Source organism: Aethalodelphis obliquidens, unplaced genomic scaffold (genome assembly GCF_003676395.1).
Source record: "Aethalodelphis obliquidens isolate GAN/ISIS:26980383/991018 unplaced genomic scaffold, ASM367639v1 scaffold2, whole genome shotgun sequence".
Classification (NCBI taxonomy): Eukaryota; Metazoa; Chordata; class Mammalia; order Artiodactyla; family Delphinidae; genus Aethalodelphis; species Aethalodelphis obliquidens.
Window position 1 is genome coordinate 65,026,817 of NW_020837946.1, and position 121,896 is coordinate 65,148,712.

Below are 121,896 nucleotides of genomic sequence, written 5' to 3' on the forward strand. Positions count from 1 at the left end.
AGCGGATGGGCAGAGATGCTGCAGAACCTCCGGGCGCCAGGCCATCTCCCAGGCGGGAGCTACAACTCCCGGGGGCGGCTGCAGACGGCCGCTGATGCCGCGACGCGCCTGCGCAGTGGCCGAGGCTGCGGTTTGAGGTTCCCGCCAATTCTCTGGGACGTCCGGCCAGGGATGAGTTCCGCGCTCTGTGGAGGCGTTGGACGCAGCCGAGCTGCCGGAGCTGCTTAAGCTTTATTACCGGAGGCTCTTTCCATAGGCCCAGTACTGTCGCTGGCTCAACTTTGGTGGAGTGATAAAGAATTACTTTCGGCACCGTGAATATTCATTTACGTTGGAAAGATATTTACGTTCACTACCAATCCTTCAACAACCAGAGTGATCTGGAAAAGAGGATGTAGACAAATGTTCTAAGTGCTGGGCTCTCATGACATCGGTCATATGCACCATCGACAGAGCCCTGAAGGAGGATTTGGATTTTTTTTTTTTTTTTTTTTTCGGTACGCGGACCTCTCACTGTTGTGGCCTCTCGCGTTGCGGAGCACAGGCTCCGGAAGCGCAGGCTCAGCAGCCATGGCTCACGGGCCCAGCCGCTCCGCGGCATGTGGGATCTTCCCGGACCAGGGCACAAACCCGTGTCCCCTGCATCGGCAGGCGGGCTCTCAACCACTGCGCCACCAGGGAAGCCCGAGGATTTGGGATTTAAGCATCGTCTCTGGGTATATTCTGGAAGGAGAGGTGTTCATTGCTGGGTCTGGGATGAATCCTAAAATTGCCCTCGGAAGTACTTTCTGGGGTAGTTGAGTATTTGAGCCTTGTTAAGGGTGGCCAAGACGTTACAAAGAAAGTTCACCTAAGTGAAAAGATTAACCCTTTTGTCAGAAAATCTATAAACATAATAAAAAGAATACATTGACGAATATGTCTTGATCAAGATATACTTGAAAATAAAGCTGGAATAAGATTGTAGGCCTTGTTTCTGAAACAATTCATGATGAACATCAACAAAGCTTCCAAAATCATCACCGTTCGCTTCAGGGTTGGGAGCATTTGAAGAAGGTAGCCAGCAGGTGTCAGAATAACATCGAAAATGACAAATGTAGACCCTGGCTATAGTGAGAGATCGCGCTCCAGTACTGTTTTCCACAGCTGGATATCAGTGTTAGCAAAGGAATCAACCATTGACTGAAGAGGCCTTTTAGTGGTCAACCTAAAACAGATTGCACTGCGCTTATTGATTTACAGAAAGTAGATCAGTTTGATCCATTTACTGTACCAACCATAAGCGCCATGTGCCGTGAATTGGATACTATTTCCACTAGTGAATAGGAAAAAGAGAAGGAAGCTGAATCTGATATTAAGCATAGAATCAGAGATTATAAGAAGACCAGCCTAGCTCCTTACGTAAAAGTTTCTGAACAGTTTCTTGAAAGTTTAAGTAAATCAACAAAAGGAGAAGTTATTGAGAAGAGTGATTTACAAAAACACTTGTGAAGATAACAACTCCCTTCAAAGCAGTGTGGATATCTTCTACCTTCAACCAAGAATCAAATACTTCAAGATCCATTTAATAAATATGGCAGAGCCACATATGCATTTTATGCTCAAAGCAATCTTTTTTTTTAAAGAAATAATTATGTTGAAAAGATTCCTGAGACCACCAAAGGAGAGTGTCAAGTTTCCTGGAAGGAGCCATAATGGGAAGAATAAGTGGATTGCAGATAAATGTGTAAAATTTAATATTGTACAAAGATAATTCTAAGATTTCTGATATGAATACACAGTTCTCCTGGTTGCCGTATACAGAGGTAAGTGAGCAGTAATATGTCTAAAACTTTAATCTCAGTTCACTGGATACACCCTCCATATTTCTGGAATGGATGTTCTAAGTGAATGAGGGCTTTGTCCATAAGTCTTAGACACTTAAGTTAATTGTATGTGGAGCGTGTCACTTCCTAATTTTGCTCACTAATATTTTTATTGGTCAGAGCATAGCCCACTGACCATCTTTTAAAAGTTATTTTGAGCTAGACATCTAAACCTACCAAAACTTCAAAAGATATGAGTTACTAGATTACAATATTAGGGTCCAGTAGAGTATTTTTTACAGCTATTGCAATTGTAACTCCTAACTTCTTCCCTCAGAGAACAATTGGATTAGTCTACCTTAAAGAAACAGCTTAGAAAAAATAACCAACTTCATTTCACCAACATAAAACCTGTTGTATTTGTCAAAACACTTGGACTTTCCATATATCTAGATACTTAAATTGAATTTTAAAGGTTTTGTTTCTTCCATGTTTGATTTTGTGTGATACATTTTGAAGTGTCAGATTTATTTTGCTTGGTTTTACAACCAATCTGAACAAAGCAGTTGTTCTGGTTTACATTCTATCTTCTGAGAAACATTGAGAAACCGGCTTTTGGGGTAGTGCTTTCTGTGACAATGAAATTTGTCTTTCCTTTAACATTGTTTTCTCTATAGGCACACAGTCTTTTTTTTTTTTAATCTTTTGGTTTATATACAACAGATGCTATAATGTAGTCAACACATTTAAATGCCTTGCATTTCTTTCTTTTCTAATTTTTTTAAAGAAATATTAAAGACTGTGTACAAAAATCAAATACTCTGGATTGCGGTCTGTATATGAGGATCAAGAAAGTGGCTCAGTAAGAAACAATCTAAATTAGAGTTTATCTGGGAGAAAACCCAGATCAGTGTTCCTTATGAGAAGCATTGAGGTTTTAGTCCCACCTACTGTCCTAAACATGGAATCACATCTTGGAAATAAAATCTTATATGTCATGGGCAAGACTCAAAGACTAGGCAGCTAGCATGAGGCTGGGCACTGACTCAAAGCAGGTACAGTCAAAGGGATGTTTCTTGGTGTTTCTTCATTACTATCCCGAAAAACAACCATGCTAAAGAAGCTATTCTTAGATCTAAGGAATTTACCAAATATTTACAGGGCCAGTCTATAGAAGTACTCACTGATATATCAACTTTAAAAAATAGGAAGGTTTGAGATGATAGAAATCCTGATTTGATAGAAATAAGAATGGATGGTGATGGCAGTCAGGATGGCAGTAACACCTGGGAATAAGAAAGTTCACACACATCTAAGGGTAATTTTACCTATACACGAATGAGGTCATATTGTGTGGTTTTTTTTCTTTCTTTTAGTGCAAGTGGAAGATTTCAATACACCCATATTGGAGTTGGATTGAGATAGTACACAAAAAACAGGTAAAGCCATACAGGCTATAAATAGTGCAATTGGTATATCTGATTACATAACTATGGCTATATATGTGAGGTCTTAAATTCACCAAATTGAGAATAATCTTTTGGAAATTAAAAAAAAATCATGCACTTAGCTAAAATGAATATCTTAAATCCAAAAAATAAAATGTTTATATATCATATTCTCATAATATAATAAAACTAGAAAGAATTTTAATATCATAGTTATTGGGGAGTTAAGCAGCACACCCATCTCTTGAATCAAAGGAAACAGAAAAATAAAATTATAAACTAAAAATCAATGAAAAGGAGAATACTTTATAACTGAACCTAGGGGTTACAGAAAAAGCAAGATTGAGGAAAAATTGTACCCTCACAATACTTTTTTATTATTAAAAAAAGATGAAAAATAGAGGAGTTGGTATTTACCTTAAGCTATTAGAAAAAGAATGACAATCTCAAATAAGGAAGAGAATTAGTAAAGGTGAAAAGGACTAATTTGCTTAAAAACATTTTATTAAGAAAAAATAATATAAAACAAAAACATGCCTATTTGTGTCTGGTTGGAGTGGCCAAACACAGTATTATTTCAAAGTCATCGCAGCAAAGTTTTCAAAGTCTGACTGCCTCATAAACCCAAATCAGAGGCATTTTCACATTTTTAATCATTACCTTTATCAAAATGTATCGATGCTCTAATTTTGAATTGCCATAAGTGTTTCTTACCACCCAAGTTGGGCCCATTTTGATGTTTCACATATTCCTGCATAGAGGTTAGGAGTGATTGCCAAACATTTTTTGTAGAGGGCCCCAAAGTAAATATCTTCGGCTTTGTGAGCTGGTGGTGTCTGGCATCTGTCTCAACCACTCAACCTGCCATTGTTGCTCAAAAGCAGCCATAATCAATATATACATGAAAAAAATGTGGCTGTTTTCCAATACAAATTTGTTTATAAGAAAAAAAAGAGGGATTTGGGGATGAATTTGGCCTATGGGCTGTGTGTGCTGACTCTGGGTTAGAGTTACTGATTTCAGTAAGTGAACAGGAACCATTTATATGCATGTGAATATATAAGCAAGTTCAGTTCACAAAGAAGAAGATATTCAGTTGAGAATAATAATAGTGATAATAATAATTATAATTACTGTTACATTTATCATTCTGGTGGGGCCTTTCTATAGGTCAGGCACTTTATATAGTGTTTTACGTGTAATTTCTCACTTAATAGCCACATCAACCTGTGAAGTAGGTACTGATATCATTGCCCTATGGCAGAGGAAGAAATAGGAGTCTAGACACTTAATATATTTATCTAATGTTCTAGTTGAAAGGTAGTAGTTTGGGATTTAAAGTCATCTCTGCTGAGTCCAAGTTCTAAACAGCTCCACAGAAATACTTGGAAGTCAGGGTGTCATATACCTGACAAGTCAGGGTATTTTTCCTGGGTGCAGGGAGCTATTTCTCCATGTTCATTTTTCTGTGAAGGAACTTTCACTCCATTTCTCAGGAAGGGACACTTCATCACATCCTTCTTTCCCACCTTATTCCAGTATTGAGCTCTCCCCATGGTAGAAGAAGTGAGCATTCTGATTGAGTCTGCCCTTCCCTGAATCACATAATCATGAGGTTAGGACCCAGGCATTATGATTTAGGCAGCATGAACCCAATTATCTCTTGTCTTTTGGGAGAGAACTGTGTCTAGGAAAAGCTAATGCTTGCTCTTGTAAATTCCATGGAGTATGCAGAAGAAGCAGGGCTTCTTTTAGGCCCAGCTCATCCACCTGCAATGAGACAGACAGGTCAGTGACCTGAGGGTCTCAAGTCCTAGGATCAAAATAACGGTAGAAAGACCCTGCTATACTCTTCACTCCAGCTTTACTGGTAAAAATTCTGAGCCTATTTTAATACTTACTTGCTTTCTGTCTGACTTAAATTGGTTAAGTTCCCAAAGATGGGAAGAGTGATTAATTAGGCTCCCTCAAACCTCTTGACAATAGGAACCATAGAGATTACAATACATGTCTGAGGCTACTTAAGAACAAGTCCGGATTGTTTCTGGAATGTTGTCATCTGCCTAGAGTGTACCCAAAGGCAGAGTAACTCTAAAATCTGCTGATTTTCTCTCCATTTGACAACTCTTTAAGAAAGTTTCTTAAATAATTGCCTATAATGAAGTTAATGGAAAACGAACAAATTACAGCCTGATCGTGAAATGGGCTAGAACTGAACCTAATGAGACAATATGAAATTGCAAAAGACTGTGGAATGAATTACAAGGGTCAGTGGTCATCATTACATAGATGAACTGTTTGACATGATGAAGTTCAACTGTGAAGTGATGATTGATGCAAGAACAAGTATGTAAGAGGAAGGATAGTCAGCAGCCTCTGTTTTCATGGAGTTTTAATGTTCATCCTTAATGTAAGAAGAATTTAATTCAGGCCCAAAGATAAAGTCTTTAACTGAAAAAATGGTGGCAAGGCCAATAAGTTACTGAGCTGAGGAAAAAACTCATTTGTCTATGACATTTTAAATGGCTTCTTCTTTTAGATTCTAGATTCTAGAGATATTACCTAAGCCTATGACTCAGGACACTCATCAGAACTATGCTTTCATGCAATCAAACAGAAATAACAGATTCTCTTGGCATCATTTAGTGAGATCACAGCCTGTCAGTTTGCACTCTGCACCTACTGGGAAAGCAAAACTTTGTTTGGGTTGTGAGAATTCTCCCTGAGTAAGTGTAACTGAGGAGAGAGGGATGTCTGGCAGGTAGAAAGTTTTTTCTTAAATTACTTTGAGGACTAAAACTCGTTAATCACACATCATTTAAGAAGCACAGTCAGAAGATACTTTGGAATTATTCCTGGTTTATCTACATAGCATCAGTAATAATATAGAAAGAATATAGGTTTTTTTTCCCCAGTCTGTTGTGTTTGAGTATAAGATTATACCAAGATATGAATTCTTTCCACTGTTATTTAAATATAAATCCAATCAGCCTCAGAAAGCTTCTGACCAGCAGATAGATAGCATAGATATACAACAAATGGGAAAAGATAAACATATTAATTGGAAACAATGAAGAAATTGAGTTTTGGATTATGGGTAAATTAATGAAAGACTGTACTATAGTGGAAAATATACTACTTGAAATGTAAGTTATAGTTTAGGATATGGATGAAGGGAGTAATTAACACAGAGGAAAATGTAAACATTGCTTCTAGAAAAGTTTGTTTCAAACAATATAATTCCAAAATGCCTTTTATGTAATAAAGTTTATATATATAAGTGATATATGCTTGGATTTATATCATTAGTTCTCAGGAGCTATTTTTTTTTCCTCTGATAATCTTAAACAATGGAATAAAAAAATTGGTACTTTATAGATTAAGCACATAACATGTTTTTACATCTACATTGCCTCTCTCCCTTCTCTCACTATCAATCTTTTACTCCTCCAGGGGTAATCCAGTTTTGAAAAACTAAGGTACTATATTGAAGCCACTTAAAGCATCTCTGAAAACAAAACAAAACTGAATGACGTTAACTTTATAAATTTCCAAGAATTAATTTAATTGTCTCTGTCCTCAGCAATAGCAAAATAATTGACTCTTTGAGGTGAATCAGTACAGCCCTTTTGCTCCTTTGCCAACCTTGAAATAAAAAAAATAATAAGTTATGGGTATACTGTAGGGGTATTACATTCCTATTGCTGTTGTAGCAAATTATCACAAACATAGTGGCTTAAAACAACACAAACTCATTACCTTATAGTATGGAAGGTCAGAAACCTTAAAATCCAGGTGTCATAGGGGCTACATGTTTTCTGGAGGCTATAGAGAGGAATCTGTTTCCTTGCCTTTTCCAGCTTCTAGAGCCCTCCTGCACTCTTTGGCTCATGGCCCCTCATTCCATCTTCAAAACTATCTCTGACTCTGATATCCCTGCCGCCCTCTTATAAGGACCCTTGTGATTACATTGGACCCACTCAGGTAATCCAGGATAGTCTCCCTAGTCAGAGGATCCTTAACTTAATCACATTTTCAAAGTCTCTTTTGCCAGGCAAGTTAACATTGATATTCTGAGGACTGGGATATGGACATCTTTGGCAGGAGAGGAGGAAGATAGTGTTCTGTCTGCTTCAGTAGCATTTACAAACCTGAGTCTAAATTTAATGTGGTCTAGGGAAGAGAAAGAAAGTAATACAGATGAAAAAAGAAAAAGACCTCTTTGGAAACAGTTTAAGTTCCTTCCTTCTCACTAAAACTATAATACAATGAAAGAGGTTAATATAATCCCTATGGGATATTAAATAGGAAATAAGTTCTGTTAAGGCAGAAGCTGGTCTTTTTTTGGAGAGTAATTTTTAAAATTTGGACCGTAATGTATTTAAACAATTTATAGATTATTTCCCCATTATCTGCCTTATCTGTCCTTCTGCAGATATGTAAATGGAAGTCAGAGAAAAAAATAGAAAAAAACCTTCACATTCAAGAAATTTTATAAAAAGTATCTATCTGACCAGCTTCATGATTATATTCTAGTCCAAGTCCTACCATTTCCTATGTAAATTATTATAAGTGTCTAGTTACTGGTGTTTCTTCAAGGCTGTTTCCTACAATCTATCCTACAGATTATTCTTCTTAACACAAGCTGCTTGTACATCATTTTGTTGCTTCAACACCTTAAGTCATACCACTTGACAGACTGATTCATTGGTTAATCATTCTTTCATTCATTAGTTCATTCTACTGATATTTTATTGGCCATTTTCTAGAGTTTATGCTAGACACTGGATGGGTGTGTGTGTGTGTGACAAGCACAAAACAATATAAATGTGTGAGTTTTTACAGCCTTTTCCAAGCTCACCACCACTGAGAATTATTTTGTTACTTGAGGGAGACAGTAGCCTACTGCTTACTGATAGACAGTGGACTCAGATTTTCTAAGTTCAGACAGGGCTCAACCATTTATCATCCCTCTGATCTTGATAGATTACTAACTCCTTTGTGCCTCATATCTTTTCTCAATAAAATGAGAATTGTTTTAGCCTTTACATAGTGGGGTTTTTGAAGTTTGAGCCAATCCATGTAAAGTACTGAAATCAGCACCTGACACATTAAGAAGCCCTTAGTAGATGTTAACCATTAATATTTCCCAGCCCTCACTTATTTCTTTAAGGATTTCCTACTAACCAGAGATCCCCATACTTATCCTAATAGTGAGTAAAAGGAAAAGCTGGAGAAGAGAGGCTAGTGGGATTTGCTTTGGCTAAAACACAGGATTTCTCTTGGGAGAGAAAACAGGAAAGAGAAAAGAAACAGAGATGACTAGGAGGTATAAGAAATATTGAAAGTGAAAAAAAATGGGGAAATGATTTTTAAGAACATGCCTTAGTAAGATACTGAGATTTGAGAATTTTTAAGAGAATATAGTAGAGACTAAAATTGCTTTTATTTAAGGTTGCCAGATCATTTTTTCATTCATTTCCATTCAACAAATTATTAATGAGCCAACACTATGTGTCATATCCTGTGCTAGATGGTCATGATAGTCATGAAGAGAAAAAACAAACTAGGTTTCTGTCTGCATTTAGTTTTTGTAGAAGCAGGATGACAAACATTGAATAATCAGACATGCAGATGTTAAATTATTAATGTTGTAATTGCTACAATTGTAAAAGTAGAGCAGCTTAATATACTCAGGATTGTCAACGAAGCTTTCCCTGGAATCTGAAGGATGAGTAAGTGAAGTAGTATAGCCTTTTCTAGGAACTAAAGGAAGAAGTGCGGCTGAGGTGAGGTGAGGTGGTGCTTGGAGTGAAAGGAGACTGAATGGGTAGAAAGATGTCAGACCATGTGGGGTCCTGAGGATCTTAATAATGATTTTGATCTTGTCTTTAGGAGAAATGGGTTGATATAATCACTTTTACATTGTGAGAGGGTTTTTCTTCAGAGACTGCTTGGAATAGAAGAGGATATATGAATGGGCCAGTAGGTGGCTATTGCATTAGTACTGGTGAGAGCTGATAGTGGCTAGGAACAGCATAGTGATGTCATAAATGTGGAGAGTATATGGATTTAAAAGCTGTTTAAAAGTGTATCAATAGGTTTCACTAATAATGAAGGAGTGGGTGGAGGATCAATAAGAAAGTGCCACGGATGACTTCTAATTTCTGGCTTGAGTAACTAGTTGGACAGACAGCAGCTGTTTCCTGGGAAGACTGGAGGGGACTAGAAACTGTGTAAGATTTATTTTTGACTCATTGAAAACTCTCTCCTCAAAATGAAAGCAGAGTTTATCTAGAATTAAAATTATCACCCTAGAGATGAGTCAAGAGTACTGGTTAACTACGAACATATGATATTGAAATTTACTGTTGAAAGGCATGCAAGTTGACCAGAGTAGAGTTGTGATTTGGAGGAAAAAGTTGTTTATCCAATCAGAAGATATAAAATATTCTTCACAATGGTTTTTTTCTTTTTTTTTTGGTTTGTTTGTTTTCATTTCACAGAGAAATCCAGGGAAATTTCTCTGTAAGATTGCAAACTAAACAATATTTTCAACCCAACCTGCATGAAAACCCAATTTCTAAACAGTAGGACTCTTCTTGGCTGGAAGGTGATGGTCATTATTATACATGCCTGAATGAATTTAAATCCCTTGCACTGCCTTTCTGGCTGAGGCTGAAGACTTTGGCTACTGCTATAAAATTTGAAAATAGTAAGGGTTGTTTTCTACCAGAAACTGAAGAAGTTCTGTGCAAAGAAGAGGAGAATATGACTTTGTTTAAAAGAACAATATTCTCTTGTTACAGATGAGAGATGGAAACCATTGAAGAAACACAAAAATGCTGTCAATTGTGTGAAGGGTCAGGCACTAGTAGACAATAGTTCAGCAGAGGATGACCTCATTACACTAGAGGTAGTGCAGTAACTTGGATTCATATGCAGAATTTATAACAACTCTTTTAACAAGAAGGGTAGAAATAATCTGCCTATGGGTTTAAAGAGAAGTTCTACTCTGAGTGACAAGTCAAGGAGCCAGTATTTGGAAGATCGCTACAAGTTGAACAAGATATGAAGGAATCTTTCTTCAAGAAGAGGTCTGTCTTAATCACACACCTAGCACACGTCTTGATTACTTGGTAAAGTCAGTGAAGAGCAAAGAGAAGAAGGAAGATAATTGTGGCAGGATTCTAGGACTTAGAAAAAAGAAGCAGGCAGATTTGAGGAACTAGATGTCATGCAGGTGAACCTTAACTTCTTGAAGAAAGACATCCCAAGCCCCTCATGGGCTATTTTGCCAATCCCCTCTAAGATCACCAGAGCAAGCCTAAGGCAGAGCTGAAGAAAACATTACTTACAATATTTGTTTCTGAAATCAAGGTTGATTACAAAATGGATTACTATGACCACTTAAAGACCCATGCCCTTACATTTCCCAGAACCCTCCTTGAAAAATGAATGATTTTATTATTAATCTGCTGAGTACACTTGCACATTTCAATTTGGTAGCTATGTGAGTGTTCAAAAACATATGAGTAATGTGTTATGAGCACAAAGGAGTGATTCACCCTGTCTGGACAACTTATACAAGTTAGCCCCAAGGCTAACTTTTAAAAAAAAAAATTTTAATTGTGGTAAAAAAACCACAAAATTTTTTATTTTTTTTAAATTTTAAATTAAAAAAAATTTAATTGTGGTAAAAAACATAAAATTTACTATCTTAATTTTTAAGTGTATAGGTCAATAGTGTTAAGTATATTCACATTGTTGCAGAAACAGATCTCTGGAACATTTTCATCTTGCAAAACTCAAGCTCTATAACTCATTAAACAACAACTCTCCATTTCCCCCTTCCCTCAGCCCCTGGCAACCACCATTCTACTTTCTGTTTTTATGAATTTAATTACTTTAGGTACTCATGTAAATGGAATCATACAGTATCTGTCTTTTTGTGACTGGCTTATTTCACTTAGCATAATGTCCTTAGGATTCATCCATATTGTAGCATGCTTAAGGATTTCCTTCCTTTTTAAGGCTGAATAGTATTCCATAGTATATATGTACAACATTTGGTTTATCCTTTTATCTGTTGATGAACATTTGGGTTGCTTCCACTTCTTGGCTATTGTGAATAGCGCTGCAGTGAACACAGGAGTGCAAATATCTTTTTAAGATCCTGCTTTCGATTCTTTTGGATACATACCAAGAAATGGGATTGCTGGATCATATGGCAGTTCTATTTTTAATTTTTTGAGAAACCACCATACTGTTTTCCATAGCAGTTGAACCACTTTACAATCTCACCGACAGTGCAAAAGGATTCCAATTTCTCCAAGGAGTGTTTTTAAAACTAGATTTTTTATTTTATATTTATTAAAGGTTAATATATATATTAATATTGCACATATATTAATATATCTATAGAAGAGTACATATGTAAGTGTATACCTCAGTGAATTTTCATAACATGGTTATAGTACGACCATACAATCAACACATAGATAAAAATATAGAAAATACCAGCACCCAAGAAGTTCCCTCTGTGCCCCATCTCTGCCACTTTCCCCCAAAGAAACCATTATCCTGACTTTTATCACCATAAATTATTTTGGCAGATTGCAGTGTTTTATAGCAATAGAATCCTAAAGCATGTACTCTTTTGTATATATCATCTTTAGCTGAATATTATGATTTTGAGATTTCATCCAAATTGCTGTATACAGCAGTGATTGGAATATACCATAATATGCATCCATTTGTACTACCTTGATAAAGTATTAATTTAAGGTAGAGACTCAATAAATCAAGGATCCACTGTGTAATCTCTGGGAAATTCATCCTTCCTCCTCCCAAAATAATAACACAATCTATAGTTAATAAAAGGGAAAATAGAAATATTAAAAATGCATTTGATTAATTCATAACAAGTCAAGAAAGAAGAAAAAGGAAATGAGCAAAAGGGAAAAATGGAAAAAAGTAAGCTGATAGATCTAGATCCAAATATACCAGTGATACCATTAAAAGATGAAGATGTTCATTCTGGATCAAAATAGATTTAACTATTTTCTGATTATAATAAACATACTTTAAATGTAAGAAAGGTTGAAAGTAAAATGATATAAAAGATTATGCCATGCAATATCAACCAAAAGAAAGAATGTGTAGTTTTACTAAGGTAATACAAGAATACTTTAAAGCAAAAAGCATCACTAGAAATCAAGATGATATTTCATAATGATAAAAGGTTGAACATACTGAGGAGATATCACAATATTATATCTTTGTATACCCAAAATATAGCTTTAAAATATAGAGAGCAAATATTGACAACATCATATGAAAAGTACACAAATCCACAATCATAATAGGATATTTTGCCATACCTCTTTCACTAGCTCATATAAGAAAGCCACAAAAATCAGGAAGCATATAATATATTTGAACAACACTGTTAACAAAAATGACTGACATATAGAACACTCTACCTATTAACAACAGAATACAGTTTTCCCCCAAGCGCACATGAAGCATTTAACAAAATAGACCATGTCTTGAATCATAAAGCCCAAGGTTTAAATATCATACAGAATATTTATCTGACCACAATGAAATTAAGCAAGTAGAAAATAAAAAATAAAAACAACACAACAACAAAAAGAGATCTCTAACTTTAGTGATTAAATAACACACTTCTAAATAGCCCATTGGACAAATTGTGAAGAAAATCAGGCAATATTTTGAGCTAAATGAAAATGAAAAGAAAACAAAAAGAAATTTATAGAATGCAGCTAAAGTGGTGCTATGTGAAATTTATAGACTTAAATGCATATTGTGGAAAGAAGAAAGGCTAAACATTAAGAATTGGAGAGGGCTTCCCTGGTGGCACAGTGGTTGAGAGTCCGCCTGCTGATGCAGGGGACACGGGTTCGTGCCCCGGTCCGGGAGGATCCCACATGCCATGGAGCGGCTGGGCCCGTGAGCCATGGCTGCTGAGCCTGCGCATCTGGAGCCTGTGCTCCGCAGCGGGAGAGGCCACAGCAGTGAGAGGCCTGCACTATGGCAAAAAAAAAAAAAAAAAAGAATTGGAGAATCCATCTAAAGAAGCTAGGAAATAACAGCAAATCAAACCAAAATACAAGAGAAGAAAATAAAGATAAGATGCACAAACAATGAAATAGAAAACGAATTAACAATAGAGGACTCAACAGAACTAAATTAAGTTCTTTAAAAAGACTAAGAAAAAAAATCTTTTTAAATAACAAAACTGATCAAGAAAAAATGAAATTACCAAATCAAGAATTTTAAAAATGGAACATCATTACATATTCTAGTATACAAAGATAAGAGCGAGTATAATGGACAACTCTGTTCCAGTAAGTTAAACATTTAGATGAAGTAGACAAATTTCTTAAAAATGTAATTTTCCAAATTTGTCTTGGGAAGAAATGGAAAATGTGAATAATTCTATACTTATTTAAAAATTTGAATAAGGCTTTAAAGCCATGGTTTCTCATGTGAACTTTTCTAGACGTATACATAAACTCTTTCAGAAAATAGAAAAGTGATTGCTGGTATAAGGTCAGCATAACCATGGATCCAATATCTGACAAGGATATTATAAGAAGGACAAGTTGTATACTAATGTCTCTCATGATCATAGATGCAAAAACCCTAAACAAAATATTAGCGTATCAAATCCAATAATAAGTAAAAAGGATAATATACCATGATCATACTGATATATCTTCAAGAATGGAAAGCTGGTGGGACATTAGTAAAGCATTTTATTCTAGACTCCCTTTTCCAAGCCGGGGCTCCTTCTCAGCTGAATTCTGAATGATTTGCCCCTTTTGCTTCTTGATTTTTCCAATTTCCTTTTTTTATATTATCATATTTCCTTTCCCTTGCCTTTCAGAAGTCTTCTTAATCTTAAAGTCTGTAACTGTGCCTACCAACCACAATTCCAAATCTCCTTTAGGAATACTCAGGCAGCCTTGAGTAAACAGTTTCGGGCATACAACTCTCCCTGTTGGAGCAATTTCTGAGTTCCCTAACTCAGCCTGTTCTAGTGAAGTATATTTCTGTATGGCTTCCTATGTTCCCTCCAACTGGAGCTGAACAAACTCATAAACCTTTTGAAACTTGCATTAGGACTGAAATTATGTTATAAACACTGCCCAGCCAGCTACATTGTCTTCAGTAGGTTTACATAGAAAACAGAATCTGAAGTAAAAGCTTATGTGCCTGCTTTTTACTGGTGATTGCAACACCACAGGAGCTGAGGTCTGAGGGACCACAGTCACCCTAAAGCAACTATACTCCGATAAAAATTTTTTTTAAAAAAGCATAAGCAAATAGCTTTTGCTTCAGGTTCTGAGTTTTTAAAGGGGGAGAACAGATATACAGGAGTGAGGCAGCCCCAGCTTTGTAACAAGGGTAAGTTTTTGTTTTGGCTTGCTGGATGTTTTCATGGAAGCAGTATGGAGCTGCTGCATCTCAAATAGTCCAAACCAGGAGGACATTGAGAGAAAATTTATTCTGGTTCCCTCTGACCCCTTATCTCTCATTGGTCAAAGTTTTCCCCATGGGGGATTAATTTGCCTTCACTTCTAGGTGTCTCACCTGAGTGTCTCAGCTCCCATCAGGAAGCCAAATTCCTCCACCTGTTGCATGGAACTTCTTTTTGAGTCAGAGGTAGTGGGATGATTAAGCATCACAAAATTTAGCATTAGATTGTTCTGCTATAGTTGGGACAAGGTCCACCTAAAGTCAGTGGATTTACAGTAGCTGGGACCAAGGAATTGGTCTAGGAACTGTAGGTGAGCTTGAGATCTGTGGTGACAGTAAGCGGTGCCCCATATATGCATATAGCCTGTCTCTGCCTGTTAAACTCCAGAAGTACATTCCATGCTTCCAGTGTTGCCTTTCTAATGGACAAAATTATTTGCTGGTCTATAATTTGATGCTCAAGAACACTGTTAGATAGACTCTCTGGTTTTTTGCCTATTCCATCCTACTACATTTTTAAAATCTGGGACATACCTCCTAGCAGCGCACCTTCAAGTTAATATCCCCAAGTAATTTATCATTCAAAAAATAAATCACACATTGAAATTCAGAATATATTAATAAGACCAATGCTAATAGCAAGATTTATCAAAACCAGAAATTCTACCCCAACACATTTTGTTTCATATTTTATAGCACTTCTTAGAGTACACTGGCTAGTTGTGTTAACCTATCTTGAGTGCCCTATGCACTTCTCAGACACTATAAAACTTGGTGTGGTGACTAAAACTGGATAAAGTTTATATGATTATAAATAATAGTCTCTGTAAAATGAAATACCTTTAAAAAAGAGTGGAAGCAGAGAATGGGTAGTTAGAAGTAAGGAATAAAAATGACCAATATGCTAGTTGGTTTTCATGTTGTTTAACGCTTCTCTTTTACAGACAAGTTACAATGGAACTGGAAATTATGTTATTACATAAGAGATGGCTACTTCTGTTCCTTTTAGCATCTCCATTAACTGTGTTTAGAAAATGGATTAGAATTTAACTTGTCACTGATGGCTCTTAGTAAAGCTGGGAAAGAGTTGCTTTTTAACACTTTCCATGCAGCAGTCCCAGCGGGCCTGTGAAGAGTATTCTATTTTTCCAACGCTTGGCATACTATTCTAAGAAGATGCCAATGCTTAGCCAAAACAGTTACATTAGGAAAAGTGAATGTCTGAAAGAAGACAGGGCCACTTTTCTTGGGTAAACAGAGCACCCCTAGAAGGGAGCTTGCCTGGTGCTGGGCAGTGATGTGTGCGGGCAGCTGATGGTGAGTGAAGGGTACTGAGTAAAGAAGCTGGCTCCTCCAACTTTTACAAACCAAATACCTGATGCTCACATGTACAAAATAACTCCATTTTTATATTCATGATCCCTGCCAAACTAGTATATCCCACTACTTTAGTATAGCTACACTTGTCATCTGGGCTGCAGTTAAAATGTTGATCCCTAGACCTCACTCCATATCTATTAAATTTGCAATAATTTCTTTAAGCTATTTTTTTTTTTCATGTAAACCAAAGTTTGGGGACTATAAATTGGCTTAGAATATAGAGGTTAAGAGGTTATCCCCTAGGGGTTAAGAACATGGACGCTGGATTAAGTCTACCTGGACTCATTATGTATGTTGAAATGATAATCTTACTTCCTTTATGAGCCTTTAGCTCAGCATATAATGTGTGCTGAATGATGCTGGCTGTAACGACAATTGTCAAAGCATAGCTCCATACTGTCAGTGCCTTTGCTCCTTGTGTGTTACCTTTTAATAAATTTGTTTCCACTTTAATAATACCCTGAATGAACATTTTAAATGGATTTCAAGCCTGCAGAATTGGGAGTGTTTTTAACTGAAAAAAAAAAATTAGTATTCTGCATTTTTCTGGAGTCAAGGGCCTATTTATTACAGTCTAGTTACATCTCTACACATGGGAAAGCATAGAATTACTTAAATAGAAACATCATTGTTCAGCTCTGTTAAATGTCAGTGGAACACAGACTGAGTTGTCCCCAAATAACTGGGACTCAGTAAGCAATTCAGGATTCTTTGAAGTTTCAAAACAAGTGAAGAGTAACTGAGGTGGAAGGAAACTGGGTGAGGAATGAGGAGCCCTACTAAAAAGAGAATCTGGGCTATTTTCAAGCAAACAAATTATTGGAGAGTACGATATACTACATTTTTCACAAACTCCATTATGCCTCTGACTTCAATAAATAATTGACCCTCCATAAAATGAATACCTACCATAAGTTTCAGTCTGAGCTGAAGAATGTATTGTATATAATGTTCTCAATAAAATTTTCAACTCTAAATGATTTTAACTGATTTAAAGTAAAATGAAACCATGGTGTTTTAGATGCAATTGTGAGTTCTCAGATAATCACAATATTCTTAGTCTCAAGGTCCCCAAAACTCCAAGAAATGCCTAAGCAGTAATATATTTCTTACTTATCTTCACACTGTAAATGCATTTTGTTTTCCTTCCCTGCTCTTGGACTATTGGAAATCATTACCATTGCAGCAAAACTAATTTTTGTGCCATTACAAATACTGACATTTATTCTTAATGACTACAAGGGTGGAAGCCAAAAAGCAATTGCAATAGATTATACACAGAAAGTTCTTTTAGTCACAATTATGGTATTTGTGTAAATTCTAAAATCCGTAATTGTGGATGTCTCAAAAGACAAATTCTCAATGATCATTAAAATACAAATAATTTCCTAAAACAAATGTTTTTCTAAAACAAGATCTGGAACTTGCAACTAATTCTGGCCCTCAAAATGTTGTTCTTTTTTCCTAGATCCCAATGTAAATGGTCACCTTTTAGCAGCTACCCTCCCCCAAAATGTAGCAAAAATTTCCTTGCATTCTGAGTCCTTGAAACAAATTATCTTATTAAAATAAAGTTTGAACACTGATTTCATATAAACTCCCTACGGTCTACCTAGAATTTCAAATGTGGTTCTCTTCTGAAGCACTTTGGTGCTATTATGTTTTACTGAACTGATTGTAAAATCTTCTAATGGCCTTCCTGCCAGCTTACTTGTTTCTCTCTCTTCTTTCCTTACCTTTCCCTTTGCCTGGGTTACGGGAGACTCAGGTATTTAATCAGGAAGAGAATGGGTTCTGAGTTTGTTTTTGTTTTCTCTTTGTAAATCAATCCCTATTTCTGAACAAACTTAGCCTGTAGAAAGATAAGCTCCTTGCTCTTATACCTCATGGCCAAATTTCTTATAGAAATTGACAAAGTAACTACTATGGGGTTATTGGAATTGCAACATTGGTCAAAGCTTAGCCACCACTTCTGATGGGAAGTGTTTTTGATCCTTGCCATCTAGATTCGGAACAATTTTTCTTGATCCTCCATAGTACCTTGTATTTGTTCTTTGAATGCAGTTGTATCACATTGTACTGTAAATCCTAACTATTTATCTGTAGTCTCTATTAGGCTATAATTTTCATAAGGGAAAGAAGGGTCTGCCTTGCGCTTAGCACAAAATCTGGCACAAAATTTACCAATATTTGTGTATGAAATTAATAATGCCATCCCTGTCTGCTTGACTTTAAGGCAATTGAGAAGGAAACTAAGAAGGAAACAGAAGGAAAAGTCCTGAGTGGTGGGCAGGACATTTAGCATCATTATTTACACTGTTATCTTAAATGTCCCTTGTGAAATACATCTTAACTTCTACAATGAGAGATTTGAACTAGAGATCATTGTCAGCTCTGAATGTCTAATAATAATTTTTCTGTTCCTTACAGTTAATTTGAACAGGAGGGGCAAAGGCAAGCTAAATGAATGTGCAGCCTTGCAAATGTGCATGGATGTATTATTAATGAGAGGAAGGGAGGAGGAAAGGAGCAGGGGAAGCAAGGAGAAGAGAGAGCAGACACAGACTTTGAAATTTAGATTTGGGGCAGGAATTATTTCATATATAGCAATTGAATCAGATCAGACATGCCAGGTATAATTATTAATCTCACAAAAATCACAGCTGAAATGAAAATAGATCTGAACCAACACCCTACCTCTGATAATAAAAAAAAAAAGCTTGAATAAAACAATGGGAAAGTTGGGTAGGAGGTAGGCTGTGTAGCGTATAAGGCTTAATTTGACCACCAGGGGGCAACAGGGTATTTTCTTATTTAAAATATAATGTATCTAAAGGAAAAACTTAATTTAAAATTGTTTTTCAATCAGTCACTTTTATTCAATGCCCACTGTGTGCAGACCCTTGAAAAATATGTTGAGGAAATTCCTTAAGAAATAATGTACACAGTTCATAGGCATTTAAATTGGAATAATTATTAAATCCATCATCAGTTCTATGTTACCTCATTTAAGTCAATGACTCCTAATTCAATTTAAACCAATATGAATTCCTCTTATAGCAGCAATCCATAATTTCTTTTTTTTAAATTGAGATATCATTGACATATAACATTATGTTAGTTCCAGGTGTACAACAATGATTCAATATATGTATATATTGTGAAATGTTTACCACAATAAATCTAGTTAACATCCATCACCACACACAGTTACAATTCTTTTTCTTCATGAGAACTTTCATGATCTACTCTCTTAGCAACTAAACTATAATTCCTTAAGTGACATTCTACTTTCTTTGTGCAAATGCTCTCTGAATAAATGCCAATAACTAAGGGCTAATTTTCTTCTCCAGTATTCAAACTGCCTCTGCTTCAAATCATAAAAAGGAAAATCTTTGAGGTTTATGTTTTCAGGAAATCATGATCTTTTTCATGTGGAGGAGCACAATCAAAATTTAGACCTGGAAGTAGAAAGAATCATTGAAACCAGCTGTTCTGACCCCCTTTTTTTCAAATGAAGCAACTGAGAAGAAAAATGTCTTCTCCAAGATCACACTGTTTTCTAGCACTGTACTGCCCGGTGTGGTAGCCACTAGCCACGCATCATTTTTTTGAGTTTAAATCAATTTTAAGAGAATAAAAATTTGTAAAGCCATTCCTCAATTTCACCAGCCGTATTTCAAATGCTCAATAGCTCCATATAGCTGATGACTATGTATTAGGCAGATATGGAACATTTCTATCACTGCAGAGAATCCTTTTGGAGAGCCCTGGATTACAGAAAGAGCTGGAATAAAACCAGGTCTCTTGAGATCATGGGCCAGAGAAATTGAATTAGAAAAGTGTGGGGTGAGCAAACACAAAGAAAACTATAGCTTCCAGAAGGAAATAATACAGCAGAGGTGTTAGGCAGATGGAAACTGAAAAGGGTCCATTAATTCTCACATTTAGCAAATCATTTTTCACAGTTTTATACAGTGCCTGCTAACTTCCCAGAATCCTAACATAACATGATTTTCCAGAGAGGGAAGACAATTGTAACAAAATGAAATTACTGAATTATAAGACATGATAATACATAATTTCAGTTAATCGGCCTTGAAACATACAATTTTAATTTTTGTAGTGTAAACTTTGCAAAATGCTTGTGAAAATATATACTGAAAGAAAGGTAAACTAATAGAGCAACTCATGGGGACAGCCACCACAGCCTGTGTGTCCTTTGCACAGTACTTTATTCATATAAGAAACTCTAATAGTGACTCTGACAAGAGTATGTCAGTGGGAAATTCCAGAGTAGAATGAAAAAACGAACAGGGAGGAAGTGAGACATCACGTAGAAGCTGTTCTTTTAAGGTGATAGAGAAAAGAAAGAAAGAACGGTAGCCTGTGGAAGACCAGGAGTTTGTTTCCCTGCACTGTCTACTTTAAGATTAACAAATGACGTTCAGACTGGTTCACAAGTCTTATGAAACTAAGTGCAAAACTTTCTAGGTTTATGCATATGTACTTTTTTCTGTAAATGGAGTGTGTAGCGTATCTACTGTTTAGTCTAATGAGAGAATTTGAGGATAAAGAAAAAGCAGAAAACTGAGCAAAGTCCCTGAGGAAGGAGGTAACAAAAGGAATCAGGAAGAGAGGGGAAAAGTAGATCTTAAGGAAGAGTAAAAAGTCTCAATTTGGTCATCTTAGGGAAGAAAGGCTGTATATGCAGAGACAGTCTTGAATAATCATATTGAGAAGTCCTGCAAAACTGTTTACAGAGCTTTAAATTTCTTCTCGGTTTCACCTAGGGGTTCTCCAAATATTTTTGCCTCTACATAGAGAAATGTTTCTGTTAAACAATGTATTACATTTCATGGCAAATGTCTAAAAACACTAATTGTAAACTAATTTATCAACAAATACTAATTAAGCACTTAATATAAGCTGATTACACTCAGTACTATGTTTTAATTTCTTACATATGTTTACTTGTACCAAGGCCAGAACTATGCAAAGAAAGACCACATGCAGTATGACTTTAATAATTTATACATTTAGTACACTTGGGAATCTTACCTTTCTTTCCTACTCATCTTGCATAATTTGTTTTCTGCCTTTCTCTAGCGTGTCCAAAATCCTCATTATACTTTACATTAAGTAGCCACAGTTCCTAGGAAGCCTGTCTACTTACAATGTGATAGTATTTCCTTTAACCTCTCTATATTTATTCTATTCTAAAGTAGGTGTCTGGAAATTGCGTTCTTGTTGTTATTGTTCTGATTGTTCCTTAATAATCTGTGATAAAAAATCTAATAACAATAAAACATAACATTTATTAAGTAGTAACTGTAAGTCAATGAGCTTTATATACATTGTATCATTTAATCACCCCAATGACTTTAGACATTGGTACATTATTATTTTGTTTTACAGATAACATATAGGACAGTTCTTGAATCTCCAGAGCTCATACTGAGACACTGGGGTAAGAACAATACATTCACTGACCCCTTGGGTGTTACATTCTGAGAAGAAGATATAAATTAAACAAGTAGTGGCATAATTAATCACTAAATTAGAACCCCATAGCTGGGGTAATTAACTTGATCTGGTAGAAGGCAGCAGAGGGTTTCCTAAGGATTTTTAAAATGAGGGATAAACCATTGAAGGGAAAATAAAGCAAGAGGCAAAATGGCTTGACAAACACTGGAGAAGAATCTGACTCAGAAAGAAGAATGAAACAATAGTTAACTCTTTCAGTTTTCTATAACATGGTTGAAGGAAAAAAAAGTTAATTTATTTGCCATTCATGAACATTTCAGAATGTTGGATTTAGATGATTAGGTATTTACCTTAGCTGATGTTTGTTATGCATTAGAAGAGATGGTGTTGGCAAGATATGAACCCTCCTGTACTATTGGTTCATTCAAGATTTGCTTCCTCCATCACCTGTAATACTGGGGGCATGGGGAGGTCGGGGTCCTGAAGGACAATTACATTCTGTTTCTGGAAGGGATGCAGTTACTTCTGGAAGAGAGTTGCCAGCAGAGGGGATGTTGACTCAAAGTAAAACACACAACTTAAGAGTTGTGAGTTTAAGTTTTATTCAGGGATCTTAGGGAGGACAATAGCCCAGGAGACAACTACTCAGTAGCTCTGAGGAAATTGCTACCAAGAGGTAGAGAAGAAGCCAGTTTACATATGATTTTTGGTTAGGGAATACATGCAGTCAAGCACACATTTTGGTAAAAGATTACTGCTAATCACAAAGAACAGATATCTCAAGTTAATGATTTTAGGGCTTTTTGATGTATGGGAAGATGCAAGAATCTGGGTTCATTAAAATTCTTCCTGAGATATACATCTAACTACCTGTGGGACCTGTTTATCCAAAGCACAGAGTGCCTCATCCTGGTTTTCACCCTGAATTCCTCTCAGGGTGTGTTGTTGGTCAGAGACTGCAGTGGCTAACAACTTAATCCTTGTAGAACCTGGTGGTGAACAACACACTTTGTTTTTCTTTGTTTACAGGGGTTTACAAGATGGAGCCTGCAGGTAGACTTCCTTGAATGTGAGAATGGAGTTTGGAAGGATGTGTAGGTGAATTTCTCAGGCTATCGCTATAAATGCAGTATTCACTTAAGAGAAGAGCCAATTGAATATTGGGTGACTATGTGGAAATTTCTCTCATTTCAGGTGATGTGAAAAGATAGGGATGCCAGCCATCTCTTTGCAGAGTCATCTCTTGAATAGTTGTTTTGTGAAATCTCTCGCTCCAAGTCTGTCTTTTCTTCAGATGGGGTAAAGGGATAAAGCAGCAGTCGGGGGAGAGGTGGGACATTATTTATATCTTCATATTGGTATGATGACTTCCTGGAAAATTATGTATTAACTTTATTTTCAATTAATTTTGTGTTTTATTAAAGTAAAACATAAACATGGATTAAAAAGTTAAATATTCCTAAAAGGCATGTATCAAAACTCTCTCATTTTCTTGACTTTAGGCAGGCAACCCTTTAAATCGTTTTAGCTGTTTCATCTATAATCTTCTTCCAAATTTACAAATAATATGTGGATACTGCTTTTTTTTTGATCCATCAATTTTAGATGTTATGTATCACATTTCTACTATGGGAAATTAGCATTTTCCCTCTCTTTCACGCCCTGCCCATGCAAACATCCTGTCAATGTTGCTATATGACATTGATTAGACCCACATTGGTTGCTTTGATAATAAGATTCTGCTAAGTCAAGGAGAGTACCATGATTGTATTTCCTTATATATATGTGATTTTGTTTTTTCTTGGGTTAGTATTTAAGTAACTTTTAAATTTTCTTATTTTTTTAACTGTTGACTAAATGTTCTCGTACTCTTCAAAATTTCTGTAAACTACCACATGTACCTCCACCTCCAGTCTGAACTGGTCCTCTTGGGGCCTCCAGTGTATCTCTCATTCTGGCACTTTGTTCTATTTTGAAACCCTGTTTATTAGATCCCAGGAACATTTTTGTATTGTTCTCTCCTTGGAAAAATCACATTTTCCAATAATTTCTTAAGTAAGAATACATAGATGGAAAAGTACATGGAAAATAAAGTTCTGAGAACTCCCATGTCTGAAAATTATTTATATAGTTTCTTATATTTACTGATGGCTTAGCTGTGTCTAAAATACTAGATTGGAGTTCATTCTTCTCTAGACATTTGAAACTTACCACCCATTGCCTTCTGGATTCCAATGCAGCAACTGATAAATCCTATATAATTTATAGCCCAATTCTTTGTTGTGTTGTGGTTTTAATCTACAGATTTTATTAGAATTTCACTAGTTTTTCCACCAATGTCACATTTCTGACTCAGGATACAATCCAGAATTTCACATTATACATACTTGTCAAGCCTCCTTGGTCTCTATATTCTATGACAATCCCTTGGTCTTTCTTTGCCTTTAGTGACTTTGACAACTTTGATGAGTATGGACCAGTTATCTTGTAGATTACCCCTCTATTTGAGTTCTGTGTGTTCTCCTGACTAAATTGAATTTATGAATTTGGGGGCAAAATATTGCATGTCTTATTATTGGTGATGTTAATTTTGATCATTTCATTATGTTGGCCTCTGTCAGGATACTCCACTGTAAAGTTGCTAGTTTTTCTTTTGTAATTAATGCCTATTTTGTGACTAGATTCTTTGAGAATATGGGAATATCCTGTTTCTCATTATAATAATACTTTATTTCTTATACAGCACTTGGGGATTTATAAACAATTTTTTGAAAAGATAATACAGAGAGTCCTATATACCTTCCCCCAGCCCCACAAACATACACACGCACACACACAGTTGCCCCTAGTATTTACATCTTACATTAGTATGGCACATTTGTTACCATTAATGAACCAATGTTGATATAATTATTAACTAAAGTCCATAGTTAATTCAAATGTCTTTAGTTTTTAACTTAATGTCCTTTTTTTCTGTTCCAGGATCTCATCCAACTTACCATATTTATGTTTAGTTGTCATATCCTTAGGCTTCTTTTGGATGTGACAGTTTCTTAGACTTTTCCTTGTTTTGATGTCCTAAACAGTTTTGAGGAGTACTGGTCAGGTAAATTGTAGGTTGTTCCTCTATTGGAATTTGTCTGATGTTTTCCTCTTAGTCTGCAGGTATGAGATTTGGGAGGAAGATCACAAAGTGCTATTTCCATCAAGTCATTTCAAGAGTGCCTACTATCAGCATGATTTATGACGGTTGATGTTGACCTTGATCACCTGGCTGAGGTAGGATTGTCAGGTTTCTACACTGTGAAGTTACTCTTTTTCCCCTTTTCCATACTGTACACTTTGAAAGGAAGAATCTATGTGTAACCCATACTTAAGGGGTAAGGAATAATGCTCCCTCTCCTTCAGTATGGAGAATCTATATAAATTATTTAAAATTCTTCTGCATGGGAGATTTGTCTCTTCTCCCACATTTATTAATTTATTGAATCATCATGAGTATGGACTCATGGATATTTTATACTTTGGGTTATAATCCAGCACTACTTTATTTATTTTGTTGCTCAAATTGTTCCAGCTTCGGTCATTATTAGCTTTCAGTTGGCTCTCATGTCCCTTTGTTTTGACATGCCCCCATTACTGTGAAGTTTTTTTGAGCTTTCTTACTTTCTGGCACTGCAAGATGCTCCAGACTCATCTTATATTTTTCCTGCCCCAGGCCTACAATCAACCATCTCTCAAAGGAATCCTGGTTGATTTTATTGGAGAATGATATTACACCCAAGATTTGGGCAAAAGGTATGTAACTCAATTTTCTTCAGTCTGGGAGCTTTAAAATCTTACCTTTATCTAAAAATTCTAACATTTCATGGTGATTTTCTTTGTCGAGGACCTATTTCCACTTAAACTGCTTGGCCCTTTCTGGGCCCATTCACTTGGGAGACTTGGGTCCTTCAATTCTGAGAAATTTTCTTGTATTATTTATTTGATGATTTACTCTCACTTGCTCTCTATTCTCTCTTTCTGGAAACTGAAGGTTGGACCTTTGGAATTTAGTCTCTTATTTTATCTTTAATATGCTGTTGACTCTTTCTTTGTGTATACTTGGTCATTTCCACAATGTTATTATACAGACTCTTCCATCATCATCGTCATCATCATCATCATCATCTATCATAGGTTAAGATTCCAAGAGCTCTTTCATATATTGTTCCTTTAAAAGAGTACATCCTATCTTTGTTCCATGGATATATCACTCACTCTTATTTCCCACGTTAATTATATTTTCTTTGAATTTTCTTCTGTGCCTTACTCTGTCTCTACCTTCACAAAGTTACTCTGTTCAATAGACTTGTTTCAGTTCCTCTCTCCCATGATGAAATCATTCCTCAAATGTCCAGTGATTCTTGTTTAGTGATCACTAAGTAAATAACCAGATACACTATACATTTATACATGTGTTTGAGGGTTGGGGAAGTAAATCTTGTGGACTAGAAGACTTTATTCTAGGATGATCCAGTATTCAGTTAACTATTTTGTTGAAGACATGAATATACCAGTATCAATGGGTCTGTCCTGGGATAGGTCAGATTTTCCAGGAGCAGATCCTAGAATCTCCCTTCTGAAATATAAAATCTGACTACCAGAATACTGGGTGTTGATTAAGGGAAATTACCTGGAGCAAAGGGGAGAGAGTCTCATCATTTAGAATACAAACTTTTATTAAAGGTCTTCTTTTCAGTCTAGCACCTCTCTGTATTCTTCTCTGTGTTTAATATTCCAGATTTCAAGACTTTACAATCCAAATTTTCTAGAGATGTATTTCCTACCATGAGTTGAGGAAGGGGCAGTTAGCAGGGTGGGCTAGATTTAGACCTCTGGTGGCCTACAGATTTTCAAACAACTTCCTGTTTTCAGCACACAACCTAGCCCAGTTGCAAGATAACCAGGTCTCCCTAATTCCTGAGATTTTCCTAGCTGCCTGAAGAGATGATTATCTCGACTTTCACCAGTATTACTCTTGATAGGCAAGAAATCTAATGCATTTGAGGAAACAAATTAGAATCTAATACTGTAACTGTTCAAATGGTTGTTCTTCAATCTGAATTTCTTGCCTGGTAATTCTAATTTAGGTGGGGAGAAATGTTTATTGATAAATTTAGTTTTGCTTTTGTAAGTTCTTAAATCTTTAGAAGTTACACATTTTTCTTCTAATTTGCTGTGTGGTGAGGGCATCCAGTCTAATTAGAATGTCAATTGCAGATGCAGACAGGGCATGGCAGAAGTTGCTGATCATCCCCTAATATTCATTCTTACTTTTCTACATTAGTAGAAACCTCAACTTTTGGCTCACAGAATAGACATCAGAATAAACTCGACATTCCCCAGCCTTCCTTGCAGCCAGTTGTGTCTATGGGGTTAAGTTTTGGCCAACACGATATGAACTCAAGAATGTGTAAAGTAAAACTTTTGGATTGTAACCTTTATGGAATGGGCATGAACTCCATTTTCTCTATTCCCTTTTACTGCTACCTGGACTACAAATGTGTTGGTGAGCCATCTTGAATCATGCAAACAATTGTATAATACAGTAGAGATGGCAGATCAACAAAATTGAAAGAGCCTGATTTGGTGATATTTTGTAGCCCTGAACTCCTTATGCCTAGGTTATTAGGTTTGAGAGAAATAAATTTCTACCATGCTTAAGCTACAATTTTTTTAGCTTTTTGTTACAGCAGTCAAATCCTACTTTTACATATGGCATGCATATGTTCAACTGTTTCACATGTGGGCACACAAATTATAATGGAACATTCAGATAAATGACAACAAATTGTGATTTTGTATTTTTCTCTGTTTTGTGTTTTATTATTTCACTTGAAAATATTCTGGATTTCTGCCAAGACTGGTTAGAAATTACTTGATAGATGAATGTTGGATTCAAAATTGCAAAATGCAATGCGTTGTGATCAGGAACATTTTGAACACAAACTCCAGATGTGTCTATGATTTGTCTAAACTGATTCTTGGTACCACAGAAAACTATGAAATAAATATAGGCACAAAAGGGTCCACCTTATACTATATGAATGTGTTTTCCAAATGAGAAGTTTGACGTATGTTTCCTTGCTGATTTCCTATATTTAATTTGGCTTTTCACTGATAGTCTTTGTTGACTATGCCTACCTTTGGAATATTTTGGGGAAGAGTCAAACTGGGACATTATGTACATATGCATATATTCCAGGGAATCTGAGAAATTGGAACTGGTTTAGTAATTTATCAACTGATAATTAAAGCTCTAAAAGAATTTTTGTCCACTTTTTTATAGAGGACCGCAATTGACTCTTACCATGTATGGCCTGTTCCTTCAATTCTGAGAATCCTTAAGAATCAAGACATTTATTTGGTTCCTCTGCAACTGTTTAAACAACTTTTTACAGTTTTATTCACTGTCCAAATTCTTATAGTTCTGGAACTTGGGACAGAATTGAAGACTGTGGCAAGGTTTTCTTGGAACAGTTCTAGGTAATTCAAACATATAGTCAGAACCATAAGTAGAATACTATACAAATACAAATAATGATAAGAAACTGATATTGGCTTTGCAGCACTGTCTTTTTTTTTCTGGCTGCCTTGGTCTTCGTTGCTGCTCATGGGCTTTCTCTAGTGCGGCGAGTGGGGGCTTCTCTTCTTTGCAGTGCACAGGATTCTCATTGCGGTGGCTTTTCTTGTTGCAGAGCACGGGCTCTAGGCTCACAGGCTTCAGTAGTTGCAGCACACGGGCTCAGTAGTTACAGCACGTGGGCTCTAGGGCATGTGGGCTTCAGTAGTTGTGGTGTGCAGCTCAGTAGTTGTGGCTCACGGGCTCTAGATCACAGGCTCAGTAGTTGTGGAGCACAGGCTTAGTTGCTCCATGGCATGTGGGATCTTCCCAGACCAGGGATCAAACCCGTGTCCCCTGCATTGGCAGGTGGGTTCTTAACCACTGCACCACCAGGGAAGTCCCTGAAGTACTGTTTTGATGTAGGTAGGTGAGGATGATAAAAACTGAAAAGAAAGTATTATTGATGGAATGTTCGTGTCCTCCTCCAAAAAAAAAAAAAAAAATCATATGTTGAAACCCTACTCCCCAATGTGATAGCATTAGGAGACAGGGCCTTTGGGAAGCGATTAGGATTAGATGAGGTCATAAGGGTGGAGCCCTCATGAATGGGTTTAGTGACTTTATAAGAATCATAAGAGACTTTTCTTCTTCTCTCAGTTCTTCACCATGGGAAGATACAACGATAACCCTGCAATCTGCAATCCAGAAGAGGGCTCTCACCACAACCTGACTATGCTGTCACCTTCCAGCCGCCAAAATTGTGAGAAATAATTTTCTGTTATTTATAAACCACCAAGTTTCGGTTATTTATAAGCCACCAGTTAGCAGCCCTAACTGACTAAGATAAAAAGGATCATAAGCATTTGCCTGTGATATTATACATGACATGTGGAAAGTTAACTAGCATTTGCTAAAGAAGATATGGTCTTTAAAAAAATTTTTTTTTCCTTGTGATGAGAACTCTTAGGATTTACTCTTTTTTTTAAATTTATTTATTTATTTAGTTTTGGTTGTGTTGGGTCTTCGTTGCTGTGCATGGGCTTTCTCTAGTTGGAGCGAGCAGGGGCTACTCTTTGTTGCGTTGCGCGGACTTTTCACTGCAGTGGCTTCTCTTGTTGCAGAACTTGGGCTCTAGGTGCACGGGCTTCAGTAGTTGTGGCACGCGGGCTCAGTAGTTGTGGCTTGCAGGCTCCAGAGCGCAGGCTCAGTAGTTGTGGCACACGGGCTTAGTTCCTCCACAGCATGTGGTATCTTCCTGGACCAGGGCTCGAACCTGTGTCCCCTGCATTAGCAGGTGGATTCTCAACCACTCCACCACCAGGGACGTCCCAATATGAAGTCTTAAAAATCATAAAATTCAAGTGATTCAGAAACATTTTTCTACAATACATTTTATTTTATATTCATCCTTAAAAATATCTAGGCCTGGATTTTGACAACGATCCCACACCAATGTCTATTTCTTAGTATTGTAGAATAAGGTTATAGTTTTTTTGTTGTTTCTTGTTTTGTTTTAATGCTGAGTGTTTTATTTCGCTGAGTGCCTTGGCATTCCCCATAGACAAAATTGGACTTTCTTATTTGTACCACTTCTTTTCAGACAGACCTGTGCTTTGTATCAAGATTCTGCAGCCAGAGGAAATTTTCACATCTGTGTATACAGAAGCATTAAAGTATATAAGTATCATAGATGAAGCAGAATAAAAGCAGATCAACAAACAATTTTCATGTTCTTCATATTACATGTGCCCTATGATCTGTTTCTTTTTTTTTTTAGAAGATGTTGGGGGTAGGAGTTAATTAATTTATTTATTTATTTTTGCTGTGTTGGGTCTTCGTTTCTGTGCGAGGGCTTTCTCTAGTTGTGGCAAGCGGGGTCCACTCTTCATCGCAGTGCGCGAGCCTCACTATTGCGGCCTCTCTTGTTGTGGAGCACAGGCTCCAGACGCGCAGGCTCAGTAGTTGTGGCTCACGGGCCTAGTTGCTCTGCGGCATGTGAGATCCTCCCAGACCAGGGCTCGAACCCGTGTCCCCTGCATTAACAGGCAGATTCTCAACCACTGCGCTACCAGGGAAGCCCCCTGTGATCTGTTTCTATGGTGAATCACCACATTCTTCCAAGAAACACACAGTGGACTGGGGGCATGCTTGGTGTTCATTCCTTTAACAAATTTACTGGGTACCTACTATATTACAACCTCTGTTCTAAGCACCTTATAACAGGGGATAAACAAGTCTCCCTTGTCATGTAGCATGCATTCTGGTGGTACAAGACAGAAAAAAAAAAAAAGAACAACTGACGTTTAGCAGGTCAGATAAACGTTACAGAGAAAAACAAGCAGTTGCTAGCTATGACAAGATTCAAAATGTAAGTGTGGGAATTAGCAGCTGAGGTAGAGTGGAAAAAAATCATCTGTTAGGGAGGAAAGTAGAAACTAGGCTACTGAAATGCTTATCAGTATCCAAATGGATGAGAAAGTTGTTAAGAGTAGAAAGTAGAAAGTTGTAAGAGTCCAGATGGAAGGGAAGACTGTCGACCAGAAAATAAATCCTTAATAAATAAGAATATTTATAAAGTCAGAAGATGAATGCTAGACCAGTAGAAGGAAAGGATGATACAGCTAGTGGACATATGTTCAAAGAAGGTATGTTTTGATTTGTTTGTATTTTGGGAGAATTGTTTTAAGGTTTTACTGACCTCTGATGTGGTGATATGGAGTCAGAATCAAAACACCAGACCCGTCCACACACCTGACACTGATATATTTGAGGTTAGAAATAAACAACATCTACTTAAGCAGGCTGCAAGGGAAATAATTCCTCCAGGGGCTTATCTGGTTCAAGTGTAGTGTGATAGAAAAGGTTTCTCTTGATGAGGTAGAGCAAGCAGGTCTAGAGCTTCTGCCTCCTGGGTACATACTTAGGAAACACAGCTTAAAATATATGATTATAAGGTTCTTAAGGCAGAAGCATGGAAAACAAACAGCAAGTGACCCCTCCTACCCACACACTTCCCCAGCCGGGCAACCCAAAAGGGTCTCATAAGCTCTTATTAGGATCATAATAATTGCTAAAATTTGTCAGATTAATTTAGTAATATTATCTAATAGTAGTGACAAAATATTTGCTCTAGAATAAAAACAACAAAAAATTATTGTCCAGCTCAGAAGATAAATCCAATATCATTGGTTTCCCTTCCATTTACCACTTGTTTCTATTTTTGGTTTGCACAATGTCTTGGGATTAGTTGCCTGTTATATTTGTTCATTATACAAAGCAGAATTTCTCTTTATTTATGTCAAATATCTTATTTAAACTTTAAAATATTTGATATTTTTAAGTCTGTTAACTTTATATTATGTTATTTCTATTATGTTTGTACAGAAAGATGCATAGAATTTTACTGGGTATAAAGGAATGCTCCAAGAAAAGTCCAATGCAATAGACAATCCACTTGTAGGGTTACCTCAAAGTGTGAGCAAGAGAAGCTGGAAATCCACACACTGTCTATTAAAAATAGATCAAGGAGGGGCTTCTCTGGTAGCGCAGTAGTTTAAGAGTCTGCTTGCCAATGCAGGGGACACAGGTTCGAGCCCTGGTCTAGGAAGATCCCACATGCTGCGGAGTAACTAAGCCCGTGCACCACAGCTGCTGAGCCTGCTCTCTAGAGCCTGTGAGCCACAACTACTGAGCCTGCGTGCCACAGCTACTGAAGCCTATGCTCCTAGAGCCCATGCTCTGCAACAAAGAGAAGCCACCACAATGAGAAGCCCGTGAACCACAACAAAGAGTAGCCCCCGCTCGCCGCAACTAGAGAAAGCCCGCGCACAGCAATGAAGACACAGCACAGCCAAAAATATAAATAAATAAATAAATTTATTAAAAAAATAGATCAAGCGGATGTTTGACTACAAAATAACGATTATTAATTTTTAGGTATGATAATTGAATTGGGTTGTATTTTTTAGAAGTTCTTATCATTCAGAGACATATATGCTGATTTTTTTTTTTTTTGGATAAAATGATATATCTGAACTAGTTTTAAATTAACCCAAGGTGAGAGGGTGGGTATAGACAAAATAAAATTGGCTACATGTTGACAATAGTTGAGGCTGAGTGATGAGTACATAGGAGTTTATTATAGTTTCTTTGTATTTTTGTATATATTTGAAATTTTTCATAACAAATGTTATGATTTAAACAAACAAACAAAATACATGTAACGACCTTTTCTGTGAATCATGGATGAAACATGCTGTTTCTGACATGGTTTACACAGAACTAATGTTAGCTTAGTTCTACTTTATTCTTCTGTCCGATGCCTTGGAATGTAAAATTTGAGCCTTTTATAAATATACATGATTTCTTTTCCCTTTTCCTCATTTTTATTGTCTTTCTGACATGTGTTGTAGGGATCCTTTTTTTTTTTTTTTTTGCGGTGCGCGGGCCTCTCACTGTTGTGGTCTCTCCCGTTGCGGAGCACAGGCTCTGGACGCGCAGGCTCAGCGGCCATGGCTCACGGGCCCAGCCGCTCCGCGGCATGTGGGATCTTCCCGGACCGGGGCACGAACCCGTCCGTGTCCCCTGCATCGGCAGGCGGACTCTCAACCACTGCGCCATCAGGGAAGCCCAGGGATCCTTATTTCTGAACAGAATCGGGTTATAAAATGAATGTTCTATGATGTAACAAAATTTTCCAAACTCCCTTTGGGAAAGAAGGTCAAACACTTCCTTCTTTCACTCCCAAACCACCCTGTCGTGCACTAGTTTTCCAAGATATGCATAACTGTTCCTCTGTCTTTGTGTCTCAAATCGCCAGAGTGGGAAAGAAATCCCGAGTGAGAAGGTATAGTGGCTCCAATCCATTCTTTCCTAAACATCTGCACCCCCACACACACACCCACACACCCACACACACGCACCTACAGCACTGTCCAGATTTGAATGCTGCAGGCTAATAATTGCCTCTCACGGCCTCCATGGGGGCAACTAGGCAAGGAGGGAGAGCGAGCTCCTAGACCTAAAGACCTGAGTTTGCTGCCTTCTTCTCTTCCTCTCCCGCTCCTGTCCCTCCTGTTTACGACTCTTCCCCCACCCCCAGCTGCATCCCATCTGCATCCCCGCTCTTCCTCTATTCTCCATTCCTTCCCGCTCCTGCAGTCCTCTCCCCGCTCCCCTGCTCCCCCATCCCGCTCCTCTCGCCCCCTCCCTTCCCAGGCAGCTAGTAGAGGGGACACCGCAGCCGCCGCTGTCTCTGTCAACATCACCCCGCCCACGCCCGGTCTGGAGGCCGAAGTCGCGCACCATCCTGGGGAGGAGGGCGGGGGACAGGGTGGCGTGGCTGGGAGAGGGGAGGGAGGAGTGAGAAGGACTCAGAAATAGCTTCCAGGCGGCGGGCGGAGCTCCACTGCGCACCTGGGCAGGAGGGGTGTTTGGGTCAGCGGCTGAGCAGCCGCCCCAGAAACTCTTTCCAGCCGACAATTCGGTGGGGTCCGTTTACTGCTGAGCTGTCGTGGCCTGGGTGGCATCCGCTGGTGAGGGCCGACGCCAGCCTAGCAACACCTGCTGAGCAACCAGAGCTCAGGAGACCAGAGATCCTGGAGGAAAGAGAAGCCCAGGAGGAGAAAGGGGCTGCAAGGAAGCCCAGCTTCCCTTTAGGTGCTGGTGGAGACCCGTCGAATGGTAGCAAGTAAGTGCCTTTTTCTTGCTGAGTGCCCAGTCCTGGGATGGTGATAGCTGTCACCTGCTGCCAGCCTTTCCCACCCACCCTGCCTGCCTCACCCCATACACACCCTTAGGGTCCCCAGTAGGAGATTCTGGACTTGAATTAAGAGAGCTACTTCAAGAGCAGCAACTGTCTGTGAATGTTTGCTCTGCACTGTATGTATGTGTGGTCAGTTTTCTCATCCCACCAGGTAAGCTTATGAAAGCAAGATGCTCTGTTAGTGTAAAATTTCTAAAAACTCTATATGGCAATGACTTTTAGGTTACATGACACAATGATAGAACAGAAGGAATAAAAGCTTATGCAAGATGGAGTATACTTCTTCTAAGGAATCTTATCTTCTACGCCAAGTAACTTAGTGATTTCAAGATTGATGCTTTTCATGTAAGAATCAACAGATAAAATTAGCGGCACAGATGTGATGGGAAATGGTGTGCCAGTTTAAACAGTTGGGCATTTTGGTATTGTTTGGATCAACAGGTTTTTGTTTTTGTTTTTCCATTGTTTAGTTCTGTAATATGCATACCTTCTGAAGGTTTTCTTTTAAAAGTGATGATGATGTGATCATTGTGACTGTAGTTTTATGTTGCTTCCAATACTTAGGATATCGGTCTAAGAAGGACAAATGATGAACACATGTGGAATGACACACTGATGGGTTCCTTTCATTAATGGAAATGATGGAGTCAAGTTTGGATACTGGCCAGAAAAATTTCTTGAAATGAGGAGGAGTTTGGGTGGTGCTTTTTGTGGATATTTTTTTCCTGGCTATTGGGTACTCTATAGCAAGATATAAGGAAGCTGGGCCCTATGATAAACAGAGTCCTGAGCACCATACCTGCTATAACCAGCCCTAATTAAAGTTTCTATAATCCAGCCTCTAGTTTTACAAGTAAAGAAGATAAGGCCCACGAGGAATAATTTGATGATGGTACCTGGCTAATCAATGATGAGCTGGAATTCCAATGAAGAAAACTTTGAATTTTATATGATAAAATGATTTCTGTTTTTGTGAAATTGCAGTTATTGAACTTTTGATTAAGCTTTATTTTTCTTATCTGTAAATGACATAAAAAACTTACAGATCCTGACAAGGACCAAATGACAGAGATTACATGAAGGATTTTGTAAAGGTAATACCATGTGTAACTATTGCTTATATAAGGAATTGTTCTGTATTTTTATCCACTTCACTCTCTAGCTCTCATTTAAAGTCCACTTCATTATAAGAATAAAAGAGGTCTTGACAGACCTCACTAGAACGCACTAGAGGAAGTGAAATTCAAATCCATGTCATGATCTACTGCCACCAGTACAATTTAAAATATATTCTAACCTGTGAGCCTCCATCCTCACAAAATTGTGTACTTTGGTTAACAATTCATATTTAAACCTTTTGAATATTCTCAAAATATACTTTACTCTCTTTCTCTTTTTAGTTTTAAATTTTGTTTTAGGTATATGCTCTTACTTCCTTGGGATGAAACCATCAGTATATTGGATATTGCTGAATTTATTTGATCCACTAATTAACATAGGAGAAATCAAAGTTTAGGCATAAATATGCTACTCTTGTCTTCTGGGATTTATTAAAATTCTGCACTGAGAGGACAGGTACTGTGAGCTCCCTTTTTACCATTAATGTATATAAAGCAATAAGAGAAGAACCTAAAATTGGATGTAGGCTCAGGAAAAGGAACCAACAGATTCCAAAGGACATGATACACATGTTGCTGTGTGTCAGTCTCTACTGCAGAGGGGGCCGAAGAGCTAAGCACCTAGGAACTGGGCATTCTGTCTCACAGCCTCCTGTGGGAAAGGCTCTGGGAGGGTAGTTGATTTACACTCCCACTAATTTTGCACAGGTAGGATGAATACAGGTCTAAAGCACACTGAAAATGGAAACAACAGTATTGTGCTCAATCCCTCACTTAGGGAAGAAGTATCCCAATATGCCCCAGGCCTAGATATCATTATGACAGTATCTGTAACACAACTGGGGTATTCAGAGACTGACCCACAACCCTAAACTTACCACCATAGACTCTTTCTTGAAAGCTTATGGTAGAGGCATTAGCCTAAAAGAGACAGTCTTGATACCTGGAAGTCTGGTCCCATTATTTCTACTAACCCATATTGTGACTGGTCCATTGTAAGAGGACATCTGTAAACTCTGCCCACCCTGACTAGCTATCAGCAATGCACAGTCACCCACCATCATATGACACTAACTTGTATGGACAGATCTCATTTTTCCCTGAGTTGGTCCCCTTCTCTTCTATTAATGTGGGCTAACCAAGGCCATGCAAGCAAGGTCTCACCTCTGCAACACTGAAAAAGGAAACCTTTAAGGCTGAAGAGAAAGTTTTCATTGGAGAGCTTCTAGGGATGTTTCTTTAGCTCGTCTGTATCTCTTTGCCCAGCTGGGATCATGATTTCCATGTGTTTGTTCATTTATTGTTATTTATAAACCAGGCTTATTCTGGTCATGCGCTATGCTGATAGGGGAACCCCCGTGTCTGGCTAACAGATATCGCTGTTGTATACACAGCACTTCTGACTGGATTGACTCAGCTTTTGCTGACTGAGGATAGCCAACTTTGTTGACAGTTTTGATTGTGGTGACAGCCAGGTGCCAGACTGACTGTATCAGCATCAAACAGGAGCTTGATGAAAATGTTGAAGCCCCACCCAAGGAAATTCTGATTTTAAAAGTCAGAGATTAGTCCAGGGCACTTGGTTTTAAACTGGAACGTAAAAGGATGCTGATTTGAGGGCCATAGTCCCTGGTTGAATATATAGTGTTGAATGGAATATTCCTTCCCTTCTGCTTTAAATGCCAGAGTGAGGCTTCCCATCCACCAGCTTCTCATTCTCTGAGTTCTCCCAGAGGCTGCATGGTCTAAGAACCTAATTATAGGCTATAATTTTGGCACTGGTCCATATCCTGCCTCACCCTAATATGTTTAAAGGCTCCTCTCTAGTTGCTCTTACTCTCCAATTTGAGAAAAACCTGGTGTCTGTGTATTTAGTTCCACATTTGAAAAGCTAGAGTAGTTTTGGGGGTGGTACAAGTAGATCCTGGAAAAACAGACCAACTGTTTAGATGATCTGGAGCAGAGGTAAATAGCCAATTCTGAGAGGCGTCTAGGGTTCCAGTGAATATGCCAGTCCCGGAATTTTTTTTAAATTTAGCATTCCACAGATTCAGTGTCGTCTAAAGCCATAGGCCAGAAGGTCTCAGGATTGCTGATGAGTATAGAAGTTACATGCATAACAAGCTCCCTTTTGTGTTACTCTAGCAGAGGCAAGAATACATTCCTCCGTCTTGAGCTCTTAAATGGCTCCTGGCCAGATTCCTCTGGTCAAGGGTCTGACTGACTTGGGTCACAAGAATAGTTAGTTCTGGAAAGATTCTGGCCTTTCCCCAACATGCTTATTTTGGTGGGCTGGACAGGCACAGCTTGGAAGTTATTATCATATCCATAGAAACAAGGGACCCTGTTTGTGAACCATGAGGTTGCCATAGGGAAGCTCAAGTGGGCATACTTAAAACCCAGGCAACTTTCCTTCATGTTCTAGAAGCCTTCTCTGCCTCCATTGCCAGTCATAATGGTTCACCCTAGTGAGACTCCATCTCCCATAGACACTTACCATCCTGCATCTTGTCAAAGCATTCAAACATGAACTGACCTTTCCTTGGGCTCATTCTTCAAAATGAATGTGAAAAGAGACCAGGTGTTAAGACTTTGTCACGTGACACTCTTGTCCAGATTTCTTCTCCTCAGTATAAGTCGTACTACTCTGAATGTGTGACATGAACTCCTCCCCCCTAGAAATATGACACAAAGACCTCAGATCCTGATTATGTTAATGAACCATCACTAGAATTTGAGTTTACCAGATTTGGGGGGAGTTCAGTTCTCAAAGGATAACTTTTTACTTGGGGAGAGATAGCACCTGTCCCTTTGGATTTTTGCTGATACTTGTTTATTTCGAAGGCTACTTTCTCAGTTTTTGAATATAGAAGAATGCCTGGAATAAAAAAATTATTAAGGAATAAAATAAAGTAAAATGGCAATGCATACTTATGTTTTTGAGAAAATTATTAATTTACAGTTTTCTTCTGCAGAATGACATATTCTAGGAACATGTTGGCTGAAATTGTCACAGTGAGGGAGTTGAGTCCAGAATTAAGTGGATATATAGAAGCCAAAATTGGCTGACCTGGTTGCAGAACACAGCTGCAGGCAGAATCCAGGTCCAGGGACAAAGGAGAAAAAGTCAATTAAGCCAGGTGAGATAAACTGTATACCAGAGAGAAGTAAAAGTGTAGAAGTCAGATAATCAAAGCTAAACAGGAAGTAAGCAGTTGAAGTGAAAAAATAATCCAGAAGCAGAAAACCAGGTAGGTTGAAGTCAAGGGGAACAGACACTGCAAAATTCCAGGTGGATTGGCATTATTCTGGTCAATCTGTCCTTTATTCCCAAGCCTTCAGTATGTAAATTTTCTATTTTTGGATTTTAGTAATACAGATACATGGTAAATTATGTTCAAGTAGTATAGAAATACTAAGCAGAAAGCAACAGAGTCCTCTGACACCTTTTCAGTCCCTCTGTCTAGATATAGCAGTTTACTTCCTTTCAGAGGGAAAACGCCATGCATGTGCTAGCATATAGGCCACTGTGTGTATAATCCTCATAAAACATTTTATTCAAAGCTGCTCTTTGAATGCAATGCAAGCTGTTCTCAACATTTTGTTTTTCACTAAATAATTTATTTGGAGAATCATTCCATATGAACACAGAACTCAAACTTTAGCAAAATATTCATAGGGCAGTTTAATTGCAGGGTGAAAGAGTTCATGCAACTTTATTTTAGGAAGTATTGCCAAGCAGTCATTCAGAAAAAATGCACTTATTTACACTCTTTCCTGAACTATGAGAGAGGGCCCATTACTTCCATATCCTAGCCTGCCAAAGACTGCATCCATTGAGAAGAGTCTGAAGTATGTCTCTAGAGATTTACTGTTAAGATTATTGGTTGTTTTAATCTTATTTATATCTTTCAAAATTTCATGAGACATCTTTCCTTATGCGTCCTAAAAGAAAATGATAATATTTTTGTATCCTTCATAAGAAAAAAGCAATACATCAAATATCATTTGAGTTCTAAACCCTGGAGAAGAAAAAATTATAGAGAACTCTTGGTGAAAAGGCTTTGCATCAGAGAATTTAGCTGTGAGTCGTTACAGAATTGGATAAGATGAAATATAAGCCATAATATATCTATGTAGTGCAGTCAAGAGGCTCCAATGAACAAAAATATAATCTAAATTGGTTACTTCACTAAAGCAGTATGGTTCCTACATTCTCAACAATATAGATTCCAGTTAATCATCACATTAGCTCTGTCTCTGTCAGTTATGCATCCAGTACCTTCTAGTCTCCAAATGTTTATCAGCCTTGTTATTACTATCATTACTTTTTTTTTTTTTGCAATTATCTGAATGTAATTGGTACAAGAGGCTTGTTGCATTGTCCATGTCCGATAGAGAGCATAATTGTTTCAAAATAGCTTGGAAACTAAGTAAGAAGTCATTTTACCCTTTATTTCCTATTTCCTGTCAGAGTGAAATTGACATTTGCTAAGTTATCCTTACTCTATGGATCTACTGTCCTAATTTTTGCTTCATTTTTCTTAACTTATATTATCTTGCTTTATGGCCTACACCTTTGTATACTACCCCAAACCTTTTGGTAAATGTATTAAGAGAATAAATATTTATTATCTGTTATAATAAGTGAACATTTCATAATTCTCTTTGGCAAAGCTACACTAGCATCTGTTTCTCACATCTAAGATCAACTCCAGCTTCCCAGAATGCATATAGGTTGATTATTTAGATGCTGTAGTTTTAATTCCCTAAGGTGCGAAAAATGAAAGTGAGAAGGTGGTGACTGCTCTGGGCAGTCACCTCCTACATGTGCAGAATCTATCTGCACAGTTTGACTGCATTACTGGCAGGCTGTGCTCTGGGAATCAAACTGAGGGGCAAGGGAAGCAATAAGGAATGGGAGAAAGAGGGAGAGGAAAAACATCGACTTCCGGCATCCCCTTTCTTCCCTGACCTTCGTCATCTCTAAGAAATACAGCTGCAGTTGCTGATAGAGAATGCTATCTATACACACAGCCTCTTCCCAGAAACTAAACTACAGAGAGGCCGAGCACTGGCCCACTGATTGAGTGACTGTCATTCATCATCTAACACAGAGGTTTTTGAAAAGGAAAGAGAATGCCGTTAATAATTAATTCTCAGCAACAGGCATAAACCCAAACTGTCCCCCAGAATGCTGTGACTTATGGTCATGCTACTTAACTATGAGATTGAGTGGGTTGGAAATAAAAGGAAAGAGTGGAAGGAAAAAGCTAGATTCATTATCTTGAGGGAACTGGGAGCAACAGGATAAGGTGGATATCCCAGTTGCATTTTTCATTTCAAACTTTAGACCTGTTTTGCACCAGAACCTCTGTGGCAGAATGGCAACATCTGGTAAGGTCAAGGCACCCACGGAATAAGGAAAATTGTAGAGCTGAGGGAGATAAGGTGCCCAGAGAGGTGAAAAGAATGTGATCTTTTGGAGAAGTGATATTCTAAAGCGAGTATTTGCAATTCTGGTATAAGCTTCGTCTCTCATACTTAGGATATCAGATAAGAGAAACAACGAAAGAAAATGTAATGATGTCTCTGCTTGCTTTTTGAAGGTGGTTGAATGAAACATGGCTATCAGCCAAAGGAATCTTTCTGTCTAGCAGGCTGCATTAGATTTATCCCAAGGGACCCCAGCCCAAGATACTCTGAAATTGTCTGTCTGGGTTGGGCTGCTGACTCCTAGATATTCAACATTAGTGCCAGGAGATTTCTAATATGCAGTCAAGAGCTGGTATAATTCAAATCAGGTGTACTGAGAGGGTTGTCTTTCCCTACAACTCTCAGTACCAGGATATTGATCAGGGGGCCACACCCTCTTCCCTTCTCCCTCCTCTCAGAGGCCCCAGGATTCATAAACTGCAGATTTGACGCTATCACATCTAGTCAGCTGCCCAAGGTCTAGTACAATGTCGAAGGTTTTGTGCCCATCTCAAGCTAACCCAGAGCCAGAGTAGGTGCTAATGGTTAGTCTTTTATGACAACTGGTTCAGAGCTCTTCCATCTGACTGAAGATTTAGGAAATGGTTTGTGGTTCTATGAGCTTAGCTCCACTGCTCAGAAGCTGGGCAACAGTGAAGGTCTGAGAAAACTCACAGTCTCTCTGCAGATTAAGAGGATGCTTAAGGAGGTCACCTCTTTGTGAATGGTCCCCAAGAGCTCCAAGGTATAGTTCCAGTTCTGGATTTTTTAAACAGATGTTGAGATCAGGTCTTACATCTCAGGGGAACCAGTTGCATCAAGAACATTAGGACTGAAGATAACTTGTAGAATCTCGTTGCGTGACAGAGCCCCTTTGCATTCCTATGGGAAGTAGCAAAGAGTACTTTTCTTTCACTTGTTAACCCAAAATGAGGCCACTGGCCAGAAATTTTTGGCCAAAGATCTGACAGATTCTTAGGTTCATGAGAAATACAATTCTAGGAAGATCCTGGCTCCTTTAAAACTTGTTCATTTTTTTCAGAGTAACAGGGATAATTCAGAAATCCTAGAGGCCAATTTCACAAAGCAGTAGAAGTTTTGAGAACATCTAGAGAAACTGGGAACATTGAGAGGTTTGGAATGTTGAGTTAGACCACTTTCCCAGACTCACCAGTAGGGAATCAACATATTTGTTGTCTTAGAAGATTCAAGTAGGACTATTTAAGGCAGAATCAGCTTTACCTTTTGTGTTCCTGGCAACCTGGCTTTCTACTGTCTTTATCACTGTCATAGCGGCATTTGTTAGTCAGGTGGGAGACCCTCATTGGGATCCTATCCCCAGTGATCTGCATCCCTTCCTAATATTTCAACTGCCACTAAGCTTCCTGTTCATTGTTCTTAGAAAATTTGCAATCAGATGCAGATAGACTCTGTTATCTGACACTGGTTATGATCTTCTAATCCTATTGTGTATGTTGACCGTGTCATTCTGAATCTTAATGTCCTGACTGCTCCCTCCCTCAAGAAGAGGAGGGAAAATCTAACACTGTAGAATCCAGGCCCACCAGTGTTGGAAATGATTTTAATTTCAGTCTCTGTTGATCTTGAAACTTAATAATTTTCAGAGATGACCAAGATAACTTGGTTCTTATTTGTTTACAAGTCTGTCTCCCATTGTCCTTAAATCCAGTGACTATGTTTTATTACTATTTCCAGCACTGATACCTAGCACAGTGCTTGATACTTAATATATGCTCCACAAATGATTGCTAAATAAATGAATGTCAAAAGCAAAAACCATGGTTAAACTTATTGCCCTATATTATATATCAAACTGCAATATTTATATATATTTTAAAAATATATCTGAAATTAAAATGCTAAAATATAGAATTATAAATAAAAATAAGTGTATATGATTATAAATATATTTTTGAGAAACTCACTTATTTTATAACCACTTTCTGCAAGATAGCATATTCCAGTAATGTGTTCCAAGGGGTCTCAGATGGGTTAGGACATCTCAGGAAGGATAGAGTTGAGCAATCAGGAAATCTGAAGCCACCAGAAAGTCCAGAACTGGGACCCGAAGTAGGTCAATCCTAAGTTAGTCACACATAGTGAGGAGCGTTAGCCAAAACTGGCTAAACCCTGGGCAGAATACAATTGCAGAAAATGTAAAGACAAGAGCCCAAAATCAAAAGTCATTTAAGTCAGAAAGAGTAAAGCAATCTCAGGGGCAAGAAAAAGAGTTGGAATAAAGAAAATGTTAGCACACTGGAGTAAAGAGATGCAAATACAAGAAGAATCCAAGAATATATATTAGTTATGTAGTAAATGGAGTGAAGCCTGAGCCAGTTTTTGGAGGCTAGAACTTATATACCCACAGGAGTACGATGGCTATTTTCATCAGATGTTTGATCTGTCCCGATAGCTGCCTTTCAATCAATCCTCCCACGTAGAAATATTTCTACCTGTGGGACTTTAAATGGTCAGGTGATAAATGTGACTTGTTTTGGATTATACTTATAATATAAAGAAATATCATCAGCTTCTTCTAAACCTGACAGGAATCTTGGAATCTAAGAGAAGTACATTCTGCCTATTAACCCGGGAGTCATTATTCATCAATCTCAACCCTTTAAGATATATCTCAGGACAAGAAAATAATGGTTGATTATTTTTTTTCATTGAAGGTCTTGGACTGCCACTCATGGCCTATTATTATAGTGTTTACACTTAGCAAGTTAGAGGCAGTTGTTAGAAGAAGAAGCAGATAGAAGCAAGAAACTTGAAAGCAGTAAAAATAAAATCTAAAAATCTGATGATACCATGGACATTTTACAAATGTGACAATCAACAAAAGCTTCTCAAGGGGGGAACTCCTTATAGATCCCTTTGTGGAATGAACTTGCACTTTGGCTCAGAAGGTCCCTGGGTCCTGCAATGCCTGTCCAGGACTCCTGTGCCCATGAGAAAACTATGCCAGGCATTTTCTCAAAGCATCAGGCCTCTGCATGCTCTTCTCAGCAAGTTTCATGGCAATCACTGCAGTCCTTACCAAGTATCTCTGATATGACATTGTAAATTATAAGGAATCAATATACTGAGTACATGTAAAATTTTTTTTTTCCTGGGAATCAAGGTGGATGTGTGGGACAAAATTGAGGCAATGCAAAGGTGGGTTTCACTGTAATTATTGCAGTAATGATTTTAATATTATTCAATTTCAATAAACTATCCTGTTTTAGATAGTGGAAAATAAATAAATAAATAAAAGTCTGGGGCTTCCCTGGTGGCGCAGTGGTTGAGAGTCCGCCTGCCGATGCAGGGGACACGGGTTCGTGCCCCGGTCCGGGAAGACCCCACATGCCGCGGAGCGGCTGGGCCCGTGAGCCATGACCGCTGAGCCTGCGCGTCCGGAGCCTGTGCTCCGCAACGGGAGAGGCCACAACAGTGAGAGGCCCGCGTACCGCAAAAAAACAAAAACAAAAGTCTGATGATAAATGAGACACAAATAAATAAAGCAGAAGAAAATGTAAAAAGCAGAACTCTTTGAGTTTTAAAAATTATTTAAGGGGCTTCCCTGGTGGCGCAGTGGTTGAGTCCGCCTGCAGATGCAGGGGACACGGGTTCACACTCCGGTCCGGGAAGATCCCACATGCTGCGGAGCGGCTGGGCCCTTGAGCCATGGCCTCTGAGCCTGCGCATCCGGGGCCTGCGTGTCTGGGGGAGGCCACAACAGTGAGAGGCCCGCGTACCGCAAAAAAAAAAAAAAAATTATTTAAGTATGTCACAGTATTGCAGCTGATTATTGTAATTGAATACTACTATTACTTTGATTTATCAGTAAGAAATTAAATTATATTTTGCATATTCCCGTTATAAATTCCGAGAAATAAGGCAGTAATTTTAATTAAAAAGATTGTTAAACAAAAAAGTATTATGCTTTAAAGGATTAAAAATAACAACTAGTACTTACTGAGTGTGTAATACCTGGCAAGCACTGTTCTAGGTGCTTTATATTTATTAACTCATTCAGTGCTCATATTACCCTATGAAGTAAGTACTCTTATTATTCCCATTTTACAGTTGAGGAAAATGAGGCATGGAGAGGTTAAGTGCCTTGCTCAAGGTCACAGTTACAAAGTTCTAAAGCCCAGATTTGAATCCAGACAAGAGCTCCAAAACCAAACTTTTTTTTCAAATATTTATTATAAAATATTTCAAACATGTAGAAAAATTGACAGAACTGTACAATAGACACCCATACATTCAACACCTAGAATCTTCACTTGTAATTTTATAATATTTACTTTATCACATGTCTGTCTATGCATTACTCAAACCATCAATTAATTCTTCTTATTTTTTGATGCCTTTCAAAATAAGTTGCAAATACCATTAGGCCTCACTCATAAACACTTAATAGTTCATATAGTTAACTAGAATTCAGTATTTGTTTATGGGCTTTTTAAAGGTAAAGCCAAGTAAAATCCACAAAACTTAAAGGTATCATTTTATCAGTTTTGACAAACATATATACCTGTGTGCTCCAAACCCTCAGGATGTTGAACATTACTGTCACCTGAGAAAGTTCCATCATTCCTCCAATCTCCCAGTCAGTTCCTACTTCACTCCTAGAAATTAATTTTGTCTGTTCTAGCATTTCATATGAAATGGATCATGTAGTTTGTAATCTTTGGTGTAAGGCTTCTTTCACTTGGCATAATGTTTTTGGACTCTCATTTTTATGTGCATCAGTAGTTCATTCATTTTTATCACAGGATTGTGTTCTGTTGTATAAATATACCACAGTTTTTATTTTTCTATCTAGTCTATGGATGGACAACTGGGCTGCTTCCAATTTTGGGTAATTATGCTTTATATTTTTTATACTCTCCTACATGTTTATCATTTCTCTTTCTCTTCATTCCTTCCTAGAGATCTAAATTTCCATCTGAAACATTTGAAAATATATTTTGCCTTCATTCTTGAAGGGTAATTTTGGTGTATGTAATCCCAGACTTACATTTTTTTTTCTTTCAACAGTTTAAAGATTGTTACATTGTCTTCTGTTCTTTTAAGACTAGAAGAACAGTGATTATTGTTACCATTGTTTCCTAATATATAATATATTATTTTTTAAAGTGCTTTTACTATTTTGACCATAATATCCCTTGTTAATATTTAACTGATATGATTTAAAACATTAATTAGTAGTGATATATAAAATAATTTGCTTTCTAAACTATTTTTTTCCATCAAAAAGGTTAAGTTTTAGGTAGATCCTTTTCAATAGGCTGTCATTGAAATCAGTCTATAAAGAATTCCACACATTTTGCAAATGCACATAATCGTTTTTATTCTTTTCAGCTATTTATATATCATATAACTATATAACCATATATAGTATGTATATATACACACACTCATATATACACATATATTTAAGTGTATATATAAAACATATACAAACATATACAGTTTAATTTTCTTTATTAAGCTCCAGATCCAAATTTCCAATTAATCTCTGAATTTTTACTTTTGGATATTTCAGATGGACCTCAAATCCCCAAAATACAAAACATTATCTCTCCCTCCTATAATCTCTAAACTGGTACTTCTCCATATTCCATATTCTCTATATGATATGGTAGTCAATCATAAAATCCAGATGTTATAGACCTCACTGTCAGAACCTGTGATCTATGCACATAGTTAGAAATCAACTATTATTTTTTTAATTTATAAAGATATTAAGAATCACATCATTTTCTAGTTAACACTTGTCTCTATTTTCAAAATAATTCTATGTGCGTATACTTTAAAATATATATATTTTAGCAGCTGTACTTGAAATACATGTTAGCTGCTTCTATTCTTAGCTATCAAAATACTACTCTGAACAATCTTGTGCATGTGAATTGGTTTGAGATGTACCCATGAAGTAAGTTCCTGTTGCTCAAATTGCAGGGGTAAGGTATATACATTTTAATTTAGAGAACTAGTATCAGATTACCTTCTAAGAAATGTGTACGAATTTAACTCTACCAAAAAAGTTTATTAGAGTGCTTTATTTCCTCACATCCTAGGCAGGACTTTGCTTTATTAAACTAGGGCTTCCATTTTAAATTATTATAAACATGTTTACTTATGATTTCTTTTATAAGTTTCATAGTTTGGTGTTTTTATAAATTTTATTTTGATTTGAATCATTGAGCCATCTAACTTTTATCTGGATATAAGTGGATGGAGCCAAGGATAATGGGAACTGCCTAATTCTGATCCTTCATATATATACTACACAAGGAATACAGTCCAAAAAAAGAAAAACAAATAAAACTACACAAAACCCGCACCATCAGCATAACTAGAAGGCAGAGAATGCCCAAACTTCAAAATGCCTGTAAAGGAAAAGTAAAACCAAATTAATTTGCACTCTCTCTGTCATACTCCAAGTCTTTATAGAAAATTGGGTATCAATTTTATTTTAAATGACTGACAGAAAGAGAATACTCCCCCTAATTGTGAAGATGCTGGGGAAAAAAGCATTTCCACATATTTCCTTGTATAAGCTATTTAATAACCTCTATTTTCCCATTCTGATCTGAAACTACAGTTTTTATGTAGATTCTATATTATACTAATGCTTCAAATTATACTTAATGACAGTAACAAAATCAGTCTCGGGGAATGAAATCACGTGATAGATTAAAACTCAACTCTTAATAATCTTAAATCTGGGCGTCCACAGAAAAAATGGGGGAGGGGTAATGGGGGGGCGAACTAAGTCACAGCCAAGATCAAAGCCAATATCATATGACAGAACCAGTCCAGCTGACATTAATAATACCTCAGCTAAAACCACCAAAAATATAGCTCTAGTCTCTGCTACTGACTCCATTGCTACTATTGCTCCCTCAACTGCTGAAAAGTTGAAGCTTCTGACTCTCTTGCAAATAGGGATTCTCCACTGCCTCTCTTATTTTGTGTCATTAAATTCATATTAGAAATCTTGAGCTAATGTCTTTGATTGGCTCAGCCAAGGTCATGTGGTCACTTCCTAGATCCATAAGATCCTGGAAAAGTCATTATCTGGTCCTTTTCACTTGTATTGCAGGAGGTCTCCCACCATGATTCATACAGTAACAAATTCCCTAAATCTATGTACAGGGTCACCATGCTAGGCAGCACCTCCTTCCAAATTAATGTCCACTATGCTTACTCACCTTCTATTTTACAAAATTTTACAAAATATTTGATTTTGACAACACTTAAACAAAGAAAATTTCTAGACAATCCCATCTGACATCAACCTGTTAGCTACTCAGCGAAGCAAGTTATCCTAGTAAGCCCATTGGTTTTTGGATATCTCTAAAGTAGCCATACAGAGGTACCAATTGCTTATACTTGTCTTAAAATTTTACAGCTTGTAAGCACTTTTGTGGTATAGTTTAGAGGTACCCAAATTTAGATTTAGACACAACTGCGCTAGCATCTATCTTCACTACCTATCTAGCTGTACAATGATAAAGTCATGAAACTCATCAATCTCTCTCTCCTCATTTGTAAAATGGTGATCACAAGGGTAATACATGAAAATATGATGTAATAGAGTTAGAAACATCTAGTCGAGTGCCTTGAAATGGTACTCACTCAGCAAGTGTTACTATAACTAAAATTGCCATATTTATTACAGTAAATATTGGCTCATACTCAATTGCTTAAAGTCTGTTTTAAGGAGAATATTTTTTTTTCTAAGAATGCACCTCTTAATAGCACTTCTGAATGCTTCAGAGAGGAAGACTGAAGAATTCTGTCTGGTGAGAGCCATGTGGTTGATAAGGTCTTGGTGCTCTGGCCAGATGTCAGGCCTGAGCCTTGGAGGTGGGAGAGCTGAGTTCAGGATATTGGACCACCAGAGACCTCCCAACCCATGTAATATCAATCAGTGAGAGCTCTCCCAGAGATCTCTGTCTCAACGCTAAGACCCAGCTCCACTCAATGACACCCCATGCCAAACAACTAGCAAGACAGGAACATAACCACACCCATTAGCAGAGAGGCTGCCTAAAATCATAATAAGTTCACAAACACCCCAAAACACACCACTGGGCTCAGTCCTGCCCACCAGAAAGATAAGATCCAGCCTCATCCACCAGAACGCAGGCACCAGTCCCCTCCACCAGGAAGCCTACACAAGCCACTGAACCAACCCTACCCACTGGCGGAAGACACCAAAAACAGCAGGAATTACAAACCTGAAGCCTGCAAAAAGGAGACCCCAAACACAGTAAGTTAAGCAAAATAAGAAGTAACAGGAATAGGCAGCAGATGAAGGAGCAAGGTAAAAACCCACCAGACCAAACAAATGAAGAGGAAATAGCAGTCTACCTAAAAAAGAATTCAGAACAATGATAGTAAAGATGATCCAAAATCTTTGAAATAGAATGGAGAAAATAAAAGAAATGTTTAACAAGGACCTAGAAGAACTAAAGAGCGAACAAACAATGATGAACAACACAATAAATGAAATTTAAAATTCTCTAGAAGGAATCAATAGTAGAATAACTGAGGCAGAAGAAAGGATAAGTGACCTGGAAGATAAAATAGTGGAAATAACTACTGCAGAGAAGAATAAAGAAAAAAGAATGAAAAGAATTGAGGACAGTCTCAGAGACCACTGGGACAACATTAAATGCACCAACATCCGAATTCTAGGGATCCCAGAAGAAGAAGAGAATAAGAAAGGGGCTGAGAAAATATTTGAACAGATTATAGTTGAAAACTTCCCTAGCATGGGAAAGGAAATAGTAATCAAGTCCAGGAGTGCAGAGAGTCCCATAGAGGATAAATCCAAGGAGAAACATGCCAAGACACATATTAATCAAACTATCAAAAATTAAATACAAAGAAAAAATATAAAAGCAAATAACATACAAGGGAATCCCCATAAGGTTAACAGCAGATCTTTCAGCAGAAACTCTGCAAGCCAGAAGGGAGTGGCAGGACATGTTTAAAGTGATTAAAAGGACATGATTAAAAGGAAAAACCTACAACCAAGATTACTCTACCAGAAAGGATCTCATTCAGATTTGATGGAGAAATTGAAGCCTTTACAGAGAAGCAAAAGCTAAAGGGATTCAGCACCATGAAACCAGTTTTACAACAAATGCTAAAGGAACTTCTCTAGGCAGGAAACACAAGAGAAGGAAAAGACCTACAATAACAAACCCCTCAAAATTAAGAAAATGGTAATAGGAACACACATATCAATAACTACCTTAAATGTAAATGGATTAAATGCTCCAACCAAAAGACATAGACTAGCTGAATGGTTACAGAAACAAGACCTGTATATATACTGTCTACAAGAGACCCACTGCAGACCTAGGGGCACATACAGACTGAAAGTGAAGGGATAGAAAAAAATACTCCATGCAAATAGAAATCAAAAGGAAGCTGGAGTAGCAATTCTTATATCAGACAAAATAGATTTAAAGTAAAGACTATTACAAGAGACCAAGAAGGACACTACATAATGATCAAGGGATCATTCCAAGAAGAAGATATAACAATTGTAAATATTTATGCATCCAACATAGGAGCACCTCAATACGCAAGGCAAATGCTAACAGCCATAAAAGGGGAAATTGACAGTTACACAAACATAGTAGGGGACTTTAATATCCCACTTTCATCAATGGACAGATCAACCAAAATGAAACTAAATAAGGAAACACAAGCTTTAAATGACAGGTTAAACAACATGGACTTAATTGATATTTATAGGACATTCCATCCAAAAACAACAGAATACACTTTCTTCTCAAGTGCTCATGGAACATTCTCCAGGATGGATCATATCTTGGGTCACAAATCAAGCCTTGGTAAATTTAAGAAAATTGAAATCGTATCAAGCATCTTTTCCAACCACAGTGCTATGAGACTAGATATCAATTATAGGAAAAAAACTGTAAAAAATACAAACACATGAAGGCTAAACAATACGCTACTAAATAACCAAGAGATCACTGAAGACATCAAAGAGGAAATCAAAAAATACCTAGAGGGCTTCCCTGGTGGCGCAGTGGTTGAGAGTCCGCCTGCCGATGGAGGGGACACGGGTTCGTGCCCCGGTCTGGGAGGATCCCACATGCCGCGGAGCGGCTGGGACCGTGAGCCATGGCCGCTGGGCCTGCGCGTCCGGAGCCTGTGCTCCGCAACGGAGGAGGCCACAAAAGTGAGAGGCCCGCAAACGGCAAAAAAAAAAAAAAAAAAAAATACCTAGAAAAAATTACAATGAAAACATGACAGCGCAAAACCTATGGGATGCAGCAAAACAGCTCTAAGAGGGAAGTTTATAGCAATACAATCCTACCTCTAAAAACAAGAAAAATCTCAAATAAACAACCTAACCATACACCTAAAGCAATTGAAGAAAGAAGACCAAAAAATACCCCAAAGTTAGCAGAAGGAAAGAAAACATAAAGTTAGAGCAGAAATAAATGAAAAAGAAATGAAGAAAGAAAACAATAACAAATATCAATACAACTTAAAGCTCGTTCTTTGAGAAGATAAACAAAATTGATAAGCCATTAGCCAGACTCTAAGAAAAAAAGTGAAAACTCTCAAACAGAATTAGAAATGAAAAAGGAGAAGTAACAACTGACACTGCAGAAATACAAAGGATCATGAGAGATTACTACAAACAACTCTATGCTAATAAAATGGACAACCTGGAAGAAATGGACAAATACTGAGAAAAGCACAACCTTCTGAGACTGAACCAGGAAGAAATAGAAAATATAAACAGACAAATCACAAGCACTGAAATTGAGACTGTGATTAAAAATCTTCCAACAAAGAAAAGCCCAGGACCAGATGGCTTCACAGGCGAATTCTATCAAACATTTAGAGAAGAGCTCACACCTATCCTTCTCAAACACTTCCAAAATATAGCAGAGGGAGGAACACTCCCAAACTCATTCTATGAGGCCACCATCACCCTGATACCAAAACCAGACAAAGATGTCACAAAAAAAGAATACTACAGGCCAATACCACTGATGAACATAGATGTGAAAATCCTCAATAAAATAGTAGCAAACAGAATCCAGTAGCACATTAAAAGGATCATACACCATGATCAAGTGTATTCCTTTTATCCCAGGAATGCAAGGATTCTTCAGTATAGGCAAATCAATCATTGTGATACACCATAATAAAAAATTGAAGGATAAAAACCATATGAACATCTCAATAGATGCAGAAAAAGCTTTTCACAAAATTCAACACCCATTTATGATAAAACCTTTCCAGAAAATAGGCATAGAGGGAACTTACCTCAAAAGAATAAAGGCCATATATGACAAACCCACAGCTAACATCGTTCTCAATGGTTAAAAACTGAAACAATTTCCATTAAGATCAGGAACAAGACAAGGTTGCCCACTCTCACAACTATTATTCAACATAATCTTGGAAGTTTTAGCCACAGCATTCAGAGAAGAAAAATAAATTAAAGGAATCCAAATCGGAAAAGAAGAAGTAATACTGTCACTGTTTGCAGATGACATGATGCTATACACAGAGAATCCTAAAGATGCTACCAGAAAACTATGAGAGCTAATCAATGAATCTGGTAAAGTAGCAGGATACCAAATTAATGCATAGAAATCTCTTTCATTCCTATACACTAATGGTGAAAAATCTGAAAGTGAAATTAAGGAAACTCTCCTATTTACCATTGCAACAAAAAGAATAAAATACCTAGGTATAAACCTACTTAAGGAGACTAAAAACCTGTATGCAGAAAACTATAAGACACTGATGAAAGAAACTAAACATGATACAAACAGATGGAGAGGTATACCATGTTCTTGGATTGGAAGAATCAACATTGTGAAAAGGACTGTACTACCCCAAGCAATCAACAGATTCAATGCAATCCCTATCAAACTACCAATGGCATTTTTCACAGAACTAGAATAAAAAAATTCACAATTTGTATGGAAATACAAAATACCCTGAATAGCCAAAGCAATCTTGAGAAAAAAAAAGGAGCTGCAGGAATCAGGCTCCCAGACTTCAGAGTATACTACAAAGCTACAGTAATCCAGACAGTATGGTACTGGCACAAAAACAGAAATATAGATCAATGGAACAGGATAGAAAGCACAGAGATAAACCCATGCACATAGGGTCACCTTACCTTTGATAAAGGAGGCAAGACTATACAATGGAGAAAAGACAGCCACTTCAATAAGTGGTGCTAGGAAAAGTGGACATCTACCTGTAAAAGAATGAAATTAGAACACTCCCTAACACCATATACAGAAATAAACTGCAAATGGATTAAAAACCTAAATGTAAGACCAGACACTATTAAACTTTTAGAGGAAAACTTAGGCAGAGCACTCTATGACATAAATCACAGCAAGATCCTTTTTGATCCACCTCCTAGGGAAATGGAAATAAAAATAAACAAATGGGACCTAATGAAACTTAAAAGCTTTTGCACAGCAAAGGAAACCATAAACAAGATGAAAAAACAACCCTCAGAATGGGAGAAGATATTTGCAAATGAAGCAACTGACAAAGGATTAATCTCCAAAATATACAAGCAGCTTATGCAGCTCAATATGAAAAAGCAAACAATGCAATCCAAAAAAGGACAGAAGATCTAAATAGACATTTCTCCAAAGAAGATATACAGATTGCCAACAAACACATGAAAGGGTGCTCAACCTCACTAATCATGAGAGAAATGCAAATCAAAACAGTGAAGTATCACCTCACACCGATCAGAATGGCCATCATCAAAAAATCTAGAAACAATAAATGCTGGAGAGGGTGTGGAGAAAAGGGAACTCTCGTGCACTGTTGGTGGGCATGTAAATTGATACAGCCACTATGGAGAATAGTATGGTGGTTACTTAAGAAACTGAAAATAGGACTACCATAGGACCCAGTAATCCCACTACTGGGCATATACCCTGAGAAAAGCATAATTCAAAAAGAGTCATGTACCACAATGTTCACTGCAGCATTATTTACAATAACCAGGACATGGAAACAACCTAAGTGTCCATCGACAGATGAATGGATAAAGAAGATGTGGCACATATATACAATGGAATATTACTCAGCCATAAAAAGAAATGAAATTGAGTTATTTGTCATGAGGTGGATGGACCTAGAATCTGTCATACAGAGTGAAGTAAGTCAGAAAGAGAAAAGCAAATACCATATGCTAACATATATATGGAATCAAAATAAAAGTGTTTCTGAAGAACATAGGGGCAGGACAGGAATAAAGACACATATGTAGAGAATGGAGTTGAGGACACAGCGAGAGGGAAGGATAAGCTGGGAAGATGTGAGAGTGTGGCACTGACATATGTACACTACCAACCATAAAATAGATAGCTAGTGGGAAGCAGCCGCATAGCACAGGGAGATCAGCTCGGTGCTTTGTGACCACCTAGAGGGGTGGGTTAGGGAGGGTGGAGGGAGATGCAAGAGGAAGGGGATATGGGGATATATGTATAGCTGATTCACTTTGTTATACAGCAGAAACTAACACAACAATGTAAAGCAATTATACTCCAATAAAGCTGTTAAAAAAAAAAAAGATCTTTTCTCCATACTGATGCTGGTACTGCTCCTTTCATCTAATGACCAAGAGAAATGGCTTGCACTTTAATCAACAATATAAAATATTATTACACTTGGCACTTGTTAGAGTCCAAACCTGAGTTGACTTTGATACAATTTTTGCCAAAATCTTACTTCAGCTATTCAGTTTTTTAGAAAGGTGGTCTAATGGCTAGATTAACTATTAATCTTTCTATATTTTTCAGGCATTAGTGCTATATTAAGATCATTCACCAGAAAACGTAGGGCCTGCACCATATTTCATAAATTCCCCACAGAAATGCTTTTACTGAATTATGATTTAATGATTAATAATTTACAATCTGCACTCAGCCATCTAAAAGTCAGATGCAAGCCAGTTTTATCTGATTAAGTGCTTGCATTTCTTTGTCATACCACAGAAGACAAGGCCCACTATCCATTTATTCACCTAGTCAACAACTGGAGTAGTTTCATTCAACATCAAAATCATGACTAAAGAAGTCTTTGGGGAGAACTGACTGGATTGGGAGAGAGAATTAGCACTGATAAAGTCAGTACTGTGTAGCAGGCTTTCTGTATATGGTCTGGTTTAATGTTTGTGACCCAGTGTGATATATGAGGGGTTCCAAAATTTACCCAGGCTATGTTATTAAGATCTCATAGCTAGTAGGTGGCAGACTGAGTAATCAAAGACTGTTGTGCTGTGAAGTGATAACAGAAAGGAAAAGAAGATTATATTTGGACTATACAGTAAGAAGACTGGCTGGCAAATTAAATTTTGACGTTTCAATGGATGGTGTTCAAAAATATTTTCATTAATGGTGGCATCTTTGCAATAAGGTTGCAACCTCCCTTTGTATCTACTTTTAAGGACACTATTTTTTACACACATAAACTTAATAATGATTTTTAGCAGTTAGAATGGATCACTAAAAATATAAAAAAGCACTTTTACTGTAATATGAAGAGATATATGTTAAAAATGCTTTTGATTTTGTTAACTCAATTATTGTTAATTCAGTGCTGCATATAGGTTTAGTTTAGCTAATATTTAGCCTAAACTTTTAGGTCATGTGATACTCTGTGAATATTCAAAGATTTTAGGATTGCAAAGTTCTAAAAGTACAAGGTCGCCATCAATCATATTTGGATCCATTTAAATTATTCTGTTAATAAGTCCATGCTTCCACATTGCTAGTCAGAGGGAAGGATTAATGTCCAAGTCAACTTATTCCATTTTTCAATGGCTATTTAGAAAGTGCTTTATTATCTTGAGCCAAATCTATTCTGGCTTCAGCTCATTGCTCCTAGTTCATCTTATTTTTTTAAAGTAGTACTTAAATCTAATTTCTCTTCTACATAAAATCATTCAGATACTTGGACACAATAATGTTCTACTTCAGTCTCTTCTGCTTCAACTAATATATCCTCTATTATTTTAACTGGTCTGTAGATGGCATGATTTGAGTTTTATCATATGCTGATCCCATTTGAAGACCCTCCAGTTACATGCATGCCTTTTAAGAGTGGTCATGGAATACAGCAGAAGAGAGAGAAATTGCCTCCTTCATCTTCCTTCAATACCAATAAAGGTTATATTAGCTTTCTTGGCAGACACAAGTCAATATTGATTTATATTGCACTTACTATTAAGTAAACCCCCTTGGCAGTTTTCTCTGCTGTAAAAACGTACTGACTGCACTTGTGCAGATGGGTTGTTTGGGTCCAAATTTCAAAACCTTACATGTATTCCTACTATACTATTATTCTGTTAGATTCGACCAATCATTCTAAGATATAAAATCATATCACAGTTAAAATTTTATGTTTAGGGCTTCCCTGGTGGCGCAGTGGTTAAGAATCTGCCTGCCAATGCAGGGGACATGGGTTGGAGCCCTGGTCCAGGAAGATCCCACATGCCGCGGAGCAACTAAGCCTGTGCGCCACAACTGCTGAGCCTGCGCTCTAGAGCCCACGAGCCACAACTACTGAGCCCGAGTGCCACAACTACTGAAGCCTGCACGCCTAGAGCCCGTGCTCTGCAATGAGAAGCCACCCAATGAGAAGCCCACGCACCGCAACGAAGAGTAGCCCCCGCTCTCCGCTACTAGAGAAAAACCCGCGCGCAGCAACAAAGACGCAACACAGCCAAAAAATTAAAATAAATTAATTAATTTTTTAAAATTTATGTGTAGTTTGAACCTATTATGTGCCAATCACCACACTAGGCATTTTCATTCACATTATTTTATTTTATCCTTATTTAACCCGAGTAGGAACCCCAATTTTATGATTGACAGGTTCAAGAACATAAGTAATTTAACTGAGACCTCTAAGAATATTAATAACAGAATTTAGGATTTGATTATAAGTCTAATTCCAAAGTTTGTGATTTCGTTTATACTAGTCTATAACCATGAATTGTTAAGAATCTATTCAAGGAACTCCATGTAAGGAGTACAATTTTGAAAGCTCATTAAATATTTTAAGGGAAGAAGATTATATATGTAAGTAAGAGCAAACTTCAGTTGTCTGTAGCTTGTCTCCATAAATTGTACTTATTCAAAGCATTTTGACTCCCCTCAATAAAATTTGATATGTGAGGTATTCCTATACATGCATTTGTATGTGTGTATGGTGTATATAAATAATTCTTAATAATCTTTTAATAAGTGTTAGTTTTGTGCATGATATTGAAGCAAGATATTTGAAAAATAAGTAAATTTTATGATGAGCAATTGTTAGTTTTTATTAGTCTGGAAAGAGAGTTCCAAGTAGATATATGCTGACATTCCTATTCCATATTTCTCTCTTTAAAACTGCTTCACACGCATCCTTGCAGCATCTCTTGAGGGTCTTGGGCATAAGCTGCCATTGCTATTGTGAAAATGTCCCTCTCTCTGGTCACAAATAACTGAACCAAGAGGAAATAAATCCATAGGCTGGGCTAGTCAATTAGAGTATCTTTTAATTTACATTTTTGGAGGTAGAGGTTATAGGCATATGGTGGGAACTTAAACTGAAATATCAAAGTTGAGGCAGGCGATGGCGTTTTGTTCTATGTGCATTCTTAGAAGTAAGCATAGGAAGCCATTCTTTAGATAGAATGCAGTAGAAATTAAAAGAAAAGCCGAGAAAACTGTGATGCCATGAATGGCATAAGGAGTTACCCTAGTAATTATTTTCCATTTTTATTTTTCAGGGTACAGAAATGGACTATGTGTCCTCTCCTTGGATGTCTACAAGACTGCCATTTGTGTATTTTAAATATCTCTCACACACCTCTTATTTAACCTATTAGGAGTCTGATTCTCACAATGATTGGTACTCCATTATGATTAATGAACATATTTTTTCTTACTTTCCATTAATAGCAAGTAATGGATTCAACTATTAAACAACTCAATTTTACCCAGTAGTGGAAAATTCTGGATTAGCATATATGTGTGTATACATATGTGTGTGATTTCTGTCTTAGGAAAATATTATAGAAGAAATTCAGCTAAGGCCAACACTATTACAGACAAAATATACATATAGAAAATGCTACAGTATCAAGTACAAAATTTCTTATCCTTAATTGCAATAATAAAATTACCAAGGGGGTTAAGAAGAATGTATAAAGAATAATCAGTCAGTTGTCACTGAGCAGGATCATTTGAAGTGTAGGTTTTGACAGAAACTGGACTGGGAAAAATCAGCAAAAGAACATAATTTTATGAGAGGAAAGAATCAGGTTCATAAATGGAGAATTGATGCATGAAATTGTATTTAATGAAGACTAATTGAGTGACCCATAGGACGGCTTGAAGTAGATAAAGACTAGAATTGAGAGAGACCTGTAAAGACTACTAGAGCAATCCAGAGATAGAATTACAAAGATGACTATCTTGATGTAGGTATATGAACAGTGGATAATATTTAAATACCTAATGGAAAATAATTGTAAGAAAATTATTTTTTTCAGAGGAATTAATGACAAAGAAAAACATTTCATGAGTAACTTTCAAGGCAATAAGTTTATATGTGTGTTTTTTTTTTTTTACAATGGCTAGAAGGTAAAAGAGTGATTCTAGTCTTGGGGAAAAACAACAAACTTTGTTTTTACTTGTTAAATTGCTGTTATTGGTGGATTGCCACATAGATGACTGAGGGAAGGGAGTGTTTGGGGAAATGTACTTGGTAAATACCCATGTACGGTAGTTAAAATTCTGTGTTTGCCTATGTATTTACCAAAAAGATGGATATAACTAGGGGAAAAGCAGAACTTTAAAGGATATCAAAGTTAAAATTTCAGAGGAAAAACTAAGTCAAAGGAATTAATCAGAGCTATAGGAAGAGATAAAGAAGAGGGGGCCCCCAGAGCCAATGAAAACTGAGTTTAGAGAAGGAAAGTCTAGTCAGTAGTTAAATACAGCTGAGAGTGAAATAATTGGATTTGGCCTTCCAACAATCTCTAGCCACTTTAGAACTCTTTCATTACAAGGGAGAAACTGAAAGGCAGATTTCAGTAAAAGAAAGAAGATTCAATGGATGAATAAATGAAATAGAATGAGTTATTTGTGAAATTACAAATTAAGTCTAATATTAAGTGAAACACAACTAAGTTTAATGACTCAGATTTCTCTAAAGCTCAAGAATTTTCTTTGAATGCTTTTATTCAGTTTGCTCTTCTCTTTTATTCCTATCCTAGACTTTTAAAATTTTAAATTTTTCTTTATATACACAAATCTTATCTAGAACTGAAGAAAATACTTTTCAGGTGCAAAATTGGAAATGGCTTCCCCAGAACGTAAGGGCCTTGTCCCCTTCACCAGAGAGTCTCTTGAAGTTATGGAACAGCATAGTGCTAAAAAACACAGTGAGGAACACAAAGAAGATTTAAAGCCAAACACTGACTTGGAAGCTGGAAAAGAGCTGCCATTTGTTTATGGAAATCTTCCTAGAGCAATGGTGTCAGAGCCATTGGAAGATGTGGACCCATACTACAAGAATAAAATGGTAAGGATTAATTAAACTTATTATGACTATATTTTTTATTCATTTTCCAGACATGTGAAAAATGTAATTGAGATAGGATGAAAGAAGATGGAAGAATAAGTGAAGAGGTAATTTTAAGTTACAGAAAACTGGATAAGAAATTTCACACATATTTGAGATTTTTATCAAAACCGAATATTTGCCTGGTAGGTTAGTTTGTTTAGGGTTACTTTACTTTGTATGTAACAGGCTATACTGTTATGCCTTGATGTAAATGATTTCTTTTATGTGAGCATAATGATTGGCTACTTAAGATTACTGATTTTAAAATAACTATCATGTAAAATTTCCATACTATGTACAGCAATTTCAACTGTTCAACTTGATGAGCTTACTCGGTAGTTAGGAAAGTAAAGCCAATGTATATTTCATTCATAAATTTTATTCATTCATACAGTCACAGCCTCTCTATCCAGAGAATGATTTGAGGAACTTACTAAATATTTTGAACAATCCAAAAAGAAGCACAAAATGATAAAAATAAAAATAATTATGCTTAGAAAAGACAGATCTGTGTAGACTGACAAAGCTGGAAGAGTCTCTACTAAGAAAATAGAATTTGAGTTATAGCTTGGAGAACACTTCACATTTTTACAAGGCAAAGGGAAGCTCTTCAATGAACAGTCAGTCAATAGCAGATATTAATTCTGGAATAGGGAAGAGACAGGCTGATGATAGAACTAGAACCCTGTAGCTGTGTTGCAGATTGTGGGAAATAAGATGAGATAACAGAGATGGCAACATGGCTTTAATGTGGTGGCCAAAATACTGGTGTAATGAATGCAGTGTTTAAGTAAGATTAATCTAGAGATTCCTAAATTACTATTGCATGGAAGAGATAGGGTCAGAAAGATGAAATTAGAGAGAAAACAATTGAGGCCTGAAGTCAAGAGGTCTGGATTATAGGAGTGTCTTGGAGAGAGAGGTAACACACCCGAGACGAAATAGCAGGATTTGAAGACTGATTAATAATGCCAAGGTTTCCAGCTTGAAAGAATAGAAGTGCTTCTGACAAAAATGAAGTAACTATAAAGAAAGATCAAATTTGGGAGAGATGAGGATTAGTCCCATTGTAGACAAATGTAATTTGATATTCTTGTAGAGTGTTCAGTGATTTTACCAAATGGGTGAAATGGAAATGAATCACTTTCTGGACAGAAGGCAAAGTGAGAATTTTGTATAATCACAACTCTTTTGAATACTTTGCATGGTGGAAGCGTATTGACAATTTACAGTATAAATGTATATATTAACAAAAGACTCCAGTATCTCTGGTAGACTCCATGGGCATTATGCATCATTCGCTATAAAACACCTATAAAACCTTAAGAACATTTTAGTAAAAATGTAAGTCCTCATCTCAATTATCTCCGCTTTCACTTTTGCTATGCTTAAGTCATTAACAGTCGATATAACAGTAACCTTAAAGGTAACTCTATTATAGCAGAGTTCTGAGTTCTTTGTAGTGTTTATAGACGTGACAGACAAATCTAGGTGTGTTAGTGAAGACAAAATCAAAGATTTTGAAAAAAACCAAAAACGGTAAGGATACCTTAGTATAAAAAGTATTGTTATTAGTGATAACACAAAGATACTAAAAATTTTAATTATATTTAGTTTACTCTGTTAAAGATGGCATACAAATAAATAATTCTAAAATGAAATGAACAATTTCAGCACTTAAACATTAACTAGAAAATTATTCTATCTGGATCTACTCATTCCTTCACAAAGACATAAGTTGGTTGGCTACATCCTGTGTGAAGTTTGAAATTGTTTTGGAAAATACATGGAAAGCACATTTTAAACAATCAGATTTATTTTATTTGGCCCTTTTTACTTTCTTTTTGCTTTTAAAATGGAAAGAGGGACAATAACTACAATCAGGCCAAAATACACACAAATTGTATGTTGGAGAAGTGTTCCATTGAGGAGAATCAGAGCATGGTTTGTTTTCCATTTAGAATAGGTATCCATAAAATATCAATGAATATATATTTGTATATATAGACAAATATAAATACCAATGTATAGTCACATATACACTTCTGTATAATTATATATTAAATATAATATATATTTTAGTATATTATAATATATTTTATCACATTGCATTATACACTATACATTACTGTTACATAACTGTTACATTATACTCTATATAATGTTTACTATGTGTAATATAGTTATGCACACACCACAACAAATGAATTTTCCAAATGGGCATGTATATATAGTAAAAGTGCACATATGTATGTGTGTATATACTTATGTGCGTGTGTATATATATATACAGACATACACACATACATATACACTTTTACTGTGTATCCATATTTTACACACATATACATATACACACATATACATAAGTCCTTTTTAAAATGTTTCTGATTTTTCCCTTTTTTGGTTTAATATTTCTATATGCCAACATATTAGTTTTACATGATATAAACTTGTTTTAAATATGTTTATGTCGGGGCTTCCCTGGTGGCGCAGTGGTTGAGAGTTCGCCTGCCGATGCGGGGGACACGGGTTCTTGCCCCGGTTCGGGATGATCCCACATGTCGCGGAGCGGCTGGGCCCGTGAGCCATGGCCACTGAGCCTGCGCGTCCAGAGCCTGTGCTCTGCAACAGGAGAGGCCACAACAGTGAGAGGCCCGTGTACCGCAAAAAAAAAAAAAAAAAAATATATATATATATATATATGTTTATGTCATTGATAATTTACAAGTGGGGTTTTATACCGTAGGTAATTACTAATGATTAATGTAATGTTTGAGTGCATTCGGTCACTTTTACTACTATAATCCCATACCTTATTTGCTTCAAAATAAAATTAACTTATTTTACATTCATTGAATTTTAGTATGCTTAAATGCATACCCATGAGCCATCTGAATATAGATTTCTTTCTATTACATTAGTTTTGCAGGAAGACTTGAGGATTGGTGTGTGGCAAACAGTTTTCTTAGGTAGAACACTGTTTAAAAAAAAGTGATAGATAAGGCTAAATATAAGTAAAAATAGTTTAAAGAAAACTTTCCATTTGATTTAGTCTGTAAAAGGATATCAAAATGTAAGAAGTATAACTGTTAGACTTCATGACAAATGATCATTGGCAATATGCTTCATAATTGATGAGATCATAATTTCTCAGTTCTAATTTCAGTTGATGTTCTTTATTTTCATTTCACTTGATGTTCTTCTTTTCCTCTTACAGACTTTCATAGTATTAAATAAAAAGAGAACAGTATTCAGATTCAGTGCCACCTGGTGTACATTGTCTCCTTTCAATTCAGTTAGAAGAACAGCCATTAAGATTTTGGTACATCCATATCCTTTTCTGTTGGTTTTAAACTGTACTAATATCAAATGCAACTATTCTATTCAGATATTGCTGCAGTCTTTTTCTCTTTTTAATTTTCATTTTAGGTCATACTGAAATCTTGATTATAACTGCACTGTGTTCCATATTTGAAAGTACATTTAAAATATATTTTCTAAGGACTTTCCTGGTGGTCCAGCAGTTAAGACTCCGCACTTCCACTGCAGGGGGCTCGGGTTCGATCCCTGGTCAGGGAACTAAGATCCCACATGCCTCGTGGCCAAAAATATATATATATATATATAGTTTTCTTTTCTAGTACACACAACAGTAGTAAATGTTAACAAATCTTAGTAATCCTCATTGTTTTCAATATAAGGAGTATATTTTTTTGACATTTGAGAAACTATGTGATCTCATATGTGTAAATACATATAAACAGATTATAGAAACATGTATTTCCAATATTATTTTTATTAACATTATTCCTTGACGATAACTTACCTTTTTCCGACTGTTAATTTTAATTAGCATCCTGATTGACTGCATATTTATGTCCATGACTGATTTGCCAAAATGGGGGCCAGCATTACAGTAAGTTATATAATTTTATTATGTATAATTGCATATATGATTATATTTTATATTTAATACATTGTGTTACAGTACATTATATATTACATAATATAGCAAATTAATATTTTTAATATATAATTTACATTGTACGTAATATAATATTTATACACATTCCACAATTAATTGATAGTCAAATTTCATGGTTAATGCTGTAAGACATAGCCCACTCTAGAAGCCCTAACTAAAGCCCTGTCCTATGGTCGTCTGGTTGATTGGTTGGTTGGTTGCTTGGTTGCCAGATAATTATCCTCGACATAGTTCTTCAGAGTTGACGATGTATTAGTCTCACTTTTAATATGAAGTTATTATATGAAAACTTTTCTGCAGGAATACTTTGCTTGGAATTTATACATTTGAAATACTTGTAAAACTCATTGCAAGAGGCATCTGGGCAGGATCTTTTTATTTCTTTGGTGATCCATGGAACTGGCTCGATTTCAGTGTAACTTTGTTTGAGTGAGTATTTCTTTTAAGTTGCAAACATCTTAATACCTTGCTAAGAAAATGCTTTTCATAAAGAAACATTGAGGATGATAAAGTTTTCTGCCTGCAAAAATTCTGTGAGTAAAGAATAATTCATAAATCATAGCCATAATGAGCTCCCTCAGGCAGCTCCAACTGAACTAATCCTTAGAATATGCATTCAAAATTAAAGGAGTGGGATATTATCTCTGTAATCTACCCAAAGCAAAAACAATAGATTGAATTTTTGCATTTGAAGTGATTATTTTCAGTGAACAGAAAATCTCCTGGGAGTTTAAGAGAGGATCCTGACGTATTTGATTCTTCTCTAATCTACATTGCTTAAAAACAGTAAATATTCTAGTTATCAGAATAAGATATTTTATATGCACACATTTTTCTAGAATGATACATTAAGTTCTAATAATTTACATGTGTATTGATTTATTTAATCCTTCTACTTAGTGTACTCTATTTTATGGCTAAAGAAATTGTCACTGGCATCAAACTTCTGTTAAAATAATTTAAAATAATACTCTATTTGTGGACTTGGGGTCAATTTTTTTGAAAAAGAAATAACCTTTATAAAGAACATAATTAGTTTCTGCCATGTTGTAAGCAGTCAAAACATAGTAGCTAATATCATTGAAATTATTATCACTACTACTTCTACTATTACTATTATTATTTCTGCTCTTGCCATTGCTATTAGCTAACACTTAGGTAACACAGCTAACATTTAGCCCTTAGTATGTGCCAGATGCTTTGCCATGAACTTTACATATATTAACTTATTTAATCCCCCCAAATCCTCAGAATTAGGAAGTATTATTATCCTTACTTTACGTTTGAGGAAACTAAGGCAAGAAAGATTAAGTAATTTAAATAGTGGAGCCTGTATTTCTACATGGTCAGTCTGGCTACAGAGTCTGTATCCTTAACCACTATACACCTTTACTTCTGCTGTCATCACCATCACCATTCTCATCATCATCATCACCTCATCACCATCATTATCATCACCAGAAGTTTAAATACTTAAATTTTATTCCTTTAAAAAACTGTGGATTTCCTTATTTTTAACTATCTCTTCACCAATTAGATTCAAAGTATTTATGAACATAATATAGAGTATTTGATATGGAATTATGACTACTCAGAGTGTCAAGCTTTTATAAACTCTCATAATTTGTTTGTAGATCAATATTTACTTGGATACCTTGCACTATAGCAGTCTTTCCCTTCCAATCAATAATAAAACTGTTGGCAAAATGCAATAATGAAAGCAAGTGAAACATTTGGATATATGGTTTTAAAAATAAGTTTCAAATAGTATAAAGAACCAATATGACTTCTAAATGACTCCAATTTAATCCCACAGGCATATATCAAGATATTCACCTCCAAACTTCATTTCAATATTTCGAATTACAAGAAATTTGAGAATTTTGAAAATTATTCCTTTAAACCAAGGTAAGAAAAGGCACTGAGTTCTTCATTTTGTTTCATGTACTTCTGTGTATTCATCTGAACACCCCTATTATTGCTTGAAGAAATGTTAAATTGAACAGTGTTTCAGATTTGGAATAAATGAATTATCTGATTTTCAAATTTATTTCAGTCACTCCTGGAACAGCAAGAAAGAAATATCACATTTTTTACTAATTTGAAATGGGTTCAATGCTTTTGATAATAAAATATAGAGCTCAATCAAAATATATTATTTTTCTATTTTTTTCTTTTTTACTTATTCTTATGTCTTAAATATGAACTTATAAAATTGTCCTTAGACTTCTGAGAAAGATAGCAGTTTAGACAGATATCTAATCTGTCCTCTTCTTTTCCTCACTGTGTCTAAAAACCAGTTGAAATGAACAAAGCAATATAAAATAAGATAAATTTCCTTTTGCTGTCAGTGCTTGGATAGGATGCATTCCACATGCCACAAAGTTTAAGAAGATTCTGCTAAATAAAGTGGAGCTGTGACCACATTGATGGAAGAAGCTGACAACTAATTTACACCTCCCATTCCGGAAAGAGTCTTAGAGAAGCCTAGCAATACCTTCTGATTTGTTGTTCTGAATGAATAAAAACAATCAGCTAGGAAAACTTGACCCTGAGTTTTTTTTTGGCTTCTATGAGTCAGAGGTATTATGAAACAGTTGAACGAATAAACCCACAGGCAAGTGTGATAATACCAAAAATAAGATCTACAGGCAACTTTCATCCACTGGAACACCATGAAAAAGGCCAGATATATTGCATACTCTGTACTTGGAGAACAGGCTGGGCAAAACAGCAAAAAAAGATTGGAGAAATATGGTAATGGATGCCTAACCTTGTGGATATACTGAAAGATTAAATAGTACACATTAAACAGGTGAATTGTGTGGTTTATAAATTATATCTCTTATTTTTCTTCTAATACATTGGCAATGAGATTTTTTTAAAATGTCCTAGCTTTAGTGAAGGCCTGACTATATATTTATAGTCTCTGGTTTATGCATTGGTTCAACATCTCAACAATTTGAACGTATGAATCGATACTTAAATATGGTCATATATTTTGATACAGAAATTCCATTTCTAATGTAATACTTTAAAAAGACTTGCATATGGCAAAAAAAATTAATAGTATTATTCCAGGTGGCAAAAGTAGCTATAAATATGTATTTTGGTATGATAGCAATTAAAATTGTATATCTACTCTAGATATCACATTTCTTTAACCACAGGAATAACTTTATTTCAACCCTATTCTATTACACTCAAGAAATCTAATCATCTGAGGAGGTCATTTAAAAAATAGATTTTCAATTCTCACAATGATATATGAAATAGGTATCACTATACCCATTTAAAAAATAATAAAACAAGCATAGAAATGTTGGTAACTTGCTCAGCGTCACAGAGCTAGTATATTCTCATCCATTGTTGAGCTGAGTAACTATTAGGATCATAAATTTAAACAGACCAACAAATAAAAAAGGAGCAAGGGAAAAAGAGAAGGAAGGAAGGAGGGAACTAACGAAGGAAGGATGGAAAGAAGGAAGGAAGCAAGGGAGGAAGGAAGGCTTATAGTAGTTTCATCAATGAAATTTAATTATGGGGTTTTTGTTGTTGCATCTTCTTGTTTTCTATGTTTTCAAAATTGAGCATGTATTATTTAATAATTAGAAAAATGAATGTTCTTAAATAAATCTAGCTTTAAAGTTGAATTCTCGATTAGTAAGTATTCTGATATAAATACAGCCACATATAATCACAGTTATGTGTTATTCTCATTTCTAATCATTAAAAGTTTTTCATGTTTTACTTAATCAGCTCCAAAAATTGAGTTCTTAAAAAGTTAATGAGATAGCCACTATGGAGAACAGTATGGAGGTTCCTTAAAAAACTAAAAATAGAACTACCATATGAACCAGCAAGCCCACTACTGGGCATATACCCTGAGAAAACCATAATTCAAAAAGAGTCATGTACCACAATGTTCACTGCAGCTCTATTTACAATAGCCAGGACATGGAAGTAACCTAAGTGTCTATCAACAGATGAATGGATAAAGAAGATGTGGCACATATATACAATGGAATATTACTCAGCCATAAAAAGAAACGAAATTGAGTTATTTGTAGTGAGGTGGATGGACCTAGAGTCTGTCATACAGAGTGAAGTAAGTCAGAAAGAGAAAAACAAATACCATATGCTAACACATATATATGGAATCTAAGAAAAAAAAAATCGTCATGAAGAACCTAGGGGCAAGATGGGAATAAAGACACAGACCTGCTAGAGAACGGACTTGAGGATATGGGGAGGGGGAACGGTAAGCTGGGACAAAGTGAGAGAGTGGTATGGACATATATACACTACCAAAAGTAAAATAGATAGCTAGTGGGAAGCAGCCGCATAGCACAGGGAGATCAGCTCAGTTGTTTGTGACCACCTAGAGGGGTGGGATAGGGAGGGTGGGAGGGAGGGAGATGCAAGAGGGAAGAGATATGGGGATATATGTATATGTATAACTGATTCACTTTGTTATAAAGCAGAAACTAACACACCATTGTAAAGCAATTATACTCCAATAAAGATGTTTAAAAGAAAAAGTTAATGAAAGAATGTATAGAATACCGCTATTTCAAACTATTTCTTGTTTCAACATTTGCAACCCATGTTGATTTTTAACTCTACGCCTTTACCTATGCTTATAAATAATGGTGATTGGTATGAAAAGCAATAGCCAAGAGAGAAGGCCTGTTCTTTATGTAGTAAAGAGAAACAAACAAATAACTAATTTAAAAATACTAAGTTATGTCTAAATTATTGCCAGGTGTAATAAATTAGCAATCATACAGAAACCTCAAAGTTAAGGGTTTTATTCATTTTAGTCATTGGACCTAGATAATGGTGAACTAAATTATAAAACACAAAGCTATTGATTCCGATGGCATCTGCATTTGCCATGGGAGAAGTTTGCTAATCCTGCTTTACTAAGATATTTTATTTTATCGAAAACAAACCTTTCTCTTTTCAGGTCTGAAGTCTTTTGTAGGGATCCTGATCCATTGTTTGAAGAAACTCACTGGGGTCATTATCCTAACTCTCTTCTTTCTGAGCATATTTTCTCTAATTGGGATGGAGCTCTTCATGGGCAACCTGAAGCATAAATGTTTGCGATGGCCCCAAGAAAATGAAACTGAAACACTGCACAACAGAACTGGAAACCCTTATTATATTCGAGGTAAGAATCCCTTGCATCTATATCAAAAAAATTAAAACTTTTCTTACTGGCAAAACATTCTTCACAGAAATATTGAACATTCAATTTCAGAACAAATTTGACTTCAGAACAACCTTCATATAAATGCCATAACTATGCTCAAGTACTAATTTGGATCAGTTTCCTTTATCAGGATAATAAAGTTCCAAATCTTCAGACAGTTAAATCAGGGAAACCTAACTTTGGAATTGCTAAAACTTGCAAGTTTTATCCTTTCATAAATAAATAAATATGACCAAAGTCTTAATTGCAATTTTATCAGAGTACAATCCTCATGATACTACCTTTCTTCGATAAAGTTGTTTAAAATTTAAATGTAAGTGTACACATTATAAACTTTGGGGTGATCATATAAATCAAAATATGACCTACAATATAGAAATTCTTACTATTGTTGTATTTCAATTGCTGCTGCTCATTTTAAATGCTTTGAGTTATACTTTGATGAATAATGAAAATATTTTAGGCTAACAGAAATAATGTCAAACAAGTATTGCTTAGCCCTTATACATAAGTAATTCACATGCCTGATCACATATCTTCACCATAATCCTGCAGAGAAGACATGAATAACCCCTGTTACCAACAGGGAAACAGAAGTAAAGAGAAATTTTGTGAATGTTCTAGCATACTATAACCACTCGGTGGCAAAACTAGGATTCTAGCCAAGCTCCATCTGGCTTTAAAACCCATTCCATTTTCACCAGGCCATACTCTCTTATTAGATTTTTCCCTCATATTAAAATCATCAGCTCCTTTCTGACAGTATTTAGAAAAAACCAAAAGCATATTGTTCAACTAATAAAAATAAAATATTGTTTAACCTTAAGTAGTCCTTCTACCTTAATTTTATTTATACTTTGGATTTAATAAGTTCTAAAACAAATCTTAATAAATTTTACTCTTTGGTTTATCCCATAATATGATTATGATGCAAGTAATGCAAAATTATTAGTATATATGTGAAATGTTTCCTTATTATGTAGGTCTATTTCATGGTCTTAATTCTAGTGATAAGAACAATAGGAGATGGATGTTAAATCTTAGATTCCAAATGAAATCCCCTTTAACTTCTTTGATGTTGTAATAAAAATATGCTAATTACTAAAAATTTTGCTACTTCACTGGTTATTGCTAAGAAAATAGAGTCCAAGTTCTTTTCTTTGTTAAAGTATGTATCTTATAATGAAATCATTTTAAAGATTATCACTTTCATATTTGTCCAATTCTAGTCATTCCATTTTCTCAAATAGCATGTTAGGAATTGCTGGAAATATATTTGCAAAACATTATTTAACCTAATTTCCATGTCGTAGTCCTTGTATTTAGAAGAGCACTTGGGACTGCTCAGTTCTAATGTCAAATTTCATTTGGTTTTTGACAGTCACTCAAAAGTTTTGATTAATGGCTCCTAACTATGATTTTTAAATTCTTCTAAAATTATTTTAGGTGACAAATTAAAGTGACATTTTCTGAGATTGGTGTAATTCAATTTTGTATACACACACACACACACACACACACACACACACACACACTCACCAGGACTGATCTCATGGGTTTGATTTGTGTGATTTGAATTCAGAACCTAAAAAGCAATGCTACTAAGCATGTATGTTCCCAACCCTGGTAACTGATATCTATAAATACACAATTTACATTTTGATTGATAGCAGATAAAAATACCTGGATGAATTCTACGGGCTATGACTCAGATTAGCTCAGATTATGATTGAAACTAGGTGATATCAGGACAAGTAATTAGGCGGCACTGGACACTCATTGTAGAAAAGTAAGCTGCAAAGTGGGAAGAGAATGGAAATTAAACCCAGAGACAGAAAACTCTGGTCTTCTGTTCAGGAAGATCATCAGGAATAAATCCTGGAAGGAATAATCCTCAGTTTTCAAATAGATTAGTCTTGGGAATTTTTCTTTCAGGGTCTGGTCATACCTGGCTGGAGTAGGTGGATTGCCAGAGGTCTTTTGGCCTGTACACTGGATGCTAGGACAGCCTCCTAGATTTAAAAGAAAAGCGGGGGAGGCAGGCTCTATGCTCCTTCCTTCTCACTGTACAGAAGTATGTTCATCTGTACAGATTTAATTGGGTTTCAGATATGCTGTCCACTCAAGATTAGATATGGAATATCATTTCTTTCCTATTTTTCAGAAACAGAAAACTTTTATTATTTGGAAGGAGAAAGATATGCTCTTCTTTGTGGCAACAGAACAGATGCTGGGTAAGTGGTATTAATGTTTTCTTCTATTGTAACCAGAAATGAGGTCTGGCTGTTCAACGCTCAAAAGCCGGTAAAAAGGCCAGGTTGGTGGAAAGGAAAGTTTGCTTTATTTTGGGTACCAGCAACCGTGAGCAGGGAGTGGGGTGGGGAGAGGGCGGAAGCCTGTGTCCAATGGCCGACTCTGACCCCACCGCCCTGACAATCAGGGAGCAAGAGCTTTTATAGATGGAGGGAGGGGGCTACAGGCAGGAACAGCGCAGCCAGCTCTGACAGACATCTTGATATTGGTCATTGGTGGTCTGACCAGCATCATTTTGATTGTTTTAAGTACAGTTAATCTTCAGTTCCAGGGTCGGTTTGTTCCCATTTCCTTGAGGCCAGTTCTTGGAATTATGGCAGCTCATGTCACGGCTACAGTCTGGTCTTCATGCAGTTAACTTCTTCCACCTGGTGGGGATTTCATCATCTATAGACAGCTCACAGGATATGGCTCAGAATATTATCTGTAGCCCTTGAAAAGGAACTAAAGGTCCTTAACTATGTTTAATGACTAAACTATTATTATTTGGTCTCCTTTGACTGTTTTCCTTTGTTTCTACTTTTTCTCACTTCTCAGATTAAACTTATTCTTTGGTTAAAGTTTTTCCACAGACAAAAGTTAGGATGAGGACATGGGAGAGCAAGGACCATAGGGTCCTGCTCCGTTTCAGTATCCCTGATCAATAGTATTTATTTAATGATTATTGCTTTTATTAATGGTTCCCATTTGATTACATAATCTCATTTTACCATCAAAACCATGCTGAGAAGTGTACAATATGGAATACTATTAATCTGATTTTACAGAAAAAAGTATAATAGATAGACTAGCTAAATGGTTTATTCAAGGTCAAGAAGTTAGCAAATGGAAGAGCTGGGACTTAAATAAGAATCTGATTTTCTGTTTTCAGTGTGCCCCAGAGCTAATAGGAATTATCAAGAAAGACAATGTAATCTGTTCTTCAGCCCGAAGACTTTGAAGAAAAAAAAATTAAAGATATGATGTTATTTCACTTATTTTATGACTTGTATGTCTTTAATGAATATAATTTACATTAATCACAAGCTGATTGCTCTTAAAAACAGTACTTATAAATAATTCTTCAGTGAGATGACAAAACTCTCAAGTTTTATTGTCCTATAATTTCAGATGAAGAGATAAGAAGGTACTATGCAGTACTAAGAAGGTACACAGCAGTACTATGACTCAATTCCTTATGTTACTTCCCTAAGCCGGGATGACTTGACACCCATTTGTAAACTCAGCTCTTTCTTAGAGGCTCTGGGCACAGATTGACAAAAAAGCACACGGGAGAGGGGAACATGAGTTATGTAGTTTAGTTGTATTAAGATGATTTAGACATATTGTTGCTTACTCAACTCTTTTTGCCACCCTACTTCTGGGCTTCCTTTCTGTTTTCAAGTCCAGATTGTGATTTCATCGCATCGTTTCTGCCCCATCCCACTCAAGCTAACCCTTTCAATGGACATTCCAAATTAAATTTGACCTGAAATGCATGTTGGAGATATCTGGTCATGGATAGACAGAATCACAATGATATAGTATGTCAAGGCCAGAAGAGAAAGTCATACAGCGTTTCACCTGCAGCCATCATACTTTGCTGCATGGTAAACTATCCTAAAAGTTGGTGCTTTAAGACAAGAACAAAAATTCATTTGTTCAGATTCTGTAGGTCAGCAATTTAACAAGCCTCAACACACAAGTACTTTTTAAACCTCTGTTTGCATCACAATTGTTAACCATTAACAAGTATGCAAAACAAGTCACATGGCCAAAGTTCCAATAATGTAGGAGGAACTACAGAAAGTTGTGGATGGAGGAAGCATGATTTATTGGGCCACTACTGTCATAATGGACCACAACACCCAAGCCCCAGTAGGTAAAAGTATGAAGACTCCATGAAAGGAAATGAAATAAATATTTAATCATCTTTCTACCAAACTTCCAGTTCTGCTTATAAATTATTGATAATAAAATTTTTCTCACCCTTGAATAATGGGATGTAAGGGTTTGAGATGATATCATTTAAAAATTAAACCCTAAACTACTACAGTTTTATTTTTATCAGTGTTATTTTCCGTCAGTTATACTTTCACTTTGATACTGGGTAGTAAAGAAATCTTTAACAAAAGGCTTAGCAAAAACCATTTGTGAGGCCCTGTTGTCTTTTAGTTTAATTAACACTGTTCACTTATATCAACTTAAAATCTAACTCATATGCAGCTTTTTCCGCCGGGAACTGTTTGGGAGAAGACTACTTCCTGTGGAAGAGGGAGCCCTTTATTATTCATGGGCAGATGTTATGTATTTATGATTTGACCATAATCTGAAAGTCACCTAAGAGTAAACAGTTTTTCTTTTCTGTGTCTTAATTAGTCAGTGTCCTGAAGGATATGTGTGTGTAAAAGCTGGTGTAAATCCTGATTATGGCTACACAAATTTTGACAGTTTTGGCTGGACCTTATTAGCCCTATTTCGGTTAATGATGCAGGATTACCCTGAAGCACTTTATCACCAGGTAAGAACACAGAGAATCTGCACTGCACAGAAAAATGGTGCCATGCTCCTCCTTTCTGAAATAATGATCAAATATAATACACTGTATTAAATTTTTATGTGAAGAAGAATTTGAGGACAGAAGAAAAGAGGACGAGAATAACCTAATGTCAAACTCTATGTTAAAACTGAGCCCAAGTCTGTGTTCTTATGTATGGTATTGATATCTTATTTAATCTTTGAAACAATCCTACAAGGATATAAATATGTATATGCACTTTTTTATGAAGACCCTAAGATCAGATCATTTAGGTAATCTCCCCAAAGTTAAAACACATGTATCTGCCAGAGATCACTATACTGCTCTGTGGTCTCAGACGTTTGACATTAACTAAGTAAAGAGCATTTCTAAGTACTAATTCTTTAGACAAAAAAATTGAACCTATGAGATTACCATGTATTAAGAAATTATTTGTTGAATGCCCACAATGTACTCCTTCTCTTTAATTCTCTATTTCTTCTCATTCTCCTTTAATATTCAATCAGGCTCCAGTTGTAATAGCAGAAAGCCTGCTGTTATGAGACTTGAAATCAAAATGCTGAGAGTCCTCCTTTATAACTGATGATTTGTGTGCCATAGTGTCTCAGAAGGATATAATACGTGCTCATTAAAATAGAGATTCAATTTTTCTTTTAAGAAAAGTTCCAGTGTAGTGGAATATGCAGTGTCATTTCAGCAGCATAGTTAATATCGAAGGATATTAGATAAAATAAGTAAATTACTTTAAATTCCAAAAGTATTTACAGTTGAAAAAGAGCACTCTTTTTAAACACACACACCATACTTTTTATGATTGAATAAATTATGGTGTGTGTGTATGTGTGTTTACAGGCCATTAATAATGATAAGGATAATATAATATATTTTTGGCACAAAGATTCATAATATATTATTAAATGAAAATCAAGTAAACCAAACATGCTTGTAGTATAATTATATTTCTAGTAAAAGTACATTAAAATATTACAAGTGATTTTTTTCTTTATGCAAACTATATTTTTCTAATTTTGTAAGAGTAGTTATATTGTTATTTCCCAAAATTTTGACAAGCATCAATGCCTCCACCACAACACTGTAAACTTCTTATTTCTAAAATAATCTCATCATGTTATTCTCCTTCTAACAATCCTTCAGTGATTTCCAAATTTCTGTGAGATGAAGTTCAAAGTCCATATGCATTGTCCATAGTGCCCTTTAAAATCTAGTCTCAGCATTTGTTGCCAGATTCATTTCCCAAAAATATCCCAATATATACTCTCTGCTTTATTTGAGTCAAAAAGATTTGCTGTTTCCTAAATGACCTTTTCCTGTAATTTCTTGTTTCAGTGTGTACAAATTCAAGTTTCTTCCATCTTCAGTCTCATGCCTCAGATTTTTGCCTCCAAGCTATATTTCGTTTTTGAGCTTTTCCCCAACCTCTTCTTTTAGAGCTGGACATATTCTACATCAGAATTCCATGGTACCCTGTAATTGCCTCAGGTAGTGCTTATTTTAATTGCTTGTTCAGCATTTCCTCCCACTAGGAGATACACTACCTAAGAAGAAGTATTTGGTCTTATTTTAATTTTTGTATTCTCAGCATCTAACACATAGAAATGTTTGATGAAGTTTTAATAAACAAAAATATAAGTAAATATTCATGGGTTATGTTACTTTATATAATAGTGAATGTCTTGCCTTTTTTTTTACAGCTTTCAAAGTGCGTTAGCTAATTTTCTTGGTAACATTGGTCTAAAGGAAATCCTCTCATACAACCAGTGAAATGAGAAATCAGTTTGGGAGTGCCCTGGTGCTGGAGTCTTACAGGACCTTCATCATTATTGTACTCTAAATTTTTATTGACTAGTGTAGATAAGGTTTGCTTTGATTTGGACTTGGTTTTTACTCTGAGCATTGCTCTACTGAACTAAACTGACTGTGACTAGGGAAATTTGGTAATTATTCCCAAAGAGTACAGCTCATGTTTTAGAGGATATCATTCTCCGTTCGTTCAACAAATATTTATTTGACCCAAGTACTCTTTGATACAGCATCAGTACGGAAATGAACAAAGCAGATTGTCAATACTCATGGAATGGAGTTATGTTTAGCAATAGTTAACGTAATGCATACTTGCCATGAGCTAAGATCGTCTCATACATTGTTTCATTTGATTTTCATAACAAATCTATGACAAAGGGGTATAATTAGCCCCTATTTCCTGCTAAAATATAATAGAACTAGAATTTGTATACTTTTCCATTCTAATAAGATTGTATACTTTTATTCTCCATTAGCTTCATATAGGGGAAAGAGCAAAAGTTTTGAATTCAGGCATTCCCCCACAGTTATGAGATCTTTGCCTGTCTAATTTTCATCTCTTTTCTATGTGGTAAATACCACACGAACGTTTTGCCCAGAATTAATAAAATAATAACCATAAAGTATTTATTAATATACATATCCTGCAGTGTACTCCATGATATCTATTACTAACTCCTGAATATACTGTAAATGACAGCCATTTAGTAGGAAAAATATTTAACGACATCCTAAATAGCTGACTCACTGGGATAATCAAGTTTATTAAAAATACCTTTAAAGAAAAACATACTATAGATTAATAAGAAATTATTTCTGACTAAATGTTAGAAGGTCGTATTAATTTGTAAACATTCTTAACTCTGTTATATCAACACATTATTTTCTGTAAATACCTGTCTATTGATTCAAATGAATACTTAAAAATTAAAACTATTCCCATTTGTTTTCTTGAAATTGGTTCATATACTTTTAATCAATGAAGATAAATCAGTGGACTATATTTTAGATTTGTCATATCTACTTATAAATTTAAAAGTTTTCTGATATATCTTAGGTAATTATTATGAAATAAAAGCTAGTCAATGCGCAGTTTGGAAATCTACAGTTTTGTATTTTTCTATCCACAAATGACTTCATATAAGTGAATGATATAACTTTCCTTTGTGATTTGTCTAGAGGTTCGTCAACAAAGCAGGTATTCCGACAGATATAGAAATATTCCTGTTCCTCACCCCTTTGAATAGACCTGATTTTGTACCTCATTATGATGTTTCCATAAAGTTCAGAGGAAAGTAATCTCCAAACAGTCATTCTTTGACTTTATTACACTTCGTATAGTTAAAGATTCTACTTCAAAGTAAATAATCTTTCATATTTAGACTGTCCAGCTTTCTTTATTGAAAGATGACAGTTTTTTCCTTTCAACATGTTTACTCTGTTAATGAAGACATAAAAGTCAGATGTTCAGCCTGAATTAATTAAATTACTAAATTCTTCCCTGGTTTTGTACCATATATTTTGTACCTTACATATATGTCTAAATTGAAGAGCTTTCATTTATTTCTCCAGGTAGAGCCAGTACTTAAGCTGTCTTGTGATTACATTCCACTTATAACTAAATTATTTTCATAACAAAATTTCATTTTTCATTTTAAAATAACAGATTACAGGAAGACAAATAACGTTTCCTCTCTGTCCTGTTTTCCACCTTTCCTTAGATCCTTTATGCTTCTGGGAAGGTCTACATGATATTTTTTGTTGTGATAAGTTTTTGGTTTGCCTTTTATATGGCAAGTTTGTTCTTAGGCATACTTGCTATCTCCTGTGAAGAAGAAAAGCAGAGAGCTGCTGAAAAAGCTAAGAAGATTGAGCCGGAGCTTCAGCAGGCTTTAATGGAACTTCAAGAAGGAAATAAAGCAGCAGAGGTACAGATTTTTTAAATGCTTTTTTGGAGTCAGAGTTTATCTTCTTGGAGCATATTGTCTTCTAATAGATGCTCAATATCTGTGTGTGGTACATAACAAGATCATAAGTGATTTTAATAGGAGGGCTCACTTTTGCTACATAACATTCTTTCCTGAGTGTGGTGTGGTAAGAGTGACCAACATGTTTAAGATTTTGTTTTTGCTCCAAAATGCATACTACTACTGCTGATAAACTATGGATATATTATACATTTTTTTGAACTTGACTTCTCTTAATGCAGGTATAATTTATTAATTTAAACTTGCTTCAGACAGCACATCAGAATTAGCTTTGGAAAATTTCAGTGTTCAACTCAAAAGTGACAGTGCCTTCCATAATTTAGAAATCAGAAAGTACTAAAAGCATGGATCGAAGTATAGTACTGAAGTTGTAAAAAGAGGAAAAAATTTTACTTTATTGACTTTCTAACTCGTTCAAGAGGAAATGCACTGTGCATCCTGACCTAAGGAGTTATTTTACCTGTGGAATAATTAAATCCATGATCAGTAAAATTTAATACAGTTTTACTCTAATTTTCAATGACCTTAGTGTTGTGTTTGAATATATTTTCAGATGTTTAGCCTCATAGCAAAAGATTTTGCCCATGAATCTAAAAGTATTCACAGAAGTAACATTAAAGAAGTTGTAGAAAATTATCTTTAAAAATCTAAATTGTGCCATAAGTGTGCAGAAAAGGAGAACAGGACCTAGGAAAGCAACCAGAAGTAGCTTTCTTATATTCCACAGGACCTAGCTAGCTCACACCTCCTCTTAGGTTTAGAGAGGGATAGGTTTAGCTCAGTCTCCTAATATCCCTACCCAGAAGCTGTCAAGGTGTGCAGTGGGCAGAAGCCAAAGCAGCCTAAGGGGGACGGAACCCATGCCTCTTCTGAGGTGTTGCTCCCTTCCTCTGTGTTGTGAGCAGTCCCCCTGCCAAGAAGCTTGTTCTTTGGAGGGTGCTTGGCCCAAAGTGATCACAAGCAAGTCCAGTGCTCCCACCCCACTTAGCCTAGTTACAGGACCCTCACTTGCGGGAGGGGGGCCATGCCCTGCCTTCTTTTCCATCCTTCTGGAATATTTATTTTTGCACTCTTAACACTTGCTAATAAAGATTGTCTACATGGGAAAAATACTCGAACTATATTTTCTAGTAGATGTAAAAAGGACAGATTGACGGAGCAAACAAAAGATAGAAAGGGGCTATATCCAGGATCCTCTCACATAAAAAGATAAAAAGAGCTGAGGAAAAGTAAAGGGCAAAATATTCACTCCGGAATGTGTAGTATGACTGGCTAAGAAGTTCATTAATACCAAAGACCCCTGCTGGGCCAAAAAGAGGAAAATGTTAACTTCCCTGTTATATAACCCTTTCATTAAGTTGTCATCAGTAAAGAAGCTCTAGAAAAGTCATTCCACTACAAAGTGGGGTCTGAATGATATGATATAGGATCATACCAAATGACAAGTTATTGATAGATATGTGTATCTATGAGGTTTCAATGCATACAATTGAAAAATGAATCAATTACAGACGGTATGAAGAAAACATGTATAAAAAGAAGCTATCAAATATAGCCATCATATCACCCATGAGGAAGTCACAGAAGAACAAATTACAAAAGCTTTCTGTCTCTAGAAATGAGTCTGAGGTCCTTCAGATTGAATGATTGTAGTCTGAATGATATGTTGAATGTGTAATTTGTTTTGAAGTGGCATTTCAAATCTCAAGGGCTACACACAAATGCATTCAAGAGCACAATACTTCTCTTATTCCAGATGAGATGCCCTATTAGCTCTGCTTATGAAGAACTTAGATTATTCCCTAATTTCCCAATATCTCCATTCCTTTGGCTATTTGGATCACATAAAGCCTTTCTGGTTTTAATTAAATTCTTTCAATTATAAAAGGTTTCTGTTCCTGGAAGAGTACTAGAACATTTTGTCATGCAAAAGTTTTCTGGGAAAATGAGAATAAAAGTTATTTTCACAAGATGTGCTTTCTTTTCCTTTTTTATTTATACATAAGAAAACACTGGACAGTGAAGAATTTAAAATGGAACATACTGAGGACCCTTTAGATGACCAACCTGATTTAACCCTAGACAGATTCTAATTCCAATGTTGGAATTACTGGGAAATTACATATGTGTTTCATATTCTCACATTATAAGAAAACAGTAGATCATATTGGCTAAAATTAGAGTTTTGCAGTCAGATAAATATAGATTTAAGTCCATTTTAGCCACTTAATAGATGTATGATATTTGCCAAGCCTGTTAACCTTTCTAAACTTCAGCTTCTTTATCTGTAAGGTGTGTATTATAATATCTGTGTCATAGGTTGTTGTGAGATTCAAATTAAATAAACGTTTGTAAAGCACTTAGCACTGCTTAGAATATACTAAGCAACTGAAAAAATGGTAATGGCTAATTATAGGAAAGACAAGAAGACAACTGCAAGAAGGCACTGTCGTCCATATGGAGAATACTTGTCAATATAAAATTCTTTAAGTCTTTGACTATGTCCCCCTTTTAGGGATAATTAAAGTAATAATAATAATAATAATAATAGTATATAATGTTTATTGAGTGTCAACTATGTGCCAGACACATAATTAGTGTCTTCACAAATTCTCAAATTTAATCTTTATTGAGAAGTTCCAGTTACAAAGTTTGATCTATATTTATTGGTAATTGATTTCTCAACACTGAGAAAGAGAACCCATTTTTCATCACTTTACCATCACTGTTCTGGAGAATCAACACTGAAACAATATTATTTCATCAGTTACACAGTTTGTAGGTGAAACTTTCCTATGAATTGTCAGTTATTGGCAAAACCTTAGAAAAGAATGATTTATACAACTGTAGGAATATAAATATTAAAAAAATTTTTGCCCATCTAAACTGATATCCTTACAGTTCACCTGTATAATTAAACATTATTGACAATATTCTGTATGTTAGGCATTGTATTAAGCATTGGAGATTTTAAAATTAATAAATATAAATACAGTGTCTATCATCATGAAGCTAATGGTCTAATGGGGAGATAAACTATAAAAATAAATGGTAACTTTAGGACCACCAGACATTATGTTTCCTGATGTTATGAAATAGGAAACATAAAACACCACAATATATTCTTGCCAAAATCCACGCTAAGTCTAATATGCCTCTAGATCTAACCATCTTTTTCCAGAGACTATAGGAGAGAGAAGAATGCATTAAATTAAACTAAAAAGACATAATCTGCCAAATTAAGAATGTGGAAAATTCTACAATATAAGTGATTCAGTGTCTTTAACAAATCACACAGGCTAAATAAATTTAAAAGCATGATAATCAGTAGAACTGCAAACCAAAAAAAAATGTATATCATTTTGTATTTTGATTGGAACAAGTCAACTATAATAGAATGTTTCTGAGAAATGAAAGAAAATTGAGCATGGTCTGGGTCTTGGATAATATTAAGGAATTAATAATTTTGCTGACTGTGATAATGGTGTTGTGGTTATCTTTTTAAAAAGCTTATTCTGAAATTTTATGATATTTGAAATTTGATTTAAAATACTTCAGGAAAAAAGTAGAGTGAGTAATACATGAAAAATGGAAAGTATAATGTCATTAATGGTTGAAGCAACCTATTGGGTACCTGGTGAGTATTATTCTCCACTAAAAAAATTAAATGAAAATATGGGAAGTGCTATAAAAGTGAGAAACTTAGTGCTTTGAAAACTTGTAATAAAGAATTTCTCTGAGTCAGAAAAGGTTTTTATTGAGGACTTGGCACTTGAACTGAGATCTGAAGAATGAGTCCGTTCTCTCTGGCGGGACGGAACAGGATGAGTCAGAGAATTAAAAAGGCCAGTGGGGTTGCAGTAGAGAGAGGAAGTCTGGGTCCAAGATGAACACTTCAGGTGTTCATTGCTAAATGCCAGGAGTATGACTGGGTTCTTCCTTTTTCATATCTCCCCTCCAGAGAGAAAATTGAAATCAGCAGTGAGAAGAATCCTAGCCCGTTCTTCCAGTTTAATTTTAATGCTGGATTGTCTAAAATTCAGGCATATATCCTTATTAGCTCTTAAACTTCCAAAAAGAAGATTTTTGAGTCATAATCCTTTCAATTTACATTGTAAACTAGGTGTATCCTTAGGAGTTGGCCAACGTATGGGCACTTATTGAGAAGTTCAATTGAGATAATTACTAGACTGATACGTGGTTTGTTCATTTTGTATCCTAAAACATATCCATAGTTCAAGCCAAATCAGTAATGAGCATTGACTCTCTCAACAATAATGTTATCACTCTCCCCGCTCCACTGCTCCCCCCATCACAGATGATGATCTTAACTGGATTGCTCTTTGTTGTAAATTCATCAAACATTGTCACCGTCACTACCACAAGCAGCTCTATGAGAAGTAATTCCTTGGTATTAAGAATATAGTGGAGGATATCGTTCACGATATGACAAAGTCTCATCTTTATGAAGAAACACCTGGGAAATTCCTATCAGACTTTAATAACAAAAATTATAGTTCTGTCGGTTTTTAACTCATGGAAGTTTGGAATTATATAAATGATCACATATTTTATGTAGCCTTGTAAGTCAGCAAAGAAAATACTTTCTGGAATAAGCATTGGTTTAAATAAATAAATTAGCTTCACATCCTGAGCTTTTGCTTACTTTTTCAGTTTAAAAAAAAAAAAGTGAGGCAACAGAGATCTGTAGACCTAAAGAATCTGTCATTTTCCTGATGGAACTCAGTATGTAGTACAGTTGGTTTTTACCTCCTCTAGCTCTAGTATTTAAATTAGAAGGACTTGACTCCTACTGAATGAGATGAACATGATGATTCCCTTGATATCTACTCTGGGACTTCAGATAGACCACAGCAGAACCTGCCAGCCAGGGTGTTCTGGGTATGGGTTTTCAGTGAGCCTCAACCATGAATCCCCTCAGTGTTAGGGCAGCAGCAGGCCCATGCCAGTTATCTCTATTCAAAAGCTGCCTCACCTATTTAAATTTATTTACTATTTATTTCACCTATTAGGCTCACCTATTTACCAAATTAACAAGCATACAAATATTATTATTCTTTGTGTGTGCCAAGTGTAAAAACTGTTGGGGGCTCTATGGTGCAATGTCATCTACCCATTGCCAGTTTCTTACTGTTTAAATTCAAATACAAAATTTATACATGGTCACTAGAAACATCTGGGGCCATACTTGTGATAATCATGAATGTGTAGAACTTGTAACATCTGCATCGAAGCCGAGGAGTTTTGAGTGCCTTTCCAATGCAAGGGTTCTTTTTAACTCGGTAACACATCAGCAAAACAGAGGGTGTCTTAAAACCGTTACTCAAGAGTCATGAGGGACAGAAAGAAGTGATTCGTTTTTGGAAGTATCAAATATGTTCTAACAAAAATATCCTTTAAAATTCATTCTATTACCTGATATTACATGAGACATGTTTCATCATCTCAACACCAAATAATTGATTTTATCAAGAGAGTTTACAAAGTCATAGTTAACATATCCTCAAGTAAAAAATGTAAGGTGTTAGAGAAATGTAAGGTGTTATTGTCCAGTAGCACGTTTGCCAACTGCGTATTCCACAATAATTCTAAACTGTACACTGAATTCTTTGTCAAATATGGGTAATACCACTATCATTCTCTGATTTTCTCCTTTTATAGTTGACCTCATAATATAAAATGATTTTGTTGAGTTGCAAGTAGTACACATTCATTTTCCAAATAATCCTAAGTCAGTTTAATAATATCTATAGTGTAAAGAGTGGCAAATTATGGAACACAGAAAGGCTTTTGGAAGAAAGAATCAGCATTTTAAAGAAGGTTATAAGCCGTCTTATAGTTATTGTCTTAGATATACAAAGGGGAGAAGCCAGTATTAGACTCATCAAATTTCTTTTTAGACCAAGACTACAGAAATAGAAATGAAGAAAAGATCATCAACTTCTATGATTACTTCTTTGGATATGTTGGATGATGCTACTATCAGACATAAAGAAGGTAAAGTAAAAAATATTTAGACACTATGGAAGGTACCATTCATATGATTCACTTTTTAAAAAAATTATTTATTTATTTATTGACTGTGTTGGTTCTTTGTTGCTTCCCGCGGGCTTTCTCTAGTTGCAGCAAGCGGGGGCTACTCTTCGTTGTGGTGCACGAGCTTCTCATTGTGGTGGCTTCTCTTTGTTGCGGAGCATGGGCTCTAGGTGCGCAGCCTTCAGTAGTTGTGGCACAGAGGCTCAGTAGTTGTGGCTCATGGGCTTAGTTGCTCTGTGGCATGTGGGATCTTCCCAGACCAGGGCTCAAACCCGTGTCTCCTGCATTGGCAGGAGGATTCTTAACCACTGTGCCACCAGAGAAGTCCCCATATGATTCACTTTTAAGGAAATCCTCCAATTTCTTCAGAATTTTAGATGATAATAACTAAAATTTAAGGAATAACATGAGACTATTAGGATAAACAATACTTTAAAATTTCATAAGCATAGTGTTTTAAACACTGGAAAAGGAACCAAAGAGTACCAAGGTATTTTCTTTGTTTAACACTGAAAACAACATGAAGTATTACCTTGTAACTACAAATACAGTTTGGTGTATATAACATTAACCTATTAAGGTCCTTTTTATACTTGTCTCTGCTTTTTAAATATATATAACTAGTAATCATTATTATAGACAATATTGAAAGACATTATTTTGTAAAGCATGTAAATCTAAAATTATAAATATACTCTCAGTTATATTCCATATTTGTTTTTCTTGAGAGGTACTCCTATGTTTTGATTCTAATACGTTGTCTCATTTTCATTTGTCTAACTTGAAAACATGAATAAAATAGAAGAAAGTTACTTTGCTCAGATTTTTATTAATACAAAATATTTCTATTTGCTAATACAAAATCAGAAGTCTAGCTTCAAACCTCCCTTTGCATGCAAAAGTCAAAAATTTCTACTAGTTAGAGCTTAAATAAACAATTAGCTAATGCATAACTTTTCTATTCTTTCATTTCAGAACTTAGAAAATCCAGGAAGAGATGCCCATTTTGTTGGTATAGATTTGCTAAAACTTTCTTAATCTGGAATTGTTCTCCTTGTTGGTTAAAGTTGAAAGAGTTTGTCCATATGATTATAATGGACCCATTTACCGATCTTTTCCTTACCATATGCATAATTCTAAATGTACATTTTTTGGCCTTAGAACACTACCCAATGAGTTTAGAAACCAACAATATTCTCAACATTGAAAACCAGGTAAGGCTCTCATTGTACATTATTTTCTTTTGCAATTTCAACTTTTCTTTAGTCATCATTATCCCTGCTATTTTATTTTATAACTCCAAAATGTTGCAAATGCATTATATGAGTATAAGATGAAGTACTGTGTTCATGCTTTCTCACCTCACCTCCCCCAGCCCTGCTTTGTAAATATTCTTATCATTGAATAGATTTATAGCTAGAGTCCGTTTAAATTTAATACTTCTAGCTAGCTGCATGGCAGTCAGGTTAAGTAGAAATTATTTATTTCCTCTCCCTTCTCAAATATCCCCTCTTTTGGTATGGTAGCCCCTAGATCAAGGTAGGGCAGAGGTGAAATAACAGACACAAGTCCTTCATTGACACCTGAATTTTGAATTCTGTTACAACTGCACCTAATCTTAGACTGGAGCTTATCCTTTTGGCAAGGTATTTTTGAGATTCGCCCATCTTTTCTTTCCACATACAATACAAAAGACAAAGATTTCTATGAGTTTAAAAACAAGTCACATTCAAGCAAATATATATTGTTTAATTTCGTTTGCTTTTATTGTTGTTTAGTTACTTGATACTAATACAAACAGCCAACTGCTACCAATTTTGAACTATACATTTACTTGATACCAAAACAGTAATTTAGTTAGTTCTGCCAGTGTAGTTTTCAAAGGACAATTTCCATGGGTTTGCTTTTTTTCTGGATCATATATACTTTTGAAAAATTTCTTTTACACTTTTAAAAATTAAATATCTTAATATGTACTCTTTAGCCCAAAAGGAACTATTCAAAATGAAAAGATTTTCACTCTCAAATATTCTTTTGTTTTCTTCCAGGATGAATTTTATTAAAGTAATTGAAGATTACACGATGTTTGACATTAGATTGTCAAACAAAAGCTATGAGCCTGTACTTGTAATACAGACTCTGAAACTAATCAGATCTTGACAGAGGAAATATGAAAAAGGTGGCAGTGAAAATTTACAGTTTCTGCGTGTGAGGGTTCTGACAGAGCTACTGGAATTATATTCTCATCTCTATGTTTTGTTTTATTTAGGTCTTTATTGGAATTTTCACAGCAGAAATGATTTTTAAAATAATTGCCATGCATCCATATGGGTATTTCCAAGTAGGCTGGAACATTTATGATAGCCTAATTGTGTTCCATGGTTTAGTAGAACTTTATGTAACACATTGTCATGGACTGGCTGTTTTACGATCATTCAGGGTGGTAAGTAGAATCCAAGACCTAAATTTTATTTTATAAAAATTCATCTCAGTTTCCTCAGACGTGAAGTGGGAAGAATAGTAATACCTATCCTTTTGGTATACTGGAGGTAGTAAATGAACTAATTCATATGTAACAAGCTTAGAAAGTAACCCAGAAAAGAGTAAGTAGTCTCCAATGCTGTTGTTTGGCTCAGGCATTAAAGGAAATACGCCATATATACAGCAAATTTGAGATACAGTTTTAGAAAGCAGGGTCAGGAATACTGGGTCAGTTTTGAGAAGCAGGATAATAAAGAGTCCCAGAAGCTGAATGCCAGTGTGTAACTAAAGAATCAGGTGAGTATTTCTAAATGTAGGGTAGAAAACTTTGTAAAAGAAGAACGGTCAGGCCAATAAAATGTTATTAGAAAATTATCAAGTCAGAATCACTATATGCCTGCAATGTAGGTGGTAGTAAAAGCATCAGAAAACTAGGCAAAGAAATAATGTTATTAGAATGATATTTATAGAAATGTTGGGCATTTGATAAATAATATATTGTCTCATTCTTGGTAACAAGTTGAAGGAATGTAGCAGATATCAAGAACAATTAAGTAGATTTGATCTTATCCAAATAATTCTTCAGAATCCTATCTTAAATCTTTATCCATAGGCTTGTCTAATGAGTAAGAGAAAAATATAAAAGCTGTATTTATCAAATTTATGGATGAAACAAGACTGGGAAATACAATGTAATAAAAGGTAGTATCAAAATATCTGAAAGACTAGTAATGGACTGAATCTAAGATGATTACGTTTATTTATTTATTTTTTGGCTGTGTTGGGTCTTCGTTTCTGTGCGAGGGCTTTCTCTAGTTGCGGCAAGCAGGGACCACTCTTCATCACGGTGCGTGGGCCTTTCTCTATAGCGGCCTCTCTAGTTGCGGAGCACAAGCTCCAGACGCGCAGGCTCAGTAGTTGTGGCTCACAGGCCTAATTGCTCCGCGGCATGTGGGATCTTCTCAGACCAGGGCTCGAACCCGTGTCCCCTGCATTGGCAGGCAGATTCTCAACCACTATGCCACCAGGGAAGCCCTAAGATGATTAAGTTTTACATGGATAAATGTTAAGTCCTACCCCTGAGTCCAGAAAGCCAACTATATACCAGAAAATGTTGAGGAAGGTATAGCACATATAAAAATAATATATGGATTTTAGATGACCCAAATATTAAGGTGATTTTGTGCCATATAAATAAAATTTTTTTAATCTGGTGAAAAGAAATGAAATATTCAGACTAAACCTAGCATGTTATGTTTGGTCTTCCATGTTATTTTTAAAGGTAAATACACAATAGAACTGTCAATGGAATTCAATGGAAGCTGAAGACTTTTCCAGCATCATCTATATGTCAAAATGTGGGAGAATATTCAATACACTGTGAAAAACAAAACAAAGAATGGATACTTGCTTTACCAGATATTAAAACATAAAACTAGAATAATTATAATAGTGTAATATTGAATGGGAATTGACAGATCAATAGAAGAAAATATACATGGATTTACAGTAATAAACTATAGAATATGTAAGATGTATTAAGAATTATACATAAACTGAATTTTCAGTGCTTAGTATTAATAATGCTCAAAACTGAATATTACATTAAAGACTACATATGTATATGTGTATAATGCTGATAAAAAATTTTAATGTACATCGTAATGAATAGTGACCAGATTTTTTGTTGTTATTTCTTATTCTGGGTTTTACATTGCTCTATCAGTTGCGAATTTTCAAATTGGGGAGATATTGGCCAACTTTCAAGATTTTGCTGCTGACTCTTGGTAACTCAGTGATGGCCCTGAAAGACTTGGTCCTGCTGTTGTTCACATTCATATTCTTTTCTGCTGTGCTTGGCCTGAAGCTATTTGGTTCAAATTACAAAATATACGTCTGCAACATAGATGAAGACTGTCAACTTCCACGCTGGCACATGCATGATTTCCTCCACTCCTTCCTGAATGTATTCCGGATTCTCTGTGGAGAGTGGATAGAAACTTTATGGGATTGCTTTAAGGTAGCAGGCCAATTCAGTTGTATTCCTTTTTACATGATGGTGATTTTAGTTGGAAACTTATTGGTAAGTAATCCATGCTTTAAAATTTTCCTTGAAAAACTGATGTATTGTAGTCTGGCATTTTCACAATGTGGACTTATGGAAGCCAGTGGTCTATAACCGTGCTATCTGATATGGTGGCCTCTAGCCACATGTGGCCATTGATCAGTTAAAATATGAGTGGTCCACTTTGAGATGTGTCATAAGTGTAAAATACCCACTGAATTTGAAGCCTTACCTCCCAAAAAAGAATGTAAATGATTTCATTAATAATTTTTATATCGAATGTATTTTAATTATAGTATTTTGATACATTTAGTTGAATAAAATATATTAGTAAAATTAATTTCACCTGTTTTTGTTTACACTTTTAGTGTGCCTACTGGAAAATTGCATATGTGATATGCATCATATCTCCATTGGATAGCACTGGTTATAACCTGCTACTCAAAGTAGCTTTGGTTTTATGGGAGATAGTTATTAATGAAGACTCTCAGATCCCATCCCAGACCTGTGGAATCAGAATCTATATTTTAACAATATCCCCAAGTGATCTGTATGCACATTAAATTTTAAGAAGCACTTAAATGTAGCACTGGTTGTCAAATTTGACTGCACGTTGGAATTACCAGGGGAACTAATAAAAATAAACTAATGTCTTGGATTCATTCCCAGAGATTCTGATTTTATTGGTATGTGGACATAACCTGGTCATCACGATTTTTTTTAAATCCTCATTTGATTAAATTGTGCAGCAAAGTTGGAAAACCACTGATCTATAAAACTGTTATGCATTAACTAAGAGGAAGTACTTTCACTTTTAAATTTCCAGTAATTGGAGTGATATTACCTTTTACTTCTTCAAGAAAAAAATGGCTTATAAGACAAAATTCTTCTTACAGGAAAAAAAAGAGATTCAATATTTACGTTTTATTCCTAAGTCATAGAGGTCAAGCACATCTCCCAAAAGGTGGGGAAAAAAATCACAGGTTAGACTCCATTGTATCAGCACATTTCCTCATTGCTTCTGTTTACCCTGGGCATACTCCTGTCATATGCACACATTGACATTATGTTTAATTGTTCATGTACTTGTCTATCTTCCTTATTAAACTGTAGGCTCCATGAAGGAAGGGATCATGAGTCCTCCTATTAATCTTTTAGGAGACTAGGCTATTTTTAATTCAGAGCGCACTTAAACAAAGCAGTAGCATTTTACAGTGTTATAAAGTTCTTTCTTTAGATCACAGTTCCAGAGCATTTTGAACTTGATTTTCAGCCTTTTAACGCTCTTACTGTATATATATATATATATATATATATATATATATATATAGGGGGAAGTGTGTGTGTGTCTAAGATATAAGAAATCTTACATTGTAAGCTCTTAAATATACAGTTGCTGTAGCATAATTTTTCCTTCTCCAAATCCTGACACAAAAATCTATTCTTTCATTCATTCCATACTTAATTAATTTTTCAACAAATATTTTTTATCATGTACTTTGTGCCTAGCATTGTGCTGGTTGTCTATTTAAGAGAAAACATGGTTTCTACTCATATGAAGCTTATAGTCATGAAATTCTTACTAAACACCCTTTTCATTTTTCTCACTGTGGACAATACTTAACCAAACAAAGGGAAAAAAAACAACCAACTACCTTAAATTATACTTGGTCTTTCCCTTTGTCCTTTGAGAATGATAGAGATGCTAATAGTCTAGTTCCTACGAGGGCCATGGAGCCCCTGCCCAGATTATCTGTAAGTAAGCCTTAATATCAAAATGGGACACTAGTGGGAGAAAATCAAACTATTCTGGGGATATTGGCATTCAATTACTGTCTTTTCAGTTTTTTTTTTTCCATTGAGATTCTGTAATTGTAGGTTATAGAAAATATATGTTAGTTGTTCAGATGATCTTACCTGCAAGAAATTTCCAGTGCTGAGCCATCTTATACCCTCTGTTTTATTGCTACACCAAAACTATGGTTACGATTAAGATGATTTATTTGATGACTTTATTAACTGCAACAATATTTTGATTTTTCCATGAGTGAGTCTCATTTGAGCTTTCTCTATTCCTAAGTGTTAAAAAATATCTGGGTATTGAGAAGTAAAAGTAATTCATTAGAAATGAACACGATTTGGTGGGTACTTCATAATATTTTAGGTGTATATGTGCATGAGAAACAGTAATTATCAGAGTGCTTGAGAATTCACCTCTTCACATAGATACAAAATTCTGAAAGATATTTTAACAAATGAATGCTGCAGATCTTCATATACTTAGCTATTTTATTTTATGTACACATAAATTTTCAGTATAAGTATTTTTAAAAGTAGATCTTAATATATGAAGAAATCAGAAATACAAGCAGGAAAATGTTATGTAAGTTATATACATATTATTACACATAATGTGTAACATTTGAACCTTTCCCTTTAAAAATAATAGGCAAAGCATAAAGTAAATTAAATCTTCAAAAACTCAAATATCTGAAGAGAGGAGAGAAAACTGCCAGAATAGACAAAATGCTCAAATTACTACTTTAAGTCTAAGAGAATAATCAATATAAATCTCCAACACTAGAATCTAAAATTATAATCTATACCCTACAACAACAAACAAAATAAAAATCTGATTCTCTGGAAAATGTACATGCCTTGATCTTATTTCTCAGTGATGGTAAAGGTCGAAATACACACTATCCTCGAATTCAAAATAACTTGCAAATATTAGGAATGATTCTTCCATCACTCATCTCTTTCTTATTTGACCAAATTTATTATCACAGAGAATCAGTTAACCTACCCAATCCCTGTGCTTGCACGTCACAAGGAAAGTTAGATGTGGGCTTCAGAACCAGAGATAGCTCTCTCCCCATGAGATTCCTCATGGGTTTGCAGACCCATGAAGATGTCATTACACATCTTCCTGGGGCTAAAGTGAAGTCAGCCACCTGGAGTAGCAAATCATTTTCTCACTTTGGGAGAGTTAGCCTGGCTTAGTGAGAAAAACAAACTTTGGAATAAGACAGACTTATGTTCAACCTGTGTGATCTTTGATACTTAGCATCTGTAAGCTTTGTGGTTTTCATCTGTAAAAGAGAAACAAATGATATTTCATAGAATATTGTGACCTTGAGATGAGTTCTGGCTATACAAACCACTAACACAGCACCTGGCCCACTGTAGATGAGCAAAAACTGAATAGCCTAAATAGCATTGTAGTGTGTATGCTGTTTTCAAATCTCAGGTCTGCTTTTTTAAAAGATTATTTTGTCGTTGTTGTTTGAAAGGAAACAAAAAAATGAGATGCATTTAACCTCATTTACTTCCTCATTCAGATACTTTACCTGTTTCTGGCATTGGTCAGCTCATTTAGTTCATACAAGGCTGCAACAACTGAAGAGAATGATGAAGCAAAAAATCTCCAGCGTGCAATGACGAGGATTAAAAAAGGAATAAATTATGTGCTTTCTAAAATATTATGCAAAAACCAAAATGTTCCAGAGGAAACAATGGACAATGTAAGTGATATATATGTTAAAGAGAATATTTCTGACCATACTCTCTCTGAATTGAGCAACACCCAAGATTTCCTCAAGGATAAGGAAAAAAGCAGTGGCACAGAGAAAAACACAATGACCGAAAATGGGAGTCAGTCACTTATCCCCAGTCCCAGTGTCTCAGAAACTGTACCGATTGCGTCAGAAGAATCTGATATAGAAAATCTGAACAATAAGGAGATTCAGAGCAAGTCAGGTGATGGAAGCAGCAAAGAAGTAAGTTGTTTTAATATCATGATTTCTTATTGTTGATTGATGGCATTGTTGATAAGGAAGTGAAGCAGTGCTGAAGTTCCCGAGTTAGATTACCCATTCAATCCTAGCTATAGCATTCCTTGCTCCTGATTTTCTGCTGCTGATCAAGTTTCTTAAACTTTCTAAGCTTCAGTTTCCTCGTCTGTAAATGAGGATAAACTTGTATCTATTTCTTAGAGGAGATAGAAAAGAAAGATTGAGAAAAATAGTTCAATAGTGCATAGAATAATGCCCATATATAGTAAGCACTTAGTAAACAACAGATAATATAATTATAATAGTCTGTCCATTAATAAGCAAGCAGCATGGGGTGATGAAAAGCATATTGAAGAAAACTACATTTTTAAAATCTATGTGTGTTATTGGAGAAATCACCAAACTCTCCTGGACTTTATCATATTTAAAATATAAGATGGGACTAGAAGAGTGCTAAGTTACTTTCTTGCTTGCTAAAATTTTAAGATTCTTGTCAGTTCATTTTTGCAACGTATTATAGCATATATAATTGAGTTGGACTAAAAGAACAAAGGAAAAAGCCACCAGTTTGAATTGTGAACATTTTGCAACTTTATAAACACAGGGTGGTGGGGGAGAAGGGTCATATTCAAAGAAGGGCAGATACTGCTGTTCACTTAGCTTTTAAAATGTATACCCTACGGGATACAGTCTTACTGTCTTCATTTGCAAGCAGCATAACGTGTTAGTAGGAACTATCATTTAATTCAAAGCTACATCTATAGAGATCACATCTGCACTGTGAGCCACTTGCATTGGACCTCACTAGAGAATCGTTTTAGTTCATTCACTGGCATGGGGAAGGGCAGAGAATATCTTTTTCCAGGTCCCCATAGTCTCTGACACCATCTTATCTCCCAGACCTCTTCTGGCTTGGCAGCCGCTCTCTGCAATAACTTATCAAATTGGCCTTCTAAAAGGAATTAAGTTTCAATTATTCAAAGTCCTTCTAGTTTCTAGTGCAGGCATCTTTGTTTCCGAGAATCATTTTCACTCCTTGTCACACCCCATATTCTCAGGTTCATTTTCCTTTAATTAATACCATTATTAGAAAATGAAAAGTATTCTTCTCCAGCACACTTCTATATCTTCACTTAAATATTTATGAATATTTATAGAGTGCTAGCTGATTTTATTTAAATTATAACAACACTATAAGGCATGTACTACCATCCATTTCTCAGTAAAATTACTATTTATCATAGCACATCATGGGGAAATGGGAAACTTCTTGCCAATCTCATTAGAAAGTTGGAGATACGAAAATACATAGGAAAGATGGAAATTAATATAACTGTAAATGTTGAAGTTTCAGAAGTTGTCATTTAAGCTGCATAATTATTTGGTCTTGTTGATTGGTTAACTACTCAAAGAAGATTTATTCATTTATATATTTATAACACTTTCCAGATTGTGTAGCCCAAGAGTGCTTAGGATGTTGATATACCAAAAACCAAAGATGAAATATAAAATTACATGTGATCTGATAATTCAGAGATTCATACTCTCTTTGGTATTTAAGCTTTCATATTTTATTACAAATATATAACTATATAAATTTCATAAAAGCATAAAATTTAAATCAGATTTTGAAACTTGTTTTTTCATAATGTAGCAATATATATTGGCCATTAAATAATCTTTTACTAAAATGATTTATAATTTTGAATCTTGATTTATTTATAAATTTAGAATAAAAGTACTCACACAGTTTTGGGAAAATGTCATCAAATAATTTATGTGCAAGGGTTTTCCAAACTCTAATAAAGCATTTAAATATAAAATGTATAATTTTCAATCATTGAATGCTCAAACATGATATAATATTAATTTATTTATTGTCTACTCCCAAATCAGTGCATTGCTATACCCTTATTTTATCAATAATAAAGAGAATACAAAGGGAAATGAAATAATTTTTCAAGAGATTTGCTTATTTAAGAGTAATATCCTGCTGTATATTTTATTTTTTTAATTGAGCACCATGATGTCTTACAATTGACCGTATATGGTTTAAAGCAAACAAAACTTCTAATTTTATTTCCTTGATGCTTACTGTGCAAAAGACAAAGAGGTAGAACAAAATATTTATAATTTTCTTTTTTGTATGCTCTACCTAGATCTTTCCTTTCAGAAATTTGAGATAGCCTGCACATCTTTTAGGAGAACAGTGTTATTAACTATATGTTAATTTTAATCTAAAAATCATTTTATCTTAAGTTAATTTTTTAAATATTTTTTTAAAACTTCAATTCCCAGAGATATGTATGCATTTTAATATCAATTATGAAATTGGTCTGAAGTCTTTTACTCCTGACAGTAGTCTTTCTGTACATAATTTTTCTTTTTTCTGAAAATAAAATAAACTTTAACTACAGTGAGTAGATGAAAGTTTAATCACAACTTTCTTGGTGGGATTTTACTTTTCAGAAGGTAAAGCAATCTAGCTCATCTGAATGCAGTACGGTTGATATTTCTATCTCTGAAGAAGAAGAAATGGTCTATGAACGTGGAAAGCCAAAGCGTCTTAAAAACGGTAAGAAAAAAATTAATTCCTTTGAAAATTGTATTGAAATTAGACTAAATTTCTCTTAACCTAAATAATACTATTGAATATACTTTTAATTTTAAAGAGTTTGTTAATTTGACTAAGGAATACACACACATGAACATGTTTGTGTGCATGCACATGTACACATGCCCATATGAATCCTGATAGAAACTTATAATAAATATCTAAGAAAAAGTCAGTATTTGGAAAAGAGAGGAAGGGCCTACTTCCTAGGGAGTCTAATGAAGTAGTTAAGAGTGTTGGTTCTGAAATCAGACAGCCTGAGTTCGTATGCCAGCCCACCATTTACTAGCTTTTATTTACCCTCTCTCTGGCTCATTTCCTAACATGTAAAATGAGAATAATAATAAGACTTCATGGGATTATTAAAAAGATTAAATTCGTGTACGTGTGTATGTTTTTATAACTTGTGGAATGGGGTCAATATTTAAAATACTCATAGGAAAACAAATCACGTGATGGTCATGTATTTTTATATACCACATGAATATTAAGAAATGTATGGGGCTTCTGTCAGTTGACCAACTCAATAGATATGTAGCATGCAACCCTCAATGACTTATAATTCAAATTAGTTTCCTAACAAGATTAACAAATAACTGTAGGTTCTGAACATTTGAAATCACTGGAAATCATCAAAATGGTAATTGCTAAATGTTCAAATTCCTATATTCAAAAATAAGAATCCGCCCTTGGTAGCTTGAGTTGTAGCACTTGTATCATACAAGACCAGGGAGGAAACATTTTCTATATTTTTCTGACCAAAGATGTATAAATTGACTCTAGGTAAAATTTTATAAAATTCTAAAATGTGTCTCTTTAAACTCCACCCACCTCCATTCTTCATTCTCTTACCTGTTAATCATACCCTTCTCAAGCCTCACGTTTTCCTTATGCTAACTCTCTTGACGAGAAGGTAGAATTCAACCTCATACACCAGTACCCTACCCACAAATTCCTCCAAGCTTAGCTCCTTAAAGAGTCTCAATCAAAATTTCCATTCCCATGCCACCTAAGAGCTGGGATCAATTTAATTTACTTAACTGATATTATACCTCTTACCATGTCATAAATATTTGTATATTTAAATGGAAATGCTTGTTATGCCATGTGAATCTTCAGAGAATGACTTTTCAGGCATTATACAAAAATGTAGTAATCAGAAGATGATGTGTGTGTGTCTTGTGTGTATGCATGTGTGTGTTTTGTAGGAGTGGGGGTGAGTTCTATTTTCAGACTCTGTCCAGCAGGGTAAGAGGATGTTCTAAGTCATCTCTTCCTTTCACAATTTCTTTCCTCCTACTGTTACCAAACTCACAAGCTAAGTTTTTCCTTTTTTTCCTCAGTGATTGCAGTGGTCACTACAATAGAGGTAAAAATCAAATATTTATGTCAGAAACCACCTATATTAGACTCTGTAAATAAATACTTGCCAAAACATTTGGAATGTTTACTTTTTCATGAGTTTTCTAGATTTCTGTTCTTAATAGTTTCATTCTTGACAGGTTATGGACGAAGATCTTCATCTGCTCAAATCAGCAGAGACTCCAGGAAAAGAAAAATTTGGCAGAACATAAGGAAAACTTGCTGCAAGATAGTAGAAAACAGTTGTTTTAAGTGTTTCATTGGCCTTGTCACTCTGCTCAGCACAGGTGCTCTGGTAAGTGAGAGTTCATATTTTTATGGAACAAAAATGCATCATGAGTCTACATTCATGAAGTCACCATGCCAAATCATTTTTCCCCAGAATACTTATTATAGCACAAAATTTCATATTCTAGGATTTTAGTTTTGGAAGACATACATTACAGTTTCTCAGAAAGTCTGTATATGCCTCATTCAATATTAAATAAATAATATAATTTCAAAATATGTGAATGATAGCAGGAAAGAAGAATGTTAATAAATACCCAATTTTTCTTATTTTAATAAAGTTTAATGAAATGCACATGTTGTGCTAGTACTTTGTTACCCGTTCTATTGGAAAGAGAAATATTGCATTTACTTTTTTGTAAAATTAATTAATTAATTTTTGGCTGCGTTGGGTCTTCATTGCTGCACGTGGGCTTTCTCTCTAGTTGCGGCGAGCAGGGGTTACCCTTCATTGCGGAGCGTGGGCTTCTCATTGTGGTGGCTTTTCTTTGTTGCGGGCTCTAGGCGCATGGGCTCAGGAGTTGTGTCTCGAGGGCTCTAGAGCACAGGCTCAGCAGTTGTGACGCATGGGCTTAGTCGCTCCGCGGAAAGTGGGATCTTCCTGGACCAGGGCCCGAACCCATGTCTCCTGCATTGGCAGGAGGATTCTTAACCACTGTGCCACCAGGGAAGTCCCTGCACATACTTTTAAGAACCTTTGAACTGCAAATATATTTACCCATTGACCCAAGAATCTTAATTCAGGGAAATTATTTTAAAATCTTCACACATATTAAATGCATTTACAAGGCTATGCACTGAAGAATTTTTTGTAATAGCAAAAGATTGAAAAACAAAAAGAAAACATATTAGGTGACTGTTTAAATATGCTATGGTACAGTCATCCAATGGGATACTGTGCAGTTACCTAGAAAATACAAGAGCTGTCTGCATGCTGATATTGCAATTCCCCAAGATATGGTAATAAGTGAAAAAAAAGAAAGAATAAAGTGTACAGCATGCTACATTTCATGTAAGAAAGGGAGAAAAATAGAATGCATATTGATATTTGCTTGTGTTTGATTAAAGAAGATCAAAGAATGATACACAAGAAATAGTTAATCATGAGATGCACAAAACAGAGTCATGGTTGGGAACCAGACTTTGTACTGCAAATATTTTTAAAGTAAACTTTATACTGACATTTAGCACACATACTGAAAAGCATGAAAATCTTAAGTGTATAGCATAAAAGATTTTCACCAAGTGTATGTACCTATGTAACCATCACCTGGCTTGAGAAATAGAATGCTACCAGGGCTCCAGAACCATACTCTGACCCTAACAGTTACTTCTTCATTCCATGTGGATAGCCAGTATGTGGACTTCAACTGCCACAGATTGGTTTTGCCTATTTTTTAATGTTTTAATTGAAATAGAGACTTCTGTATATCTTTTTATATTATTTCACATTATATACCTATTCAGTAAGTAAATACATGTAATGAATAAAGTCCTTTAAAATAACTTTGGATGATATTTATAATCTGCTTTTATAAACACTTTTACTCCATAATTCGTTCAATTGAGTCAGCAATTCTCTTATTTTATATTTACTTTTATTTAATAGGTTTTTAAGAGTCACACCATTATTTACCAAAGATTATTTTCATCCTTGTTTAATCTTTGACCTCAAATACACTTTGAAACAAGTCTGCCTGAGGTTATTGATATTTTATTGCCTTTTTTACAGTGATAAAAAATACTATGAAATTGCTTTGAATGACATTATCAGAATTTGCTTCCTTCACAGTAAAATTGAGGTTGATCTATTAAAACCAAGAAACTTTAGAAAAACATTATAATTTTATTTCATATTCATGTGTTTCCAATGGTTGATCTGACAAACTCTGTGACTTTTTCATGTAATAGCAGCATGGATTTCTGAAAACACAGGTTTGGGGGGTTTTGTTTCTTTGTTTGTTTATCTCTGCTCCTTTAATCTCAATAGCATATATCTATGAGATGGCTATGTGGAATTAGAGACAAGAACCAGGTCAGATGTGACTAAAGATTCCACCTCTTAAGTTTGATTAATTGATTTGAGAGAGGCTTTTCAGATCACTAATTAGAACACAATTTGGAGGTTCTGGAATCAATGAATAATGTCTGCTACAGGCATGGGATCAGAAAACAGATGTGGATTGTGTGAATAAATCCAAACCAAGTGAACAAGCCCTTGAGACTACAACCTATGACAATGCTCACCATCTAGAGATGGGATTTCATTCCCCTCTGTGCCAAAAGAGCTTATAGAAATTACATGTACACTAATCCTTAAATTTTTTACCCACAGGCTTTTGAAGATATATATATTGATCAGAGGAAGACTATTAAAGTCTTATTAGAATATGGTGACATGATCTTCACTTACATCTTTATTCTGGAAATGCTTCTAAAGTGGATGGCATACGGTTTTAAAGCCTATTTCACTAATGGCTGGTACCAACTAGACTTCATGGTTGTTATTGTACGTATTTTAAAGAAAAAATTGAAAGGCTATTTGATTTACTCTTCCTTCTTTACTCTGACTTACTCTTCCATTTACTTATGTCTTTCTTTTCCCTCTCTATATACATTTTCAGTCACCAACATCCCATATTTCTTCATATGTAATGCTTCACATCCATCCTTTTCTTTTCATTCTAAAATTTTAACAGTTCAGTACTTAACTCCTGATTCTTCTAATCATTGCCTATAAACCTGCTGCTAATTAGAACAGTCTTATTGCAGAATATCTTGAAAATATCAGCATTCTAAAATATTTAGATGGGTTCTACCTTTAAATCATACATTTAAAATTAGACTACTTATCATAACCTTCACCAGTACCACACTGATCCAAGCTACCAGAACTGCCCATTTGTATCACTGCAGTAGATTCCAAGCTGAGATCCTTGCTTCCACCACTGCACGCCTTTGTTCTACTCTCCACATAGCAACCACATATGTTGTACTGTTGTAAAATGAAACTCAGCTCAAGTCACTTTTCTTGAAATCCTCCAATAAACACCCCTCACTCATAGTAAAAGCTACAGTCTTTGCAATCAAAGGCCTACAAGTCTCTACATGATCCAGTCTTATGTCCTGCTACTCTCCCTTTCCCCCATCCTGGTCTATATACTGCTCCACCAGCACCGGAATTCTTGAAGTTCAAAAACCATGCCAAAATTACTTCTATCTTAGTGCCTTTGCACTTATTCTTCCTTCCACCTGAAATTTTTGCTGGCTCGCCTCATTTATGTCTGCTGAAAAGAAAGTGTTGAAGTTAGGTCTTTCTGCATTACCATATTTAAAACTGCAACCACTACAATACTCCTTTGTGCTTTCTCTGCTTTCTTCATTTCCTATTAATATTATATGGGGTTGGCCAAAAAGTTCCTTCGGTTTTAAGTAAAAATAAAAGACACATTTTTCATTTTCACCAAGAACTTTATTGAACAACATATTCACCCTTCTGTTCCACTACTTTCTGCCATTTTTCAGGCAACTTCATAATTCCATCTTCCCAAAACTTTTTATCTTTTTGAGCAAAGAACTGTTCTAGGTGCCTTTTACAGTCTTCCAGGGAACTGAAATATTTTCCATTAAGAGAATTTTGTAAAGACCAAAATAAATGGAAATCCAAAGGTGCAGTGTCTGGTGAATATAGCGGATGAATCAGAACTTCCCAGCCAAACCATAATAGTTTTTGTCTGGTCATCAAAGAAACATGTGGTCTTGCATTAAACTCATGGAAGATTATGCGTTTTTTGTTGACTAATTCCGGATGCTTTTTGCTGAGTGCTGCTTTCAGTTGGTCTAATTGGGAGGAGTACTTGTTGGAATTAATCGTTTGGTTTCCCAGAAGGAGCTCATAATAGAGGACTCCCTTCCAATCCCACCATATACACAACATCACCTTCTTTGGATGAAGACTGGCCTTTGGTGTGGTTGGTGGTGGTTCATCACTTGCCCCACGATCTCCTCCATTCCACGTTATTGTACAGTAGCCACTTTTCATCGCCTGTCACATTTTTTTTTAAAAAACAGAATGTCTTCATTACATTTAAGTAGAGAATCGCATGCAGAAATACGGTCAAGAAGGTTTTTTTCGCTTAACTTATGTGGAACCCAAACATCAAAGTGATTCACATAACCAAGCTGGTGCAAATGATTTTCAGTGTTTGATTTGGATATTTTGAGTATGCCAGCTATCTCCCACATGGTATAACGCTGATTGTTCTCAATTAATGTCTCAATTTGACACTATCAACTTCATCTGGTCTACCCAACCATGGAACATCATCCAGCGAGAAATCTCCAGCACGCAAAACACTTTTGACACATTTGACCAGTCACAGCACCTTCTTCAAAAACTGCTAAATCTTTTTTTGCATTTCAGTTGCCTTTTTTTTTTTTTTTTTTTTTTTGCGGTACGCGGGCCTCTCACCGCTGTGGCCTCTCCCGTCGCGGAGCACAGGCTCCGGACGCGCAGGCTCAGCGGCCATGGCTCACAGGCGCAGCCGCTCCGCGGCATGTGGGATCTTCCCGGACCGGGGCACGAACCCGCGTCCCCTGCATTGGCAGGCGGACTCTCAACCACTGCGCCACCAGGAAAGCCCTCAGTTGCCTTTTTACCTTTCTTGAAATAAGAAAGCATAATATGCTGAAAATGTTGCTTCTTTTTTTCCATCTTCAATATTAAAATGGTTACACAAAAATTCACCAATTTTGATGTTTTTAAAAAATGCACACAAATATGACAGCTGTCACAATACAATCTAACAAAATTGTTTCAAATGAAGTTAAAGACAACTAAGTGCTACTAGAGCCATCTTACAGAAAAAAACCAAACAAACCTTTTGACCAGCCCAATATAATTTACTCACTGATTTTGCTTACTGAAAGATAAGCTCTATTAAGGCAAAATAGTTTCTCAGTTTGGTTCTCTCCTTATCCTATACAATTGTTATTCTAGAACAATTCATGTCACATATTAGGTGCTCAATAATTTTTCTTGAATGAACAAATGTCTCCCTATTCTATAAACAATGATTGAAGCTTCTCAGTCTTTAAATAATGACTTACAATATCTGACCTTTGTCTTCTAAATTAATTCTTGCAATTAACCTTCTACTTCAACCAAACCATACTACACCTGCAACCCACCTTCCTGTTTCCTGGTATTGTTCTTTTGAGTCCACATCCCTCCATGCTTATATAAATGATACCCTTACTTCAAAGTCCACTTCAAGATAATCTCTTTAGCATGGGGTAAAGGAGAGTAATTTTTTTCATTTATATTGCCTTGAAAATACAGAAAATATGAAGATACAACAAAAGTTAATCATAACTATACCACCTTGCTCAATCTCCGTTAATTTTTTAGAATTTGAATCATATTTATACATATATGTTTAGTTTAAAAAATCACCTTAGAATCTTGCTATATTTTTTGGTAATTAGTACTTGGACTTAACAGTATTCATTTCCTTCTTTATGCCTCTTCTCTGAAATCCTATTTTTTATATCATCTTAACCATCTTCATATTTAGATTCATATGTAACTATATTCCGAATTTTGTTTTAATGAATACATTGTGTACTATTACTATATTGCAAATAATCATGTAACTGATTCTTAATTTAATTTAAAAATAAAAAGTGGATATAAATATTAAGCCTTGACCATAAAGAATCTCAAATATACAAACTTTTATCTCAATAGCATATATTCCTATTACCAGAAAATAGTTTTATCTTTCTTTAAGTGATTTTAACACAGAATGATTTTCTTATATCTTTCTGTAGGTCATCATTAAGATATATTGAAATGTATATTAAAATATTTCATAAATTTCTTAGTAGGCTTTGACTGTATCTTTTCCATAATAAAAGTTTTTTACACATTGTTTTGATTAAAGTTAAAATTAAATTCTATTCACTTTTTTGATATACCCAGGTGTTTTGTCTTAGCTTAATAGGCAAATCTCGGGAAGAACTAAAACCACTTATTTCCATTAAATTCCTTCGAGCACTCAGAGTTCTATCTCAATTTGAAAGAATGAAGGTAAGAGAAAAGTTTCTAATCTGTAGGTTTTTATTTAGGATTAATAAATCTCCATAAATTAACAATCATGTTGTCTTCACATTTGTATCTTTAACAATATTAATACAGAAGTTTTACATATTACTAATTAAAAATACAGAAGAAAGGTTTATTAGTTATGCTTATTAACATTTTAGGTCTTTATTGCTCATAAGATATGAAAACTAATAAAGATAAGCAAAAAATTAATAGTTGAGAGAGAAAAAAGTAATAACCCACTGATACATAGAAATATTAATGAAATGATGTCCATGTTAAAAATATAACTGATAGAAAATGAAATGTTGATCAGTTAGCTAACTTTTTTAAATTATAAGGACATCATACACACTTATTAATTTACCAAATGAAATAACAGTTTGAGTTTTAAAATAAATTCACTTATAAGCCACACGTCACAAATTATGAATTCTTGCCAGTCTTCTCTCTCTCGCTCCCATGTTAAAGCTTCTTCTGAACAATGTGAGGGAAACTAATAGGTTGCACCATATAAAATGGCCAATGTTCAATCTTTGGGCCTATAATGGAAGTCCCATATGACTCAACCTAGAAGAAAAAGCAGAGTCTATGACCACCACAATTAGTATAATTATATAGCTATACAATGATCAATTATATGCAGAAATGGGAGAGTAGTATTTTACCTTTTATTTTGTAATCATACATTTACATTTCCTTGCATTTGTCATTTACATGGATTATTTAACATTAGCCTGCCTCTTTGACTAATACTATGGAATATCATATATCCAATGTAGGTGGAAACAATAAGAAACTTATTTATGTTTAAGCTGCATTGTTTTTATAGTTGATACATTGTATGTTACATTAAAACTGCCATTCATTAAGAAACTCAATACTTAAATTCCTTCCACTTGGTTAAAAAATAGATATTTATTTTTATTTCAAACTTTGAGTGATTATTATAAATCTAAACAGAAATATAAGTAATTTTAAAAATGTGTTTTACCTAAAACATACTTCCAAAATTTTAATAGTACCATCTTTATATGATTCAATATAATATGATTATGTGATACACAGTTGTGTATACATATGTATATGTTTTAAGTATGTTAATTATATTTTAATATATATGCAAATGCATGATTGACAATATTTTTGTAATTAATATGAATCTGTGACTGGTCAACCTATTCTCCAAATACATTTGATGTGCTAATGTTGGGAAAGAAATATTTGATCATGTAGCAAATACAGAAAAATTCCAGTTATCATACACCTAGAAAACAAAAATTTTGAATATTAATTGTAATTTACATTATGACTTACGAAACACTTTATTAACAACGTTATGGAAGTCCACAAGGTGGTGATATTCCCCAGTGCTTTTAAACCAAAACAAGGAGGAAAATAAGCTGAAAAGGAGAAAATGATTGAAAAGATCTGTAAGATTCAGGAATGACAATACAGCCAAATTTCTAGCATAAATTCAGTTTAGTGATAAGATAATTTCATAGTATATTCTAGGGCTATAAATTACACATGGCCTATTAAAACATAAGGGCTGTGGGTAAGGGAAATGGAGAAATGTTGATCAAAGGGTCCAAAGTTTCATTTATAAGATGAATAAGTTCTGGGGATCTAGTGTACAGTATGGTGACTACAGTTAGTAATACTGCATTGTATACTCGAAATTTTCTAAGAGAGTAGATCTTAAATGTTTCTCACCACATACCCGAAAAGATAATTATGTGAAGTGATGGATGTGTTAATTAGCTTGATTGTAGGAATCATTTCACAATTTATACATATATCAGGACATCACCTTGTACATCTTAAATTTACACAATTTTTGTAAATTATACCTAAATAAAGCAAAACACATGTACAGATATACACTAACACACAGAAATTAGATAATGAATGTAACTAGACTACTTTTCCTTATTTTAAAAAACGTTCTGGCATAATATCAGCGTTTCTTTATCCTAATAAATTTAGATACAAAGAGGAAAAAAAAGTATCAAAATCAGCAAGTTTTCTGCCCTTGATTCACAGAAAAGTAGGAAGCGATTTGCTAGGGAAGCTGCCTCTCAAAAATCAAGTGCTGTTACTATTTGATGCCATTCATTAATTAAAACGGCAATGAGACAGTAGCCATGGACAATTCGAGGTCAGGTAAATAATTATGTTTAGGTCAAGGTCAGATCCAGATCTTAAACTTCATCTCATCCTCCGGAAGTTCTGTAGCTGAATTAACTGAGTATATAAGGAAGCTAAGTGATTACAAAATTAATGTTTTATGTATTTAATAAGCTTCAGGTGCTCTTACTATTTAAATATTTGTTTCAACCATATCTATTGCTTTTATTCTTACATTTGTGTGTATTTTCTAATAGACATAGCATTTTTTTCATCAGAAGCATCAGTGGGCCTTTCAAAATATCTAAATGTCAACAAAGGATCTGTGACTTAGTTTTAGAAGTAAAACTAAATGTAATTAAAAGCATAATTAAAAATCAAAATATTAATTCAAGGACAGAAATCTAAGGAATATAAGAAAGAAAGTATAGGCAAAAGGCTCCGTATCCAGTAATGGCTGAGGGAAGGGAAGGTTAGAATGGTAGAAAAGAGAAGGTTCCCTCAGGGAAAAAAAGAGAGAGAGAAAGAAGTGAGGTTGGGGAAAAGGAGTCAAAGTATAAATGATAAAGGAAAGATAAAGAGGTAGCAAAGATTGAAAATATTTTATTGGGTATAGCCACTGGTTTACATTCACCATAACAGCTTTAGTGGACTGATAAGAATAAAATTCTGAATGTATCAATAATATTTAAAGAATGAAGGAACTGAGGAAATGGAGACAGTGATCATAGATTATTGTTATATTTAAGTTTAGGTGGTAGATTCATTTCCCAAATGACCCACTCTGGAGTAGGTCACTAGAGACAGTGGTTCAGAGAGGAGATCTATGATTTTGAGAGGCACAGCTGCGCATTCAGTGTTTCTTGACACAATCTCTTGCCTTGGCTTCAAGAATCTACAATCTCTACAATCTCTTGGTCTTCCTCTTATTTTCCCTCCACTTCTTCACCATCTCCTTTATAGGCTAATCCTCCCTGAAGTTAGAATCCCCAAGATTAGATCCAGGCTTATTTCACTCTCATTTTATATGCTTTCTAAATAATCTCATACATATACACAGGTTCAGTTCTCTTGCCCATTTCTGGCACAATAGAGAAAATGGAAAAACGAGTTAAATAAGTGAAATAATTATGTATTCTAGTATTTATACCAATCAGCCCTGTTGTCTTTTAATATTTTTAGTACAAAAATTTTGAGAATATCTGGATTTTTAATATATATATTTTTAACATCTTTATTGGAGTATAATTGCTTTACAATGCTGTGTTAGTTTCTGCTTTATAACAAAGTGAATCAGCTATATGCATAAATATACCCCCATATCTCCTCCCTCTTCAACCTCCCTCCCACCCTCTCTATCCCACCCCTCTAGGTGGTCACAAAGCACCGAGCTGACCTCCCTGTGCTCTGCAGCTGCTTCCCATTAGCTATCTATTTTACATTTGGTAGTGTATATATGTCCATGCCACTCTCTCACTTTGTCCCAGCTTACCCTTACCCCTCCCCGTGTCCTCAAGTCTGTTCTCTACGTCTATGTCTTTATTCCTGTCCTGCCCCTAGGTTCATCAGAACCTTTTTTTTTTTTTTTTAGATTCCATATATATGTGTTCGTGTACGGTATTTGTTTTTCTCTTTCTGACTTACATCACTCTGTATGACAGACTCTAGGTCCATCCAGCACACTACAAATAATGCAGTTTCATTTCTTTTTATGACTGAGTAATATTCCATTGTATATATGTGCCACATCTTCTTTATCCATTAATCTGTCAATGGACACTTCAGTTGCTTCCATGTCCTGGCTATTGTAAATAGTGCTGCAATGAACATTGTAGTACATGACTCTTTTTTGAATTGTGGTTTTCTCAGGGTATATGCCCAGTAGTGGGATAGCTGGGTCCTATGGTAGTTCTATTTTGAGTTTTTTAAGGAACCTCCATACTGTTCTCCATAGTGGCTGTATCAATTTACATTCCCACCAACAATGCAAGATGTTGCCCTTTTCTCCACACCCTCTCCAGCCTTTATTGTTTGTAGATTTTTGATGATGGCCATTCTGATTGGTGTGAGGTGATACCTCATTGTAGTCTTGATTTGCATTTCTCTCATGATTAGTGATGTTGAGCATCCTTTCATGTGTTTGTTAGCAATTTGTGTACCTTCTTTGCGAAATGTCTATTTAGATCTTCTGCCCATTTTTGGATTCGGTTGTTTGTTTTTTTGATATTGAGCTGCATGAGCTGCTTGTATATTTTGGAGATTAATCCCTTGTCAGTTGCTTCACTTGCAAATATTTTCTCCCATTCAGAGGGTTGCCTTTTGTCTTGTTTATGGTTTCCTTTGCTGTGCAAAAACATTTGTTTCATTAGGTCCCATTTGTTTATTTTTGTTTTTATTTCCGTTTCTCTAGGAGGTGGGTCAAAAAGGATCTTGCTGTGATTTATTTCATAGAGTGTTCTGCCTATGTTTTCCTCTAAGAGTTTTAGTATCCAGCCTTACATTTAGGTCTTTAATCCATTTTGAGTTTATTTTTGTTTATGGTGTTAGGGAGTGTTCTAATTTCATTATTTTACATGTAGCTATCCAGTTTTCTCAGCACCACTTATTGAAGAGGCTGTCTTTTCTCCATTGTATATTCTTGACTCCTTTATCAAAGATAAGGTGACCCCATGTGCGTGGGATTATCTCTGGGCTTTCTACCCTGTCCCATTGATCTATATTTCTGTTTTTGAGCCAGTACAATACTGTCTTGATTACAGTAACTTTGTAGTATAGTCTGAAGTCCAGGAGCCTGATTCCTCCAGCTCCATTTTTCTTTCTGAAGATTGCTTTGGCTGTTCAGAGTCTTTTGTGTTTCCATACAAATTGTGAAATTTTTTATTCTAGTTCTGTGAAAAATGCCAATGGTAGTTTGATAGTGTTTGCAGTGAATCTGTAGATTGCTTTGGGTAGTGGAGTCATTTTCACAATCTTGATTCTTCCAATCCAACAACATAGTATATCTCTCCATCTGTTTGTACCATCTTTAATTTCTTTCATTGGCATCTATAGTTTTCTGCATACAGGTCTTTTGTCTCCTTAGGTAGGTTTATTCCTAGGTATTTTATCTTTTTGTTGCAATGGTAAATGGGAGTGTTTCTGTAATTTCTCTTTCAGATTTTTCATCATTAGTGTATAGGAATGAAAGAGATTTCTGTGCATTAATTTGGTATCCTGCTACTTTACCAAATTCATTGATTAGCTCTAGAAGTTTTCTGGTAGCATCTTTAGGATTCTCTATGTATAGTATCATGTCATCTGCAAACAGTGACAGTTTTGCTTCTTCTTTTCCGATTTGGATTCCTTTTACTTCTTTTTCTTCTGTGATTGGTGTGGCTAAACCTTCCAAAACATTGAATAATAATGGTGAGAGTGGACAACATTGTCTTGTTCCTGAACTTAGAGGAAATGCTTCCAGTTTTTCATCTTTGTGAACAACATTTGCTGTGGGTTGGTCATATAATGGCCTTTATTATGTTGAGGTAAGTTCCCTCTATGTCTACTTTCTGGAGGATTTTCATCATAAATGGGTGTTGAATTTTGTCGAAAATTTTTTCTGCATCCATTGAGATTATCATATTGTTTTTCTCCTTCAGTTTGTTAATGTCGTGTGTCACATTGATTGATTTGTGTATATTGAAGAATCCTTGCATTCCTGGGATAAACCCCACTTGATCATGGTGTATGATCCCTTTAATGTGCTGTTGGATTTTGTTTGCTAGTGTTTTGTTGAGGAGTTTTGCATCTATGTTCATCAGTGATACTGGCCTGTAGGTTTTTTTTGTGTGTGTGACTTCTTTGTCTGGTGTCGGTATCAGGGTGATGGTGGCCTCATAGAATGAGTTTGGGAGTGTTCCTCCCTCTGCTATATTTTGGAAAAGTTTGAGAAGGATAGCTGTTAGCTCTTCTCTAAATGTTTGATAGAATTTGCCTGTGAAACTTTCTGGTCCTGGGCTTTGGTTATTGGAAGATTTTTAAACACAGTTTCAATTTCAGTGCTTGTGATTGGTCTGTTCATATTTTCTATTTCTTCCTGGTTGAGTCTTGGAAGGTTGTGCTTTTCTAAGAATTCGTCCATTTCTTCCAGGTTGTTCATTTTATTGACATATAGTTGCTTGTAGTAATCTCTTATGATCATTTGTATTTCTGTTGTTACTTGTCCTTTTTCATTTCTAATACTGCTGATTTGAGTCTTTTCCCTTTTTTCTTGATGAGTCTGGCTAATGGTTTATCAATTTTGTTTATCTTCTCAAAGAACCAGCTTTAAGTTTTATTGATCTTTGCCATTGTGTCCTTCATTTCTTTTTCATTTATTTCTGCTGATTTTTATGATTTCTTTCCTTCTGCTAACTTTGGGGGTTTTTTGTTCTTCTTTCTCTAATTGCTTTAGTTGTAAGGTTAAGTTGTTTATTTGAGATTTTTCTTGTTTCTTGAAGTAGGATTATATTGCTATAAACTTCCCTCTTAGAACTGCTTTAGCTGCATCGCATAGGTTTTGGGCTGTTGTGTTTTCATTGTCATTTGTTTATAGGTATTTTTTCATTTCCTCTTGATTTCTTCACTGATCTCTTGGTTATTTAGTACTCTATTGTTTAGCCTCCATGTGTTTCTATTTTTTTCCTGTAATTGATATCTAGTCTCATAGCATTGTGGTTGGAAAAGATACTTGACACGATTTCAATTTTCTTAAATTTACCAAGGCTTGACTTGTGACCCAAGATATGATCTATCCTGGAGAATGTTCCATGAGCACTTGAGAAGAAAGTGTATTCTCTTGTTTTTGGATGGAATATCCTATAAATATCAATTAAGTCCATCTTGTTTAATGTCTCATTTAAAGCTTGTGTTTCCTTATTTTCATTTTGGATGATCTGTCCATTGGTAAATGTGGGGTGTTATAGTCCCCTACTATGATTGTGTTACTGTCGATTTCCCCTTTTATGGCTGTTAGCATTTGCCTTGCGTATTGAGGTGCTCCTATGTTGGATGCATAAATATTTACAATTGTTATATCTTCTTCTTGGATTGATCCCATGATCATTATGTAGTGTCCTTCTTTGTCTCTTGGAATAGTCTTTATTTTAAAGTCTATTTTGTCTGATATGAGAATTACTACTTCAGCTTTCTTTTGATTTCCATTTGCATGGAATATCTTTTTCCATCTCCTCACTTTCAGTCTGTATGTGTCCCTAGGTCTGAAGTGGATCTCTTGTAGACAGCATATGTACAAGTCTTGTTTTTGTATCCGTTCAGCCAGCCTATGTCTTTTGGTTGGAGCATTTAATCCTTTTACATTTAAGGTAATTATTGATATGTATGTTCTTATTACCATTTTCTTAATTGTTTTGGGTGTGTTTGTTTGTTTTTTGTTTTGTTTTTTGTTTTTTTGAGGTATGCAGGCCTCTCACTGTTGTGGCCTCTCCTGTTGCGGAGCACAGGCTCCAGATGCGCAGGCTCAGCGGCCATGGCTCATGGGCCTAGCCACTCTGCAGCATGTGGGATCTTCCCAGACCGGGGCATGAACCTGTGTCCCCTGCATCGGCAGGTGGACTCTCAACCACTGCGCCACCAGAGAAGCCCTGTATTTAATTTTTGATCGTTTGATTAACATGTGTCTTGGCATGTTTCTCCTTGGATTTATCCTGTATGGTACTCTCTGCACTTCCTGGACTTGAATGACAATTTCGTTCCCTGTATTAGGGAAGTTTTCAACTATAATCTCTTCAAATATTTTCTCAGTCCCTTTCTTTTTTTCTTCTTCTTCTAGGACCCCTATAATTCAAATGTTGGTGCATTTAATTTTGTCCCAGAAGTATCTGTGACTGTCCTCAATTCTTTTCATTCTTTTTTCTTTATTCTGCTCTGTAGTTATTTCCACTATTTTATATTCCAGGTTACTTATCCATTCTTCTGTCTCAGTGATTCTGCTATTGATTCTTTCTAGAGAATTTGTAATTTCATTTATTGTGTTGTTCATCACTGTTTGTTTGCTCTTTAGTTCTTCTAGGTCCTTGTTAAACGTTTCTTGTATTTTCTCTATTCTATTTCCAAGATTTTGGATCATCTTTACTATCTTTACTCTGAATTCTTTTTCAGGTAGACTGCCTATTTCCTCTTCATTTGTTTTGTCTGGTGGGTTTTTACTTTGCTCCTTCATCTGCTGAGTATTTCTCTGTCTTCTCATTTTGCTTAACTTACTGTGTTTGGGGTCTCCTTTTCACAGGGTTCAGGTTTGTAGGTCCTGTTGTTTTTGATGTCTACCCCAAGTGGGTGAGGTTGGTTCAATGGATTGTGTAGGCTTCCTAATGGAGGGAACTGGTGCCTGTGTTTTGGTGGATGAGGCTGGATCTTGTCTTTCTGGTGGGCAGAAACACATCTGTTGTTGTGTTTTGGGGTTTCTGCGAACTTATTATGATTTTAGGCAGCCTCTCTGCTAATGGGTGGGGTTGTGTTTCTGTCTTGCTAGTTGTTTGGCATGTGGTGTCCAGCAGTGGAGCTTCCTGGTCGTTGAGTGGAGCTGGGTCTTAGCATTGAGATGGAGATCTTTGGGAGACATCTCACCAACTGATATTATGTGGGGCCAGGAGGTCTCTGGTAATCCATTGTCCTGAACTTGGCTCTCCCACTTCCAATGCTCAGGCCTGACACCCAGCCTGAGCACCACGACCCTGTCAGCCACACTGTATTCAAAATGTGATCTTAAGACCAGCACATGGTTATCATGTGGCAGCTTGTTAAAACTCGAACATTTCAATCTTTCTTTTCTTCTCTTTTCTTTTCTTTTCTTTTCGTTTCTTCTCTTCTCTTCTTTTCTCTTCTCTTCTCTCTCTCTCTTTCTTTCATCAACCACTCTGATTGTTCTAGTTCTACTGCAGGCATTTTACTCCTCACATTTAATAAACCAGGACCTCGCTTCTTCCCTTCCAAGGGTTGTGTTGGGTGAAGCTGTGCTGGGCTGACCTGGTTGGGGTTCAGAAGCCCTCAGGACCTATTATATTCTTCCAGCCTCTCTCTAATTCTTAGAAATCCAGTCCCCTCAACCTGTCTGCCACTCCCTCAAGGCAGGCCTATCTTCTAAAGCTAAGACATTTCCTTTCTCCTCCACAGTTAAAACTTTCCAGAAAGATCAGCAATCTGAGGCTGGTATCATCTAATTAGCACTGAAATTGCTCAGGCAGGAGGCAGCAGGACAGTCTGGGCAGGTGTGGGTGGTGAGATAACTTGGGGTGCACTGAGGCTGACACTAGAGCACAGGCTCATGGCCTTTAATATATATTTTTAATTGAAATTTGTTTTTTAGGTTATTCAAATACCAGATGTGATCTATTAAATCTTTAAAGATGGTCTTTTTTGTTGTTATTTCAATATGACATTACATTAATAAATATTTCCAATTTAATTAAAACACTTTCACATTTCTTACCTAAAGTTTACATGTTTGTTTTTTATATGCCAGGTGGTAGTGAGAGCTTTGGTAAAAACAACTTTACCCACATGGAATGTGTTACTGGTCTGCCTCATGATCTGGCTGGCTTTTAGCATCATAGGAGTACACTTATTTGCTGGCACATTCTATGAATGCATTGACCCAACAAGTGGAGAAAGGTTTCCTATATCTGAAGTCATGAATAGAAGTCAATGTGAAAGCCTTGTGTTTAATGAATCCATGCCATGGGAGAATGCAAAACTGAACTTTGATAATGTTGGAATCAGTTTCCTTTCACTGCTTCAAGTAGTAAGTACATGTTTGAATTTGTGAATTACATGTTCATTCATATTGTATGTGAACATAAAGGACAAAATGTGGGTGCTTAATAAAGTTGGTTTTAAATAATTTTAGCAATTATTAGTTAGTAGATACATGTTATGGGACATACTATACTAAGCTCATTTAGAAAGACAAAAGTCCTTGCTCTGTTGGGAGGAGGAAGTGGAAATAAAGGTAGGACTAACGGAGGAAATGACAGGTACTGGCCAAAGCTATTTCCTCCACCACTGATGAGATAATAGGTTCACAATTTTTTATCTAACTCAGATTACTGCTATTCTGTTTCTACTTAGTGCTTTGAGGAATGGCTACTTGGTCCCCCAATATCTAGCAGATATAAGGTGGTGAATAATTCCTGTCTTACCTCTGTCATAGTAAAGCACACATACAGCAGTTACAACTAACTATGACACTTGGGCAGCGTGTATTTATTTACCATTTATCTATCTATCTAACCAGTGCTCTCTCTCTCTCTTTTTATTAATACTATCTTAAAATATTTTAAGTTATTAACTACAATTAAGCTAAGTAGTTTTAAATAGTTGTTAATAGACAGTATAAATGTAAAAATGAAAGTGGTAAAGATCTCAATTACACAGTATATTGAAGTGTGGTCAGCCTTACTAATCAAATGCTTTACTGTATTAATAACAGATTGAGTTTTAATTTTTATTTGCCACAAAGCATAAGATTTCCATAAAAATTAAATACATGCCATTTTTACAGGCCACATTTAATGGATGGATCACTATTATGAATTCAGCAGTTGATTCTATTGGTGTAAGTACAATATAATCCTAGAGCCACTGTTAAGGTTCACACAAAGTCATTTTTGCAATTCAAGGACAGGACACAAGCAATAATTGAGTAATTAACATGGTAAAAGCAAATGCTTATGCTAGATAGAAATTAAATACATTTCAGATTGAATATTTCATGAACAATGAACTCCTTCCAGGATTATATACAATGGTTGAGACCAAACAGACCCATTTGAAGGATTATCATAACAATGATTAAACCAATGCAATAAACTTTAAAATTCAAATAAAAGCCATGATATCTCTTCACCAAAGACCAAGGAGGAAATATTGCCTCAAGTATCACTGTTGTATTTTTTTGGTCATAAATTATTTTCTAAGTCTTAAAAGGTCAGTATAAATATTTTGCTTATTTTCTCACTTTTTATTTTATTTTTAAAAACAATTTTTTCAGAGAAATTTTAGATCTACAGCAAAATTGAGAGGGAGGTACAGAGATTTCCCATATACCCCTGCTCTCACACATGCACACCTCTCCATTATTGACATTCCTCACCACAGTGCTGCATTTTTTACCAAAGACGAACCTACATTGACACATCATAATCACCCAATGTTCATAGTTCATAGGGTTCACTCAGTGTTGTACATTCTATGGGTTTGGACAAATGTATAATAACATATACCCTTCGTTATAATATCATACAGAGTATTTTCACTGCCCTAAAAATCCTCTATGTTCTGCCTTATTTTGCTTATTTTTTAACTTAACTTTTAGGTAGATATGCAGCCTAATTTTGAAGACAACATCTACATGTGTTGTTACTTTATTGACTTCATTATCATTGGATTATTTCTTCCTCTGAGTATGTTGATTGGTGCTATTATTGCTAATTTCAACAAACATAAAGTAAAGATAAGTATAAATATTCTTTGTTCATCAATGTCCGAGGGGAAAAAAATGTCCTGCTTCAAATAATTGGTTTTGGATTCAGCTTAATGTTGTTTTTATTTGGTACTTATCTTTAAAAAAATGATTGATGTTCCTGCAGATTGATGGATATTGCTGAAATGTTCACTTTTACATTGTTTTCTATATTTAAATAAGCACAGACAAGATTAAAAGTTAAAAATTACAAATGTTTCTGTATATGGGTTTGTAAATAATGACATGCTGAAAAATAACATTGTTATGCATCTGCACAAATATCTGAAGATGTTCAAGAAAAATAAACCACACTTTTTTACTCTCTGATATACTCAAAGCTTTCAGAGTCATAACCAGCAGAGACATCTTTGTCGGTTGAAATAGCTTTTTCTGCTAGAAGTAGAGTGATAAATCCTAACTACATGACCTAAATAGGAGTGCTCGAAACAAATAAGAGAGAATTCAGAGGCAGAATTGAACAACCCATGTTTGGTGCCATCTCCACACAAAGACTCCCTTCAGGGCTTCTATTAATACAAATGTCTCAAAAGTCATATAAGTTCACTTATTTTAACCTCAGGGCCCTACTTTCTATTAGGTGTAGGAATGCCTTATGGTAAATCAAAGAAAAGAAGAGTTTAATCTTGAAATTCCATCTTTGGCCATGTCATCAAAGTTTAACCACATGCAGAATCTGGTAAACAAACCACTCTGAGTCTGCACTAATTAGATGGGATTAGAAAGATCAGTGGTCAAATGAAATATTCATTGGATTGGATGCTTCATCTTCCTAGGGATTTCAACCTAATGGGATGATATCCTAGGATTTGCTTCTGGACTTCAAACTGATGACCCCTGTCAATTTTAAGTGAGCAAGTCCTGCCATGGGCAGTAACAATTCCTAATTCCTAGATTAACACATTAAATGTTCACCTCTTATTCACTTTGCATATTCTGTATAAGATACTGAAATTAGCACTAGAAACACAAAGATGAATAATCCCTAGAAGGTTCAATGAAGAGGTAAGCACTGGTGCTTTTTGAATAATAGTGAAAAGTATCTTCTAATAGTATTTGGAAAATTAAGTAACGTATGAACATATAAAAACACATATATGACCAATTATATTTTTTCCTGATTATTAAAAGGTACAAACCAGCTTTACCTTTAGCTTTTTAGTTCAACTTTTCTTAGTCACCTTTCCAGATATCCTCTGCTGTTTCTCCTTTGTCTCTAACAAGAGGTCGGCCTCAGTAACTAAAAAGTTAAAATAGGATTGACTACCCACAAGAAAGTTCATCAAAAGATAATTATCAATCATTTCCAGTGTATACTCTGTGTTTTGTATGAATTTTTGTGCAGAAGATCAGACATGTTTAAACATGATTTAGTTCATCGCAGTTAAGCCTTTTTTAAAGGATTAAATCAATAATTGCCAAGCTTTCGAAAACGCATATTAATGTAAGATGAAATTTGGATTAAATATGATTTTAATATCTTTTTTCTTTCCTTTATTTACCTGGGAGGCTCAAATATCTTTATAACAGTAAAACAGAAGAAACAATACCATGCACTGAAGAAGCTGATGTGTGAAGTCTCTCAAAAACCAGTACCTCGCCCAGGAGTAAGGAAATATCTAGATTTTTTTTTAAGTTCTGAAAAAGTTTCCTTTATATATTCTCTCTTACAAATGAAGATGTGTTTTTAAAATTCTTAACAACAAATGCTTTTGACAAAATTTTTAAAATACAGTCTTTGAAAGAGCTTTTGATGGTCTTTCTGTTTGCTTTTACTCTGTGCTATAGTTATTGCTTGGTAAAAACTTAGTCTTCAGTTATTTTCCTATTTATGCTGGGAGGGAAGCTGTAAATCTAAAGACAATATGTCTGTATAAATATCTTATTAATAAAAATATTACACCTTTTTTCTTTACACACAGAACAAGTTCCAAGCATTTGTCTTTGACTTGGTAACAAATCAAGTTTTTAATGTCATCATCATGGTTCTTATATTTTTCCAAGCAATAACCATTATGATACAAAGTGATGAACAGAACCCCAAAATTGACATTGCTGTCTACTGGATTAACTCAGTTTTTGTTACACTGTACACTGGAGAATGTGTACTAAAGCTCATCGTTTTCCATTGTAACTATTTCACCAATGGATGGAACCTTTTTGATTTTATGGTGGTTGTTTTCTCGATGACAGGTAAGATTTTGTTTAGTCAAATTTTCATTTGTAATAATATTAATTCAGGCAAGCTCTTAAAGTAAATATCTCCTGAGATATAGTCTCTTAATAAGCAAAACAGGTAGGGATCCTTTTTATTTCCAGCAGGAATGCCTTACATTTTTACATTCATACATGTACACATGCCTGACAGATATAAGATATTAAAAATACTGTCTGAATTAATACATAGCCTTTACTTCACAGACCACCAGATAAATGCTTAATTACCCCTTCAGTATATCACATACATTATTTTTCTAAGATGACACTAGAAGGACCTTTATGTCTTTGCATGATATAACCTTTCAAATTCATTATTGTTCCCTTTCCTCTAATCTCTAAAACTGTTTGCTACTTTCACAACACTAGAGTTTTAGGGTTTAATGAATTTGTTACAAGTTTTCTCTTACTCTGGAGATCCCAGTCCTTTATTTAACAAATATACTTGATTACCCTCTTTTTGAATATATGTTATGCTGTGTGCAAAGAATTCAGTTACAAACAAAGTAGGCATAATTCCTGTATATACATAGTTTATAATCTATCAAGGGATGCAGATAATTAAACAGTACATGTTAATGTTGTGCTATTAAGGTTATGATAAGGGAAGAAGCATGGGGTGCCACAACAGCACAACAGAGCAAGGACCACCTAATCAGTAAGTAGAGATCAGAGAAAACTTCACGGAAGAAGCAAAAATCTAAATAGAGACCCATTGGATAAGGAGGTAGCCAAGAATCTAAGATAAAAGTGTTTTAGGCAGAGAAAAGTTTGTTTATTGTCTGCCTCTCATAAGACACATACTATAATGTTATCTCCATAAGAGTAGAAACAATATTTAATGTTATTGTCAAGTACTATTCTATGCAGTCAGTAGTGAAAAATGTAGATAAACTGCTCAGTTGTGCTCCCAGAAAATTCATTCATCAGCTGGTAGTAGAGGCAGTGCAGCTAATATTGATAGACAAGTACAAGAAGCTTGCTAGAAAAGTATGTAAAGTCAGGAAAGGGCTGATAGGAAGAAAACAGAGGAAAACAGAATTAATGAGCCCCATGAGATTGAAATGAGAGTTACTGAATCAGACATCTAGAAGGAGAGGAAATTGCAGTCCGAGATAAAGATGTTTGAATTTGAGATCTCAGAAGGTCAGGTATCCTGGGTGCAGAATGTGGCCATAGATGGGTGTGTCTACAGTAAAATGATGGAGATTATTAAAATTTAAGAAAGCCAAATACTGGAGGGCTAGCCTTTCAATGGGTTGTTGATGGTAGGTGCTGGGGTGGAAAGGGTGACAGTGAGCCATGTACCAAAGTCTCCAATGAATATGAGTGAGGGAGAATGAATAGATCATAGAACCAAGGAATGGTAGGAGATGGTATAGTTGAATGTCATGGTCCACAAACTCAAAAATTTCTTTTTTGTTTATAAAATTAATGTGAAGGAAAAGTATCTGAAAATCACATTGGAAAGAGGGAAAGATGCTTGCTTGTTCCATCTTTCTACCCTGAGAAATGTGGAATGGGAAAGAGTGAGTTATCTGTTCTTGAGAGTGTTGCAAGGGAAATAGTGTCCTCAAGATAGAGTCAGATTTTAGATAAGAAAGGAAGTGAAGAAAATTTAGTGATGAAGAAGTAAAAATGTGTTTATAATTAAGTAGGGAAACCTCCTGCATAATGGAAGGGTTTGAGAGATTGAGGAGAAATGAAAATTTGAGTCAGAGTAGAAAGTTCACTAAAGCACTGCGGAAATGAGGGTATATGTAAGATGGAACGTCAGAGAGAATGCCATCATTGACAGTGACCAAATTAACAGAAATGTGAGACATGATCCTTCCAGATTCAGCAAATATACCATCTCATTTAGAAGTTTCATGGGATTTTCCCCTTCTCCACCTTCTCAACTCAGAATGAACCACACCCTCTCCAGTACTTTCAGAGAGCATCCCTTATGTTTTTTATGGTAATTATAATTTCACCTTGCTCTATAGTTATATATCTCCCTCTCATAGTGCCATCATCTTCCCACCATTGCCAGAAAGAAAAGTTCTTGGCGAAGACTCATTTATTCAATTCACATTTAAAGCTCCTAAGGTCCCAGATACTATTTATGAAGTCAATAAATCAAATTATAATCTGTGATCACTGAATACAAAATATTTTTTAAACTGTGTTTATCCACTAGGTCTTTCTGCCTTGCATTATAGTTAGTTTAAATATCTACCTCTACTCCCTAGATTATAGGGTCTTTGAGGATAGGAGTCATGTCACTCATCTCCGCATATTTTCTTGACACCTTTATGAGGTATCCAATAAAGGTTGGGCTGAATTAAATTTCTTGATCTAACTGCAATCAGGAAAAAAAATATGACTACTGTCCTATATTATGAATTCATGCCATCTGTGACTCCAGAAGTGCTTGATCTGTAATACTCTGAAAATGATGGTAGAAATAATTCTCTTCCAAATTTTGTTAGACACTCTGAGCATTGCCACAATTAGTATTTGGCTAACCCAGACTTTCAATATGTGCTAAATGTTATACGGGAAGGATTAATTACCTTAACATATAGAAGAAAACCAAAGAAATGTAAAATAATTTATATTCCTCTAAATAATTGTATTGCCTGTTTTATCTTTTCCTACACCAAGGACTATTTCTGCCTCTGATGGTGGGATATTACCTTGTACCTCCTTCCCTTGTGCAACTGATACTTCTCTCACGGATCATCCACATCCTGCGTCCTGAGAAAGGACCAAAGGTGTTCCATGATCTGTTGCTTCCTTTGGTGCTGTCCCTCCCCGCATTGTTGAACATCAGTCTCCTCATCTTCCTGATCATGTTCGTCTACGCCATCTTTGGAATGTACAATTTTGCCTATGTTAAAAAGGAAGCTGGAATTAATGATGTGTCCAACTTTGAAACCTTTGGCAGCAGTATGCTCTGTCTTTTCCAAGTTACAATATTTGCTGGTTGGGACGGGATGCTCAATGCAATTTTCAACAGTAAATGGTCTGACTGTGATCCTGATAAAATTAACCCTGGGACTCAGGTTAGAGGAGACTGTGGTAACCCCTTTGTTGGGATTGTTTATTTTGTCAGTTACATCCTCATATCATGGCTGATCATTGTAAACATGTACATTGTTGTTGTCATGGAGTTTTTAAATATTGCTTCTAAGAAAAAAGCCAAGACATTGAGTGAAGATGATTTTAGGAAATTTTTTCAGGTATGGAAGAGGTTTGATCCTGATAGAACCCAGTATATAGACTCTAGCAAGCTTTCAGACTTTGCAGCTGCTCTTCATCCTCCTCTTTTCATGGCAAAACCAAACAAGGGCCAGATCGTTGCCATGGATCTTCCCATGGCTGTCGGGGACAGAGTTCATTGCCTTGACATCCTACTCGCTTTAACAAAGCGAGTTATGAGTCAAGATGTAAGCATGGAGAAAGTTCTTTCAGAGGTGGAATCTGGATTTATGTTAGCCAACCCTTTTAAGATCACATATGAGCCAATTACAACTACTCTGAAACGAAAACAAGAGGCAGTCTCAGCAACCATCATTCAGCGTGCTTATAAAAGTTACCGTTTGAGGCAAAATGACAAGAAAACATCAGATATTCATATGATAGATGGGGACGTGGAAGTTCAGGCTATCAAAGAAGGTTCATATTTTGACAAAACTGAGGGAAAGTCAACTATTTAAAGCCAGATCTAATCCCACTCACTACCTTTTCACCTTCTTTATATATTCCCCAAATGTTAAAAGTTTAGATCAGAAATAAAAGCAAAGATCAGAGAAACTAAAGATTTCACTTAAAAATCAATTGTTTACAACCCATGGAAGATAAGCTTGTGCTCACAAGATCCCACGTCCAATTCACTTTTACCCCTGTATATTCAGTCTGACCAAGACACCCCCTTGATATTACTGCAGAGTTAAATCGGGTTAAAACTGTTGTTTAATAATCCAATACTTGTTTTCTCTATATGGCTTATATGGAGTGTGCTTCTTCTGGAGGGTTGGGGGAGGTAGTAGCAGGAATTAGTAGCCAAAGGAGCTTACTTATACATTTTATGTCTACTTTAACTTGATGGGATTCAAGTCACTACTAATGGGACTTAATTACAAATAAACAAGTACTTTCTTAAAGTGGGATGGTATTTTAAAAAATAGTACAATGCTACAGGCCATTAAATCATAAACTTGCCTAGGCCGATGCCAATCAGGGGAAGAGGAAAGGCAGTTCTTAGAAAGTGTCTCTGAGATTAATCAAAGAGACTCTTGGGCTGATTCAAACCACTTTTGAAAACGATTGATTAGAGCCTAGGTTTTGTTTTTGATTGTTTTGGTTTTATTTATTTTTGGTTTGTGAATTAATGTTGTTTCATTGTTCTTGGATTCCTGGTTTCTCATCTTTTTGGCTAGTTCCAGCTAAGGACCATTCTCTCTTTAAGAGAATGAGTTCCTAGAACAATCAGCATAAAGGGAGCTACAGTTATAGCCTACATTTTCTAATTTTTCTCATTTCTCCTTGGGAAACTGTGGCCACTTTGTAGTACTTTTCACTGCACTTCATGGATTTTTATAACTTTCAGAAAGAAAATGATCACTAAAACTGTGTGGACTCTGAACTAGGAGATCAAAATGTGAGTTTGCTGTTCGTGGTGTTTTATAACATCAGTGTATGCAACTTAGTTTCCACTTTCACATTTATCTTTCCAAGTTTTCTGTTTTGTTTTGTGTTTATTTCATCACATACATAATTACTATGTAAAATGTTTTATGTTTGAAAAACTTTAAAATCCTAAGCATTAATTTTCACTAGTAAGATAGGCACAAATTGTTGTTTTGATGTAATCATAAAATACAGTCTCTTGCATCCCTGTAATTTGAGATTCAGATATTTATTCTATTTGTGTGATGATTGATTTCAGTGTGCCTACAAAGCCCTAAAGGATTCAGAAGGAAAATATGTATACTGATGACTTAATGAAAAGCTTTAAATATGTTGTATGACCTTCAATATCACTTAAATATCAGTAATTGTATTTTATTATGAATGCATGATCTTGATTGAGCCTTAACTATTATAATCTATTTCTGCTCCTCAGAAATGTATTAACCTGACCAAGATGCCTTTGGGGGATCCCCTAAGCAAATGTAATTTCAGAGTTCTGTTTCTTACTATAAATGTTGCTTCCCTCTCTCCTCCTGTTCTCCATCATGTGATGGGGACCAGTGAGGAATCAGTGTTAATTTGGTGACATGGTGACAGCTGGTGCTTTATTTAAGCTTCTCAATTTTCTATTTCTTGGAAATGCTTTAATGTGGAAACTGCTTCAAATATTTAAACTGAATCTAAGCTTGCTTCTGTAAATTCCATAAAGACTCTGAACTGATTTTAGTTCGAAAATGATATCTTTTAATTGTAAATCGTGTTTGCCACTAACCTTCCGAAAGCTATGTAAAGAATTATTTTTAACAAATCTTACAACATATTTTACTTTTTAGATACTAAAGAAAATAGTAAATACAACTTGTTAACCAAGGTAAGGTTTGGTTCTTTTTCTTTCGTAAATTAGGTTGGCAACTTTGTGTAATAAGAACTTTTTTAAAATGAGCCTTACATTAAAGCTTATTCATTCAGGTTCAAAGTTCGAAACTGGAAATATTTTTGCTTCGTTTGGATTAACTTAATTTTGTAAAATAAATATTAGTAAGCTTACCAGAGATCCTTACAAACTGAAAAATGTAAAAAGCACTCCTCTTAACAAAATCCGAAGTTTACTGGATATATCTCCATATTTTTAGAAGTTGCTATATGGAAGATAATGCTGAAATTAAATTTACTGTTATGCTAATATTTATCAATACCTGCTTCTTTAAAATTTTTCTTTCTGCTTCTTTAATAAATATAATTCACTTTAATATGGTTTTTAAAATGTTGGAAATAGCTACCATTTATTGAGCAGACTGTTAAGCCCAGCCTTGTGCTAAGTATTTACCATGCATGAACTCAGCATTCACAACTCATGAAGCAATGATAATTCTCATTTTATAGATGAAAAAACTCAGGCTTAGAAGGATTATAAGGGCTTTTATATGACACAGAACTTGTAATTAACATGGCCAGGAATGCAA

General features: G+C 35.5%; 1 protein-coding gene and 1 pseudogene across 1 annotated transcript; both read left to right on the forward strand.

The window, feature by feature from the left end:
- LOC113605156 (DNA primase small subunit-like) overlaps positions 1-1,491 on the forward strand; it is a 1,533-nt pseudogene extending 42 nt beyond the window's left edge.
- Positions 1,492-33,735: 32,244 nt separating this feature from the next.
- SCN7A (sodium voltage-gated channel alpha subunit 7) lies at positions 33,736-121,618 on the forward strand. The gene is made up of 25 exons (XM_027129258.1): positions 33,736-33,924; positions 58,999-59,237; positions 62,500-62,612; positions 63,109-63,198; positions 63,568-63,696; positions 65,084-65,175; positions 68,237-68,443; positions 70,650-70,719; positions 73,157-73,298; positions 76,859-77,065; positions 83,047-83,143; positions 84,158-84,396; positions 85,452-85,625; positions 87,390-87,746; positions 91,070-91,507; positions 93,992-94,097; positions 95,639-95,793; positions 98,122-98,295; positions 101,770-101,877; positions 111,518-111,796; positions 112,556-112,613; positions 113,373-113,506; positions 115,039-115,143; positions 115,459-115,729; positions 118,403-121,618. Exons 1-25 carry the CDS (start codon positions 33,915-33,917, stop codon positions 119,455-119,457), a joined length of 5,049 nt encoding a protein of 1,682 aa, XP_026985059.1. The 5' UTR covers positions 33,736-33,914; the 3' UTR covers positions 119,458-121,618.
- The last annotated feature ends 278 nt before the right edge of the window (positions 121,619-121,896 follow it).

Bases quoted from the DNA above. Each gene is read 5' to 3' on its own strand.
- SCN7A (XM_027129258.1), top strand. The intron at 59,238-62,499 runs GTAAGGATTAAT...TTCCTCTTACAG, and splicing joins CATACTACAAGAATAAAATG to ACTTTCATAGTATTAAATAA. The intron at 91,508-93,991 runs GTAAGTTGTTTT...TTTACTTTTCAG, and splicing joins GTGATGGAAGCAGCAAAGAA to AAGGTAAAGCAATCTAGCTC.